The following is a 144,179-nucleotide window of genomic DNA, read 5'->3' on the forward strand; positions in this document are numbered from 1 at the left end:
AACAACAAAAAGTAAGAAATATAAAAGCTTAAAATAAGGTACTAGAAATGCTTGATTACAGATGGGTTTAAAAAGGCTCAAACAATCAAAATAATACCTAAATTATTTCTTAAATCAAATATAGTCTAGGATTTAACCTTTAGGGTTGAGTAAGCAAATTATAAAGTTATACTCATGCTTTAAATCTTTATGCAACTTTATACTCATATGACTTTTTGTAAAAATTGATACTTATCAAAGATAAAAACTAAATGCACATGACATCAAAATCGTAATCCAAAAAAACCGATACTTAATTTGTTTCATGATTTCATCATATTCACACTTATATTAATATTATACTTAAGTCATTCATGAGTAACTTCTAAAAAATTAACTAAGATAGCATTATAATAAGTCTTAAATTGTTAACTTAGTTTAAAAAAAAAAAAGAATTTTAGGGATACTTTTGAAAAAATTTTGAAAATAATGTTTTACTTAAAAGATTTCCCTCTTTTACACTTGAATTGAACAATATTTCAAATAAAACATTAAAGGATTTAGGGAAAATGAATAATCCCTTCTCTTTGTCTTCTTGAAACTGAAACTTGCATTCTCAATTAACATCATTTTCATCTCATCATCCCTAAAAAAATAACTCAAAAACAAACCAACAAGAATCAAAGCATACATGTCCAAAACAAAAAACAAAGAAAATATAGTTTGAAAATATATATCTTACAAATAAATGTAGAACATGGGTTACCTCCCAAGCAATACTAGTTTTAGTAAAACTTGACCATACCTTATTTCTAAGACCACCACTTTCTTTTAGAAGGAAATTTCCCTTGTTATTTACGTTTTTATGGTATCACATAAACATACTTGATTTTAGGTAATGGACTAACTTTTTTAGTAGGATCACATAAATAGGATTCAGGTTCAACTTTGGGTTTTTCAAATTTGGACTAATGGAATAGGTTTTGGGCTTGCATAGAGTTAGGGTTTTTAAGTTAGCCAAGTGGGTTTTCAGAATTAGACTCTTAGGCTGATTTGCTTTAATTCGTTGGGCTTCCTAATACTGGTTTTCCTTATCTTTTATTTTAGATATTTCTTGAATATCCTCTTCATCTCTAAGCATACCTTGCCTTTCAATTTTAAAGGTTATCTTTTTTTCCTGGAACATCAATATTACCTCATAGTTATAAATATCAATTAAAATTATAGAGGTTATAAGGAAAGGCTTACCTAAAAGAATTGGGGCCTTATTATCTTTCATATTTAAGATAGTAAAATCAATAGTGTTATAATGTATAGATTCATAGACCCATAGCTAGATATGATTTAAAGAAGTCGTTATCAATTTTTTTATTATGTGTGATTGACCATCCAATTGAATTTATCCAATTTTAAAAAGGAATCTCAAACTTGACTCGAGTATCCTTCATTGGTAGATTCATATTTACGAAACCAAATCTAGGTCTATGAGTATAGTTATGAGTGAATAAGATTATAGCACCCTCACAATACCTATTGAAAGATGGTACATGTTAGATTTCATGTTATCCAAGCCTAAAAACACATAAATTTTACTAAGTAAATTTAATATTGGAAACTGGTCTTGAGATTACTCCAATCATTAGATAGTAATTTAAGATAATTTTGTCATATCAGAAGTATCCATTGAGATTCGTGTCTCTCTTTTAAGAGACTCCATCATCAGATTCATTAATATTTTTTTCAACAAAATAATTTTTGAAAACAATCAATAAAATCTTCCAATCGTTTGGTATGATTTTATTTTAATACATATCCTCCAATCATTTTGTGAGATTTTTATTTGAAAACCATTTTCATGAAAATTTAAAAAATGTCACTAAATTTCTCAATAGTTTGGTAAGATTTAACTCAAAGATTTAAATCCTCCAATCATTTGGTAGGATTACAAAATTATTTTTTCAAAAATTCATTATGAAATTCCCCAATTATTTGGTAGAATTTATAATTTGAGATTTAAATCCTCCACATTTGGTAAATTAAAAATTTTATTTTTTCTATTGAATGAGATTCTCTAATAATTTGGTAGGATTCATATTCAAAAATATTTTTTTTAAATCCATAAAAATTCTCTAATAATTTGGTAAGATCTCACGGATTAATTTTCTAAAAAGGACCTTTTTTTTTTTACATTTTTAAAACATTTATAATCAAAATAATAAATAATAGCATAAAATAAATAAAATTAGAAAATAATTATACCACTTATTAGACTAAGTCAAATTTGAAGTCCAGAACAAATACAATTTGGATGAGCCCTAACAAAATTTTGATCCAAGCCTATAATAAAGAACTGAGTGAGTTGGGCTTGAGCTTTCTTTACATGGGTTGAAGTAAATTATTTCAATTGGGCTAGATGAATTGGGCTCTAGATTGGGTCTAAAGGAAAGCTGGAGCAGGCTATTGCAACTGGGCTAAAGTAGGTTGCAGTGATTGGGCCAGATTGCAAATGGATCAAAATGCGGGTCTTCAAATCCAAATTGAATCTCTCAAACCCTTCTTGGCGTCGTTCTCTATTTTTATAAAACAAATGAAACCCTATCTTCATATTTATTTTCCTCTCCTATTTCTACAAAACTAGCAATTTTATCTTACCAAACCGAAACTCCAGCCCAAACAATACTATCATTGCCTCCATCAATGGTCGTTCAATCACCTGTACTTGCTATTTCTTTTAGCCTCTGTTTCTTCAAGATACCAACCAAGACCAAAAAATTCATAGCCTAACAAAACGATTGTTAGATATCTTTTTCGCAGCTACAAGACGCCATCGTTGCTACTGGTTTTTTATTTTTCTTCAAACTGATTTAGGACCTAAAAGAAACCTTGAAATCAGCCTACCCTGAAAACCCTTATCTATACAGTTTCCTCTGCTAGCCCTGGAAATCCACCTCATTATCACCCTTTTCAGACTGAAAATCTCTACAAACTTAAAGTTCTAGCCTTTGTTTCTGTTATTGTGCCAAATTTTATTGATGTCAAATTATGTGTATGATTGTTGCATCTTCTTGGCTTTCAGCTATATTCTGTGTGAGGTTTATGAATCAAGTGTGCTTGTTGGGTATGGGCAATTTTTTGGTACAGGTGAATGCTTCTAGGTTCAATGGAATCACTAGGGCAAAATATGGTTTTGCAATTGTTGATTTCGTTGATAGTTTGGCAACATATCAAAGCTAGGTTGGGCTGATAGTTTAGAGGAATATGTTGGAAATTTGGTTGATGTTTTACGACTTCACAAAGATGGAAATTGAGATTTGCTAGAAATAGTGGATCGAAATTGGCACTGGTGAACTTAAGTTTTTGAAAGGCTTAATGGAATTTACAAAGATGACTCTTCATGGGTTATTTATAAGCGACAATGGAATGTTTAGTGCTAGCTGTTGGCTGCTTGGGTTCTGTAGATGAATCTAGAATTATGGTTAGGTTCGAAGTTTTACCTAGAATTGGTTTTGGATATTGCTCGAAATGGTTGTGTTTTTTATCGTGTAATTACTGTTGATTGCTGGTTTATTTATAAAACAAAATTAGGGGAATCTTATATCAATTCAAACTCAATCCAAAACCAAAGGTTATCACTATACATTTTCTGGTTTATCAACATCGACTTTCATTTTTTTTCCTTTTTTTTAACATAATCAGCTATCTTAAGAAGATAATTAAAATTAAAACTAAAGATGGATAAGATAACAAACCAAATTCAAAAAGTAAAACAGATAAACATAAAATAAATAAAATAAAATAATAAGTAGGATAAATGCAAATAAAAGATAAATCATGAAATAATAACAAATAGATAAATAAATTATACATAAAACTATAAATTAAAAAAACTATTGGGCTTGAACGAAATCTAAACCAATAGATTTGGACCTTTGGGCCTAAAATTAAATTGGGTTCAATTGATTTAGACTCTGGACTAAATAAAAGTGTTTACAACTGTCATTCTTTACGTATTTTCTGTGTAATAAGAATTGTAAAAAGATATATATACTTTTTACGTCCAAATGTGTCTTGATAACAATTATAAAATCTTGAGACTTTAAAGATTCACAATTCAAAGTATTCAAAAAATTTCATAATTTGAAAATTTGCAATACAAATTGAAACTTAAAGATTTACAATTTGAGTTCAAAGAATCATAATTTTGAAATTTAAGGATTTGCAATCGAATTCAAAGATTCGCATTTTGAAGTTTAAAAATTTGCAAGATTTCAAAGATTCACAAGAATTTGAAGATTCAAAAAAATTTGAATATTCGTAAGAACTCAGATTCGCAAGAATTTTCATATTTGCAAGAGGTGAAAGATTCACATAGATTCATATTCGTAAGAATTTTGTAAGAATTTCATATTTACAAGGATTTCAAATTCGTAAGGATTTAGAATAGCAAGAATTGAAAATTCACAAAGATTCAAATTTGCAAGAATTGAATATTTGCAAAGATTCAGATTTACAAGAATTAAAGATTCACAAGATTTTTAGATTCGTAAGAATTTCAGTTTTACAATAATTTCAGTTTCATAAGAATTTTTAGTTTTAAAAGAATTCAGATTCCTAAGATTTTTTAGCTCGTAAAAGTTTCAAGTTCACAAGAGATTTTTTAACCCTTTTTACCTCATGATCTTCCTCTTGCACTTACTCTTTTGGTTGTATACTTTCTAATAGTGCTCTTTCAACTTGGATAAATTTTTCATCATTCCTTACTAAATTCATGTATTTTTCTTCTTTCTTAGAATCCTTTTCAATTTTGAAGTATCGGTCCATCTCTTCAAGCTTATCATCTTCTAAAAAGTTATCTTGAATTTTTGCCACTGGATTAAAACTTGTAAGAATCTTTCTTCCAAATTAAAGCAATTCCTTATCCCTTGTTGTAGATTTTTCTTCAATGTACTTTACCTCAGGCCTCTTAACAAAACTTGACAAATTAACTACCATAAGCTTATCCATAAGATTATCCTTATCCTTAAAAAAATAAGTCTCTTCTTCACCATAGAAATACACAACATTGCACACCTCTTGGCCTTGTTTCTTGAGGTTGGATTTGGTAATATTAGGAAATGTTCCTAAAGGGTGTTTGGCTATGACGTTAGTTAATTGGCTTATTTGGGTTTACAAGGTTTTAATGGAAATATCAAAAGAATAATATTGAAAACAAGATTGTAAACCAAAACTTTAAATAAAAGAATGCTTGTGAAAGAAAAGAAATCTTGAATGTAAAGAAAACTTGTATTAAGAAAGCTTTAAAGAAAACAAGATTTGTATGGCTAGTATGTCACACTAGCCAAACTAAAGAAAAAGAATTTATTAAAAAAATGAAAACTAAAGAAAAAAAAAGAAAAAAAGTCGAAATGAATTGCATAGGATGGGATATCATGTATCTTACAAATAAATGGAGCCAACCTATTTATAAGTATAGGTTCGGCCAAGATAGGGATTAGGATTACAAAGTTATTTTGTAATTCAAACTCTAAAAGAATTAAACTCTATCTTGATATAAGAGTAGTTTGGCCAAACATGGAGTCTTCAATTATGGATTGCATTGGCTGAATGGGGTTTCTTGGATTGATCTTTATTGCACATGTGTCATGCCTTATAAATATCTTCAAATTTTGATAAAAGTTTCGACTAAGCTCAATTATTCAAGAGCAAGCTTCTTGATGTGGTTGCATTGAGTTCAAACTCTTGAGATAAAATCTTTAAAAGTCTTTCTTAAATAAAAACTCTAGTCTTATCTCTTATAAAGTATTTATCTTGCATTTAAACTCTTTTAAAGTGATCAAAAGTCCTTTTTTAAAAAAATTTCTTCTTGGTCAATGGATGTAAGACTCCTTGTTCAAGTAAGATTCTTCATTAGTAAAATGCTTGTAGGATTCCTATGACTAATTGGATTCTACTAAACTCGTTTCTTACATGATTGAGTACTACTTGGATTAAGAGTGGCCTGATCTTACATTGAATTACATGACCTAGCATGGCATTAATTCACATTTGAAGTAAACCCTAAGGATAAAAAATTCACAGATTAAACATACCAAATTGAAGTAAATTTTCAAAATTTTCAACTAAAATGAACTTGTAAAGCACTATAAATTTTATTGCTATTATGTGTCATAATGTATGTTATTTACTGATAATATAGTCTTAGTTGCTGAAACTAATAATAATTTTAATGCAAAATTAAAATTATGAAGGCATACATTAGAGTTTTAACGTTTTAAATTAAGTAAATCTAAAATTGATGTATGGGATGTAAGTTTATTAGTCATAAGAAAACGAGTACTAATGTGATTAAGTTGGATGGTGAGGTAGTATCAAAGAGTAGTCATTTTTTATATTTAAGATCAATTATTCAGAATGATGCTGAGATCGAAAGAGATGTAAATCATAAGATTCCAGTAAGATAAGTGAGGTAGTGAAGTGAGTTGAATATATTGTGTGATCACAACATGCCTTTAAAGTTAAAAGCAAAGTTGTATAAAATAATTGTAAGGCCTGCATTGTTATATAAGATTTAGTGTTGGACTATTAAGAAACAATGTGAAAAGAAAATGAGCATAGTTGAGATAAAGATGCTTGATAGATTTATGATAAGACTAGAATAGACAATCATAAATGAAAATATTTGAGAAAATTTAGGAGTAGTTCGAATTGAAGAAAAGATGAGAGAATGTCGTTTGAGATAGTATGGACATGTGAAACATAGGCCTATCCATGTACTAATTAGAAGAAATGAGCTTATAGATTTGAAAGAAACTAAGGTAGCATTTGGTTTATGAAAACAAAGGTGTTTCCCATTTTCAATTTCATAAAAATGAAAAACAAGTTAAAAAACTTGTTTGGTTGAAAGAATTAAAAAATGTTTTTGGAAATTGAAAAATGAAAATATAAGCAAATTAGAAAATGAAAAAAAAATTGTTTTGATTGTTTTTAATGAAAATAATTTAGAAAAAATGGAAAAGTCGAAAATATAGGGTTTTTTTTTTTTATTTTGAAACAAGTACTAGAGAGCCCAAGTTCAAATCATTAGGTTTCCAAAATATACCTCTTATATTTCCTTCCCCATTCTATAATCGTCTTCTCTATTTTACAACTTTAAACTCCAAATAGCCTTTCATTCTTATCTTTCCTTATTCCTTTTGGATTTTATGGATTTTTCTATTTGCTGTTTCATTCTCTCATTTGATTTTCTGGTGTTCATTTTTCCCATTCATTCAAATAGCCTTATTTACCTTTCTTTTCATTCAAGTAATAGAACAAGGGGTTTTAAAGGTTGTGGTTTTCTTTTTCTTTATTTTTCAATTTTTTCTTTCTTTTTTGATATTATTTTTTGTAATAATTCTAAACTTGTTTAGTTTTTTTTTTTCTCTCTCTTTTTAGGTAGTAGATGAAATCCTCCAACTAAGTGTCAAAATCCAAACTCACAAAAAAAATAATTTTTCTTCCATTAAAGTAATCTGAGCTAGTAATTTCTTTATATTATTTTTTTATTATTTTAGACATTATTAATGATTAATAGGCTAATAGTAATTTTCCTATTTGTTAGTTAACAATCATTTTCTTTCCTGTTCTTTCTTTTATCACCTAAATTATGATTATCATCATAATACTAAGATAAAGAAAGTCAATCAAGGTTATGTTGTTCTAACGTGGAATAAATTGATATAAGTTTTATGAATGAATAAGTAGAGCATAGTTAATCATGAGTATAATGCTTGCTAATAGCATATTGTTTGATATGGTTGAAGCTTCTCTTTTTTTTTTTTTCAACTTTCATTTTTTATATACAATAGAGTTATGGACAATGTAATTTACAACTATCAAATATTAAGCAATTGTTAATATTGAATTTTTCACATATGGTAAATGGATATCTTAGCAGTGATATTATAAAAAAAAAAAAAAGAGGTGCATGCCATACTGTAAATTCTTTGTATGACATAAACCATAGATTGTTATATCATTAACTTTATTTACACTTTGAACTTTACCCAATAATAGCAAAGAAATTTATATGAAGTCTTATCATGTTGTCATGGCAAGAATGAAAAAACTAGTATCAGGTAGAAAATGTATGAATATTTTTAAATAATTGTACAAAATGACTATGGAAAAACTACATTATAAAATTACAACTACTCATTGACAAGCACAGATGTAGTTGTAATGATAGAAAAAGGAATCAAAGAATATGAATTAAATATATTTCAACTATATTGAACATATGTAATCACAAGTAAAAAGTGTCTTACCCATTTAGAGCTTAATTAGGATAATGTGTACACATAGTATCAAAGGTGAAATCTTCACTATAGTACTTGTATTCCTCAAAAGCTTTCCAAATTAGTTTCTTTTCAGTTTACTGTTACAAAAATTAATTTGAAGCAAAAAGTTTAAGTTGAAATAGCATTTTCCAACACCAGCAACTATGCTACGCTATAAGGGCTTGACATAAGTTATGTACATAGTGATGAATCCATAGAGAGACAGCCTGAGTAAAGGTAGACTAGATATACTTCATAATACAAGCTTGGTTCCAAGATAAAAATATCTTCTAGCCTTAGACCCCCTACTGCCTTTAACTTAGGATGCCAACTCACTTTAACCCTTCTTGTTAAACCTTCTTGTCCCTTTCAAAAAAAATTAGGTAAAGCTGATTAATTATTTGAATTACCTTCTTTGGAAGAATAAAGTGCCTACACTAAAAATTTTAAAGACTAAAAAGTAAGGATTGAATTAACTGTAACATGCAATGATAAAACAAATGCTAGCAGCCTAGCAATTAATTTGTGCAATAACTTTTTCAATTAATAGGGCACAATGTTTAGCAGTAATCCTCTTGTTCATAATAAGAACCCCAAGTACCAAACAGGTAATGCATTAAGCTTAATTTAGTAGCTTGTAGAATAGCAAACAATTCATCATTCTTAATCCTTGTACAGAAAATCTCACTTTTTGCACAAATGAGTTAAAAACCAAAGAAAAAGTCAAACATTTACAATATTTTCTAATACTAATGACAGAATCCAAGTTTCCCTTAGTGAATATCAACAAATCATCAGTAAAATAATGGACAAAAAAGTTTATATATACATGTTTCACATTATTTGAACTCAAAATTAAGTTTTCCTTATCCTTCAATTTTTTAGGCAATTCTTAAGCTTTCCAGAAACTTAAAAAATTTAGGGTTTTGAAATTTACAAAGTAGAAATGTTCAATTACATTATGAATCTTTCTAATGATCTAAATTATGAATTTTTACATCTTTTTAACAATGTTTGTTTCTAGCAATCATGTTTCCTTTCTAGTTTTTGTAAGGAGTTTTTGTCACTAGTATAGCTCTGAAATCTGAATCATGGTTTTAATATAATGGAATTTAGATATCATTCATAACATTTAATATATATGCAAAATTCTAATGATAGTTTAAATAAAGATTGGATGTTCATATTAATATGCAATTAAGTTGAATCATTTGCACAGAAAGCAAGTTATATATGCTGTATGTGATGTTTATAGATAATTTGTAATTTTTTCTAGAAAACAAAAACACTAAGTAGAGTTCATATCTTTTTAAAAATTGTGAGAACTATGATTGGTTTTCTAATGAAACTTGGCATTAAATGGGCCCATATCAAGTACTTAATGCAATTTGATGAATTCATGTAAAAACTTGTGGGGGTGTCCTCAAGTGACATTGTCTATTCAATGATGTGTGAAAAATTGGTGCTTCTAGCCTCTCCTTCCATATTAGCATTTCTTTTCGTTTCCTTTTCTCCTTAGCATGCTTATGGCCCTCTTAGTCAATACAAAAATTCATTATTTGTTACAATATATTCCTTTTAGTTTTATTAATTCATTTAAGTTTGGAGTTGCTTATGTTTTACAAAATTGCATTGCTTTATTGATGATTAACTTGTTTTATGAATAGCATTTAGATGGGAGTGAATGGTAAATATGTTGATAATGCGAAAGATTGGTCAAAAGCAAATGAGGAAACATTTATTCATCTCTTAATTGAAAAAGTAAGAGAAGGAAAGTTACAATCATCTATGTTTAAAAAAGAAGTATGGACAGATATAAATAATGAGTTATATAATACAATTGGAGTAGATTATGGTATTGAAATATTAAAGGGTAAATTCAATCGATTACGTGCAAAGTATTATCATTTTTCCTAATTAATTGGACATACTGAAGTTAAATGGGATGTGATGTCCAATACTATTAATGCAACACAACAAGTTTGGGAAGATTTTTTTCAAGGTATAATTAATTTATATTTTCTTTTTATCTTATAAATTATAATATATATTTATTTATCTTATGCATTTGTATTTTTATGGCATAGAAAAATAAAGATTTTAAAACATTCAAAAAATAAGGTTATACAAATTATGAATTGTTTGGTAAAATATTCAACACAATGACTACAACTGAAAAACTTCAACAATTATCCACTAAAGATCGCTTATCTCCCACTAAAAAAAGGCATTTAGAAGAAAAAAATTTTATTTGGTACTATGCATATTGATTTAGGTGATACCAATTCAGAAGGTGAAGTGGATCAAAAAGGTAAAAAGCATAATATTCATTCAATTCCTAGTAGCAAGGTGAATAAAAGGGATAAGATAGATTTATTTTTTGAAAAGTGGGCTACTACATTGAGTGCAAAAAAAGAAACTACTAAAGCAAAAAGCTAAGAGATACAAATCATCTACTAGTAGTGAAAATATCATTTTTTATTTTTCATCTGATCCTTATTTTATAAATATATGCATAGGTCTTTTGAAAAAAATAGAAGGTGTTTCTTCGTGTTCTTATAATAATGTAATAGAAAAATTCACATAAGCAAAATAAAGAGAATTTTTTGTTGAAATGTCCAATGTGAAACAAAAAGATTGGGTGGATAGTCTTGCTTAATCTTCATTTTTTTTTTTTTACTTATCAATAATTGACTTTTATTTTTACGTTATGTAATAATATTCTAATATCCAAATGTGGAATGTACGGAGTATATGATGATAATTTATCATTATATTATGGAATTTATGGTTATTGAATGACTGATAAATTTTTTTCTATTTTGTTCTAGTACCTGAAATTGTTACAGCAAGTATAATACATTAAGAGAACATTGATATTCGTCATTTTTCCAAGTAATTACAATGAGGATTAGTTTAGTTCAGAAAGTTTGTCAAATTTAGATAATGAAATGAGGCAATTTATACTTATAAATTCTGTTTATTAGTGCTATAAGGCCAACTTGACTAAAATGCTATATAAGACTTTTATATTAAATGGAAAGGCATATATTATAGAGATTTAGATGAAAACCTTATGGTATGTTATGAAATGTTTTGTATGAGAAAACAAGTTTTTTTTTTAAAAAAATTTAAGATTGGTTAAAAATGAAACATCTTTTACAAGATAAAAAATTGGTTTATGTGAAAGAAGCAGTTGCAATGTTTTTATATATAATTGGTAAAAATGAGACGCAACAACTTACGGGTGATTGATTTGAACACTCAATTGAGACTATTCTGCATAGTTTGAAAAAGTTTTTGTTGTTTGTAAATTGGAAACTAAGATTATTTATCCTAAAAATTGAGGTGAAGTTCAACCAAAAATTGCTAAAAAACCTTTTCAAGGTGTGTTATATATAATACTATTTTTATATATTTTTTATTTTTTAAAAAAAATTATTTTTTTATGTAAAAGAACATAATTTATATATTTATTTATTTTTATTAATTAAGTATTGTATTGGAGCTATTGATGGCACTAGAATATTTGCTTGGGCTCCCACTTCAAAGCAAGTACCATTTCAAAATAAAAAGCAAAATATGTCATAAAATGTAATGGTAGCTTGTTCTCATGACATGCTTTTTACATTTGTGTGTGCTGGATAAAAGGGAATAGCTCATGACATAAGAGTTTTTGTTAATGCAGTAATAAATAATTCTACTACACAAAATTATTTTCCAATGGGGAATGTTGGTACATTTTAATTGATATAATTATTTCCAAGAACTATTTAATTGGTTAATGTTGTTTATGTAGTTTCATATTTCTTATGATATATTAGGTAAATATTATGTAGTGGATGTTGAATATCCATACATACCTGGATTTTTAGCACCATTTCATGGACAAAAATATCGTACACGAGACTTTATAAGCATGTATCAACCAAAAAGGAAGAAAGAATTTTTTAATATGAAGCATTCTTATGTTTGTAATGTGATTGAACAAAGTATTGAAGTGCTGAAAAACAGATTTGCTATATTGAGGGATATGCCAACTATCATCTTAGAAAACAACGTCATATACTAAAAACATGTCGTATGTGCATAATTTCATTAGGTTGGAAGCTGAAAATGATGAATTGTTAGAAAATGGTGAAAGAGAAAACATGCAAGAATTTTATAACACATAAGCAACTTTTATTAATTCGAACAATAAGCAAATTGCATTTGATATGTCACAAACAACTGAAATGGCTTAAGTTAGGAAACAAATTACTACATGTTTATGGAATAGTTATAGGCAAAATTGAGAATTCAAAAATTATAACAATTAAGAGGTGATGTTAGTTGTCAAATATTAAAGTGCATTTTATTTTTTTCTTAACATTATGAATTGATTTTTATTTGAATTTTTCTTGTTTATTTTAATTACAATTTGCTTTTATTATTCAATTACTTTTTTTTTTTTGAAAAAAATGCAATTTACTTAATTATTTAATTATTATTTTTATAATTTTTATTTTGAAAATGCACATACGAAACACATTTTCTCAATTTTTATTAATATGTTTTTTAAATTTCAAAAAATAAAAAATAAAAAATATTTTCAAAAAATAAAAATTAAAAATTAAAGCAAAAAATATTTTCATTAACCAATTGTAGCCTTATATTCTATATAAATATTATTTCTTTCGCATATTTATGTAATTTTTATGAACATATTTATATAATTCAACATACTGTAATATTATAAAAGCATGTTGAGTCAAATAATGAAATTCTTTGAAAACACTCATTGACAAAGAGGTTTAACTTAATAATTTTTTAATTTAAAATATTTTCTTCCGAATAACCACTTTTTACATTATTTTTTAACAAAATCAAATTTTGTTTCAAGTTTAAGAAAAAACAAATAAATGTCATTTTCGAATTATTTTTATTAGCTATATTTTTAATCAACAATTTCGATTAATTACATAATTCCACTCATAAACTATTTTATTAATTTTAAGTAATTAAACCGAATTCATGCATCACAATACTAATCGATTCATACATTTTTTTCATTTAATTATTATTATTGGTGATATTGATTTATATAATCATTTTAAATCATTTGTCCCAATTTATAAATAATAAAGTAAACTGATCTAATTATTTTTTCTGATCTTATACTAATATGTTAAAAGAATTGATGAAAAATTGGGAGTCCTCTGTTGACCAATATTTAGATTAGTTGATATATTATTTGAAGTAGCATTTGGAGGTTATGAATTCAAAGAAAAATATGTTTGTAATATCCTCTTTAATTAAATAAATATTTTTTCTATAATCATTTAATTTATATAATCAGTTTAGGTTTATCCTCTTTGATTTATATAATCCTCCGCATGCAAATTTGATTTATAAAATATCCTCTTTTGTTTATATAATAATTTTAGTTTTATATATATTTTTTGATAATTGATTTTAATAAATCTATAAGATGAGAGACAAATCATAAACAAAAAAAAATTGTCTAATCTCATTTTTTGAATTTATTAAAATCAATAATTAAAAAAATATAAAACTAAAAAGTTTTATACTAATATAAATTGATTTTTTTTAACAACCATTTGTTAAAACATTTTTCATTCATCTCCCAACAAATGTAAACTGTTATACTCATTCTATTTGGGTAAATTTATAGTAATCAACAAGACCATAATACGTTTTGTCAAAAATTTACTCTCAAATTTCCCCTCAGTTTCAGTCTCTTGAGTATTACTATAGCAATTTAGCATACAAAATTTCCATGCAGGAGAGTGGAGAGGATGCCTGTGGGTCGGTCGGACAAGAAGCCACAAACCATCTCTCCCATTTTGCTGTTAAAGCCCAAAACTTTTTTTAGTAGCCTTCTCATCCAACTTCATTGTCACTGGCGGATATTGAGTTTAATTTTAACAATTGATCTCACAATTTTTAATTATAACTCACTAATAATATTTTTTATAAAAATAAAATAATTATATGTTTTTACAATATTAATACATTATTTTATCATATTTAATATTTAAAGTATTAAAATGTAAACATTTCAAAAATATTTTTTTAAATAAAAATTAAATTTTAAAACAATAAAATAAATACTTGGATATGATAAATTGAAAGCTTTTAATTTTTGACATGGTATTTTTACATTATGAAAAATAAAAAGATATTTAAATTAATCATATTAATTATTTTGACATGTAATAATTTTTAAATAAAATGAGCATACATATAATAAAAAATTTTGGTTGAAAAAAATCAAAATTGAATATTTATCAAATCGGTTTTAATTATTATAATACTGGCATATATATTAAATTTAAATTTACATATTTGTGAAAATATAGTGTTAGACAAATTTATTAATTTTAAATTAAAAATCATTTATAAAAATAAACACAAATTAAAGAATTGTAATTTTTTTTTAAATTAAGAGTTATAATATTTAGATACAAATAATTTTTGTAACTATATGTTCAATATAAATACATAAAATAAAAAATAATATATACATATCAACACAATAAACTTTAAGTTTGAGAGAACCAAACTAATTTTTTATTAAAAAAATTTTTTAAATTATTATGAAAATCACAAGGAATGGATTGCTTCGAACCTAAATCTTCATGGGTTTTTTTTAAGACTTCTTTGTTGTTAAATCAAAAAGCAAAGGCATATTAGCACATTTTGACCAAATGAATGAAGCTATTGAGAATTATAATAGTGAAACCGACAGTCACAGATGCATGAGGTGGGTGCATCCATTTTCATGCGGATGTTACCAATCCCCATGGGCCATAAGTGAAGTAATAAAAAAAAAAAAGTGTACAATTGGAAGTAAACTCTATGACAATGTATTTTGATAGAATTTGTTCCAAAAATTGATATGGTAAGGCCATTTTTCATGGTAAAACCTACGTTGATTTTTTTTTCTCATTTGGGCTGGGCAAAAACGACTCAGTGTTGTCGAGTTTTGAATCTGGTACAAGACTTCTAGTCATCCTATTTTTAATAAATTAAATCGGGAAAGCAAGCGAGTGAGAAGCGGACACGCAAACATCTGGGAAAAATAAACGGCCAGGATCTCCCCAACACAAGATCTAATTTCATTGGATCAATAAATCCGTCCTCGAAACCTTATTGGTCCACGTCACCATCGATGACATGTTCTCTCATTTTACTCCCGTCTGAAAACTTGCGTTGGTTGCGGACACTTCAAGTATAAAATGCTCCCAAAAAAAAAAAAGAAAATCTCAGTCGAAAACACTCGTTTCGTTACAGCGATCCGACTTTCAGAGAAAAAACCCATATACTTCTCCGAAGAAAGAGAGAGATAAGAGTTGAGGACGCGAGATGGCTGGCTCGTGGAGAGCACGCGGCTCTTTGGTGGTTCTAGCGATAGTCTTGTCCGGTGAGTACCGTGCTGTTCCTGATTTTTTTCTATATCTGTTTGTTTTCATGTGATTTCGTTATCTCTGATTCTTTCTCTGTTTGAGAGGAAATGTAGTAGATCTGATTCTGGTTGATGATTTTCTTACTCGTAAATCGATGCATGCTTGGATCTGATTTAGGTTCTACGGTTCTAGTGATGCATTAGATCGTGAAATCGGAGTTTCAGTGATCTCATATCCTTTGATTTTCTCTCCAACGATTCGAGGACTAGAAATCTCTGGATTTTTAGAATGAATAACTCGCTAATTAGTTTGATTAGAATTATGATCTAATTAATGACAATCTTGCGTTTCACTTTATTTTATTTTTGCATTTACGGTGCAATATCTTAATTTATTTATAATTATTAACGTTATGCAGGAGAATGTACTAGAAAGTTCGTTAGAATGTTATTAATTGTTCTATTTGATTTCTAATTCAATAGATAATTTGTTTTAATCACGTGGCCAAACATCATGATTGCACTTAAAAATGATCTTAAAAAGTTATTAAAAGGGCCTCTGTAATGGTATTAACATTGTGTAAACTCTGCATGCAGGATGTCTCTTTGCAATTTCGATTGCAAAGGAGGAAGCCGCGAAATTGGGGACAGTCATTGGAATTGATCTTGGTACAACTTATTCTTGTGTTGGTGTATACAAGAACGGTCATGTTAAAATTATAGCTAATGACCAAGGAAACCGTATTACACCATCATGGGTGGCTTTCACTGACAGCGAGAGACTGATTGGTGAGGCTGCTAAGAATCAGGCAGCCGTTAACGCAGAGAGAACCATCTTTGATGTCAAGAGACTTATTGGCAGAAAGTAATTCGCATTCTTCTCATGTATCTTGTTTTACTTTTAGGTGTTGATTGGGAAATAATGGTTAATGGGTTGCTTTTGTTCTTTTGCAGGTTTGAGGATAAGGAGGTCCAGAGGGACATGAAACTTGTTCCATATAAGATTGTGAACAAGGATGGAAAACCTTATATTCAAGTAAAGATTAAGGATGGAGAGACCAAGGTCTTCAGTCCTGAGGAGATCAGTGCTATGGTTTTGACTAAGATGAAGGAAACAGCCGAAGCTTTCCTTGGGAAGAAAATCAAGGATGCAGTGGTCACTGTTCCAGGTGAGTGCATCATAAGAAACAATGTCCTCTGTTGGAAAAAAAGTTCTGTTTTTCTGATCCTTGATCATGCTCAAATTATCTTTTTGTTTGATTTGCAGCTTACTTCAATGATGCCCAGAGGCAGGCCACCAAGGATGCAGGCATTATTGCTGGGCTCAATGTGGCAAGAATTATCAATGAACCAACTGCAGCTGCCATTGCCTATGGTTTGGACAAGAAGGGTGGAGAGAAAAACATTCTTGTCTTTGACCTTGGTGGTGGTACATTTGATGTCAGTATCTTGACAATAGACAATGGTGTGTTTGAGGTTCTTTCCACAAATGGAGACACTCATTTGGGAGGTAAGCATCTTTCTTGTTTGCTATTAAGCTTTTAAAAATTGCTTTTTTCTTGTGGATTTTTGCTTATGGTCATTTTTCTTGCAGGTGAGGATTTTGACCAGAGGGTTATGGAGTACTTTATTAAATTGATCAAGAAAAAGCATGGAAAAGATATCAGCAAGGACAATAGAGCTCTTGGGAAGCTTAGGAGGGAAGCTGAGCGTGCCAAGAGAGCTCTTAGCAGCCAGCACCAGGTCCGTGTGGAGATTGAATCACTTTTTGATGGTATAGATTTCTCTGAGCCACTGACCAGGGCTCGCTTTGAGGAGTTGAACAATGACCTGTTCAGAAAGACCATGGGACCTGTGAAGAAGGCAATGGAAGATGCTGGTTTGGAGAAGCATCAAATCGATGAGATTGTTCTTGTTGGTGGAAGCACTAGAATTCCAAAGGTTCAACAACTCCTTAAGGACTACTTTGATGGGAAGGAGCCCAACAAGGGTGTTAATCCAGATGAAGCGGTTGCTTTCGGTGCTGCAGTACAAGGAGGCATCTTGAGTGGAGAGGGTGGTGATGAAACCAAAGGTACATTTCATCTCCTGTAATTTGTCTATTATAACTATACAGGACTATAGCTGATGAAACTATTCTTTTTAATTGAATTAACTATGGCTGACATTTTTGTGTAATGCTTTATGCACAGATATTCTTCTCCTTGATGTGGCTCCACTTACCCTTGGTATTGAGACTGTTGGTGGGGTCATGACCAAGTTGATTCCCAGAAACACTGTTATCCCAACCAAGAAGTCTCAAGTTTTCACCACTTATCAGGACCAGCAGACCACCGTCTCCATTCAGGTAATTTGTACAGGCTTGTCATTAAAACTTACTAATGCTCGTTGCTGGTAAAATGCTTGAGAGCTAGATTTTTTGGTTGATGCTAAGAACTGGAATTCTTTGAACCTTACTTGATTTGCTGTGGTTTGATGCCAGGTCTTTGAAGGTGAAAGGAGTCTCACAAAGGATTGTAGGTTGCTTGGGAAATTTGATCTTACTGGAATTCCTCCTGCTCCAAGGTTTGCTCTCTCCTCTTATCAATTCTCTTTTATGTTGTTTGCTAAACTTCGCCTGAATTTACTGACTGTATGATCCCTCAATTGCACAGGGGAACCCCTCAAATTGAAGTTACATTTGAAGTTGATGCAAATGGTATTCTAAATGTTAAGGCAGAAGATAAGGGCACTGGTAAATCAGAGAAGATCACTATCACCAACGATAAGGGTCGACTGAGCCAGGAGGAGATTGACAGAATGGTTCGAGAAGCAGAAGAATTTGCAGAGGAGGACAAGAAGGTGAAGGAAAAAATTGATGCTCGCAACAGCTTGGAGACCTATGTCTACAACATGAAAAACCAGATCAATGACAAGGATAAGCTCGCTGACAAGCTTGAATCTGATGAGAAGGAGAAGATCGAAACTGCCGTGAAGGAGGCCCTTGAATGGCTTGATGACAACCAGAGTGCTGAGAAGGAAGACTACGAGGAGAAGCTCAAGGAGGTTGAGGCTGTATGCAACCCTATCATTACGGCTGTATACCAAAGAACTGGTGGAGCCCCTGGTGGTGGATCAACTGAAGAGGATGATTCACACGACGAACTCTAAAACCCTCTAATTATATTTGATTGCTGCTGCTGCTGCTGAACAAACAGGGGTGAGAAAAGATGAGAGCGTAGGGTAGGTGAGATGAGGATACTGTAATTTTTCTCATGGTAGAAGTTATAGGGGGAAATATCCCCCTTTCTTCGCTTGCTTTTTGGGTGAAGAGACATTGCCATGGATCTTTTGTTTTCATTACTTTCTATTTTGCTCTATTATGTCAAAACTCTTTTCTAATTTCCGTGCTTCTTGAGCCCAGGTGAGTTTTAACTCAGAAAAATCTTATGTTTAAAGGATCCTCGAAAAGAAAAAGCAATCCGGTAAAATTTATGTTTTGTACACTTCAATTTTTCAACTTTTATTGTGAAAATTTATTGTTTTACACATCTTTGACATGTTTCATTAAAATCAGTAAAAGAATATACAAAATTGGGTTGAATTTGGATAAGTTTATTACAATTTCTTTAACTGGACAAATATAAAATAGAAACGGAAGTAGGGCGAATCCTGTAAAGTAGAAAATGGGGGCAATGTTATATTAAAGGCCAGCTTTAGGATCGCTAGAGGCAGCAGCCACAACTCCCATTCCACCAACACCTGCAGTAGCACCCAATTTTTCATGGTCACCTGATTCCTTAAAAGCAACTTTGTCACCATCTAGCTCTTGCACAAGTTCATCAATCTTGCGAAACTGATATGGCCATCTTGCATTGTAAAGGAACTGATGGAGATCAAACCTATTATCCTCTGGTGAATAACTCTGCAGGAAGGAATACGGAAAATATTGCCATTAAACTGAGACTATGAAACTCTAAAAGTTATCAATGCCTTTGAAGTTGACATACCTCAGCATGATATGAAGGTGTTAATACGGTCATTTTGTGTCGGTTAATGGAATAGTACTTGAAGAAGTGTTTTACTTTATCAGCCACCTCTGATGGAGTTAATGTTGCACGTCATTTACAGCAAAGATTCTACAACAAATAAGAAAATACCAGAAAATTAAAAGAGAATCTGCAATAAAGCAAATAATTATGACTGTGCCATCTCATATTTTTGAAACAATCCTATATTGAATGCTATATGGTAGAGAGAGGAGTAATTCAACAATCAAACCTTGAACATTGATACTGGACCACGGTGGAAAATTTTCTGCATCCTCCCATAGACTGATAGCTCCTCATTTGTCATTTCCATGTCCACTTCATCCAGCTGTTTCATGAAGAATACAGAGTTAAATCTTCTTTCTTTTAAACTTGTTTCTTTTTTTTTTTTAATAAAAAAGCCAAAAGGAAAATCACAATGCCTTTAAGAACTTCAATATATTCATGAGGTTATACCTGGCTGTAGTTAGATCGAACAGGCTCCATTCAGCAGGGGGTGGAGCTGCTTTGATTTCTGCCAAGGATGAGTAACCAAGATGGTTGGCTGCCCATCACAAAAATGTTCGAAGATCTTGCTAGCTAATACTACCAATTGGGTTTATATCTGCTGAGCTGCACTCATACTGTAAAAGATAAAAGCTGATCCTGCAAGAGAATTATTAGCTGTGATAATTATAGGCTAGAAATGACGAGAATTTAACACCGATTACATATACCTAATTAGGTGGACAAGAAAAGAACAAGGTATAGACCTTTGTTAGGTAACCACGCAATGCTTCATCCACATTAGAGCGACGTAAGACAAGATAAAACCCATTTTTATTGTGAACCCAAGGCAACAATGACGCCAACATAAAAGCTAGCACCATTCTGATTCGAGCTTGAATGTTCTGCAATCCCAAGTTCTCAACATTGGATCCCCCATCAACCTGCAAAATGGAAATTAATCATTTCAGGCACACTAGGTCAAAGGATAAAGAATAATTTTCTGACATTATATTTCTTCAAGAAGAGAGACAAAGGACATTTACAAGAGCTGATTGTTGCGCAATAATGTTTATAAACTCTTATCTTTATATTTTGGTACTCATGGACAAAATGCATAAGTTGTGCCTAAAGATACCACAGAATGGCTATGGCATCTGCTGGGCCTGTTGACCCTGTCGAGGAAATAAGAAAATAACTTTTCATCACAAAGTTAACCTTATAGCGTGGTCGTTTTCCAGTAAGCATCTGAAACAAGGATATCAGAGATGAAATAACACCATCCATGCAAACGTCAAGATGCCATGAACCAATCTCATCTGCTAATACCTTAGCCCGCATCTTTGTAGCTTCAGAACTGCAATAAAAACAACCCCTCTTAAAAATAGACAGTGAGATTTCAAGAATGTAATGCTGCAATCAATTTGAAACAGAAAATATCTTCCTTAAGCAGAACAATCAACTTAAACTGAAAAAAAAAAAATTTTTTTTAGGTGCTATGTACTATGTACTACTTATTAATACATCAAATTCTCTAAAGAACTTGAATTGTCCTAGAAAATTGAAAAACCTTTTCAGGATGTGCTACTATTCTTGACAGCAAACATGCAGATGGCATGGCTTTCCTTAAATTTCTAGTAAAAAAAAAAAATCATTCTGAAGACATAACAACGGGATAGTAGGTCACAAATTTCTTGAAGAGCAACCAGAAAGGAGAGTTACTAGAACTATAACAGTTCATATCAAGTGCCAAATGATCATTCATACTTGATTAAGTAATTTTCTTATAAACTGTAATGCTCATTTTCTGCAATAATTCGCACCATATATGGTACCAGCACAACAAAGTTACAACTAGCTTGCAGAAAGAGGAGAAATGGATCCATGCTGTGAACTCACCTATTTTCAGAACCCATGAAGACTGTATAAAATATGAGTCTAGCAAATTCCTTGCTGTCAGTTGGAAACTGCCCATCAGTTTAATTCCCAATCTGTATTGCATCAGCTTTAACTTGTTCATCACCATTTTCAATTTCTGAAACATAATATGCATGCACAAAATTAATTATTAACAGAAAATATTCTGCAGAAGACTTGTTGCTCAGGTTTTTAATGACAGAAAAGATTTTTCTTGGGGAACAGAAGTTCTTAACTGCTAAATAAATGCAGAACAGCTGCAGTGCTAGTAAACAGTAAGATACTCTGAAATCCTAATTCTAACCTTTAACAACAAGTTGGCACATGCATCCAACTATAGCAGCTACAGAGGAACTGTCTGCACCACCAGAAAGAGGAAGCAAAAACCCAGAAGCTCCACTTCTTCTCAAATAGTCCCATAGCCAGCAGCCAGGACCAAATGCTATTTCTTCCTCGGGAGAATGATTCATTATCTACAATTCATTAATAGTGCAATTAGGGAATAAGCAATGGGTGATACTGGAAATATTTTGATGCTTACAACAATGTTTTCTGACCAAGAACGAACCTTCTGTGAATTGGAAAGTAACATTTTCAGATTAACAGGTCGACAAATATTGTAAGGTACTGATAATACTCTGGTTTTGCAACTTGCTTGTTCTTGAAAACTACTTACAGATCCTCTTAAACTAGCAACCTGTCATTAACAAAGAAATGCCAGAATTTTAATAAGACTTTTTATATGCATAATAACATTATAAAATATGGGGAACCATAAGTTGCCATTAATTTGTATAAATAGAATCTTATTTGTGACTATTAGGCAATAATAGTAGTTAGTCTTCAATAATTGCCTCCATATTAATTCTTTATCAGACTTCTTGTGGGAGAAGTCTCATACTGGAAATCATATTTTTGTTCTTCTCTTTTCTGCATCAAACCTTAATATGACATAATTGTTTACTAATAGCACTCAAGCTTTCAATAAAGGGAACTTTCTGAATACCAAACATACACATAATGAAGGAGTGCAAGTTATAACATATTGCATCTAAATCTACTTGAGCAACCGCAACCTCAACGTCTTTCAAGGAGAACTGTGAGCGTTGAGCAACAACTTCTCCATTCACAACAACACAGCAACACCAAATAAATAAATTAATACTCAATAAATCAAACAATATCTTTGCCATGAAAGACAACATCTTCTAATGGAGTAGAAAAGATAAAGGCAAAACCAAAGCAAGCATACTACTATAATATATAGCCAGCGAATACTATGCTGAAGCCTAGAGTAACATTACCACCACTTAAAAAGTGGGAAAAAATAATAAAATTAAACAAATGTATAGTGTACTAAATGCATGTTATTTACCATAATACAACCAACCACCATCACAGCCCTGGTGGTTACTGTACATGTAAACCCCTCCACGTATATGAGTAGCACCTATAAAAGCTCGAAGTCGAAGGTCTAACTTTCTCAACTGGTGGTGACTTCCACTGGCATTCAGGAAAACTTCTACTCCATTCAATGCAAGCTCAGTATGGGAAGGAACAGGAGTAAAAAGCTCTTCACAAGTTTCAGCCGCAACAGCTCTAACAAGGAATAAAACAGCTTAAAATATTAGCATCTCATAAAGAAACCAAGAGTAAGTTTCTTATGACATGCAGTATAACCTACTGGCATATGATGTTACATTTGCATATTACATGGAGGGACATGACCCTTTTGATGATATATGGGATAAGTGAATAATGCCTAATCAATAGGTAATCCAGTTAAGACATCAATATGGGCTAAGACGGAAACATAATAGCAAATTAAAAAAAGCTGATCAGCAATGTTATGCTTACGTGTCCAAAAACTGAATGTATCCATAACCAAAAGGCACTGGTGTCTGTGACAAGGTCTCAGAAACTTCAGGTGGGCGCTGAAATTCTACAAGCTGGTCCTTTTGCTTCCATGTTGTAAACCATCGAAGCTCCCTGTAATTGCCATCATTTGCAAGCCACATCTTTGGCCGTATTATGACAATTTTCCGGTTAAAACACAAAACTTCACATTTATAACGCTCTGATCCTTTAATAATAGGCATTCCTGTGCTGCACGATATGCCATCCGTCCGATCACCAAGCAGTATTTACTTCGAGCACTTCCACCTGCAAACAAATAACCCCTGCAAAGTATCACCACCTGCAACTGCAAGACTAGAACACCAACTAAAGAATTCTTTGGGTCAGTGTGTCTACCAATAATTATCCTCTAGAATAAAAAGGGGTACTTTCCAAAATTAAAAACACCAACATGTTTCAGTTTACATACAATAAATTTGGCAAAAAACTAGCAACGTATTTCAACTCAATTCTAAATAACCAACAAAGGACTGACAATCCGAGTCCTAAGAACATCACAAACAAAAATAAAATTCCATCAATCTTTGAAGAAAAAACCCATAAATAATAATATAGAAAAAAGGGTACCTATGCGTGATTGACTGTATCGAGCTCCAAGAAATGGTCTTCACAGCCGTAGTCTTACGAGCCAACCTTATATAGGGTCATGATTGGGCTTAGATTGTCATGAGCTACACATGTATAGAGCCATGATTGGGTAAAGGTGTCAAGGGAGGAGGATAGATTTCTATATTAGGAAAAGTGTCCCCATTTCAACCATTATAACGCTTAGTGGTAGCATAACTTTAAAATCTCATTTGCTCTTTAGAGGAGGTGAGCAGTCGGGTATATTATTGGGCTGCCTCACTGGTTAAGGTATGTACTAAGCCACCCATTAAGGGTTGCCCCTTAGCCCTGACGATGGTGGGAAGTCTCGATATTCATAAAATATTTTTTTTATTCGAAAATCCCAAGTGTTACCCCGATGTACTTTCCTTTCTCCCGATATGAATGTGCTTACTTGTGTATGCTTGATATTAACTTGTGGCTTGTTGTTGCCTGTTCAACTATCGAGCTATCTTAGGTTGACTTGGGTGGAAGCGTCCATTCAAGTGCCACATGCTCTATCGCTTCATTGAGAGAAAGTTTAGCCCATGACACAGAGCACGGTTGAGAAGTGCTAGAGAATTGATGAAATGGCCATAAGTGATGGATCCAATTATCAACAGGGACTTGAGGAGCTTGAGGCCGCAATGGCCACATTAAAAGCTCATGCGGTGACCAATGATCGACTGAGGGAGATCGAGATAACCCAACGGGAGTTATTCGATACTCTACATAGCTTGAGCGAGGGGCTAGAAATGCCTTGAATATTCTCTAAAAGGAGTTTGAGGAGTTCAGAGCACAAGTGAGCATCCTACAAATAATTGTGGTCAGATCGAGTTCTAGCTCGACGGAAAGAGGAAAAAGGATCAAGGTGCCAGAGCCTTAATGCTATGAGGTGCAAGAGATGCCAAAGAGCTTGAAAACTTTCTGTTTGACATTAAGCAATACTTTCAAGCTATACACACTGATTCAGAGGAAGATAAGGTAGCAATGGCATCGATGTACCTTACAAGGGATGTCAAGCTGTGGTGGTGTTCAAACTTTGTCAACGATGAGTGCCTGATTAAAACTTGGGCACTCATGAAACAAGAATTGAAAAACCAGTTCTTCCCTAAGAATATGGACTATATGGCCTGAAGGAAACTTCGAGAATTGGTGCAAATGGGAATAGTGCGAGAGTTTGTGAGGAGTTTTTTTACCCTGATGTTGGATATTAGGGACATGTCCGAAAAGGACAAAATGTTCTATTTCCTCGAGGGCCTCAAGCTTTGGGCCAGGACAGAACTACAAAAGATAGAAAGTGCAAGATGTGGCCACAGCCATGGCTACAGCCGAACGTCTCCATGATTATAATAATGGCTCTTCAAAATGAAAAAATCCTCCATCAAGTGGCAGTAACTTCAACTTTGGGAGTGGAGAAAAGATGACTAAAGTGGATCAACCCTTTAGTGAGAGATCAGATAGGAGGCCCTTTGATCGAGATGGCACCCAACCTAAGATAAAATAATGTAGTGACTTTTAAGCTTAGGAAACCGCTAGCTTGCTTCTTATACAAGGGGTCGCATTGGGTGGCTGAATGCCCACACAGAGGAGCCCTTAATGCCTTAAGAGCCTTATCTTAAAAGTCCGTAAAAGCACTAAAAGCAGTCGAGGAAGTTAAAGATGAGCCAGCCATAATAGGTTCAATAAGGTTCTTCAATGCCCTCTGTACCCAACTAAACACGATAAAGAAAAAACAGGATAGATGCCTGATGTATGTGGACCTAATACTCAACGAAAAGACCACCAGGGCCATGGTAGACACGGGTGTAACCGACACCTTCATCACATCAGATGAGACAAAAATGTGTGCTCTCAATGTCAATAAGGACTGTGGGTAAATGAAAGCGGTTAATTCGCCAGCCTTTGCGATCAGTGGAAACTCCAAAAGTGTAATGACCAAGTTAGGGCCATGGGAAGGGAAGGTAGACTTTATAGTTACCCTCATGGATGACTTTGATGTTATTATCAGATTAAACTTCATGATGTTGGCTCAGGTGATCCCAATCCTCGCCGTTAGTTGCCTATTGTTCTTAGAGGAACACCTATGTGTGGTGCCGACCACTATCTTATCAAAAAATGGGAAGAAAAAGATTTTAGCTTTACAATTCAAGATAGAGGTAAAGAGAGGGAAACTCTCTTTTGTGGCCATGTCGATTTACAAAAAAGAGATGGAGTTGAAACCGATACCCGATGGGGTGAAACAAGTGTTGGAAGAGTTTAAAGATGTGATGCCATGAAAATTGCCTAAGGTCTTACCCCTTCAAAGATCGGTGGACCATGAAATCAAGGTCCTCCCAGGAGTCAAACCCCTTGCTAGAGCCCCTTACCGCATGGCCCCACCAGAGTTGGCTGAACTAAGGAAACAGTTAGGTGAGCTTTTATAGGTTGGGTTCATTAAGCCATCAAAGGTACCTTTTGGAGCACCTGTGCTATTCCAAAAAAAGCATAATGAAAGTTTACGGTTATGTATAGACTACAAGACCGTGAACAAAGTCACCGTGAGAAACAAATATCCCATCCCTCTTATTGCAGATTTATTCGATCAACTAAGTCGAGCCAAGACTTTTCCAAATTGGACTTAAGATCTAACTATCATTAGGTCAGAATTGCAAAGGGAGATGAGCCAAAAATCACTTGTGTAATGCGGTATGGTGTATTTGAATTTTTTGTTATGCCTTTTGGACTAACTAATCCTCCTGCCACATTTTGTACATTGATGAATCTGATGTTCCATGACTATCTTGACAAATTTATGGTCATCTATTTATATGACATAGTGGTATATAGCTATACTTTGGAAGAGCATCAAGAACACTTGCGCCTTATGCTTCAAAGATTACAAGACCACCAATTGTATGTGAAAAGGGAGAAATGTGCATTTGTCCAGACCTAAATCCACTTTTTAGGTCACTTTGTCGAACGTGGCCATATACAAATGGACATGAAAAAGGTTAGGGCCATCAAGGAATGGACAATACCGAATAATGTTAGTGAACTTCACTCATTTTTGGGATTAGCCAATTATTACAGAAGATTTGTAGAAGGGTACTATCGCAAGACTACGGCCTTAACGAAGCTATTGAAAAAAGAGCATAAATGGTGTTGGACAAGCGAATGTCAAGAGGCCTTTGAGGGATTAAAAAAAGCCATTATGAAGGACCCTGTCTTAGCTCTCCCTAACATTGAAAAGCCTTTTGAAGTTCAAATATATGCATCTGATTTCGTTATTGGGAGAGTGCTTTTATAAGAACGTCACCTAATAGCATTTGAAAGTAGAAAGCTAAGCGAAGCTGAGAGAAAATATACAGCCCAAAAAAAAGAACTATTGGCGATAATTCATTATTTGAGGACTTGAAGACATTATTTGTTAGGTTCACACTTTGTCGTGAAGACAGACAATGCAGCAGTTAGCCATTTTCTCACCCAACCAAAGCTCACAGCGAAGCAAGCTAGATAAAAAGAATTTTTAGCTAAGTTTGACTTTTGTTTTGAGCACACCACTGAAAAAGCCAATCAAGTGGTCGATACATTGAGCAGATGAGCAGAGTTAACGACCCTTAGAAGAATTACCCCGATGTTGGCTAGAAAAGTTAGGACAGACGTTCACAAATTGATTGAAGATAATTTAGGAAAGAACTCGCAGGCCAGTGTCATCCTGAAGTTAGTTGAAAAATGGAAGTCTAAGTATTTTTGGTGGGAGAATGATGTCTTGTGGACAAAGGGCCCTTGATTGTTTGTGCCAAAGGTAGGAGGTCTGAGGCAGATGTTGATGAGGGAATGCCATGACACACCATGGGCAGGACATCCGGGTTGGCAACGCATTTTGGCTCTGTTGAAAAAGAGATATTATTGGCCTTACATGCAGCAAGATGTGATGGACTATACAAAGACTTACCTCATTTGCCAACAAGATAAAGTTGAAAAAAAGAAACTTGTAGGCATGCTTGAACCACTACCAGTGCCCGCTAGACCGTAGGAAAGTTTTTTTCTTGACTTTATTTTGGGCCTTCCCAAAGTTGGCGATCTTAGGGCTATTTTGGTGGTGATTAATCGTTTCTCAAAGTATGCCACATTCATTCTCACCTAAAAGTATTGTACTGCGAAAGACATAGCTCGACTACTGTTCAACATGCGATTAAATATTAGGGCCTTCCTCAAAACATTGTAAGCGATAGGGATCCAAGATTTATAGGGTCCTTTTGGAGAGAACTTTTCAAGATATTGGGGTCCCAACTCAACATCTCTTCAAGCTACCATCCCCAAACCGATGGCCAAACTGAACAGTTCATTAGGTTGCTGAAGGAATACTTAAGGCATTTTGTTCAAGCCAATTAGAAGGATTGACTTTCGTTATTAGACGTTGCTCAGCTTTGTTTTAATTCCAACAAGAGCTCTTCCACTAACAAAAGTTCGTTTGAGGTGGTCATTGGACAACTGCAAAGGCTACCCCATAGTCTCTGGAGCAATATAGAAGGAATAATCCACGAGCCTTTAACCTCGACAAAGAATGGAAACAAAACACAGAGATTGCATAAGCCTATCTGGAAAAAGCGTTGAAGCGAATGAAGAAATGGGCAGACAAAGGTCGCAGGGTGCAACAATTCCAAGTCGGTGATTTAGTTCTTGTTCGATTAGTCCCTAAACAAATCAGGTTTTTGAAGAAGCGAGATCGTAATTGGTGCGTAAATATGAGGGTCCAGTAAAGATCCTCTCCAAGGTGGGGAACATTTCTTATAAAACTGACCCATCAAAGTGGATGAAGGCGCACCCAGTATTTCACATGAGCAACCTAAAACATTTTCATGCAAACCCTATAGATGCTAGTTGTAGGGAGTTAACCAGGGCCGTCATCACCATGAAGCCACCCTCAGAACGTCGGGTTGAAGAGATCCTAGCTGACAGGGAAACCAAGGTATCTCGAAGACTAGTCCGTGAATACTTAGTGCAGTGGGAGGGATTAGGACCAGAAGAAACTAGTTGTAAAAGAGACCATGACCTTTGAGCATTCAAGAGGAAGATTGAAGAATTTCAAGCCAGCAAGTCGACGAAAACGTCGATAAAATAGGTGGAAGAGGATGTCATGAGCCAATCTTGTATAGGACCATGGCCGGGCTTAGGTTGTCATAAGTCACCCATGAATAAGGCCATGATCAGGTAGAGGTGCCAAGGGGGGAAGGTAGATCTTTTGTGCTAAGAAAAGTGTCTCCATTTCAAACATTGTAATGGTTAATGATAGCATAGGTCTAAAATCTCGTTTGCTCTTTAGAGGGGGTGAGCAATCGGCGTATTATTGGGCTGCCTCACTGATTAAGGTATGTGCTAGGCCACCCATTAAAGGTTGCCCCTTTGGTCTCGACGATGATCGAAAGTTTCGATGTACTATTCTTGATATTAATAAAATATTTTTTTTATTCGAAAATCTTGAATATTGTCTCGATGTGCTTTCCTTTCTCCCGATATGAATGTGCTTACTTGTGTATGCTTAAGATTGACTTGTGGCTTATTATTATCTATTCAGATATCAAGTTATCTTAAGCTAACTTAAATTAAAACATCCATTTAAGTACCACACGATCTATCGTTTCATTGAAAGAAAGCTTAGCGTGACACATAGCCCGTGATTTCAAGCTCAGGTCCAAGCCTGATGACAACACCAACTTCTTTGCCTCTTGTCATGGATTCCTTAATGTGCTTCGAATTGCCATCAAAGTCCATTGCCCATTGGTTCAAATTACAGGTGGCTACTTTCGACAGCCTCGTCTTCCAAAAAGAAAACAGTTTTCAGTTCACTGAAAATCACTTGAAAAACAAATTTAAAAGAATAGAAGAAATGACTGAAGACTCGAAATATGAGGTAGGTGTTTTCGATAGGACAGAGAACTGGCGGCCTTGTGTTTGGAATTGTATTTGCGTTAACGGGTTCCAGGCTCCAGTATCCTTGGACGGGTTACACTGCTTTTTTCCGGTTTTTACACGTATAACTACAAGAGGTAATAATAAAAAGTTAAAAAATGCGTCGGTTGACTGGTCTAATCTGGAATCAAGTTTCTTTTTCTTTTTTTCATTTTCTTTTGAAGTATTTGAGGGAAATAAATGAAAATTCTTAAAAAATTTAAGGGTTAAAAAACATTTATATATTTTAAATTTTTTATAAAACATATCTTTTATTTCTAAAAAATTACAAAGTTTAAAATTTGATAATTTAAATATAACAAAATAGCACATATGACAACAACAAAAAATATAAAAATAACATAATTTAAAATTAATAAAAATATATAAATTTTAAAAAATCGAAAAATATATTTTATATTTTACTAATAGATGCAAATTTTAAAATAATAATTTTTACATTTTATATATTTAATATTAAATAAATATATAAAAAATTTTAGTGGCTCGTCGAATTCTCCTTAACCTAAAACAATTTTTTTTTTTTAATATAAAAAACAAAGGTATTCGGAAAGAGGAAAAAAGAAGGGTAGATAACTACATATATTCTGTATACGCCGTCGTTAAACACCAGCAAAACCCATCTCCGATATCTCTCGTCTCATCTGTTGGCAGCCAAACGCGATCGATATAAATCAAGAAAGAGCCTTCGTTTTCCTTCCAATTTCCTGTCGTCGTTCGATTCTTTAAACAAATTAAAAAAGAAAGAGAGAGTAAAGGAAAGGGTAAGAAGAAAAGATTGAAAATTGCCATGACTGAAGTGGCGAGCTCAGTGGTGCACGAGGTGTTAGGCCGTAGAGTGGAAGATGTGGATCAGCCAATCATTGATTACATCATCAATGTCCTCGCCGACGAAGATTTCGATTTCGGAGAAGACGGCGACGGCGCCTTCGAGGCCATCGGCGAGCTCCTCGTCGCCGCCGAATGTGTCTCTGATTTCTTCGAGTGCCGCCAGGTAACTTTTTCCATCTTTCATGATTCCATAATTACATGGATAATTGTTTAAAAGCAGAATTGTTTGTGGCAGTTTGGTGATTTTGATGTGGAATTTATGGTAGGTTTGTAGTAAACTATCTGAGAAATTTGGAAAGCATGGGTTGGTTAAACCTAAGCCAACTGTTCGGAGTTTAGCAACGCCATTTAGGATGAATGAAGGTATGGAGGAGGAGGCTCCGAAGAAAAAGGCAGAGCCGATTGATGGTCCGTTATTGTCTGAACGCGATAAAATGAAGCTCGAAAGGAGGAAGAGAAAGGAGGAGCGTCAAAGAGAGGTATAACTAGTCAATATCAATTATTAATGCACTTGTATTTGTAATGTTAGATGATGTTGATTGCTCTTATATTCAAGCTGCATTAATGTGGAACAACTAAGAAACTATTTAGTTATGGTACTTGTGTTGTACAGGCGCAATACCAAATGCATTTAGCAGAGATGGAAGCAGCTAGGGAAGGGATGCCTGTTGTTTGTGTGAATCATGATGCTGGTGGTGGGCCGGCTGTTAGGGATATTCATATGGAGAACTTTAATGTTTCTGTTGGTGGTCGTGATCTCATTGTTGATGGTTCAGTTACACTTTCTTTTGGAAGGCATTACGGTAGGTTAGGTTCCTTATTTAACCTACATAGGATATGAAGATGCTTATGGGATTACAGTGTTTTAAGTTTCTTGGCTCTCATGCCAAGAAAAGGGTAAAGAAAATTAACTTTATGAAGATGCATAGGAGATAGTGTTCCCTTAATAGATGCCTTGTTGATTTCTTCTTGTACCATTCTTGTTGGTTTGTTTCTAATCTATTATGTCATTCTCTCTGCAGGTCTTGTGGGCAGAAATGGTACAGGGAAGACTACATTCCTTAGGTACATGGCTATGCATGCTATTGATGGAATTCCTCCAAACTGCCAGATCCTACATGTCGAGCAAGAAGTAGTTGGTGATGATACAACACCCTTGCAGTGTGTTCTTAACTCTGATATTGAAAGAACCCAGCTTTTGCTAGAGGAGGCTCGGTTACTTTCTCAGCAGGTTGAAAAACAATTAGCCTTTTATCTAAGAAAGCAATGAATCTTTGTATTGATTCACATCCATTTAATGTTTATGTCCTTTTCTGGTGATCCTTTTGATAAATTTATTGTTTTTCTTAAGAGAGAATTGGATCTTGAAGATGAAAAGGGAAAGAGTGGAGGAGATCTAAATGGGGTGCCTGATAAAGATGCCATCTTGCAAAGACTCGAACAGATATACAAAAGGCTTGAGGTCATTGATGCAGATTCAGCAGAGTCTCGTGCGGCTTCTATTCTTGCGGTATGTTCTCGAATTATGTATTTGGGTGGTGACTAAAAAGTGCCTGCTTGATTAAAGATCAAATAATTGGCAATGAAAATGAGAAAATAAGTCAAAATTGAAAAAAAATAAAAGGAAACGGAGGAAGAAAAAACTTAATTTGATTTAAAGAAGGCAGGTTGCTCACTTGTGTGCTAACCTCCTAATATCATGGCAGGGAAAGTTACTGCTACAAGACAAAGCATGATAAAGACTTAGGATGGGTTTCAAAATTCAAATCACTCAAGTTAGAAAATTTCTAGAATAAGGTTCCATTTGTTTCTTGGAAAATGATTTCCGCATTTTCAGGTATTTGTTTTGCAGAAAACTGGTCAATCAACGGAAAATGACTTACTGGTCAATGGGAAATGAGGTCATTTTTTTTTTAAATTGTCTTACGAATTTGGAAAGGGGAAGACCTTTTTTGGAAAAGAGTTGTTTATAAGTAGAATTATTTATTAATATTTTTTAGAATAATTTTACTTTTAAATAATATTATATTAATAAATAATATATTATATTAATAAATAACATAATAATAAATATTATTAATTTAAATAATAAATATTATTATATTAATAAATAACATAATAATAAATATTATTAATTTAATTAATAAATATTATAATAATATATTATTAATAAATAACATACTATTAATATAATAAATTAATAAATATTATTAATAAATAATATTATAATATATTAATAAGTAATATAAAGAATAATAAATAGTTTTATTTTAAGTATTTTTATATTAACATAATATTTTAATAATAAATAATTTTTAATATTTTAATAGTTATATTAATATTATTTGAAAAAAAAATTTTCTAGAAAACAACTAAACAACAAAAAATATTTTTCATTAACTCATTCAAACAACAAAAAATCTCTTTCAATTCAGAAAATATAATCATTTTTCAGAAATCATTTTTTGAAAGTTATTTTCTACGAAACAAACGGAGGCTTAGTTGTGTATTTGCTTTCTTGATCCTTGTTAACTATACTCATATAGTATGTAAATAAAAGAATACATGTCATGCTAGTTAAGTTACTTTAATTTGTTATTGCATCTCTTTATTCATATAAATTCTAATCACTGGCTTAAAATATTTCCAGGGTCTCAGTTTCTCTCCAGAAATGCAGCAGAAGGCAACGAAAACATTTTCTGGAGGATGGAGAATGCGAATTGCTCTAGCCCGTGCACTGTTTATAGAGCCTGATTTGTTGCTGCTTGATGAACCTACTGTAAGTTATATGTTTTATGTTGCTTCATGGCATGTATTATTTTTCAGAACCTGGTAGTATTTAATTTTTATATTATTTGCAGAACCATCTTGATCTTCATGCTGTCCTATGGCTGGAATCTTACCTGGTGAAGTGGCCAAAAACATTCATAGTTGTGTCTCATGCTAGAGAATTCTTGAACACAGTATTACTCTTCCTACTTTTTTTCAAGTTCATCCTAATATATTGTTGATTAATATAATGATTTTCTGTATCCAAACAGGATTTTTCTGTTTCTCTTTTTAAAATGTTGCTTTTATTTTCAGGTGGTTACTGACATTATTCATCTACAAGGACAAAAATTGATGGCCTACAAAGGAAATTATGATACCTTTGAGAAGACAAGGATGGAACAAATTAAGAACCAACAGAAAGCCGTTGAGGCAAATGAACGAGCAAGATCTCACATGCAGGTTTTCTCCATTGAACTATACATATACAACACTACAATGATGCTGCATTGTCTTGTCTGATTATGTTCATCTTAATAAAATGGCTAAAATACTAAAAAGGCCCTTGAACTATTTCATTTTTCTTACATAAGTCCCTGTACTTTTATTGTATTCAAATAAGCCCTTATACTTTGATTTGTATCCAAATAAGCCCTTATTTCAAATGAAAGAATGATTTATGTTAAGGGCTTATTTAGGTACAAATTAAAAGTTTAAGGGCTTATTTGGATACAAATTAAAGGTTAAGGGTTTATTTGGGTGCAAAATAAAGACTAAGGATTTATTTGAATGCAATAAAATTATAAGGGCTTATTAAGTAGAGTTGTAAAGTTCAAGGGCTTTTTTATTATTTTAGCCTAATAAAATTAAGTGATTGCTATTCTTTTTGTTCATTTATGTTCTTTTAATTCCTCTTCTTGTTGTTTAATATTTCTTTAGAGTTGGTTAGTCATTCAGACCTTACTTCAACCTGTAATTAATTCTTCCTGTCCCTGGCTTTCACCCCCCCCCCTTTTTAATACTATCATCCTACGCATAGTGAAAATGGCAAGTCTGCTTTTATCTATTTTCATACCACAGAAGGTATATGGTATTTATAAATCTCTGTCCAACTAAGTTGGCATACTAATGGTATTTCATTCATGGTTGCCAGTATAACCTTCATTTTCTATTTTTAAGTGAGTTTTTTTTTTACTTTGGTTTTTATGATCAGGGTGCTCCTGTGAACAAGGGCAAGCCCTCTAAGCTATTTAAAAAAAGAAAAATATAAGTAACAGCAATTTTTCCTTTTTTGGCATGCTTTAAAGTGTAGTACCTTGTATTTGACATTTCAATTGTTTTTTTCTGCAGGCCTTTATTGATAAATTTAGGTATAATGCAAAGAGAGCATCCCTTGTTCAGTCCAGAATCAAGGTTATTGTTATAAATTATTTGGGATGATTTTAAAGTAGTTTCTAAAACCTTTATACTGCTATTGGTCTAGTTCTCTCTGTGGATATGCCTAAGCTGATTGGTTTCCGTTCCTTCTATAGGCATTGGAGCGGATGGAACATGTAGATGAAATTGTTAATGACCCTGAGTATATCTCCTTCAGTGCTTTAATCTTATCAATTTTAGATACTTGAATTTGCTTTCAGATCCCGTTGGAGTTTAGTTATTTACAGTTGAGTTGGCCAATTTTTGATGTAGTTACAAGTTTGAGTTTCCAACTCCTGATGATAGACCAGGGCCTCCTATCATAAGTTTCAGGTTTGTTTTTGGAGTTCCTTTGGAAGAATTCTGAAACTTTTCCAAGTGCCAATTTGGTGCTTCTTGACATTTTATGTTTCTTACTTTGTGGCTAAGGTTTTGACATCTGCCAACAACTTGTTTTAAGTTCTATCAAGTTGAATCGTTCATGAAGTGTTTTAGATTGGCTGCTTATTGGCCAGTATTGATGTTTCTTGAATTGTTTGCAGTGATGCATCATTTGGCTATCCTGGGGGGCCAACACTGTTCAGGAATCTCAATTTTGGTATAGATCTAGACAGCCGCATTGCAAGTAAGGATGATTGCTTCTTGAGTTTTTCCTTTTTAACTTTTCCATTATAGAGCCTCATTCAAGTTCCTTGATCTCTCTTTTTCCTACTCCTGACACAATGACATGGCACACCCTCAAAGAAAAAAAAGAGAATGAAAGAAGGGTCTCTTTTTATTGTATGCTTATCAAAAAATGTTCATAACCTGTGTAACATACTTGTAGCAAAACTAGATGAAGACATCATTCCAATTTATGGCCTCTTAACCAATCATGGACATTCAAGAAATTAGTGCCTTTGCTGTCATGATTTAGATAATGAACCATTTATCTGGTTTATTTTTTCCTCCTATTTTCACCATATCTATGTTCGTGTATCATTTTGCAGTGGTTGGTCCAAATGGGATCGGTAAGTCAACAATACTAAAACTAATTGCTGGGGAACTACAACCAACCTCTGGGACGGTTTTTCGTTCAGCTAAGGTATCTTAAACCTTCCATTTCCTATAATTAAATTTGTTTATGTTACATATTTTTTTAGTCCAGTCACCACTAGTGAATCACAATTCTAATACTGTTGCTTGTTTTCTCTTGCAATACGCTTGAAAGTTTTCCTTCTGGATTATGTTATATTTTGCTTTGTGGAGTTGAGGGTTTAACTAGTTTAATCATATAATTTGACCATAATTATGTTGTATTGTCTCTGGAGTCTCTCAATCAGAGACCTATTCCTATAATTTGACTATAAATACTTAATTTGTTCTCCTTATTCATCATCACTTATTTAATCATATCCTCTTTAATAATATCTGATACCATACTGCTTCCAGTAATGGAAATTGGGGTGTGTGCTCTATATTTAGGTTTTTTAAGGCCCTTTCTCTCTCTTTCTCTTCTGTATTTTCAGATCTAACTACTAACCATAATTTCTTCTGAGTTGCAGCATATAGAGATCTGTCCTGTACCACATACATTACTAATCTTCTCTCCTTATTGACCTGCATTGTAATCGGTTTTGGACTCCCTTTATTTCATAATATTGGATTATCTTTAAATTTAGATTGTCCCAAAATGTTAGGACAAACCATTAATTATTTATCCACATTTAGACCCTGCACTTTATCATAAATTACTCCTTCCTTTGATTGAATGTTGTGCTTGACAACGGATGCAATTTTAGGGAAACACTCAAACGAGTGTATGCTGTGCAACCTTTTCTTTTTCTAATGAAGAAAATTTAAAATTCTCCAATGATATCAATCTTTAAGGGTGTTTAGAGTAAAAAAGTTTTGAAAAAAGAAATATGGCTAATGAAAGATTATACTATTGAAAAGTAGCATTCCTTTGGATTTTAATTATAAGGGGATTAAGATATTTGAAATTGGATGAAGTACTAATATAGATAAAGTACAGTGAAATACACTCCTTACAATTTTTGCATTTTTAAAGGGGGCCGGCATTACGTGACGTAAGGATTAACAACAAACTGTTCACCTTAGTAAAAGCTTGTAATGGTTTTAATACATGTTAGGCTGAAGGAGACTGACATTATTATATCAACAGGTTCGCATTGCTGTATTTAGTCAACACCATGTTGATGGGCTAGACCTGTCTTCAAATCCTCTACTATATATGATGCGCTGCTATCCGGTAAGTTCTTGTGTTTTTCTTGGTCCTTATGTGTGATTCGAGAACCATGTCCAGTGCTTTAAGGGCCTTCATGGCAGTCTTTCTTTATTTCCTTCTTATTTTTGGTTGCTCTTGTTGTTGTGCTTTAAGTAACTTCGTGTAGTTAAATCCTTTGTTTGATGTTTCCATCTTGCAGGGAGTGCCGGAACAAAAGCTTCGTGGCCACTTGGGTTCTTTTGGTGTTACAGGAAATCTTGCTCTGCAGCCAATGTATACTTTGTCTGGTATGTTTACTTTCTTATGCTAGGATGTGATTGATAATTTAAAGTATGTTTTTTAATTGATATCTTGTGATGGGACTAAACTTTGGCTCTAAAAAGGTTTTTATACTGGCTGATTGAAGGCCTACGTGAAAAGTAACAGAATGCTGTTTCTTGATGTTGTTAAAGAGTCAGTCTTATTAATAGCCAAGGATTTTGAATTACCATATATGCATATGTGTGTACGTATGTGCATACATGTTTCTAATTGCTTTGATTGCCAATGCTAGGTGGTCAAAAAAGCAGAGTTGCTTTTGCAAAGATAACTTTCAAGAAACCACACATAATATTGCTTGATGAGCCATCCAATCATCTTGTAAGTCATAACTTTTTCTTCTTTCTTGATTTTAAGACATGGTTGAGTCTTCATTAATTCAAAGTTTTGCTTGGAAAGTTTTATAACCACTTAGTGCTATGACAATTGACTCTGGTATTTGATTTTGATAATGGTATTAAAATTAGGATTTAGATGCTGTGGAGGCACTAATTCAAGGCCTTGTTTTGTTCCAAGGAGGGATTTTGATGGTATCAGTCCTGTTCTCCTTGTCATTTTAATTAGTACAATAAATAAATATTTAAGATTATATTGCTCCTTTTTTTTTTTAACTTCTGGGTTGGAATTGTGTGTTCTTCCTGCAGGTTAGTCATGATGAACATCTGATATCTGGAAGTGTAGACGAACTATGGGTGGTGTCCGCAGGCAAGGTTAACCCTTTCCATGGCACTTTCCAGGACTACAAGAAGATACTCCAGTCCGCTTCCTAAAAGTATTATCCTGTTGGAGCATACCCTCTGATATCAAGATGGATTTCAAGATTAAGTTACTCCTAGACTAGAAGACCATGCTTCCAGGATTAAAGGAAATCTTTCCTTTTTTTTTGGAAAAAGTTTTTTTGTTCAAAGCACTGAAGAGGATTTCTGAGTATGGAATTTTAACTGAAAAATATAATTATGTTGTCTTTCTACAATCTGATGGATAAAGCTGATTTGTTTTAAAAAAAAACATTTTTTTTCCAAATATATCAAAACTGAAAGTCATTTATTATCATCAAAAATTTTTTCAAATATGTCAAAAGCTAAAAAATTCAAAAGATAGATTGTCCTATACATTCTGCCACAGGTCCAGTCCAGCAACAACGAGAGAGTATCAAACGAACAGACCAGAGCCAAGAGGCTTGCCCTGAAAAAAATTTGCGTCAGGAAGACACCCCTGGAGCATCTCAGAACTCTGCTTTTCTGCAATGCAATTATGTTTCTTCTCCAAGGCATATAGTTCGGCCTTTAATTTCAACATTCTCTCTTCCATGCTCTTTAGCTCCTGCTTGTTCCGTGAGCCGAAGTATGTGCGAGCAATTTTCTTTAAGTGCTCAATGGCAAAGCTCCCTTTGAAGCCAATGCTCAAACAACTATTGATTGCATCTTTCCATAAAATCATTTTTTCCAGGTCGATCTCTTCAAGTCTCAGTTCATTCATCTCTCTGATCACAGAGCAAAACAGAATGTAGGAATCTCTGATTACAGGAATACTCTGATTGCTCTCTGCAGTGATATCTCTGTAGGCCTTCTTTAGGGTCTCATGGACAGGAACAAGAGAAGGTGGTAAATTCAGTCTCCCACTTTTTTCCAATTCTTCTGTTAATCCTTTGAAGTCTGGAAAGTGCACTCTACTCTTCTCATTGTCATCAAGTTTCTCAACAAAATCTTGAACAAACTCATCACTGTACTGTTTATCAGTATGAGAACTCTCTGACCCATGATTAAAAGACTCAAGCATTGCCTGAATCTGAAACGTTGGGAGGGAGTGAGAGAAGAATCACAATTGTATAAGAATAACACTCAAGAAAGTGTTAAGAGTAAAACATAGTTAAATGAACACGTATCAAGTCATTAATAGAGTTTAAAATAAATAATCCAATTGCTGTGTCTCTTCAATAAAACGAAAAAGCAATGAGAGAGATGTAGAACAGTAAGTAAACAAGGATGAATAATTTCATATGATAAATCTCCCTTTTACAAGGGGAAAGATAATTTAAGAAAAGCAAGGACTATTACATTATTTAGAAAAGTAATACAATGTGAGATAAATTTTACCTTGAATTGCCATTGAGAAATACAATTTCCTCTCTCTGCTTCCTCTGTTTCCTACCAAATACAAATTCAGAAGAAAAAAAAAAGGGGAATTAGGGATGCTATTGGATATATGAGAGTTTATTCAGCTAACAATATTTCTACCAAAGCAATAGACAGATAAATCATAGAAGCAATACATATTGACCAACAATGTTGTCTAATTCTTGTATCTTTCTTGCCAGATACGGCTCGATATCTGTCAACCTTTTGCTCTCCTCTGCTAACTGGAAAACAATGTTTTTTACTGCCATGAATTTGACCTGCAATTCGCCCAACACAGGAGCTATTTCCTGGGACTTGGCCTCCACGTTCCGAAGTCTCTTCAACTCCAACTTTATTTATCTGCAAGATGGAAAGCAAACCAGAATGAATTAAAGATATAATTAAAATCCTGGAAAACCAAAATTCATAATGATATGGTAATATTAAGCACATAGTTTTATGTACGTTATGCTCTCGCCTGCGTCGTCGATCACGCTCGTTCTTTGCACTTCTTTGAGCCGGACTTAGAGGACGTCTTCGAACCATAGCGTCGTGATTCAGTAGCTTCTTGGTTTGGTTTTGAACCTCTAAATTTTCTGTCTGAGAGCCGCTGCCTGCAATTGAAATTTAGATTCAAAAGACGATTTTCAGGGCAAGCGACTCTACTTGTTTGATAATCCGAAGACTCTCCAGTTTTTTTCTTTTTTTTTTTTTTTCTCAGTTTTAAGACGGGCGAGGGTCGTTGACTAGTTACCTGAGCCAAGGTAATATCTCTTGTTATATGAGCAAAAGCTTGCAGAATCTAAAACTGCTCTTGCAGGACTACGAAAGTTATCAGTAAATTACAATTAGATGGTAAATGTGAGGTAGCCAAACTTCAATAATTGGGTAGCGCGCGCGCGCTCAGCTTATCCTCAAGTGTTCTACAACTCATTTTTTCTACAAAATTTTCTCTTTCAAATAGGTTAGCTGTTTATGACTTTGACATTTCTTTTTTTTTTCCCTTAAAAATTTGTCGTTCGTGCCCTCGCGCGACTCTGATTTCTATGTTGCGCCCGTTCATACAATATTATAGTAATATACTTTTCTACTGTTTGAGTGTGATAGTGATATATATTATATTACACTATACACTAAAATTGAATATAGATTTACTGTTAATTCTTTAGTAAAGATAAATAATATAAATTTTTACAATTATTCTTAATAAGTGATATTAAACAGATTTAAAATTTAAAAGCCATTACCTACAATCTCTTCATTTATTATTAAAATATAATTTTTTTATAAAAAAGTAATTTAGATGAAAATATAACCCCCTTATCCATTAAATTGTGTGATATAATAGGATATCTACTAATTTAATTTGATTATATTTGAATATATATAAAAAAAATTTTACACTACTAGAGTTTTTTTTTTTTTTGTCAATTTTGAAGGCATATATCACAAATTTTGATGATTGATTTATGATTTTGATTTTAGAAAATATAATGATTAAAATAAAATTTAAAAAATCTTGAGCCAACTATTATAATAATCACAAATTCAAAATCATAAATAACCAATAAAATATTCATTGCATGTCAATAATTTTGCGCGATCATTCTTGCTTATATATTTATATATGTTTAAGAGGGAATACATCACAGTGTATGTATGTTAGGCATTGCAAATATAATTAGTAAATAAAGATTGATATAATAAGTAGAAATCAACCAAAGCTTTTAGGCGTTTTTTTAGGTTTAAAAGCTATACAAACTTTCCCCCTATTAATGTAAGTTAACAGGTAACAAGGGGTAATTTAATCCTTTTAATTGAGCTAACGTGTTAAGTTAACCTAAATTCACGAGTCCACGTTAGCTCGGTCACCTTGGTAATTTACATGTTGCACTTCTAAGATGCTCACTTATTACATCTTCAGTGGATAGTCAACTCCTAGCTTAGCTCAAGTTTACCAAGTCATTTCTAACCCTTAAGGCTAACCTCAAGCAGCCTAGGTTACTCCAAATCTCCTATTTCACAAGTATAAATAATATTATTCAAGTACTTTTTAGGCATTTTGCTTTTATCATTTTCTTTTTATCTCATTTTCTGTTTTATTTTTAAGCTGACCACTAACTTAAACATCGAAGCACAAACACTAAAACCATCGCCAGCCTTTGTTATTAATCGTTCTTTTTCTCTTGTGATTTCAAGATTTTACCTTTCTAAGACAGCTCAACACAAACATGTGGTGCGCCAAGTAGGGGAATTCTTTATATAGCTAAGCTAAAGATGCCACATAGAAAAAGAGCCACTAGGAAAAGAGAAATGGTTGTTGCTACAATAGATACTTTATTAGACATTCTATTTTATTTGGGGATTTTTTTAAATTCATTGAGCTTTGAATTTTAATTTGATTGTGCAATTGAGCTTTAATTGGAAAAGTAAATTTTGGTCCCAAAGATTAAGCCTTAAATTTTTTTTAGTTTAATTTTTGTTTTTTTTTAGTCAAAAGAGTCAAAATTAATTGGAAAAAAAATGGGATTTTGCATAAAAATCTTGGATTCAATTCAACTCTTGGATTCTATCTTAGATTTTAACTCTAATGGTTGAATAATTTTAGAAAAACTTGAGACTCAATCTATTGAAAAATGGAAGATTACATAAAAAATAAAATTCGGAGAAAAATCGTAGATTTGATTGAATTAATTTCTTACAAATCAAAAGAGATTCAATCCCTACAACAATTTCCTTCAAGATCAAATAGAGATCATTGAAAAGAAAAAAAATTTAGGCAAAGTTTTAAATCAACAAGGAAAAAGCATTCAAGCAAAAAAAATTTGTAAGAAGATCCAGTTGGAGTTTTTGGAATGAAGGTTAAGATTTATAATAAAAAGTATCAGTTTTTAAAAGAGGAAAAATTGTTGGAACCCATTGAGGTAATGTTTGTTTTTTTTTTTTTTTTGTGATTTTTGCATTACTATTATAATATTTAATTGCTTACTCTTACTTTTATATTTATTGCATGATATTTATTTTTTCATGAATTTGCATGACTAATATTATCTTTGCATAATAATTTATTTGTCTAATATATTTATTTGCATGATTGGTATATTTATTTGTGTGATTTATTAATATATTTACGTGATTACTAATATATTTATTTGTATAATTATATTCAATTTGATTGCATGATTATTAATATATTTATTTACATGATTACATATTTAATTCTATGTTTACTTGCATGATTTTATGTATTGTTAGTTGCATGATTATATATTTAATTGCATATTTATTTTCATGTTTATATATATTTATTTGCATGATTATATATTTAATTACATTTTATTTGCATGATTTACATTGTTAATTGCATGATTATTAATTTATTTATATGTGTGATTATATGATTATTAGTATATTTATTTGCATAGTTATTTATTTATTATTATTATTATTGCATGATTTTATATTTATTGCATGATTAATATTATATTTAAATGATATTTAATTGCATGTTTCTATATTTATTGTGTGCATAATTGCATGATTATACATAATTATTAATATATTTGTATGATTATATTTGATTTCATAATTATATATTTGCATGAATGGTTATTAATCTATTTGCATGGTATTTTATATTATTGCATGATAATATATTTACATGATTGTTTTTTTTTTTTGCATATTTACATGATTGTTATTCTTGCATGATAATTAATATACTTGCATGACATTCTTACATGAATATTTTAGTATGATTTAGGCATGATATTATTACATGATATTTGGTATGATTTATAGTATTATATTGGCATGATAATTTTTGCATGGTATGATTTAATATTTATTGCATGATTGCTTGATTCATCTATATTTTTATAGAATTTTTGTATCATCATATTTTGTAAATAAATAAAAAGATTGAAATTAATTTTAATTTGCATGATAAAATTTTCTGTGATAAGACTTAATTTAAATAACATATAATTAATTTGGTACCAAATTTGGGCGTAAATGGGTGCTAATACCTTCCCTACACATAACTACCTCCCGAACCTTAGTTTTGATAATATAGACCAGAACCTATTCTTTTTAGAGACCTTTAGTTTATACTTAGGATAACCTTAAAAATAATAGATTCATATAGGTGATCGATTATACCTAGGTAAAAAATATTTGTGACGACTCTGTGATTTTTGTGTCTAATAGGTTAGTTTCCTAATCTAGACATTATGACACCTTGCTTAGGCAACCCAACCCAAATCAGCTTGCAGTGGTAGGTCCCATCATAGAGCAATTCCAAGCTTTGACCCAATAACTTCAATCTCTGAAAAAAATTATCCAAAGCCTTACCCCACCTCAGAATTCAAAAACACTTAACCCGACCACTCTAAAAAATCCATATGTCTAACAATTACTAAGTTACAATGACACTATAGCTTATGAACATCAGATGATGAGCAAAAAACAACATCAATGACCCACTACCCTACACATACCTCAACACAAGCCATTACCCCAAAATCTAAGGAAGCTACCTTAAAACCCTAACCGAACAAAGACTTTAAAGCTCAGATGGAGGCCATAAAGAAAAAGTTAAAGAATAAAGCCTTCTCCTTCGATGACAATTAAGATTCTTTGAAACCTTTCCCTTCACTATAAATATTGACCAAGCCATGACTCCAAAAAAAGATACTAACCTTAGAGACCTATGATGATACATCTACTTTTGATCATTTGAAACTTTATTAAACTAACATGATAATGCAAGGAGATGATGAAGCCTTGATGTGCAAAAGACAAGTTGCTACATTGAAGGGGGCCACTCGATTATGGTATTGCAATTTGAAACCGAGGTTGATCACAACCTTCAAATGTCTCAGTCATTCTTTCCTTTCTAGGTTCGTTAGTAGCTGACAAACTAAGAAAACTACATTAAGCCTAATGTCTTAATAGCTGACAAACTAAGAAAACTACATTAAGCCTAATGTCGATCTACTTAGGCCAAAATGAATCCCTGAAAGAGTATGTTAAGTATTTTAACACAAAGGTTTTTCATATTAAAAACTTAGAGCAAGCTGCTACAGTCACCTCTTTAACCAATGGATTAAGTGACAAAGAATACCATTTCAAGCTTATTTTCTCCCTAGAGCCACCAAAAACTTTGGTCAATGTTTAACTCATCATCGAAAAGTACATCAACGTCGAAGCTATAATAAAAAGTAACCAAGGTGAGAGAGGCACATCATTTCTTCTCGATTCATAAAAAGGAAAAAAAATCTACGATCCCCCTAAAAAAAAACAATGGGGTATTTAAGACTAAAAGCCCAAGTCGATGACATGATAATTACGCTATACTTAATACTTTATGAAAGAAGATTCTGATACATATTGAAAGAGACCTTGAGCTCAGATGGCCAAAGCCATTGAGGTAAAACATTAAAAGAGATTCGGCCAAAAGATTTGCTTTTCACAGAGACTACGACCACAACACTGAGGATTGATCAACCTAAAGAATGAGATTGAGAATCTAATTAGAATAGGTTGATTGGACATGTTTATGAATTGAAAAAAAAAAATAGAAGAGAGAAGATTTCAAAAGAAATGATAAAAAAGAAATGATATGAAGGAATTAAGAAAACATATGAAGAGAAAGAAACCGATGTGGTAATAATAAAAAAACCAAGCAGCAAAAAGATGAAAAGAATAATATGGACAACAAGCCTATCATAGGCATAATAAATATGATCACTAAAGAGACTTCAACATCAACCAAAAAGAAATTTGATCAGAGGATAGTAATGGCCATTAGATCATCGACAAAGAAACAAAAAAGATGAAAGAACAAGCTAATCTATTTTACTTTGAAAGATTTGGAAATGATCCAATTCATTCATAATGATGCTATTGTAATCTAAGCCATAGTCTACAATCATATGGTAAGAAAGATCTTATTTGATAGTGAGAGTTTGATCAATATCTTGTATTATGCCATAATGCTAAAGATGGGTATAACTAAGAAAATGTTAAAGCCATTCATCACCACTCTGATCAATTTTAGAAATGAATAGGTGCCAATCAATATAACTATCTAAGTACCAATCTCATTGGATATGAGCTGAAGAATGTCACCTCAGTCATTGAATTTATGTTGGTGGATGTCTTTTCTACCTATAATATCATATTAGGCTGACCCAACCAGTCTATTATAAGAACCATCAGCTCAACTCCTCATCTAAAGATCAAGTTTTTGACATTTAGTCCAAAAGATTAGAGGAAAAAAGTGTACGACGCAATAATGTTATATGACTATGATGAAAGGTAAGACTAGAAAATAGACTGATAGTTTAGCCAAAGTCAAAAAGTCTCAAACAATGATAAGGTCGACATCAACGTCAAAAAAGTTAGAAATGCAAGGAAAAACAACCAAGGTAAAAAATAGAAAGAAACTTAGAAAAGGAAAGAAACATGCTCCTAAAAGCCGCATTAAGCTTTTAAGCTTGATATTTGTAGATACTTTTGAAAGAAATTTTTAAAAATTTATTAAAGCCACACATTGAGACCAGTGTACACATACATGTCAACTAAATCGAATTCTTAAACTAGTCACATGAAATATAAAAATTATATTTTGATCAACTTATCTTTCTATGATATGTTATTTTACTAAAAAGTCAACTAACAATCTCGACCTAACTGAATCAAAGGAAATCATTGATCAAAGGCCTAAAATCGATATCAACCAACTAGAACTAGCAAAAGACCTCATCTTCGTGTCTTTATGCAAAAATAATGATGATAAATGCATGCAAATTAAGGTTAAGCTTGACTATAAAAAGTAAATAATTTAACTTTTAAAAAATAATGTCGACCTGTTTACATGGGCTCCATCCAACATGCTTAGGACAGATCTCACGATAATGGTCATCAAGCTACACACTGATCCAAACATAAGATCAATTTGGTAAAGGAATAAGACTTTTACCTTAAAAGATAAAAAGCAATAGAGGAGAAGGTCAGCAAATTGTTGAAGGCAAGCTTTATTAGGGAAGTGTATTGCCCTGAATGGATTACCAACATCAACATGGTAAAAAAGCACAATGAGAAATGGAGAATGTGCATAGACTTCACTAATCTTAACAAAACATGCTTAAAAGATAACTTTTCTCTGCCTAACATAAATCGGATGGTGGATGATAGTCTCAAACATGGCTTACTCAGCTTTATTGACGCCAACTTAGATTATAATCAAATCAAAATATTGAAAAAAATGAGGAAAAGATAACATTTGTGATAAAAAAAAAGGGCCTGTACTATGACAAAGTAATACCCTTTAGCTTAAAAAATGCAAAGGTGACCCATCAAAAGTTAATCAACAAAATATTTAAAAATCAAACCAATTGCAATGTCAAAACATACGTTAATGACATGATTCTCAAAAGCAAGAACTCGACCAAGCACTTGAAAGATCTGAAAAAAACCTTCAATACGATCAAAAAGTACAACATGAAACTCAATCCAAACAAATAAGCCTTCGGTGTCACATTGGGCAAATTCTTCGACTAAATGATAAGTCATAAGATATGACAAATCTCGACAACCTAATCTATTGAAATAAGCTTGCAACAATCAATCAATCAAAATTCAAAACCCAAAATATAATATTGCTGGAAAGCACAATGACCGATATTTGACGTTAAGTGACAGGCATGACGTCCCTCATCGCAAGAGTATTTGTGACCCTTAAACAATCAGCAGCCGCATGCCTGCAGGTTGCTTTCCCTGTGGTTCGAGCCCATACAGTTAGTAACCTGCCAAAATTTTCCAAACATTGTAAATGTGTTATGCATGAAGACTGTCAATTTATCGACTCCATCCACTCAGTAATCACCATCCATGAAAAAGCAACACTTTCGATTTCAATGTTTTTATTTTAGCTTAGTCTGTTAGCCCAAAATGATTTTGATTGGGTTTTTTCTGAACTATATGTGTATGAAATCTGGACTTTCCTAACATGCAGTTCGTTAGCCCAATCCATTGGGCTTGAGCAGGACGAGGATCTGGGCTGAAAAGCCCGCTTCAAAAACTATTAATCCAATCAATCTTTCATTTGTTGGAAATCAAATCGATTTCAGAGCAAGAACAGAGAATGGATAACAGCGACAGTAACTCCCCGACCCCGAGCTTGATTTCTCGCGAGAAGCTGGAAGAGGTCGCAAGCTGGGTCAGCGCCTCCGTGGTCTCCGCCTTTTTCTCATCCCTAGAGCGCTTCGCCTGCGTTAACGTAGCCACTACCGACCCTGACGATGACGACAATCCCGACGAGGCCAAGGGCCGCCCGCTCACCTACTCCTGAAAGTCGTCTTCGACTCGCTAAAAGTTCGGTACTTGCCCCAACACGTATTTTCTATTTCTCTTGATTTAAGGGTTTCTGTATACAAAAAATAAATAAATAAATGATCTAATGTTGTTGTTTATCTTGTTTTCTTTTAAGTCAAGAGTCAAAACCCTAAATCGAAAACAACGGACCTTGATTTTATTCCTGAATTTGATATTTAGGTATGGTAATGACTGTCATATTGTTATTAGTTGAAGGAATTACTGATTTGAACTCTTTTTATATAACTTTTTGGATTATTGAATTTAAAATCTTTGAGTCTATGCAATGAATTAATATTATGATGGATGGGGATTGGTTTCTTCAGTCTTTGAAATCATTCTGGAAGTGTATGTGCATTTGCTAAGGAGAGAGTCTGCTGTTTCTTTTTACGCTGTTTCCTTAGGATATGTTTGTAGAATTGTATTGATAGCCCATGCCCGGAATTCTTTTCTCGGCTTGACAGCAAATTTATGATGGTGCAGCTCCTGGATTCAGCTCATCGATGGTTTGGCCTTGATTTGGATTCGACCTCATTGCTTAACTTTGGCACAGTAGGCTTCTGCTGCTGTTCTTTGGTAGTAATCAATAGAGATCTATTAAGGGCCTTTATAAATATATGGATTTTGTGCTTCTATTTGCATGATTATTAGTCTTAACTTTTCTAACTAAGATGATCTCTCTGTCTTTGCTCTTTATTGGCTTTTCACTAATAAAAAGGAAAATGGAAAATGAGGATCAAGGCAACTTCTAACTAGGCAAATATTGAGCAATAGGTTCTGCCTATCTTCAAATGGAACTATATTTCCCACTAAATTAGGTGTCTAGTGGCCCTTAAGATTGTTCAACTTTGAGATCATTTCAAATTCTTTCATGGTTTACAAGGGAGCTTTACATTCCCTCCTTGTGCTTGCATGTCCTTGTATGACAAAACACACACACACTGAGTAAATGCAACTGTTATTAGCCTTAGGAACTATGTAGAAACTGAGGAACCCATTATACATTTACCAATACTTCATACTCTGTGCTAATTTGTTAATGTTCTCAACCTAAGTTGTTATCAGTATACTTGCTCTTAGGTCTTTATTCCTCAGTCACCTAACTTTCTGAATGCACGTGTACTCTGAAATTGATATTTACTCAAGAAAATGTATGTTGGTATTGCAATGGCTTAGTCCTACTTTCTTCTTCAGACTTTACAATCTTATATTCACTTGTTGAGGAAAATATACCTAACAAGTCAAGATTACATAGATGCAGGTAACTATGCTTGGCATAAAGAAGCCTTTATTTTGCTGAGTAAGAAAAAAGAGAAAATGGAAAGAGATAAGAGTGTATTTCCATTGCCTTCTTTGGCATTTCTAGCAAGTGAACCTCTCTATATAGCCCATGGTTCTAGTTTTTTACAAGTAGTGCCACAATGTTGTTGTAATCTAATGCCTAAAATAACATCTAAAATGAATGTTTAACTTTACCGATGATTTTTGTCTTTGTGGTCCTTCCAACAAAGCAGCATGAATACACAACGGCGAATTATGTACAGCCTTGCTCTCCTTCCCTTCAAAATCTTACTCTTTGGTACCTGAACTCCGGCCTGCTTTTGTGGAGACATTTCCATCAAAACTTTGTTCTAGTTTTGCTTTTGCTGGAACACCTTATGCCTTGTTTATCTGATTATATAATAAGTTTCCTCCTTTAGGAATCTCTTCTACAGCAGTTACTAGAGTTTATTTCAGTTTTCTTTGAAATCAGTAAATAATTGGTGAAAGCAGGAGCTGCTAAGACCTCAGGACTTGACTGTGCTTTTGGCACTTAAGTACTTGAATATTGGTTTGTCATCCGAACTTCCAGGTTATTTGTCTCCTGATCCAACCAGGGTAGTGCACTTTTTCCAGGATTTATTGCCAAAAAGACAAATGGAGCAGATAACGTTCTAGATAATTAAATAATTGGAATTAAGGATTACTTTATCCCTTGTCCTCTTTCCTCAGCTAGTAGATTTTAGGTACTTTTACACTCTAAGCTCTGCTGCTGTTTGTCTGTCACTCTTTCTAAGGTTTCTCTGGGCTATGATTGCCTTTTCATATTAAATTTTAAATATGAATGGCCTCTTCTTGGTCTTGAATTATTATATTTTACGTCGTCTTTTTTGTGCAATTAAACAAAATATCCCATTCCTGACAATTTCCCTTGTAATATGGTTGAGAATGGATCTTCTTTTTCTAGAGTCTTCTGAGACGTGGTTGTGATTGTGGGGAGTAATGCATAATATATGTTAGGCTGTCCTCATCAACACGAATTCGAAGGTAACTTTAATGAGAATTTATGAGATTTCGGAGCCTACAAGTCTTCATTTTTAGCATATTAATTGGGCCTTGTGTGTACCTTTGTACCCCTCCAACAGTTTCACGTTGTTAAGAGCCCAAACCCACAGGAGGAAAGTAGAAATGAAAGGCCCCAACTGAACCTCAACCTTGAAAAAGAACCGAAACCGTAATCAAAAGTAGTGCCTGGAGTGGACTATAGGCACTACTAGTCCAGGCACAAACCTCGTCTTCGAGAAGCTCACTGTTTATAAACAGCCCGGGTTTATCTTTCTGGGTGTTCATTTCATTACAATATTTAGGGTTAGTGTTGTGGGTTTTCTAGTTCTTGTTGGTTTAAGGAGAATCTCTCTTACAAGGGCTCCCGTGATGAGTATAAAATGTTGCAAGTCGTTCCAATTTCTGAAAGCTTCACCAAACTGGAGCTTCATTGTGGAACTAAACTCGCTCTGAGGAGCATCCACCTCTCTCTGTCTCTCAACGCTACTTTGTTCAGCTTCTTCGTATTTTTCTTTTGGGAGAGAATTATTGGATGAGAACGTGACATTTTTTGTCCGAGTTTATGATGGGGTTTAGCATCGTTGTTTTTTTTTTTTTCATTTGGTCATGAAAGATCATGAAATGGGTGATTTAAAGGGATTGAATCAATCATATTCGATTCTTCGATCTAACGAATAAATAGCTCTTTGAAAGACATAAAAATTTTGATTTCTAATCAATTTTTTTTTCTCTTCACATGGATTATAAGTGTTCTTTTTGCCCAAGAAAACCGATTGAAGCAATCGGTGCAATTGACTATGTTAATGCCTAAACAATAACAATGAAATTTTTAACAGTGAATCAAAGCAAGCTTTGATTTCCCTTGTTTAGAATTGATGCTGTTGTCTCTTAAACTATAAAATGGTAAAAATTTAGAAAGAGAATTTACTTTAATAAAATAATTCGGAGGCGAAGACTTCGAATGCCCGACCAACTTTTTTTGACTTGGGAGGTAGCATTGGACATAAACTATGATGTTGTTTCATCTACCTTTAAAACCCACATCCGATAACAGTTTCCTTACCATACACCTCCGTCAGTTCGCCAAACTGACTTTGGCTTTATGGATTTTCTAGTGCCTATGATTGCCGAGAAAGGATTTTCGCGTCGATTTGGGTTTTTTTTTTTTTTTTTTAAATGTAGATATGCACGTAGGCGTACATGCAATATCGAAGTGATAACTTTTTTATATTTTAATAATCATGAATAAAATTAACAAATTCGAAATATTTTTAAAAAATTATAAACGTAAAAACTTAAATTTAAATTATAAAAATGAAAAATAAAATTAAAATATTATACAAAATCACGGATGTGTAATATAATTTCCAGACTATAGTGTAATCTAATATTTGTTCGATTTAATGCGTAAAATCTGCAACGATTTTATAATGTTGTATAAGACGGGGCTACCATGTTTTAAAGGAGCGTTATGGTATTTATAGACTATATATAAATGTAGTGACTCAGTTTCGCACAAATAAATGTAGAAAAAGCATAGAACCCAACATGTGAAAAAGAAAGCATCAAGTAGACCTTTTAAGATTTTTTTAAATCCATACACAGGAGAGAATAATGTAAACTCGGCGACCGGGTATTTTTCTATTTCCTTTCTTCCATTATTCAATAAATATATTCCTTCAATTGTCCTTTCCTTTTGATTTTATCTATGCCATCTCCAAAGTTCCAAATAGAAAAAGGTTCACTCCGATTGGATGAATGTGCAATTGGATTCCTCCACTTGCCTCGTTATGTCAAGTCAATATTAATGTCTTCCATGTTCGATTGTCCACATTCATAGTCCTTAAACGTCAAGCCGACCAAAAATTGTGATCGCCGTCGTTTTTCATCGTCCTCGCCTTAAAATTCAACACTCATTCATCATGTCTCATTCAATCTTCTCCACTTCTGGTTATTATGGCCTTGTTTCATCGCCATACCAACCGTGAAAAGCAGTTTCTTTTTCTCTCTTCTGTTTTCTTTCTTTTATTGTCGCTGGCCCCAATGGCTGCCAATCAGTCACTTTCAGCTCCCCTGTCATGTAGTAAAGATCCACCAGAGCCTGTAATTCCCACAACCCCTTTAGTTAGTTTCCTTGAACGTGTTCAAAAAACTGCTCTGCAAACTTATGGGAACTCAAATTTTGACCCTAAAACCTATGTGGACTTGTCGTTAAAGTTTAATCTTTCAACCACTGTAGAGGCATTTGATAAACTTCCCAAGACTGCAAATGGGTCAGTGCCTGTCAAAGATTTGGATGGGTTTATAGGAAAGTACTTTAAAGGTGCAGGGGAGGATGTTGTCTATGCTGAACCAGTGGATTTTGTACCTGAGCCTCATGGCTTTTTGCCCAAGGTGGAGAATCCGGAGGTGAGAGGTTGGGCATTGGAGGTGCATGCTTTGTGGAAGAATTTGAGTAGGAAAGTTTCAAGCTCGGTTCATCATCACCCTGAATTGCATACTCTGCTTCCTTTGCCAGGGCCTGTTATGATTCCTGGTTCACGTTTCAGGGAGGTTTATTATTGGGATTCTTACTGGGTTATCAGGTTAGTTTTTTATTTCCTTACCTTTCAGCTTCATCATAATGTTTTTGTTGCATTAAGGTTTTGAAGGTTCAATAGTTCATTTTTAAGATCATTTCAGAATCAAGAAATATGATTCTGTGCAGTAGTTGAGGTTGAACCATCTGATTTGGGCTAATGGTATAATGCTGGTCTTATTGTATTTGCGAAGTTGCTCCATGTGGCTTCACAGATGCCGGAATGATTAAGGAAACAACATATCTAAGTTTAATGGTTCTTACTTCTTATTATTATCATCCTAGTGGGGATTAATGTTAATATGCTTGTGCAGAGGCCTGCTGGCAAGCAAAATGTACGAGACAGCAAAAGCAATCGTGACTAATCTCATTTCCTTGCTAGATACATATGGTCATGTCCTTAATGGTGCGAGAGCCTATTATACCAACCGAAGGTAATACTTTCATTTATTTTAGCATTGTTTAGGGAGCTTATAAGTTTTAAATCTGTGATGAAAAATGTATAAATTTTCTTTTAACTCTACAATTCTGCTTTTGAGAAATTATAGCTTTGAAGTAATGCTTTCATTTGTTTTAGCAATGTTTAGGGAGCTTATATCTGTATTGACAAATGTATAAATTGGCTTTTAACTCCGCAATTCTGCTTTTGAGGAGTTATATAAACTTCATATTGGCAAATTACCATGTACCAAACTTTACTGTCTTAATTGCTCTTAGTTTCACAGCTATTTACAATCTTTGAGGTACTTTTAACAGCCAGCCTCCCCTCCTGAGTGCAATGGTCTATGAGATATACAATCGAACTGGTGATGTGGAATTCGTGAGGAAGTCTCTCCCTCCATTGCTTAAAGAATATCAATTTTGGAACTCAGGTATAATGAGTCATCTTTACTTGGATGAGCAATTTCTTGATTTTGTTCCAACTTTTCCTTGATGGAATGGAAGAGTTATGCTTGAACTTCCTCCTGTACTTCAATCTCTCTTAACTTTATCTTTTCTGATTTTTACATTCTATGATGTTCTAGAAATACATGCGGTGATTATCTGTGATGCTAAGCAGCGTAATCACTCTTTAAATCGGTATTATGCAATGTGGAACAAACCCAGGCCTGAATCAACAACTATTGTTTGTTCTTCTCTCCAACTTGCTTACCTTGCTAATATTTTCATGCTATACGTTGGAGGATTTTTTGTCTTTAACTTGCTTGCTCTATCTACCAGGACGAAAGATTTGCTTCGAAGTTCTTGAATGTTTCTGAGAAACAGCAATTTTATCGAGAGCTGGCTTCAACTGCTGAATCTGGATGGGATTTCAGCACAAGATGGATGATGTAATACTCAGTAGGCGTTGTTACTCAGTCTAACAATACAATTATACGTGATGATAATATTCTTATCAGTCAGTTAACTGAAGAACTATGATTAGTCAATAAAACAAATAGAAATTTTGTTTATATCCATCCTAATGCCTTTCCAACATTATGGAGTTTGTACAATCATACTAATCTGGCTATGCCTCTAATAGCTGGGTTTAGCTAGGGCAATCTGTCATTTTTGACATTTGAGATTTTACTAATAAAATAAATGAAATCTTATGGTTAATTCTCTTGTTGCAGGAATTCTTCTGAATTTACTTCTTTGTCCACAACAACAATCTTACCAGTTGATTTAAATATATTCATACTGAGAGTATGTTAGAACTTCTCTTAAGAAGTCCTGAGATCAGTACTCCATGGACTTAATGACAAAAGCTGTTCATTTCTTGATATAGATGGAACTTGACATTGCCTTCTTGGCAAAAATTGTTGGAGAGAATACCATCGCTGAGGATTTCCTGAGAGCTTCTCAGACAAGACAGAAGGCATTCAACTCTGTTTTTTGGAATGAAAATATGGGACAATGGTTGGATTATTGGCTCAATAATGGTGCTGATTGCGAGGTCATTTCCAAGTGCCATAGTTTGTATGGTTATACCAAACAGTTATAACATTCTTTAAGTTTAAAGTTTTGTCATTTTGATGCTCCATCAGGAACCCCAAACTTGGGAAGCTAAGAACCAGAACCGGAACGTGTTTGCTTCAAACTTTGTTCCCTTGTGGATTGATTTGTTCAACTCAGGTTTGTAACTGCTGAATCCTGACTTGCCATTTTGAGGATTGGTGCAGGAAATGCTTAAGTAAATGACTGGCTGTTCAAGCCCAGCTTGATCATACTTTGTTAGAGTCTATGCTTGGACTTCTAGATCTCAAATTTGAAAGCTAGTAGTCCTGGGTAATTCAGAACAGTCCTTCCAAACTCAAAGAACTATAGGTCCGTGGTAAGGAATGGTATAGGATGTCCACGTTTAGAGACTATAAGCCCATTAGATTAGCAATTTTTTCTATGCTGCCCTTGACTCTGCTGTTTATCATAAATCGTTCATAGAAACTGACTGTTTGAAAACTTGCTCTGGCAACCAACATTGGGAGCAATGGGTAGTGAGTATGGTAAAAGCGACATAGAAGCATCAAAGCTGCTTGGGTGGATATTATCTTATATGTTGACTTTTTATAATTCAATTATCAATATAAAAAAAAATTATCTTTTGCTTCATAAATGGAAGACAGCTTAGAATCTTTTGATATGTCTGCACGTGAAGATACTCCCCTGGTGGAAAAGGTTACGAGAAGTCTTCAAAGTTCAGGCCTGCTTTGTGCTGCTGGAATTGCAACCTCTTTGACAAATTCAGGACAACAATGGTTAGTAAATCTTTTCACTCAACTTGATATATATTACTTTTTTTAAGATCAATAGCCATTCGGCACATTAGTCTATTGATCACGGCGTAAGTTGTGCATTTCCTTTTTCTTTGCATAGCATTAATGTTCCAAAGGGAAAATGAAATGCGCACAGGGACTTCCCAAATGGTTGGGCTCCACTTCAGCACATGATAGTTGAAGGCTTGTCAAAATCTGGATCAACGGAAGCAAGAACAGTAGCAAAAGACATTGCTGAAAGGTGGATCAGAACCAACTATGTTGCCTACAAGAAGACAGGAGCAATGCATGAGAAATATAATGTGGAAAAGTGTGGTGAATATGGTGGTGGTGGCGAATACATACCCCAGGTAGGACTACATATCATTTGTTAGACTTTAACGTAATGAAAGAAATTTTGGCTTTGCACAAACTAATTGCTACATAAAAAGGGCATCCCGAGTTTTTTTTTTTTTTTTTTTTAACGCTGACTCAAGTCTTTTTGGTCATGTTGCAATGAAGACTGGTTTTGGTTGGTCCAATGGAGTAGTGTTGGCATTCTTGGAGGAATTTGGGTGGCCTAAAGACAAAAAGATAGACTGCAACTGAGCGACGAAATGTGTTCGTGAACATGAATAACAATAACAGATGTATTTTATGATTTCAAAAGTATAAAATAAAGCATTGGGATTGTTTTTGGCCATTGTTGTGATTTTATAATGTGCTTCATCAATTTGAGTCTCTTCATTTGCAGTGAATGTGTGCCTGCCAACCTGCTCTTTTGGTAAATATAACTGAATTGAGTTGAGCACTAAAAATGGGATTTCTATATATTTCAAACTCGAAAACTTTATCACTGAAGAAAAAAAATGTGATGGACTTTTATCGACCATACATGTGAAGAAAACAAGCCCTAAGGCCTCGTTGGCTGCAGGTATTTGACAAAGGCTTTGTTGTCTGAAAGTTGAGGGACTTTGAAGGAGGGTATAGGTCCTATTATCTTACATATCTACTCATCTAAGATCAACTAGTCATTGTTATGAAGGGAAGGGCCTATTGGATTGCTCAAGGTAGGTGTCGGGTGCCTAGCCATGTCTGCTTATTTGTATCATTAAATATGAAAATTATGCTGCGCCTAACACAGTCAGTTGTATCATTTAATATTGAAAATTGGGTGAGTGTAGAATCTCATTGGCACCACCCTTGTCACCTAACAGTGGTTTTTCTTGTTTCCTGACTTTGCCACCCACATCTGATGCAAGAATGATGTGCCATTATTTTGTTTCTAGAACGTATATAGAATGAAGACATCAATCATGCATGTGCTCGTCTCAATTAGCATCCTTAGTTACAATTTTAGTACTTGTTTAAATCAGTTGTTGGTCATCTATTCCTCTGCCGTGTGCTAGCAGTGTGAAGAAGCAGAGCAATATCGTGCTTAAGATGATTAATAAAAGGTCTTCGGCTTTCATTGCCGTTGTCGTAGGAGTCAGTAATTTCGGACTAATTTTCAGGACACCCCAGAAATTTGGCTTTTTTATCATAACACTACAAAAAACTGAAAAAGCTTTGATGATAATAACTCAATAATGTTCCAAAGCTGGTGGAGTTAGTTGCCTAATAATACTTTAAATAAGTTTGTGCCAACATTTTTAACTAATGAACTGACAAATTGCATAGTTAATTGGATTACAAGGATTGGACATTTGCCTGTCATACTCTCTCCAATATGTGGATGCATTACAACAGGAAAAGATTTGAGGGCAATTAAGCAGTGGGTGGTGGTGGGTCATTGATGGACTCTTCTTTCATTTTTCCTAGCTATTGATACCATAGATCCTCTTATGATAGAATAGTCTAATCCAAATGCGCTGTTTCAACAGAATATCTTGTTTGTTTTCTCTCGAAATCAGAGGGAAAAAGAAAGATGAAAGGATCCATTAGGTACCTATTGGATTATTTTCAAGTTGTGATGCTGTTTGAGTTAGGCATATCATACAGTAACGTTTCACACGAAGGGCAAGATTTTTTTTTTTTGGTACAAAAAGGCCACTGTGTAAAAAAAGGAGAAGGCTACGTAAGAATAAAGGAAAAATTACAGATACCAAAATTCTGAACTTCAGATTTGTTAGATACCATTTTTTAAAGATGATTACATGAATTCAAAACAAAAACTTATTCTAACAGGATTAAGGGCAATTCAAAAGTAACTTGTTCTTACATAGTTCCTCTTATTAGAGAGAGAGAATAAAAAAAGAAAAAAAGTAGGATGGAGCTTCATCTATATTTGATATTCTAATAGTTTAATCAACATTCCTTTACACTTCTTTTCCCTTCTTTTGAGTTCCATTTGATGGAATGCATTTTTTTAATTCTCAAAAATAATGTGAAGTTTACAAATTACAACAACCTTGTCTATTAAGATATCCATTAGCAAAATTTTATACTAACATTTTATATTCTAGCATACAAATCGAGGAGGTGGAGAGATGATTAGTCTCATAAATCCAAAACTAATTATATAAAACTAAAATTTTAAAACCCTAAACCCTAATTTTAAGTGGTGGAGGGGACCCTGCAAGATTCTAGGCTCCAAAAGAAAAGAATGGCAATCATTGAAGAATGGTAGTATTCAATGACACAATTCATATGTGATTTTGAGATATATATAGAAAATGGCGCGTAATGTAGATTGGGAAATGAGTGAGCGGGAAGCAATGACCAAATCTCCAATCTTGTGCATCAGGAGACAAGTTCCACTTCCAAGCTGCCTCATTAGTCAAACAGAGTTGGCTAATTAAACAACCTAAACCAGAGGGAGAAAGAGAAGATGTTTTTATAGGCTATAAAAAAATAATTAAGAAAACCATAAACAAAATCCAAGGTCTGATCCTACTGATCACTGTATCCATTTGAACCAGACTAGTCCAAATGAAATCAACTTTTTGGCCGAATGGTTGATCTGGGGAAGTCCTATTTTTCAGATTATGAACTTTTAATTTCATTTGTATTGAGCAAATTTTCTGCATGGGCCCCTAGGCAAGACATTAGTGCATGTGAAAATGTAATTTTGCATGTTCCTTTGGCAAATGCTGAACCAAACATGGATTATGATACACACTAAGAAATCATTTCTTCTGGTCTGATCAGCTACAAATGCAAATCCATGTTAGTAAAAAGTAAGGTTGAAAACTGAAAGTGGATCAGTCTGTAAGAATAAAGGCTTTCTTCTTTTATCTGCCAGTAATTTTATATTAACAGAAACAATAACACAAAAGATAACTGACAAAAGAGCCACTGAAGAAGGATATTCATATATAAAACAACACTTTTTTGCGCTGCTTTGAGCTTCTCTTTGGCAACTAAAAAGACAAGACAACAAAGTAGAGGAGCAAGAGTGAGATTAAAATTGCATTGATAAATTAAATTATTGCTACCTGTGGGGGCTGGCTGATGCAGATGGAAGTCTGGAACTTGCACAGGTTAGCAAGGATTCTGAGGTCGATGTAACGGCATCTATGGTTGGGTGTCAAATATCTTTGACCCCCATCTCATGTGCTAGCTGCTTTGGACATATAATTCATTGGCCTCAAAGTTGTACTCTATGCTGGCCTGTCACTCATAGAGAGTTTATTATTCACTAATGACATGGTTTTCATTGGCACATTTCTACTTAGAAATTGACCAGTCATTTTTGCCTTGCTTCAACTGTGATTTTGCAACAAAGCAATTCAGTTTTTCTCATAAAACCAAGTTTTTATATTGGATTCTTCAAATAACTTTCAAAAGATTTTACATTAATCTATTCAATTTTTTTTTTTTTATCACAACCCCTCTTCAAAAATTTTCCTGTATCATCAAATAACGGCAAAGAATGACATTTTTAGTAAAAGTTGGAATGGCTTTCAAAATCTTTTTTACTGATAAATTCAAAAACGCGTACATCGACTTCAAAGACAATGGACCATACAATATATTGGCCAATACAAGTCTGTGACACAAGTTAGTGGAAAGTAGAGCACAAAGGCAGCTGTTGTCCATCTGCTTTCGTTTAGGCCACACCTATCCACACCCAGCATTGTTTGTAAACTTGATAAGGAATTTGAACTGGCCATAATTCCTGCCCATTTCTTTCAATATGATTAATTCTGATTATCTTTCCCCAACTTTCCAACTCTAACTTTTTGCTCCAATAGAATTCAGAATCATCTAGTCTAGAAGATAAAAGATTTGTCACTCTGACACATCTTTGCTTAAAGAATTCACGGCCTGCATCATTATTTCAACACAAATCCCTTCAAGGCAAAAACAAATACTATTAAACTCAAGCCAGCCAGAATGTGATCCGAGTGCTAGGTGAAAATGGGATTTGACAAGTTGGATATTCCCCCCTTTTTTTAATCATGACCATTATTTCAAAAGATAAAAATATAAATTATGTTTAAACTAATATCTTGTTCCCATTAAAGAATATATGAATCTTATAGCCCTCCTAACCCTCCCCCCAAGATCAGGAAACAATATGCAGAAGTGGCATTAATTGGTGTTTACTGGGAGAAGCTATGGTGATCATAGCAAACTTTGAGTTAGAAAAAAAAATAATAAAAAAAAAGGAATTTGCAGTTGTGGAGATGGGAATATGATGTCACACTCAATCAAGGTCCCTCGCATGGGGCACGGAGCCTTGAACAAGTGCTCCAAAAAGCTGAGTTTTCGTGACTTTCTTTTTCCTTCTGTAAATTAATCTTTAAGGTGGCATAGTCTCTACCCCACCTTTAATTTTTTTTCTTCTCAAAAACTATGACAGATTACAACTGCAAACGTGCCTTAAGAAATCATTTACTCTTTTGCTTTATTATAAGCTTAGTTGCATTATGTAGGGACGATGAAGATTACAACCATATCTCTTTGTATTTAATGTGAGTACATACATATACTACTAATTAAATTCATGACTGAAAAGTGATATCTTTGTTAATTGATTAAAGATGCAATAATTAATTTATAATCTTCAGAAAAGCTACTTCATATAAGAGCCAAAAAAAAAACCCACAATCCCACATGTGAGTGCATGAGTAAGATGTGGCATACATTCATAGATTGAGGAGTTTATTATTAAGAAATTAGTAATGAAAGGATTTGAGTTGGTTGCTATGTATTAATTATTGCAATTAATTAAACAAAAGAAAAAGATTGAAATTCTCAAAAAAAAAAAAAAAAGGATTGGAATCACTATGTAATTTAATCAATTTATTATATGTAGCTTTTAACTTGTTTTTTTATATATTTTTTATAATTAAAACATAATAAAACGTCTTTGTTATTAATCATATGATATAAAAACATGATAAAAATCTTAATGAAGTTTAATCATATACCCAATATTTCATATGTTCATCTCTTTATTATTTATAGGATTTTGCCAACGAACCACTTGTTAATAAGTTAAAATTAATATCATTTATAGTAATATTTTTATAATAAATATGATATTTCCTAATTAATATTATGAATTTTAATATAAAAAAATATATTATTTAATATAATAATTTTAAAAATAGTTTTAAAGCACTCTTTAGCATAATTTTTATTTATATTTGCCATTAATAATTAGAACAAACAAATTAATTTTACTATTATTAGTATATTTAGTGAATAAATCGTAATAATGAATTTGAAGTTAAGCTTCCGCAACAAGCAAAGAAAAGGAAGGAGGAAAATGAATGGGAAATTTTTGGAACGGAAAAATGATTGACCAAAAGGGTTTTACATCCCGAGGAGATGCTAGATTCAAGGCCGTAGAATTGACCGATCGCACAATTTAGGAACCTTCACGTGCGATAGACTTTGACGATTCTTACCTATTTAAATAATCGCCGACTCGTTTCCAACCAACCAACGGTTCACAGTTCACACTTGCGCAACACGAACCAACACTTGACTAGCTTACCGATTCATTTCCCAAATTTTGACTTTGAAGAAACCTCCTCCGCTATCAACACAAAAATGGGGGGGGGGGGGGGGGGGGGGGTATAATTTACTTTAGTTTATCAACACATATATTTAGGGGGAAAAATCCTCCAATCTTTTCAAACCCTAACGTAAAATTGCACATTTTTTGTCTTGTTGAATGGCTATTAATTATTTTTTGGGATAAAATTAATTGAATTTATTTTTTATACATTGATAATAAAAAATTTTAATTTTAAGAATGAATTTAACAGATTGTCCCATATTTTAATTTTTTAATTTAATTTATTTATAATATTTTAAAAAATATTTATCATTATGTTAATTCAAAACTTCATTGAAAGTGAATATGATAATTTCTCGAATTAATTATTATAGTTAATACATATGGCTAATCAAATTTAAGTTGTAAAATTAAAGCAAAGGACACAATACATCACTGTTGTGTCACTATTCAAGTCAAACCTCATTGTTTCTGACCATGTGATATGTAGTACTAATGCTAAATGCTCATCATTTCCAAGGCCTAAAATTCTCCTACAAATGCCGATGAATTCTCGATCTTTCCAACCAATTAGAGCAATCAGTTTTCTAAATTAGACCCCACTTTAAATAATAATAATAATAATAATAATAATAAAACCAAACAACATTAAATTCTAATGATGCATAATTTAATTATCTTTAATCAGTCAAATGACAAACATATAATCCATTCTCTCTCTCTCGCTCTCTTCACCACCAAGCTCCGTTATAAAATCTGATCCCACCTTCTCCTTCGTACTCGAACAGATTAGCTTTTACCTCTCCCTACCTTTAATTTTTCTTTTCTGATATTTTCTTTCTGTGTCTGAATAAATGCAAAATCTGTCAAAAGCAAACAAAGCCGTTTATCGATGTACTTCTTACTCTCTGTTACTGCCATTGCTTAATTATTGAACGTACTTTTGTGTGCTCTTCAGCCAACTTTAAGCTCTAAAAAATTGATTACATCGAAAAGGAAATAAAAAAGTAGAAATGCTAGAAACTGTGAAGTACCTGATCGGCTCAACAGGAGCCAGCGGTTTTGGCTCTAAGTCTACCGCTGAGCAAGTTACTGAGACTTGCCCTGATCTCGGCTCCATTACCGCCATCATCACAGGTAATGAAACGACGATGTCACGTGGCAAACTTTCTTTCCTTTTCTTTTTTTGGGTGGTTTTGATTGTGAGATGTTGAAACAGGTGCGACATCGGGGATCGGAGCTGAGACGGCTAGAGTGTTGGCTAAGCGAGGAGCTAGGTTGGTGCTTCCAGCTCGGAACCTTAAAGCTGCTGAGGATGCTAAGGCTATGATTTTATCAGAGTTCCCTGACTCGGAGATCATTGTCATGGCTCTTGATCTTAGTTCTCTCATTTCTGTACGAAATTTTGTGTCGGAGTTCGAGTCACTTGACTTGCCTCTCAATCTCCTCATGTAAACTCCTTGGCCCCTATTTTCCTTAACTTCTACTTTAAAAAAAAAACGCTCTATGTTGGTTTGCTTAGAAACCAAAGAAGATAAAGAAAGAAGGCAAATTTTCAGTCAGAACATGACTATATAAACTAAAGTATGTTGTTTGAAACTTCAGCTTGAATGAAACAACAAACCTTTTTCTTTATCGAACTAACTAAAAGCAAGCTTTTTTGGTTAATATTAGAAACAACGCCGGCAAGTTTGCGCATGAACATGCAATATCCGAGGATGGAATGGAGATGACATTTGCCACTAATTATCTTGGTAAGCGCAATTATGTAAATAGTTTGATATTAGTAGTATTTGTTTTATACCAAATATAGCTCAACACTTTATGTGATAAATGTTTTAGGTCATTTTTTGTTGACGAAACTGTTGCTAAACAAGATGATCAAAACGGCAAAACAGACCGGCGTTCAAGTAAGAATCGTGAATGTGTCGTCAAGTATTCACTGCTGGTTTTCTGGCGATATGATCCGGTATCTAGGCCAGATATCGAGAAGCAAAAGGTGAGAACTGATAACCGAGAAACGAGAAGGGAAAGGAAAGAATCGGAGGAACAGTGATGAATTGACTGGATCAGATAACGAGAACATAATATAGTAGGAGTAAATGATTGTTAAGAAGATTGAGTTTTCGATTTGACATTTCTGTCGATTTTTAATTAATGGATTTGTTTTTTGTCTGGGTGTCTGTCTCCAGTCAATACGATGCGACACGTGCTTATGCTCTCTCGAAGCTCGCTAATGTTTTGCATACCAAGGAGCTTGCTCAGAGACTGAAGGTGAATCCATCGTTTTATATTTTCAGTTTAATTTTTAAGACCCTTTCCCAGAAAAGCGAAATTTTGTTGTTTTCTTTATCATTTTTTTTTGACAAATTGTTTGCCTTATTAATCTTTTGTTTTTTGGGGTGTTAATTATTTTCTCAATAATGCAGCAAGTGGACGCCAACGTGACGGTGAACTGTGTTCATCCAGGGATTGTTAGAACCCGTCTCACCAGGGAACGTGAAGGCTTGATCACAGGTATAAGAAAATAGTACTACCATTCGTCGAATTAACATTGGGGTTTATGATTTCAATTAACACTGATCACTTGATAAAAATATAATATTTTAGTTACTTAAACTTGCAGATCTGGCTTTCCTTTTAGCTTCCAAGCTCCTGAAGACAATCCCTCAGGTAATTAATCACCCAATATCCACTCTAAGCAAGCTATGAATTGACTATATATTGATGAAGTGAAATTTTTTTTTTTTTTTTTTTTTATGGAATAATGGGCTTTCTTGATGTTGCAGGCAGCTGCTACGACTTGTTACGTTGCAACGCATCCAAGGTTAGTAAATATAAGTGGGAAATACTTTGCAGACTGCAACGAAGCATGGACGTCGAAACTGGGGTCTAATTCGAACGAAGCTGCAAGGCTATGGGCTGCCTCTGAAATCATGGTTTCCAGACACGCTGAAGCAGTTTTTGATCCGGTTAATGTCTTTGATTATCACGATATGTAGGAAAATGAAGAGAAAAAAAATAGAAATAGACATAGAAAAAGAAATTAATTAAGTCATCTAATCGGAAGAGGAATGGTGATAGGCATATATAGTATGTATACATCAGTTAAAGACAATTAGATATACAAGGCTTATGTACCTATAATTATAGGTATGTTGGTTTCCTAGGTGGTACCCCCTTTCAATTCTTTGTTCTCTTAAATTATTAAAATATATATATATATATATATATATATGATGTTTATTATTTTATATTAAGTTTTTTATTTATAAAATTGATGTTTCATATATTTTAATGTTAAATATCATGAAAAATAATTTTAAAATATAAAAAATAAAAGTGTAAAGTGTTAAAAAAAAGTCATAATTTTAAGGAATGCAAAAAGATATAAACGAAGAAAATGAAAGTTTACATAGTGAAAAAATAATAGAGTTTTGTATTAAAACAGTTAGTAATGTCCATGTCACATAGCATTCAATTAATCAAGATGGTGATTAAGTAATTATTACTTTATTTTTTGTTTAACTTGTCTAATTAATTTCAAATCGTTGATTGAATTGTTATCCGGATTACAAATGGATTATAATACAAGTGGAGCTATATATAAGAGAAAAAATAAAGCAAACTAAATTATATATAGATGTGGTATAATTGTAAAATGATTATGGACGATATATAGTTATGTTAATAATGACTTAATGGGTTATGATTGGGATCATGAAAGTGCTTGGAAACCCTAATCAGGATTAATATTAATAAGTGTAAATAGTTTCTTTTTTTTTTTAAGTTGCCAATAATAATAACATGGGGTCGGTTAGGATCATGTGGTGGTTGATTTTTGAAGAATATCTTTAGGGTAATGTTATAGGACCTACTAACATGTGCCTGAGGATCGGTTGGTGGCCGGGAGGAAAACATGCGCCTAAGGAAAGGAAATTCTAGAGAATTTTTTTTTTTTTTTTTACTTCTTTCTTTCACAAATATTAATGCTAAAATGGGTGGACAATTGACAAGAGAGAAGGGTTTCTTGGAGCCTGGTTAAATTTGAAGGAAGCAAGACTGCAGGCCTGGCTTAGCAGTTAGCAGTGTCTGCACGGCATGGCAGCATGGCCTGAGGCAGATCAAGCGGCCTGCTCACTGCCCATGACAGAAACTGGGAATTTTAACTATTAGCTCTGTTGTTGATCTGAATCTTAGACATTAAAGCCAGTACAGAAAACACCTAGTTTCTAGGGTATGTTCTGATATAGTTATAGGTTAATTTCCAAAGAATTCAAGGACGGCAGCGTATTCATGAATTATGAGCAGAGAGTCAAAGCTGCCATCTAATTTTTTCCCCAGTAACACATGCAATTCTCTGTTTTCAGTATTATAGGTTTGCTCCACAAAATGATAATAACTAATAACAGTGAAGTTTATATATATATATATATATGTATGTATATATGTATGACAAATCAATTTACATTGTAAACATTTAATTTTGTCTAAATCAATTTGAGTTTATTTAATTTTTATATTTGATTTGATTTGACCCACTCAAATTTTTATTCGGATTAATTGATTTGGGAATATTTTTGCATGGGCTTAACTCCAATTCAATTATCGGGTCAATTTTTAATTTAAATTAAAGAGTCCAATTAAAATGTCCAAAGCTCAGTTATAAATTCGAATTTCTTAAAATGCGATTCAAGTCATTGAGGCTTGAAAGCTCATAAACCCAAAATTTGATATTTGATTTTAGATCTTAAATTAGTTGTTAATTTGGTTATCTTAATTAATTAACAATAATAATTAAAAATCAATAAAAAAATTAAATATTAAAAAAAAAAGATCAGAGGGTCATTGGCAACAGCAACTTTCCCTCACTTTCCCTTCTCCCAAAATTGCTTTTTCTTCCCCCTAAATTGTCAACCCCATTTTTAGTTAATCTATTTTTACCCCTCAATTTTCACCTACAACTCCATTGCAAGGAATAATCTAAACCCATCAACCAAGAAATACAACAACCATTGCTACCATAACAAACCAAAAACCTCGATCACTTTTTTTAGACCAAATTCAATTACGGAAAAATGAAAACAAAAAAAAAGGGAACCCAACACCCATTTGACTATTTTACAAAAAAATTACCTCTAATAATCCACCCACACACTAAAAACTACCAATCCTTTCACCATCACAAATAGAAGCCCCTATCAGCAACAGCCTCTGCCTACCAAACACCAATCCGTGCGCTATTCTTAAGAACCACACCCCGACCACTCCTCTAACTTTCACCAAAATCCCATTTGGCCTCCCCTCCCCTCACCGACCACCAGCCAGCCCCATTCAGCCCCATTCAAGACTGAAACCATCAACACCATCACCTATCTTAGAGCTCCATCAAAGAATAAAAAATTTTCACTACTAAATTGTCCATAGCTAGCCTCTTCCAAAAAAAAAAAAGTCAATAAAAGGTCATTTTTACCTTTTGGTCCAAAAATTACAAAACATAAAAAAAATAAAAATAAAAACATAAAAAACAACAGCCCTTACCGATCTGGTGAGGAACCTAACAATAAAAAGATTTAAAAAAAAATCATGTTTGGTAACTCTTTGGGCACCATTTGGCTACAACAAAAAAAAAAAGGAAAAGGTAAGTAGTTTAAGTAACGGAAATAGAAGAGAAGAAGAGCAGTGTTGAACCAAAAAAGAAAAAAAGAGAATCAGTTTCACTAAAAAAAAAGATTTTGGAAACCTTATTTAAATGTGAGAAAGAGTTTAAATCATGTTTTAAATAGTTTAATTCTGCCTAAATGTTAAAAAATTAAAATGTTAAAAATATTTTTTAAAAATTAAAATTAAAAAATTTTCTTTTACAAACAAAAAAAAAAAAAAAAACAAAATTGCTTTCACTTTTTTTTTTTTTTTATTTTGGAAAAGAATCGAAAGAAAATAGTAAATAGTAAATAGTAATAAAACACGCATAAATTGATTAAATTGGTTGTTCTAATTTTATTTGCACAATTTATTTACTTCATGTTGTATCAACATAAAATTGTTAAAGAAAAAAAAGAATTACAAAAATCGAACTTGTTTCGAAATTTCACTTAGATGTTGGGGATAATTGAAAAAATTCAAGTTATTAATAATTTCATTTTTCTCATAATAGTAATAATAATAATAATAATAAAATTTTTAAAACCTTAAAATTTTGAAACCCTAAATCTTGAAACTTAAAAAATTGAAATCTTAGAACCTTAAACCCTAACACATCAAAACCCTAAAACAAAACCCAAAATTCTAAAATTCATAAAGACCCTAAATTTAATCCAAACCATAAATTTGACCCGTAACCTCAAATCATCGCCAAAAAAATCATTCAAATCTTAAAAACTTCAACTTAAGCCTACATCTAAAACCATCCCAAAATTCTAAGGATAAGTATGAAAATCTTATATGAAGTAATTTATTTCTGAATGTCGCTAGAATATGGGATATTTAAAAAATTTTATTTCATTAAATTTTTCGTACGAATCATTACCCCATAATAATAATAAGATTAAATAAAAGAGTAAAAAAAATTACTAAAACTAGGACCTTAAATACAAATAGTCGCACCTATACTCTACCTAGATGTTGAGAAGTTAAAGTGGTCTCATTCTATCTAAATACTCACTTTCAAAATTGCATTTCATCATCATGCATAGCATCCATTCGCATACGTGCATCTATTCATTATTATTTGTAGTCGTTTTGCATGTTTATACCTTTAATTATCATTTGCTAGCTAATTGTACCATCATTATTTTTTTTGCATAAAAAAGTTTTTTTAAATGTAGTTTAAAAATATGGAATTATAAATAAAATGAAAAAAATTTTGAAGTGTCATAATGGTTTTGAGATAGCTAAACGATAAAATTTTAAAATCGAAAAAAATAAAATAGTCACTATCAATCTTTTTTATAATGTGATTGGCCACCAAAAAGAGTTTATAATAAAAATAATAAAATAGGTTTAAAATTTATCAAAAAGATAATTTTTAGTTTACAAAAACATAATTAGGTTTGGGAGTCAGTTACATATAGAAAAAAACTAGTACATCCATAGCACTCATGAAAATTGATACCTATTAATCATGCGTCTGGATAAAATAGTTTCGATTTGAAATTTAATAATAATTTTTTTAAAAAAATAATTTTATTAAAATTCTTTATTTAGGAATATCAAAGAAATCTTTAAGTTAAAGAATTATCTTAAAATTCTATAATGTCTAGGCAAAATTTATGGATAATGCTTTTCACCTAAGATTTGCCACCACATTCCTCAAAATGAAAATAACATTTTTTGTAGATGATAATTGTTGGTGACTCTTTAATATTTAGGCAAAGTACCAAGAATTACTTTTCTTAGAATATTAATTTAGTTTAATTTAAAAATCTATTTTTTTAATAATACTTTTCATAAAAACATTTTATGCAAAAAAAATTTGAAGATGCTGCAATTAACAAAGAAGCAATAGTAAAGGCATAAATTTACAGAATGAATACAAGTAATAATATATAAATGCATATGTGCCAATAGATTATATGCATAATGATAAGATGCCATTTTGAAATTGGGATCTTAAATATAATGAAACCTCCCAGACTCCTTAACCTCTAAGCAAAGTTTAGATGCAACTATTTATGTTTACGATTCTATTTTTTTAATTTTTTTTTTATTTAATGCCATTATTATTGCAGGTTAAGGACTTGTATGAAAAAAAACTTATTGAAATAAAATTTTTTAAATACCTCATCTTTTAGGTGACATTCAGTAACAAATTACTTCATATGAGACTTTCATATGAATCTTTAAAATTTTGTAATGGTTTTAGGAGTGGGCTTAGGTTAAGATTTTTAAGGTTTGAATGATTTTCGGGTGATGATTTGGGGTTGCAAGTGAAATTTAATATTTAGGTTAAATTTAGGATCTTAGTGGGTTTTTAAGATTTTGAGGTTTTAAGTTTTAAGTTTTGGAGTTTCAGGGTTTTAATTTAAGGATTTTAATTTTGAGGTTTTAAGGTTTGAATGATGTTTTCTAGGTTTTGAATTTTAAGGTTTTAGATTTTAGGGTTTGAAGCTTTGAGGTTTCAGAGTTTTTTATTTTAAAATTTTAGGTTTCGGGGTTTTGGATTTTTAGGATTTTAAGGTTTTAAGAATTTTTTATGAGAAAAATAAAAATTATCAATAACTCGAACTTCATCAATTAACCCCAACATCTAGATGAATTTTTGAAGTAAGTTCGATTTTCGTGATTTTCTCTTTTCTTTGACAATTTTATATCGATACAACATGAAGCAAATAAATTATGCACATGAATGCTAAAAATTAGAGTAACCAATTTAATCAATTTTTTATATATTTTATTGCTGTTTACTTATTTTTTTATCAATTTCTTTTAAAAAAAATTAAAAAAGAAATTTATTTATAATTTTTGGTTTGTGCAAAAAAACTTTTATTATTTTAATTTTTTAAATTAATTGATTTCTTTAATCTTTTAATTCCCTAATATTTAGGCGAAATTAAAATTTTTAAATTTGATTTTAAATTTCCTCCAACATCTAGGTAAGGTATATAAAATCATTTATTTTTAATTATTATTTTTAATTTCCAAAAATAATTACTTCAATGAAAATTATTTTTATTATTGTAAAATTACTATTATTATTTGTTGAGAATCTATTATCATTATCCATTAATTTCATTATTTATTTATTTTTTTCTTCTTTTTTTTTTTTCAGCTTCATTAATCCATAAAAAACTTACTATAAAAAATATCTAAAGCATAAGGAAAATAAATATGTAAAACAAAATAACAAGATAAAAAGGGGTAGAAAATGTGCCAAATGGGGCTTTCTTTGGGTTTGGACCCAAAATCAATCAAGTATTAAATTGGCCCAAGTTTGTTGAGCCCTTTAAGGATTGACGTGGGCTGGGTCTCTAGTCTAATGGGCATGCGAGTTGTGAGTCAGTTATGCAGCAAGGGTCTGGATAGGTTAGGCCTCGAGTCGGGTTTGACTCGATCCACCTAATTCACTTGGGTTTTTTTTTTTTTTCTACACTATAAATTCTTAATTTTTTAGGGATCATTCCATCTTCTTATTCTTAAAAAAAAAAAAAAAAAAAACTTCTCAATTCTTTCAAAAAAATAAAGCCAACTCCCCCATTTTCAAACCCAGTTTCCAGTGAAGCCCGCTTATGTTGACGCTGCTCTCTGTCATTGGCCAGTATCTTTTCACCTCTGAAATTTTATCCAAGCTTCTCCATGGTCTTCTCTTCTTCGTTTCAAGCTTAGATTACTCTAAAAAATCGTCTAAATTGATATATTTGAGTTTGAAATCCAAGCTTTTAAACTACCAAAAATCACAAATCCATCGTTCGATCCTTCTGATTTTTTTATATGTTATTCATCCCTCTGTTAGGCTAAAAGCCTCCAATCCAATCACACCAGCGGAACCAAAATCAAATAATAAATTAAATACACAAGAGATAACAATTTAACATGATTTGATCCGATCAACTTACGTCCACGGATGAGAAATAAGATTCACTAGTTATAGAGAATTACAAACATACATTAAATCATCAACCTCACTCAATAATTAATACTCATAAGACACTCTCAATCTCCTCTAGTCTTATGAAATATTCTCAACCCAAACAAACACAAACTCAAACCCTTGTGCACCCTTTCAACATAACCAAACACATAACCATATGTTCTCATACATCATATCTATGTGGACCCTCTCAGTCTCTTCTAGTCCACTCACAAACAAACATACACACCCATAAGATGTAGAGCTCCAATACTCCTATAAGGTGTCTATCCCATAAAACTCTATAACTCTCTTACATCTTTTTTTCATACCTAACCTTGTAGAGACTTCACCTATTTATAACCATACAAACTTGCCCATTAAGAATCTTTCTCCTCTTAGAATTCTTTTCCTGTAAGTCAAACTTGCCTATTAAGAATCCATTTCCTTTTAGAATTCTTCTTTTGCAAGTCAAACTTACCTATTAAGAATCTTATTTCTCTTAGAATTCTTCTTTTGTAAGTCTTTTAATCCATCAATCAATATCTGACAAATCTCAAACAAATCTCAAACAAATCTCTTATGAGATTTGAGTCAATATTCCCAACAATCTCTACTTTGACTCAAATTTCATCAAATCATCTATTTTTATACTAGATATGTTTGGCTCCACTTGTAATGAAAGTCTCACAATCATCTTCTCTTCTCTTGTATCTTCACGCTTCATACAAACCAATCCTCAATCTTCAAAACTTAAACTCGAACTTTTCTCTTGAATCGAGCTTTTCTGGACTTGTTTCTTCTCATATCTCAAACCATGCACTTTTCATATCTTAAACCTTTAACTCTTCCTACATCTCGAACTTTCAGCTCTTCCACGTCTCGAACCTTCGACTCTTCCACATCTTGAATCTTTAACTCTTCTCACATTTCGAACCTTCAGCTCTGATACCATTTGTTGGGCTAAAAGCCTCAAATCCAATCACACGAGCAAAAGTAAAATCAAACAATAAATCAAATACACAAGAGACAATAATTTAACGTGATTTGATTCAATCAACTTACGTCCACAGATGAGAAATAAGATCCACTAGTTATAGAGAATTACAAACATACTTCAAATCATCAATCTTACTCAATAATTAATACTCATAAGACACTCTCAATCTCTTCTAGTCTTATGAAATATTCTCAATCCAAACAAACCCAAACCCTTGAGCACCATTTCAACATAACCAAACACATACCCATATGTTCTCATACATCATATCTATGTAGACCTTCTCAGTCTCCTCTAATCCATTCACAAACAAATATACACATCCATAAAATGTAGAGCCCCAATACTCTTATAAGTGTCTATCTCATAAAATCTTACAACTCTCTTACATCTTGTTCTCATACCTAATCATGTAAAGACTTCACCTATTTATAACCATACAAACTGACCCATTAAAAATCCCTCTTCTCTTAGAATTCTTTTTTTGTAAGTCAAACTTACCTATTAAAAATCTATTTTTTTTTAGAATTTTTTCCTTGCAAGTCAAACTTACCTATTAAGAATCTTCTCTCTCTTAGAATTCTTCTTTTGCAAGTCTTTTTATCCATCAATTAATATCTGATAAATCTCTAACAAATTCCAAACAAATCTCTTATGAGATTTGAGTCAATATTTCTAACACCCTTCTCTACCTTTGTTTTCGCTATCCCTGATCATCTAAAAAAAGTTACACCACCATTCACGTTGTACCTCACCATCTATCTTGCTGCTGGTAATAGTTGACCCTTTTTTCCTCTCTTAGCTCTCTTTCTTTTTATGGTCAAAGCTCAAAATCAATTATAGTTATTCCAAAACTGAAAGCTCATAATTTTTCCTCTATTTATGCCTTTTTGCTTTTAATATTTTTTAAATTTTTTTATTGCTTTCGACGTTATTTTTTCCTATACCTAGGGGATGCATTTTTATTGTACTATTTATTTATTTATTTTTTGTTCAGGTTGTTAATGGCAATAGAGGTCTGTTGATGGTTCCAGTTTGGTTAGGATAGTGGTTTAGGGATGGTGATAAGGGGGTAATGATTGTTTGTGCTGATGGCTTGATGTTTTAGATAGTGTTTGAATGATGGATGGGTAGTTTAGGTTAGATCCCGATTGAGGTAAAGGGGCTCAGTTTTGAAAATGTGCAAGGGTGATTTTTGAGGGTCGATAAGGGTTAGAGAAGGCTAGGTGACGGAATGGAAGGACTATGCTGGCAGGTGGCTTGTGCCTGAGGGCTGGGGCTATAGAGCTGGGCTGCTACAAGTAGAGGTATAGACAAAAGCTAGGATGGGTTGTTGGAAGTTTGGTGCACACCCCCCGTTCTAGGTGCAAGCAAGGATGCAAAAAAATGCTGAAAAAGAAAAAAATTAGGGTAGAGGTCGAATGGATTTAGATGAGTGCTAAGGGAGTAGGGTGCTAGTATAGGCATGCGCATGAAAGCTACGGGTGCAGGCATGGTGCTTGGATGATGGATGGTTAGTTGAAGGAGATGGCAAGGGCTGTTAGAGGTTTTAAGAGTAGTGGACTCTTTCTTTTGCTAGTTCCCCCTCTCTTCCTCCTTATGTTCTCATTTTTTTTTTTTTGATGAAAGCTTAGATGAAATGATGAATCAATTCAATTAATTTTTTGAGGTCTTTTTTATAGCATTTTTTGTTGATTTTTAAGGTCTGCAATGATCTTGATACAAGAGCTTAGAAGAGTTTATATTCTGTGTTAAATTGCCTGAGGTAAAAAAAAATAGAGTAAAATTAGTGAGTTGAAAATAGGCCTCTTAAAATGGTTAATTTTTGGATAACAAGAAATTAAGGGTAAACTGGTGCTAACCTTATCAATTTTTCATTTTCTTTAACATTAATTAAATCAATTAATACTAATAAAATGAAATTTGGCTTTAAAATTAAGCATTTCAATTTAAATAAAAAAATGATTAATTTGAATCAAAACCTAATCAAACTTAATCAAATAAATCTAATTAAAATGCTTAAGTTGGTTTAAATCAAAGTATTAAAATCAAGTCTAAAAATCAAACAAGTTTGAATTTATCCGGATAAAACTAGATGTTTATAGCTGTCTTTTTTTATGCATTGCTAAGAATGAGGAATAGGATAAAGACATAGACGACAATTTATGATGTCAACAATTTAGGGATTTTTTAAAAAGTTTTTTTTGAATTTTTGACACATTATTTTATTATTTTATTTTTTAAAAAGAGGTTTTCAAAGCTGAAAGTGATCTAGACTGAATTATAAATTGATAAATAAAATGATCGAGATTAAATTATAAGTCAAAAAATAATGTCGACTGGAACTTAAACACAAGTAGGAAAACAAGGATGACTAAGACTAAATAACAAGTCAGGAAATAAAAATGATTGAGACTAAGTCGTAAATTAAAAAATAAGAATGACTAAGATTGAATCGTAAGTTGAGAAATAAAATGAATAAAATTAAGCGGCAAGTCGAGAAATAAAGAAGACCAAAATCAAACTGTGAGTCGAAGAATAAAGATGATTAAGACTAAACCACAAGTTAGGAAATAACGACGACTGAGACTGAACCATAAATTGAAAAATAAAGATGACAAAGACTGAGGCACAAGTCGAGAAATAAAGACAACTGAAACTGAACAACAAATCGAATAAATAAGAATGATCGAGATTAAGTCGCAAGTCAAGAAATAAAAACAATTGGGATTGAATAGCAAATCAAAAAGCAAAGCTGACCAGGATTGAGTCACAAGTTAAAAAATTAAAAAAAATCGAGATTGAACCATAAGTTGAAAAGTAAAGATGACTGTTAAACCGTAAATCAAGAGATAAATTTGATCGAGATTGAGTCAAAAGTTAAGGAATAAAAATGACCGGGATTGAACTATAAGTTAGCGAAATAAAAATGATTGAAACTGAATCGCAAGTCAAAATAAAGATAATTGAGGTTGACCCTCAAGTTAAAAAATAAAAACGATTAAGATTGAGCCGTAAGTTAGAGAATAAAGATGACTGAAACTGAATCGTAAGTTAGAGAATAAAAATAACTATGACTAAATCATAAGTCAAGAAATGAAAATTACTAGGACTGAGCCGCAGGTCAAGAAATAAGAATGATCAGGAATAAGTCACGGGTTGAGAAATGAGAATGATCGAGACTGAACCACGAGTTAAGAAAAGAGAATGATCAAAATTAAATTGCAAGTCAAAAAATAAGAAAAAACTATCGGTGCTCTGTAAATCGATAGTCAAAGTTTTGGTTCTCTATAAAATTTGACCAATTCAGACCAGATTTTTTTAAAGTCTCATAACATTTGCAATCTTGCTATATTTAATCTCGTATGACTAATCCTTGCCTTACACTTGCAATTAATAGAAACTTGTCCTAAAAGTCATTTCCCTTAACTCTGATGTAAATCGATCTAATCATGTGCCATCTTTTCATTTTCCTTAAAGGGCTTTCACCTAGTTTCACCTTCATTTAACCTGTCTTTTCAAGTTTTTAGCTCAAACAATCTTTTTTTTTTATTATTCAAACCGCATTTTCCTGGTTTTTAGTTTGGGTATCCTTTTTTTTTTCCATTTTTATTATTTGTTTGGCTATCAAAGGTTTTGACAATTTTAAAATTTTAACTTTGAAATTTAAAACATTTTACTTATAAGACTTACGAATTATGACACTAAAAATAGATTCAACTTAAAAGACTTATGAATCTCGCTTAAAGGACTTAAAAACTATACTATGAGGTTTTATAAGTCTTAACACTTAAACAGATTTAACTTAAAAAACTTATAAATCTTGCCCAAAGAACTTTAGAGATTATGCTCGAAGGTCTTAAAAATCTCGACACCTACAAAAACTCCTCTAAAAAGAGGCCTTGAAATTTTAAAATTTAAACATTCTGCCCAAAAAACTTACAAATCTCAACATTTACAAATGCTCTTTTAAAAAAAGGCCTTAAAAATTTTAAAATTTAAAATATTCTGCCTAGAGGTCTTACGAATCTTTTTCTAAAATGGAACACTCAAATTTTTAAAACCTAAAGGAACTTGGTTATCACCACCAAGTGAATATGCAAATGATAATCAAATATAAATACTCAAATATCACCACTAAGAAAACTTTAATGATATTCAAACCTAAATACTCATATATCACCACCAAGTAAAAATGCAAATTAATTTAGATATTACCACTGAGTAATTTTGAAAAAAGCTTTATCACAACATTTTTTTTAAATGGTGCCAATTTTATTAGTTTTAAAATATGGGTGCCTACTAATTTAGGCATAGTTTCTAGCTAATATGAGCTTAAAATGTTAGCTAAACTGAGCTTAAATTCGAGTGCTAGCTAATATAGGCTTAAAACTATGTGCTAGCTAAATTGGGTTTAAATCTATGAGCAAGCTAATCTGGGTTTAACTCTAAGTGCTAGCTAAGTTGTGCTTAAATCCGAGTGCCAGCTAAATTAGGTTAAATCTGGGTGTCAGCTAAGTTAGGCTTAAAATTTGGGTGTCAGCTAAACTGAGCTTAAAATCGTATGCCAACTAAATTAGGCTTAAATCTAAGTGCCAGTTAAACTAGGCTTAAATGTGTTTTGCATCGTATCTCATCATTTTCAATCATTTCAATGACCCATCTGTTTTTTTGCAAATCCTTTTCTTTTGACTCTTCAAACCCTTTTAACATTTTAGTTTTTTGTTAAACCATTTTCTCTTTTTCTTATTTCTTTCTCATTTCTCAAGACAGACTTCTTTTTTTTTTTTACTTTTTTTTATTTTTCTCTTCTTTCTAAAACTTAAAAGAATGTCTACATTGGGTTTTTTTTTTTTTTTTGCTATTTACGACATTAACAATTGGATTTATGATACAAATGTCTAATCCCAAAATAAATGATAAAAATGTAAATATCTCTACACCATTGCAAATGTTCATAAGTGCAAAATTCTTTTCTTGTGATTCCAATGCAAATGAATTTCCACGATGCAAACTTACCCAATAAAAATGCAGACACCAAACTTATCACTATAATGCAGATGTCAATATTTTTTCATGTAGATGCCCCTGCAATAATGTAAAAAACATTTTTTATGACATCAATATATCCAACAAAAATGCAATAACAAAATTTTCACCTGCAAATACCTTTTACCAATATAAATGTTAATGTTCAATGCATGATACAAATGCCCCCAAAGGTATGAATACAAATTTGCAAATGCAACTTTTTTTTCTAATAACATAAATACTTCCTGCAGTTATAAAATTTCGTTTTACAAATGCTAATGCAAATGTAAAAACTTTTAGGATGCATATGCCCTAAATAGATGCAAACACCAATATCATGATGGTGACACAAATGTCTGTCAAATGATGCAAATGCTAAAAATGCCCTTCTTCAAAATTTTTCCTTCCCAACTCTATTTATTCCCTATTATCCATATAATCAAGTTTTTCAACTTTTTTCTAAAAAGATTCCACTTTACCTTTTTCCAATCCTTTCCTTTGTTTTCATCTCATTTTTTTGCCAATTTTTGCTTTTTTTTTTCTTTTGAAATAAGTTTTTTTATTTTTTTATTTATTTTTTTATTTCTCAACAGTTTTCTTTTTATTTTTATTTTCAATATATGATATGCAACATGCATTTTGGATTCGTTTGCCAACCCCATAATACAAAACACCATATTTCTCGTAGAAAATCTTTTTTATTCTCTTTTTTTTATTCTTTATTGAAAAAATATATTTTTTTAAATCTAAACTAGTCTCAGAGGTTTTCACAATTCAAATTTTTTTTTACACCCAAACATAATTTTCTTATTTTTCACAAAAATGTGTGATTAATCATTCAAAATTTTTTAAAATGATTAACAAAATTACCTCATATAATTAAATTTTTATAGTCATAAATAATGAAATGTTTGAATAAATGTGACTTTAAAGTCTCTTGAAAATTGGTATTCCATATTAGAAATGAAAGAAGTGATAATGGATTGAATGGTTCAATATGTCAAGGTTTCAGTTCATTCAAGAAAGGTTCACCACTTGAAAAGGAGCAAAAAATGTATACTTTTCATTTGGGCTAACAAATGAGATAATTTTTTTAAAAAAACCATGAATTCTTTGAAAATCAAACATGTTTGACACTTTTTCCTAGTCTCCAAATGTGGCATCTTGATAGATGTCAAAGTTAGCTATGATAGTTTCAAAATTTTGAAAAGTCATTTAGAAATAAAAAAAAAAGACTCAAAATTTTAAAATTAATCTCTTGATAAATTCCAAACTTCTAGAACATCGACATTCTTGGATCTTTCAAAAATTTGGGTAGCTTTACACTAACTTTTTTTTCACTTTGCTTGGCATCCAAATTGGCTTCAAAGTTTTCAAATTTACTGTAAATTGCCCTTTTTAGGGTTTTCACCTTAGAGCCCTATTTTTTTTCTTTTTATTTTTTTGTTGTTGATCATTCCACCATGCACTTTAAGATTTCAATTTCATCTAAAATGAATTGACCAACCAAATGGGTAGTTAGGCAATTAAAGAAAGCAAAGGATTCACAAGTTTGTAATGGTTTCTCAAAGAAAAGATTCTCAATTTAAGCATTCATATTTGATCCACTATGGACATTTTAAGGATGTAATGTAAGCCAGGTTCGAAGTTCATAATGAATGGATAAATAGACCCAAAATGTGTTTAAAGGTGATCAAACCAATTATCATTTCACACACATATACTAGGTTCTTTTTGGGACTTCTTTTTTCATTTTTCACACTTACCATTCAATCATCAATTTTAATTTTTTCTTTTGTTTAATTTTTCTTTTTTTTTTCTCTTGCCTTTTCTTTCTAGTTTTTACTTTACTTTTCTTTGCACACATCCACCTCTGATTTGTGAGTTCAAAAATTTTTTAGAACTCATCTTAGTAGGTATTTACCCCTTGCATGTTGGGCGATTTTTTTATGTCTGGAATAGGATCTCACCATGCGTAATTTTTGAATATGTCCATTCTTTATCCCTCTGATGTGGAAAGTGATCTTTAGTTAAAGTTTATTGAAAAAGAATTCATCAGGCTCAAAGAGGTAGCAAGGGAATAATTTTCTTGTTTTGAAAGAATAATAAAATATGACCATTTGTCATCTCAAACATGATCAATTAAGTTGAAGAGTGATTCCTTTTAGGAAAACAAATTTGAAAAAAAAAAATTTCAAAGTTTTTTCCCTTGGGATTTTTTGGTTTTTTTTACTTTTTTTTTATATATATATTTTGGCTTCTCTTGGTTTCTTTTACAATTTTTTGGCTTTTTTTTAATTTTTTAAAGTATTTATTTGGATTTATTAAACTTTTCAAATGTATGATGTCATAATCTTTTTTTTTGTCTTTTATATGCCCCCCATAACACACATATCAATCCACTTTGCCAACATTATTCATGAAAATGTCCCATTTTAATATGACATTTCAAATGACAATGACATTAATGAACTCATAAAGGTCGCAAATAGTTTACGTCATTCAATAAAAAAGAAAGTTGTGGCACAAATCAAATTATCTTAAGGTCGATTGTTGATTATGCTATTCTAGTTGTTTTGCCCCAAAACATGGAATAAGGTAGGATAAGAATTGAGGCTTTTATGTGTTCAAAGCAACAAGATATGATAAGAATTGAGGCCTTTATGTGTTCAAGGTCATTTGATAAAATTTAAGTATTTTGGTTTTGGTACATTTAAGATTATGGCATAGTCTTGACCAATCAAATTACCCTCATCCAGCTTGTAAAAAAAAATCACATTTACTTAATTTTTAAAAAATCCAAAAAACTTTTTTTCTCTTTTTTAAATTAATTGTCTCATTGTTCATCGCCTAAGAACATGATCAATTGAAGATAAAGTTCACGAATTCAAGTTTACGTCCCTTAAAAGATTATGGCTGATAAGAAAAATCATGCAAGTGATTTGGAATATAAGAATGTTTGAAGAGAGATGTGAAGGTATTGGATGGATTTATTTCTAATAGTAATCACCAATTTTTTTTAAACTCTTGTCACTTTGTATGGATTTCTTCTTCTTCTTGTTTTTGTTTTTTTAAAAAGAAAAAATTCATTTTTTCAAAATTTTGCTTCCTTTTTATCCTAATTTTCCTTCATGATCTTGAAAACTACTTATATAAGGCTTTATTCTCAAACAAATTCAAATAAATTCTTCACAAACAAAAGTTAGAAAGTATATAAAAAAACAATATTTATAAATCCAATCTAACCAGTTAATGTGTTATTATTAACAAAGTCCAAAAATTAAAATTCATCCTTTTTTTCTTTTAGAAACAATAGTCCACTTTCAAAAATCTTGAAAACAAAATTATGTACAATACTAAAGAGACCAAAGGTCGTCTATAATCAATGATTACACTTTCACTTTCACAATGTTGTTTTTTATCTTAGACCTATTCAATTTGACATGCTCAATCCTTTCCAATATTCAACCTTTCAAAGTTCTTACCATACTTAGACAAAAAAGAAGTAAACTGGTTGTAAGATGACTTGGGCTCTATCAAATTTTCATGATCATGATTTTTTTTTTCATAAGAACTTTAGGTTTTTTTTTTTTTTTTATCAATGGGAGCACTCTTTATTCAACAAATGATGGGATATCATAGAGAACAATTAAATAAATGCTGGATGAAATGAAATTTTCATGAATAATTTGTAAATGTATGTGCAATAAAGATGATGCATATTTTTCTTAAATACTATGCATTAGCATTTGAGTTTGATGAGAATCACATTATTTATCCATATATGTACATCAAATAACTAGACATATTTACATGAAATAAAATGGATCTACTATACAATATGATGGTAATTGTACCATTTTTGAATATATGCACATGAAATGAATGATAAGACACATTTATATGAAATGCAATATATGTACAACACAAAATTTGTGAATGTGTATGCATGAAATGTAATGTCTTATTTTATTATATGGTTGTTGAAACGTAATGTGTGCATAATACAAGTTTAGGACCATATCACTTATGAATGTATAAGCATAAAACACACTATATGGTGATGAGATGTATGTATATGACTAATGAAACATACATATATGTAATGCATCGGTATACCATATGCATGATAAGATATATTTACACGATATGCAATGTATATGTTATACAAACCCAATGAAATTGACACTACCATTAAGACATGAATAAGATGGAATGCATGTTTTATCTATTGAGATGTGCATGAAGTAGAATACATATACTGCCTAATTAAGATGTTCAAGAGATAAAATACATGTACTACCTAATTAAGATGTACATGAGATGAAATGCATAAATTATTATCTATTAATATGTGTATGAAATGAAGTGCATATATCATCTTATTTTTTTCAACTCTAAAAACGTAAGAATGCATGTAAACAAGATCAAATGAAATATAAGGAATGAGACAACATTGACTCTTTAAAAAAAAAAAAATGGCAAAATTCTAAAACACACATATATTCTTATTATTTCACACAGAATAATTAGGATTCAATTTTTTTTTATTCTTTATTAGCCAACAAAGAATTTAAGAAAAACTTTCTATTTTTCTATTTTTTTAGTTTCTTTTGAAAATTTTTGTGTTATTATTATTATTATTATTATTATTATTGAACTTTTTTCCATATCTTTGCAAGGTCCACCAGGCTATTTAATCAATTCCAAAACTTCCCTTTTATTTAAAACGTGGGTACACTAAAAATACAAAACAACTTAATTCTAAATTCATTTAAAAGAATATTTGGTTGAAACAAAAGGGGTAAAAATCTTTTTTTTTTTTTCAATACTTTTTCTTTTTGACACTTTTTATCCTTATTTGGCTAACAAAGAAATTAAGAAAAATTCCTTCTATTTTTTCCTTTTTTAAAATTTTTACTTTTTTGGTGGTTTTTTTTTCTTTTCTCTTTGTTAAAAAAATGAACAAAAACATTTTTTAAGGATACAATTCTCGAACAAACATTAGACAAATCAAATAGTATGTCAAAAGAAAATTTTATTGGAAATGTTTTTTCTTTTTTTTTTTCAAAATTTAGTTTCCTTTGCATTATTATGACCCCCAAAGTATAGGTTGTATTAGTGTATTCTTTATGTGTCCAAATTTGGGTAATTCTACAGAAAGGGTTGGCATAGCTCTACCTAATATTAGTTCCTTAAGGTTCACTATATGTTAAGTTGAAAATTTATGCATCTAAAGGTTACCAAATTGTTCCTCACATCATCGTCTATTGTAAAGCAATAAGGCACCCTAATTTTCACTTATAACAGGCTACAAATAAAAAAAGATTCAATCTGAGTAAAAATATTTTGCTAGAAAATATGAAATTTATCACCTTACGAGAGTGTAGCTACTTAACTTTCTCCCAATAGGAACAAAGCTTGGGTCTAAAGCTTATGCATGCAAGTGACTATGCAAAGTGTGTGAGAAATATAACAAATTAAACAATATAAGTAATAAATAAATAAATAACAAAATAAAAGTATGGATGTAACTAACATGCATTATTTTTAAACTAATTAAAATAGAAGGAATTAAAATTAAATATCATTTAAACCATTAAATCCACATGGGATAATGCATGATTAATTTTTGGTCTGGCCTTTAAAAGCGTATCCCGTAGAGTCACCAAGTTGTCATAACAGTTTTGAGATCACTAGATGAAAAGATTTTAAAATATAAAAATAAAAAGAGTCCCTACTAATCTTTTTTATGGTGTGATTGGTTACCCAAAAAAGATTATCTTTTTAATAGAATGATAAAAAAGGTTTAAAATTTATCAAAAAGATAATTTTCAATCTATAAAAATAGAATTGGATTTAGGAGTTGATTACACGTAGGAAAGAATTAGCATCCCCACAATGCCCATAAAAATTGATACCCATTAATCATGCGTTATTTTTTATATTTGATAAAATGGTTTTAATTTAAAATTTAATAATAATTCCTTTCATTTTTTGAAAAAGAAAATAATTTTATTAAAATTCTTTACTTAGGAATATCAAAAAAATCTTTAACTTAAAAAAAATCTTAAAATTCTCCATGTCTAGATAGAATTTATAGATAATTTTTTTCACCTAAGATTTGCCACCACATTCCTTAAAATGAAAATAATATTCTTTGTAGATAATAATTATTGATGACTTTCCAACATCTAAACAGAGTACTAAGAATTTTTTCCTTTAGAATGTTATTTTGGTTTTATTTAAAAATATATTTTTTGAATAATAGTTTTCATAAAAACATTTTATGCGAAAAAAATTGATGATGTTACAATTAACTAAGAAGCAATAGTTAAATACATAAACATGCAGAATGAATACACATAATAATAAATAAATGCATATATGCCAATGGATGATATGCATGATAATGAAATGCCACTTTGAAATCAAGATCTTAAATATAATGAGATCACCTAAACTCTTCAACCTCTAGGAAAATTTAGGTGAGACTATTTATATTTCAAATCTCATTTTTTTAATTTTTTTATTTAATTTCATTATTATTGTGAGTTAAGGACTGATACAAAAATAAAAACTTATTGAAATAAAATTTCTTAAATACCCTATCTTTTAGATGGCATTCGAGAATAAATTACTTCATATGAGATTTTTACACGAATCCTTAGAATTTCGCAATGGTTTTAGGAGGGGCTTTGGTTAAGGTTTTTAGAGTTTGAATGATTTTCAGGTAATGATTAGGGGTTGTGAGTGAAATTTAAGGTTTGGGTTAAATTTAGAGTCTTGGTGGGTTTTTAAGATTTTGAAGTTTTAGGTTTCATGGTTTGAAGTTTTAGGATTTTGATTTTAGGATTTTAGGTTTTAGGGTTTTGGATTTTAGGGTTTTAATTTTGAGGTTTTAGGGTTTAAATGATGTTTTCGAGGTTTTTTATTTTAAGGTTTTAGATTTCGAGATTTAGAGTTTTAAGGTTTCAAGGTTTTGGATATTAGGGTTTCAGGTTTCAAGGTTTTTTATTTTTAAGGTTTTAGAATTTTTTATGAGAAAAATAAGAATTATCGATAGCTTGAACTTCATCAATTAACACCAACATTTAGGTGAACTTTTAAAGCAAGTTCGATTTTAGTAATTTCCCTTTTTTTTATAAATTTATATCGATGCAACTCGAAGCAAATAAATTATGCACATGAAATCTAAAAAATAAAACAACCAATTTAATCAATTTTTTATATATTTTATTCCTATTTACTTATTTTTTATCAATTTCTTTTTAAAACAAAAATTATAAAAGAAATTCTATTTATAATTTTGAATTTATGCAGAAAAACTTTTGTTATTTGAATTTTTTTAATTAATTGATTTCTTTAATCTTTTAATTTCTCAAGGCAAAATTAAATTTTTTAAATACGATTTTAAATTCCCTCTAACATCTAGGCAATGTATCCAAAATCATTTTTTTAATTTAAAAAAATAATCACTTCAATAAAAATTATTTTTATTATTGTAAAATTATTATTATTATTATTATTATTATTATTTGTTAAGAATCTATTATCATTATTCGTTAATTTCATTGTTTATTTATTTTTTTCTTTTTTTTTTCAACTTCATTAATCCATTAAAGACTTACCGTAAAAAATATCTAAAACTTAAGGAAAATAAATATATATAATAAAATAACAAAAAAAAGGGGTGGATAGTGTACCAAATGTGGCTTTCTTTGGGTTTTGACCCATGATCAATTAAGTATTAAAATGGCCCAAGTTTATTAGGTCTTTCAGGGATTGATGTGGGCTAGGTCTTTGATCTAACGAGCAGACAGGTCGTAGGTTAGGTATGTAGCAAGGGTTTAGACTGATTAGGTTTCGAGTTGGGTTTGACTAGGTCCACCCGATTTATTTGGGCTTTTTTTTTTTTTTGCTACATTATAAATTCCCATTTTTTTTGGATTATTCTATCTTCCTATTCTAAAAAAAAGCTTCCTAATTCTCTTAGAAAACAGAGTCAACTCTGCCCTTTTCAAACCTAATTTTCGGTGAAGCTTGTCGTTGCCGCCACCGTTCTCTGTCATCGACCAGTGTCTTTTACCCTCTAAAATTTTACCCAAGCTTCACATTGGACTCTTTTTCTTCATTTCAAGACAGATTTCTCTAAAAACTCCTTCAAATTGATAGATCTGAGTTTAAAACCCAATCTTTCAAACTTTTAAAAATTGTAAATCCATCGTTCGATCTTTCTTATTTTTTATATGTTATTTATCCCTCCTCCACTTTCGTTTTCACCATCCCTGATCGTCTTAGGGAAGCTGCCGCCATTCATGCCCTGCCTTGCCATCTATCTTACTGCCACTAGTGGCTAACCTTCTTTTCCTCTTTTGGTTCTGCTTCTTTTTACGGTCAAAGCTTAAAGTCGATCACAGTTGTTCTAAAACCAAAGCCCACAATTTTTTCCTTGTTTATACCTTTTTGCTTCTAATTTTTTTGGATTTTTTTACTGCTTTCAATGTTGCTTTTCCCCGCACACATGGGTTACATTTTTATTGTGTTGTTTTTATTATTATTATTATTTTTTGTTCAGGTTGTTAATGGCATAAGAGGCTGTCGATGGTTCTGATTTGGTTAGGATGGTGGTTTGGGGATAGTGATGAGGGGGTGATGGTTGTTTGTGCTGGTGGCTTGGTGTTTTAGACAGTGCTTAAGTGGTGGATGGGTAGTTTAGGTCGGATCCTGATTGAGGTGAAGAGGCTCAATTCGGGTGTGTGCAAGGGTGACTTTTAGGTGTAGGTAATAGCTAGTAAAAATTAGGTGAAAAAATTGAGGGACCATGTTGGCAAGGGCCTGATGTGTGAGGTTGGGGCTATAGAGCTACGCTATTACAGGTAGAGGTATGGGTGAAGGCTGGTAGAGGTTGTTAGAAGTTTGGTGTACACCCTTGATTCTAGGTGTGGGCAAGGATGCAGAAAAATGCTGAAAAAGAAAAAAATGGGGTTGGAGGTCGAATGCGATTTGGGTGAGTGTTAAGGGAGTGGGATGCTGGTATGGGTGTGCACGTGGAGGTTGAGGGTGCGGGTGTGGTGCTTGGGCAGTGGGTGGGTAGTTGAGGAAGGCGATGAAGGCTGTTAAAGGTTTTACGAATAGTGGGCTCTTTCTTTTGTTGGTTCCCCCTCTTCTCCTCCCTATGGTCTTTTTTTTTTTTTTTTTTATAGGAGAGCTTAGATGAAAGGACAAATCAATTCAATTAATTTTTTTGGAATCTTCAGCATTTTTAGTTTATTTTTGAGGTTCTGCATTGATCTTGCTACAAGGGCTTAGAAAAGTTTGTATTTCTATGTTAAATTGCTAGTGGTAAAATAATAAAAAAAAAGAGGTAAAATTAGTGAGCTGAAATAGGCTTAGTAAAATGGTTAATTTTTAGAGAACGAGAAAGTAAGGGTAGATTGGTGTTGACCTTCTCAATTTTTCATTTTCTTTAATATTAATTAAATCAATTACTACTAATAAAATAAAATTGGGCTTTAAAATTACTCATTTCAATTCAAATTCAAAAATTATTGATCTGAAACGAAACTCAATCGAACTTGATTAGATAAATCTAATTTGAATGCTAAAGTTGGTCTAAATCATAGTATTAAAATCAAGTTTAAAAATCAAATAAGTTTGAATCGATTCGGATAAAATTAGTTGTTTATACAAAGAAAATAATTTTGGTATTTTGCTTAGATATTAGAGAGTTATTAACAATTATCTTTTACAAAAAATGTTATTTTCATTTTTAAGAAATGTTATAATAAATCTTAGGTAAAAAAAAAAACTATCTATAAATTTTGTTTAGATATTAATGGATTTTAAAATAATTCTTTAATGTAAATATTATTTTGCAATATTCCTAAATAAACGACTAATAACATTGATTTTTTTTTCAAAAATTAAAGAAAATTATTATTAAATTTTAAATTGAAATTATTTTATCTAACCCTGAAGATAAAGGATGATTAATTGGTATCAATTTTCATGGGTGTTGTAACGGTGTTAATAATTCTTTATATGCATAATCATCTTTTAAATCTAATTTTATTTTCATAGTTCAAAATTGTATTTTTGATAAATTTTAAACTCATTTTATTGTTTTATTAAAATAAATAAATTTTTTAGATGATCAATCGCATTTAATAAAAAAGATTGATAGTAATTTTCTTATTTTTCTCAATTTTAAAATTTTTTTCATCTAATGATCTCAAAATTGTTATGATATATATATATATCACTGTAAAATTTTTTTTAGTTTTACATTTTTTTAATCATTGATTTTAATAAATTTAAAAAATAATAAAAATAAGTCAAAAATTTTAATTTCATTTATTAAATCTATTAAAATCAAATCAATGATTAAAAATTACAAAAGGTATAAAACTTTTTTGTATAACTTGATTTTTCCCTTATATATTATAATATGAAATGAGACTAACTCAAATATTTCATTCACTTTTCTTAAAAATTAATTTTTATTAAAATTAAAATTCAATTTTCTAAGTAAATCTACATCGATTTTCTTTAGTGCTAACATTCTATATATATATATATATATATACAACAAAGTTTATTATGCTCTTACTTTGCACAGTTAGTTTATTGAAATATGTAGAATCTTCATAATTATATAATTTTATACTACATCACCAATATCATATTTGTTTTTTTCAAATATCAGTACTTAAATGTAAACAAGTAGTGAAGAAACATTAAAATATCACTTTATCGTACTAAAATTCAGATTTTTAGTTATTTGATGTATAAAAGAAATTGTTGTACCATATATGTATTTTATTTGAAGTCATTACAAAATTCTTTAAATGGTCTTGATCGATTAAGATTTAATTTAAGTTTTAATTGGACAGCTTTAAATTTAGTGAAATTCGTCTAACAAAAATGTACAAAACTTAGGTAAAAATTTTTAGATAAAATTTGTTAATTTTTTAAAAATAATTTAATAAAAAATTTTATAAAAAATTTAAAATGATAGATTGATAAATTTTAATATAAACACTAATAATATATAAAACTTATTAAAAATATCATTTATAATTTAATACATAATTATTTAATAGCAAAAATTTTGTCAAAATTTTTATTCAAAATATATTTAAAAATATATCAAAATTTATTACTATTATTTTTAAAATTTATACACTTGATTCATTTAATAAGACTTTCAATTTATGATTATGATTTTTTATTTAATTATTTTTAATAAAAATTTTATGAATTTTACTTAAAAAATTATTTGAAACTTTCCCAAACAAAAATACATACACAAAAAGAAAAATAATAGGTTTTCAAGATTCAATATAGTTGAATCTTTAAATTTATTAAAAAATTCCACTACAGTCTATTTAAAATTTATCAATCTTATTGCAATTCTTATGTGTTCTCTCTATTGGTGTTTGCTTTTAATTATTTTTAGTTGTTGTCAAGTTTTAGATAAGTTATTGAAATTTTTATTCTTCATTTAATCATGTATTTTGCTATTAGGTTTTCAGGTAAGTTGTTGAGGTGTGCTTTTTTAATAGATTTTCTTTGTCTGATGACATGTCTCATTTGTAATTTTCTAAGGATTTTGTTTGATGATTACGAAATTCGTCTTGCTGGATTGTTTTGCTCATTATCTAAATTTTTTGTATCATCTATAAAAATATATAAAAAACAGTCCCTTCCTTCAATTTTATTGTACAATTCACCAATGTAAAAAAAAATAAATTTAAGGGGTAATTTTGGAACAAAAAAAGTAATTAGAAGGTGAGAAGCTTCCGGACAAAGAAGCTTCTGGCAAAAAAATTTGTAGTCTCCTAAAATTTGGCAAAGCAATTGCCAATCACTGTCACAACCCTCTCACAAAGACTAAGTTTGCTTTCATTTTTCTTTTGTTTGCAAATGAAAAACTAATTTGCATGGTGTTAAACTCCCTTAGCCCACTCCCTTTACCCTAATTTTCTTTTGTTTGCGGGAGGAGATTGAGGAATTCTTGTTATTAGGCATCTTCCTCTCAGCCAAATTTCTCAAAATCTTTCTCCGTCGAAGTTCGCCATTATTATTGTCGTCCACCGCCGAGAAACACGATCTCTTTTCATCCTCTCAGGTAACCCCTTTCTATGATTCTTTGGTTGATACCTTCTGCACTAAGCTCTGCTGTGCGGTGTGATTCTTAAACTAATAATGTTAAAAATTGTTTCTATTTTTTTCTAATTGGTTGAATTAGGAATCAGTGGCCTATCCAATCTAAAAGAGGAAATAGAACCAGGTTTTCAACAAATTGAAGAAAAATCATTTGAACAGATAAAAAATAAAAATAAATTGATTTTAGGTTCATTTTATTGCTATATTATTAAAAAATTCTTAGTAAATGATGGAATTTTTTTAAAGAAAAGATAAGCTTCATTCATTGAGAGAAAGCACAATCATCACGTAACTGTTGCATGATTACAGTAGGGTACTCATCAATCCAAAACTCATCCTCTAAAGATTGTAGCCCATATTTTGCCAACTTATGAGACACCATATTGCGAGCTCTTAATGCATGTGATGCTAAACAGGTGTGGAATGCAGACATCTTTGCTTTGGCTTCTTCAATTAACGTACATATAAGTGATAGGTCAAACTCTACAGATTTAGTTTTCTTGTGAACCCTAAACAATCTCCTTCCAGTATATTGCTGTTAAACCCCAATTCTCTCGCAAAGTCAAGTGCTTTGATCATTTCAATAGCTTCCATAGTGAAAGGATCACTAACCTCTGAAACTTTGTAGCAGCCATTGCTAGGACCTCTCTTTTTTCATTTCTGATGACAATCCCCACTCCCATTCTTTTGTTACCAGTGTCTATTGCACCATCAAAGTTAACCTTAAACGAATTAGTTGAGGGCGGACACCACTTACCATTTCTAGTAGGCTGGTTGGTAACCTTATGTTGAGCATTTTTAAAATCCATGAAGTAACTTTTGATAAAGAATTCTACTTCTTGTGATCTCTTTTTGTTCTCCCCATGCAACTCCTTATTCCTTTGCCCCCATATTGCCCACACTGCCACCATAAACAGCTAAAGTTGTAATGAAATAATACTGAATTTATGCTATTTTTGTTATAAATATTGTATTATACGATGAATAGATATTTCATCTTAACATTTGCTTCTCTATTCTGGTATGCAGTCTGTGATCATGAGCTGTTTTTTATAACCTTTTTCAAGCTGGGGTACAAATGAGCAATTGATAATAGATATACTGGAATGCATCACAGCACAATTTAATTTGAAAAAACTTATGCTAAAGCTTATAGGGAAGATCTCCTTGAGTTATTGAATAAGGGACTTTCAAGTGACTTCGAGGTTCGATTTTGACATACTTTGTTCTTAATTTGTTTAGATGAGAATGATTTATGTTACCAAATTATCTAATGGAATAAGTATGATTGTTTTTGCATTCAAGACCTGATTTTGTAGTTTACTACTAAAATGTCAAATGAGAAAATTAATTTGCAATTATTCAAAAAGCATCTTACTTTTTAACTTTTTAGAATGTTTTGTTCAACAAGGGGCTGTTTTGCTATTTACATTGAACCTAGTAGAACGTGATGTATACCTAGCTAATGAATCTAAAAAATATTCACATCAAGCAATTGAGTTCTCATGGAAATAGCTTGCAATAGGTTTCTTTATGAACCATTTACTGTGAGGAAAAGGAATGAAACAAAATATTGGAGAGGATTGTGATAAGTACAAACCAATGTTCATGCTTTTGTTTTCATTCTATTTTTTTCTTCTTCATTCAATTTAGTTTTCATTTTTTATCTCATGGTGCAACTTTGATAATATCGATAATTAAAAAAAGGTTAATTTTTTTTTACCTTTTGGTTGAGTTTCTTATGTGGTTTATTTATTATTCGTCATAGTATTTACCAATTTTTCTATTCATGAATTATAATACTATGAGGCTGGCTATAATTTACAAAAAACTTACTGGTGGAAAGTTATTCATTGATCCATAAAGCTGGTCATGACTGTGACAACAAGATATTGGTACTAATTCAACAAGTTCTATGAAGTTTTTAGGCTCCATTTCTGAACTAGAAGCTATCTACTTGATGTATGTGTCCCAAAATTTTGTAACAATTGAGTTGCTTGCTGAAAGAAGATTATAAGACATATCTGTTTCAAGCATTGTATTTTTTTGTTTGGATCACCCAAAACATTGTATCATATTTGGTTACAGTTTCACATGCTAAAGCATAAATGGTCAAACAATTTCAAACTTATTTCATTCATTTCTATATTTTGCTCTCTTATAATGCATTTTTGTGCATGTTTTTTTATCTAACTAGATTATTGACTTTTGTTGTAAGGCTAGGATGGAATTGATCTAGAGATGAATCTTAATGGAAATAAATCTAAATCGGAATATGATGACTTGGATGATATGGTATTTTACTTTCTTCCTCTCCCATTTAATGTTTTCATTATATATGATCAAACTGAATAAATTTTAATAAACATGAGTTTTAGGGTGCTGACCTATAGTATGTGTTGCATCTCAATTGTGTGTTGGACATCAAGCTCCATAATGCATCTAACTTAACTTCCTTATTTCTCTATTGATATTAGGTTTTGATAGTTTTGTGTCTTTTATTAATTTGAATTTGGTCTCATATACTTTTGTTTCACAATTATGTCATTTAGGTATTCAATAAGCATCACATGGCAAAGCTAAAATGAAGTGAGGCATTCATAGTTGGGAGGAAAAGAGAGATTCAACGTGCAAGTACTTGAGTTTTTTGTGTAACGGTCGAGGTATAAGTTTCCTTACCTTTTATTTCTTATTTCAAGTATAAATGTTAAATGTCATTAAACAAAACAATTTAGTGTTCTTATAGTTATTTGTGATTAATAAAACCAAAATGAATTTGAGGCTTATAAATGATGGTGTTAATTTGAATATATGTCTAATGTCGATGTCAAGACCCAAATTATATTATAAAAAATCGTTGTACATTTTACATTGAATCCCTTCGGCAACACATGGGTTTCATCCTGGTGTTAGTACTCGAAACTTTAAACGTAAACTAGTTGTGAAAGTGAAGATACATTAAAATATCACTTTATCGTACTGAAAATAACTTTTTTAGTGATTTGATGTATCAAAAAATTGTTCTGCCATATATGTATTTTATTTGAATTCATTACAAAATTCTTTAAATGGTCTTGATGGATTTAAGATTTAATTTAAGTTTTAATTGGACAGCTTTAAATCTAGTGAAGCTCATCTAACAAAAATGTACAAAACTTAGGTAAAATTTTTTTGATGAAATTTGTGAATTTTTTAAAAATAATTTAGTAAAAAATTTTTATAAAAAATTCAAATCAATAGATTGATAAAATTTAATGTATAAATTAATAATATATAAAATTATTAAAAATACCATTTATAATTTAATAGGTAGTTATTCAATAGTAAAAATTCTATCAAAATTATTTTATTCGCTTTTTATCAAGGTTTTTAGTTCATTTTTATTCAATGTTTTTATTATTTTTTGTTTTTAATAAAAGTGAAAAGTAAAAAAAATAAAAATGAACTAAAAACAACTAACATAAAGCAAAAATTAAAGAGTAAATGCACCAATAAAAATGAAGTTCAAGTGACGAAAAAGGGTAGCTGTCCCATTCTATTTCTACTTCTTGGATCCAAAATTTAGAATGTTTGTTGGATTAAGTTACGATGGATCCATTTTCTAAGCCCAAAAAATTCTAAAACCTTAAACCCCTGAAAGTGAGAAAAAAAAAAAAGCACAAACCTCCCTGATTTCTATCGCAGAAGCAAAGCACCATTTTCAAAAATGGCGTCCTTAATCTCAGAAACAACCCAAAAAATCTTCACCCATGAGACCCACTTGCTGCTTCCAAGCAATCCAAATGCTGCCTCGTCATTCCGGTTCGACTTTGCTGAGCCATCAAAAAGTACCTCGAGGTAATCTACCTATGTGAATTTAATGACCAGTTCAATATCTTCAAACTTAAGAGGTTCTTTTTTTTTTTTTTAAGGGAGGTGTTAATGGGTATTGAACATAGAGCAAGAGGACCCTTATATGCGGAGAAAAGTGTTATGCTTGTCGGAGTCTTTTAGCGAGATTAAACATGTAAATCTGCATCATGTGTCTGAGACTTCAAAGGAGCTCGTCGAAGATCCTCTTAAGTCAATGGAGCCGTCAAAAAGATGGAAAATCAAGAGTGCTTATGGGGATATCGTCTCACTTATAGAGATGATGAGACCGTCGCTTATCTTGCTTCCAGGATGCCCGCAGTTTACTCTGCTTGTTATAGGGTCCTCAGTGAGGTGCCAATATTTGACTTCCCTAAATTGCAACCTTAATAATTAAAAAGTGGAACTTTTATGATTAAAATTTTCTTCGATAATTGCCAAAGATTGATCATTTCTGAGCATTATTATGCATACAGGTGGAATTTAGTATTTTGCTACTAATTTTGGGGAAATTTTTGTTGTTGGCGCTTTTGCTAGGTGAGGAGAAGGCTACCGGGTTTGCTTCCAACCAAAGTTTTGAATTTTTGGTGCTGACACTGGCTCAGCTTTCTGGTGGGAATTTATTTGCTTTTTGTCTGCAAGAGCCAAGAAGCTTTTTGCAAATTGAGTGCTTGGAGTTATATAAAATTTTTTACAGTGTTGAACTTTGTGGTGTTCTAGGGCAATGAGAGAAGTCTGGCCTAAATCTATGGAGAAAATAAACATAGTGGAATCATCTCAATCCATGCAGCATGCAGGTCGAAATCTTATTCAAGATAATAATTATTGATCCTCACATTTTCATTGAGATTGAATCTAATGGTGGCGGGGAGAAGTTGATGCATTTGTTAGAGAGCTAGCCAATTAGAACTTTGGCTGCATCATGCTTATAACAACAACAACAACAACAAACTAAGTCTTATATCACATAACTCTGAAATCAGCTTTATTAAAGGCCCAAAAGGAATCATGTTAGGTCATAGTATTGAATTTTTCTTACATCACTCATTTCTTGGCTGCATCATGCTTATGTGAATGATAAATTTGGAAATTTGGAATGTTGGATATTATTACTTTTATATAAGTGCATTACATCATAGTGAATTATCGCATGTGTCTTTGGGTATGTTTACAGATGGTAGAAAGGAGTTGAGATTGCTAATTGTCTGTGATGATGTAATAGATATGGAACTATTACAAGTGAGCATAGAGAGGCTTCATACTTTCATTGTCTTAACTCTTTACACTTTTAGTAAATTTATTTAAGGTGTAATTGGGCAATTTCTGATATTTTTATGTCATTTCTTTATGTGTCTTTTTGGCCTTACGAACTTGCCCCTTATTCATAGCTGTACTAGCCTTCAAGCACTAACAAAAGAGATCAGTAAGTCTGAGGGGGAACACAACCTTGTAATTGCTGTAAGTTTGTAATTCTACACAAATTTGTCATTGTTTTGCATTGGGGCAGATTCGACCTACTAATGTTTCTTTTTTGTTTACTACTTTAGTTGCTGCATGTCCTGAATTTTTTTGGAATTACTTTGGAGATATATGCCCTTTGTTGGTCCTAACAAAATAAAATGCGTCTTTTGATGGATTAAAGTCTTATAGGCTTGGAGAGATACCATCACTGAAGGACTGAATTACAATAGTGCGCCAACTTTGGAATCTGACATGGGATGTCCTGGTATGTTCTTGGAATTGTTGACATATTTCTCTCATTACCTATTTTTGCTGGGGGAACATCAATGATTTTGTATTGCTTTTGTGCCATGTATGAGAAAACAAACTAATGTATGTCATTTATGCCACACTGACTTGGAAACCCTTCCATAACTTGATGGTATGAATTGAGGCATGCGGACGATGACTTGTAGATTATAAGTTTTTACCCTAGGAGAATATCATTTTGGTGCTTTCTTTTCTGTCCTATTTATTTCAGTTTTTATAAAATTTGATTATTGGCAGGTCTTAGTTGAACCTGGAACACCAAAAGGATCTAATATTATATCCCTGATGCGATCTCACTTTTTGTGGATGGAAAAAAGAGTGAGTTTACTTTTTCCTCCTATTTTTTTCTGTTGAAAATAAATTTGGTTGCTGTGTGACTATTTTATGTTTCATTTTTGCATGTTCTTTTCCCCCATGCTTATACAATACCCCTTAGTTATGACTTTTTAGGAATGCCATAAAGCCAAGGGAAACAAGGAAGATTCTAAGGACGTTATTGATCTTAGAAGTGGTGCAGTCATTGTTGCTACTGTAAGTATGATGTTTTTTCCTTTACTTTCCCTTTTTTCCTGACTAAAAAGTGGTGCATCATCTCAAGTATTTGTTTTTCTTTCCTCAAAAGGATAATTAACAAAGCAACTTTCTTGATGCAGTGCCCTCATGATGGGTGTGTCCACTGGAGAAATCTGGAAAATACTGTCATTTTTTCAACATTTGCATAGGACAACTTCACTATATGCTTACAAGGTTTCTCTTCTATTCATTTATTTATCATTTGTCAAACTTATCTAGTATTCTATGTAACAAGTAAGCAAGTTTAAATGCTGGGAGCTTATAATATTTTTATTCTGCCATTCTTTCTCTCAGTTTAAGATTTAGTATGTTTTATTCTTATTAATAAGCTAATCTACGCATGAAACCCCTAGTTCCATGCTATATTTTGTCTTTTGTTGATTGCAAAGCAAAATTTGAAGTATATATATTTGACATTGGCATTTATATATATTTTTTTTTTGGGAATTGGAAGATTTCATCCTGAAAGTATCAGAATAAGGCAATTTATTAGATCTCAACTCTCTCATTCATCACTACTTTGTAGCGTTCCAAGGGCAATCCTTTACGTGGCTTTGAAGATGAAAAATTTTCTTTCATTGCTTTCAGAAGAGGACAACAACCCCGGTTAGCATTCTTAACTGCTTTTTGGATTGGGAAATTTACATAAATGTTTTTATTTTTAGTGATTTGAAGGTCCAGCAACATTAATGTTTGCTGGTATCAGTAATTACTGTTTGGTTCTTTCCTTAACTCCTCTTTAAGTGTCTTAACTATTACCCACCACCCCTCGAGTCATCATTCTTTTTTCCCTTTATTGTCTCGAGTAGTTAATATTAGCCATTATTAAATTTCTAAAGCGAATCTTGGCCTCTTGATGGAATGAAATTTGAGGCTTTGAAAGGGCAGCGTGCCAAGAGGAATTCAGAAGATCTTGAAATTGACTACGGTACATCTTTGCCTTCATCTTCTATTCCTTTTTTTCTTTTTTTAATTTCGTTTTTAGCTCTACTACCATGCTTTCCGTTCACTGATTCTTTGCATTTAGGAGAGCTCTTATTTCTGATATTTTTCTTTTTCAAAAATCTGTTCTTAACTTGGGACACAGGATCTAGTTGATACAGAAGAAACTGCTGATATCATTCCATATAAAGAAGTGGATCCAAGTTCCTATGACTCTGATGTTATGGAAACTGTTAACGTCAGTGATAATGATGAAGATCGAGGCGAAGAAACAGTTAATGCTGATATTGGGGGTGGTTGGGGAAGGATCATCTTCCCTCCTGACATGAATATTTGTCGACCGACCAATCAAGATGCCACAGAGGGTTCATTTGACCGTGAGATTATCACTCAAACTAAGAATCCAACTTTGCATCATTAGGCCCGAAAGTCTTTCTGGGGTGACTTGTCCCTTGGGAAGGAATGTAACAAGTAGTCTCATGATCATGTGCTGAGTGCCTACGATGGTTGGTCATTAAATCTTTCGGCTATATAGCACTAACCCAACTTTAAATTACTGCTAACCACTCACCAGCCAAACTCATTAGGAAGGTTCGTTTCATAGAGTTCAGCATTTGCGTAAAGGAATAAAATTCCTTTGAAAGAATGCAATCTACATTTCCCAAATTCTTTTGAAGGGATGTTAACGAAATTCGGTGGGGGAAATACGTCCGAATCCATTTTCCTAAATTCCATATGAAGATCATTTGGAAGTTTTATGGCCAGCAACCTAGCCGTCAGAAATTTGGAAATGTACAGTGATTGACCAAATGCTGTTCATATTCCCAACTCACATTGCTCAAACTGGACCTCTGGTTTAATGCACAGTTGACCAGAAACGATAAACTCTCATTACAACAACAGTAAATGCGTCCGTGACCAATCATTTCTTGGTTATTACATTTAGGACAACAAACTCTCATTACTCATTTACCAGTTAGTTTTTTTTTGTTATTATTTTTATTATAATAAGATATGACTAAGAAACACAAACAGGGCACATGGAAAATTTAGAGGGCAGAGCAGAAATGTTTGTAATGGGCAATAGTCTTTATATGAAATTCAAAAAGATTTGAGTTGAGAAACCACCAAAAATCGGGTTGAGGCGAGCTGATCGAACTAACTGTTGATAGTGGGGACAAATTTTGAAACTGTAATTGGTTGATACTACACAGTAAAACTTGCATGTGTTTTGTTTATGGAGATTAAAGACTACCAAGACTTGGCTTTGTAGTTTATTATTTATTCGAAAGTTTTTAAAAGGTGTTATAAAATAAAAGTAAATTGCAAAATATAAAATATTTTATTAAAAATGAATTATTAATTAAATTGTAATATTTGAAATTAAAGTTGTACTATTATTTTTGTAAAGTTAGCCCAAAAGATTATTTTAAAAAAATTAAAGTTGAGAACCACAACCTTGAGAACAGAAGTTGAAAATTCTTTTAAGGGTGATTTGGACTCATGAAAAGGAGATTTACAGACGCCTGGCGAAAAACAATGTGATTTTATCGAAACGTATTGATGTCGAGAAGCGACTGAGGAAAGAATGAGAAAGTTTATACTGAACTTTCGTACTAAGCCTGTTTATAACAATAATAAATTGCAGTAACGGGAACATGAAATTCGAGGTTGCACTGTCTCTGACTAAAAAAATTTTCGAAAAATCTCCAACACTGTTAGATACAATTATATAAATAGAGAAAAGGGCCCATTAGCACATAATTTAGAGCTCACAGCCCCTGAAACAAATCAAAGAATCAGTATCTAAATTTGACATCTATATGGTGTGATCCAATAACAAAATTAAATCCCAGCCATTTGTTGGGACCTGACTGGATTTCACCCAAATGTTTGGCATGAACTGATAGGCTACGACTATATATAATACACTTCAAAATCTAAGATGGGTCCAGACCACATGCAGGGAGGACCACATGAACCTAAGCTTGTTGCAAGTAAGCAACGAGACTAGCTGTCTTTGAGGTGCTAAACGGCCGAAGGAACAGCACCTGGTAAGTTTGCTGAATCTTTGGAGGGGTCTTATAATCGAATAGGTAACCCATAATTGAGGTAAGTTCGAATGCGTCCATCCCAGCTTGCAGAAACAATCACAAGACCCCACTTGTGAGAACTTAACATGCTTTGGTAAGCACTCTTCAAAACCTTTAATTCGAATTTGCACATGTCAGATGCAATCGTTGCCGGACTCGCATTGGGAAATGTCTCTTCAGGCCAAGTTGGAGGACCCCTTGTCAAAGACTCCAAGAGAACACGTGTCAGAGAGAAACAATCTGGCGAAGAATGGGGCATCAATGGTTCCAGCTCTACCTTAGTATTTTGATGTTTCTGCCCATTTTCGAGGCCATTTCTCCGCACATCCCTGGTGAATTCTGGGGATGTAAGTGTTCCACGAATGGTTTCAATGCCACACCAAGGTATAGCAACTGATACATTGTGGGAGAGGAAACTCTCGCAAGATGAGATATTCTTCACTTTGGAATAGTTCTTCTCCCGATTACTGTAATTCCAGATGTAGACATTAGAATCCTGGCTAGCTGAAATGATCTGTTTCCCATCTTGGCTAAAAGTTGCAGAAATCTGACTTCTCGCAGTTCGAAAGCCTGATGCTGGAAGATGAAAGAAGCTAAATCATGAAAAATGCGTATTTCTAAATATTAAAATAATTAACTACCACCTTAAGTCATCCCATAGGGAGAGGTGATCTTTATGCCCACTACCAAGTTCATTTAGGATGGTCATTCATGGAACAACAAAAATGGGAACAGAAGAGTAAAACACTCACCCTTTAGATTGCATATGACATCTCTTCCAGACAAGACATGGACATTTGAATCAGCTGAAGTAATGATCACTTTGCTTGGGTCATTGGGAGAGAACTAGAAAGTGAAACAACAATATGTAAGTCTTCACCAAGGAAAAATATGTAATGACGATGAAATGTGCATATGAGTAAAAACAAGGATAAAATTTAACCGCACCTCAAAGCCAGTTATCCTTTTCCCAGGTAACTTTTTTTTGCCTCGGAAGTGTATTGGTGCATCGAGTTTAAGTCGATTACCTGACAACATTACCCATGAGTCACTGAGATTCAACCAGAAAATACAAGCAAGAAAAGGGACATCGGTGCAGATTCTGCAGAACTGTCTATACGTTTCTTGCAAAACTATACTAATTCAAATCTATTTAGAAAGAAAACAGACCTCCTTAGAAAGTTGGAAAAACATTTGCAGAGAGAAAATACAGAGTGTTTTATGACCTTATATATCATGAGTGACGAAAAGTCAAGAATAATCTACAGCATCCGGTCACAACATATTTAGAGTATCAATCACGTCAACATATTTTCTCTTCTTAACCAAAACATATTGGCAACAAGACTATCAAGCATAATCTTTGTAATGAAAATCATTTCCCCTAAATACAGAATATGTCGGGAATAATCATAAAAAGTTTGTGTATTTCGGCCCTATTTTCCTATGTTCCCTTCATCCATCATAAATATTTATGAATCTCTTTAAAATCATATTACGCAACTCCTGCTGGCCAACTCCAAACTGAATGCTAAGATCACTTATCAAACATCCAACAACCCAATAAATAAAGGTCACTGTTGAAGACACTAAACAATTGTACAGCCATTATTTCAACTCCTATCAACAGCTAGAAATTCAGTCTTGGGTTGCCACTGGTAAAGTTATTATTCTGTCAAAACTTAAAAACCTATATCACATAACTACTCCTATAAAACAAAAAATAATAATAATTAAAAATTAAAGGTCATATGCTCATATTTTCAGCATGTTTAAGGTTCAATAGCACCATTAATGTGCAATGGAACTTCAAAGAAAACTATAATAAAAAGTTGGCTTTTATACATGAACATACCTATGATATCATAAAAGTGGCAGTTGCCAGTCATGGAGCCAACTATTCCTCCCTACGACAATCAAGCAAAGAGTTTTTTAACAAAACCTATTCAATTTCACGAAACAATCCAAAATTTTCGAGCTAAAAGCAAAAATTTGACAAACCTTTCCATCAGGGCAATAACACACAGCACTGACTATATCCCTTATATCAGTATAATCAATAACTCGACAATGACGCACTTCCCAAATGCGAACTTTTCCATCGATTGAGCCACTGATGAAATAGTTATCATCCACAGGGTTGAAGGCAACAGAAGTAACTACATTAACAATAAGAGCAAGACACATATTAATGCCAGGTAACATTGGAAAAAGATAAATCAGCTAACCAAACAAAATATTTAATCAACATAATTATTGTATGGCTTGGATGGGGGAGGACGGTTAAGAGAGGCCTACCATAATTGTTATGAGAAAAAACCCTCAAGCATCTATCGTATCCCACTTGCCATAGACGAACAGTCTTGTCAATAGAGGATGACAGAAGAAACTACAATAAAGAATATATGATATCTTTATTTGTAAATCAAGACCAAAGTAAAAATCCTAAGTAGTATCCTTCATTTTCGTAAAGAAATAAAATAGCAATATAACAAGGAAGATGAAATCTCGGAACTTTACCCCTTTCTTAGACCATGAAAGAGACAAAATTTCCCTGCCGTGCCCCTGAAATTCATGCACAGGCTTCTCCAAAATTCGGAAGACCTTGGGTGGGAAAATGACACAACTTGTATCTGCTGATCTCCTTAACCTCTTAATTTTATCTATATTTTTTTTATCCACATTGAGAGGAATCAGCTGGGAAAGATGATTCATTCTGAAGTAGAGACATGAAGAATCAAGGTCTTGGATGTCAAATTTGTCTAAACTCTCATCCTCAACAATCTTCCATACACGCACAACACAATCTTCACCTGCAGTTGCCAGAAATTGTCCATCCAGACTGAACTTCATTGTCAAGATGGACCCTTCATGGGCTACAAATTCTTGCCCACAAAAAAGAGAAGACAACTCCTTGGAATGCTTGCTACATGAATCAACTCTGACTCTTTTCATCCTTTCCCCTGATGCTGAGTTGCGATTACCATGTTTTGATGCAACTTCAACATGTTTATCAACAATATGTGCAATGGCACCTAATTTCCCTAACCAACTCTTTTTCACTTTGCTTTTCACATCTATCGCAGGCCTTCCCTCAATTTCTCCATGCAACCGCAGATCAACCAAAGGAAATGGCATAGGGGTTCTCTCGAACTCTTCAGAACTAACAGATTTACTTGAACCCCTCGCTTGTAACCAGCTGTTTATTCCATTCTGACCCTGTGCAACCACAACCAATTCCATTTGACCATCCAAATTCTTGGCTTGATGTGCAAAATGATCCTCTGTTGAAAGATTTTCAGCTGGTTCTGGAGCATCAGTGGACCGAAAAGATACAAAGGACCGGTTGGTTGAAATCCCATCTTCAAGACCTGAAGTCCTCAACACTGCCCTACTATCTTGTGAAATTCTATAAATACCCAATTCTAGTTCATCCCTGCAGCAACCGCCGGGATCTTCTCCGGTAACTGAATTCCGACCTAAACTTAGACCCATCCATTTTCGGAATTTATGACGACGCTTATCAGCACTTTCTGGGAACATAGACCAGAACTTGTACTGATCAAAACTGTCCAAAAAATCGTTGACTAGGTCAAAACCAGCACTAGAACCACATTCCTCAGAACAAACAGAACTGCAATCAGATGCAGAAGAAATCTCCTCACGGCTATCAAAGAATTGATCCTCTTCTTCTTCAAAATAACTCCCCATAGTATTGTTATTTCTCTCAATCCATGAAATCCTGAAACATTAAGCCAACACTAAATTTTCCAGGCTCTGCGTGACTCAGTCTAACAAGACAAATTTTTTTTTTTTTCATATTTCCCCTTTTTATTATTTCATGAAAAACCGATTAACAACATAAAACCACCAACTAATTTCTAAGAAGATACTTAAAAGAACAGATCTTTGCAGCAAATTCTCTAACACCAAAATACAAAGATGCAAGCTTTGAAAAGAACCAAACCAATCAAACAAAACAAACAGAAATCAGAAACCCAGAAAAGAAGAACATTTACTCACCTGGGTCACCACGAAATGTTGGTCAAACCCCAGAATTCCACGGATTTGCCCACCTCAACAACAACCTCTTTCCCTTATTCTCTCTTTCTCTCAAAAAAAAAAGAAAAAAAAATGAAGTTCTTACTCAAGGAGACAAAAGAGAAATTTTAAAGTAATAAAAGTACAAATATTATTAAGGTTGAAGGTGAATATGAAAAGCAAAAACATGCCTCGGAATTAGCGTAAACGCAAGGGAGAGAAGGATCCTAATTCCTAAAGGTTGATAGGAGGTAGTTTCTTTGTTTCTGTGTTGGTCTCTGTCTGCTTTCTCTCTCTCTCTTTCTGTGTCTTTGAAGTCAACCACTGGTAAGGTAAAATTGTTTTGTTTGTCCGTCGGTACAATTGGTCTCTCCTGCCGTCTCGGCTCGGGCTTCAACAGTAACTAACGAGTTTAGTTTAACGGTTGTTGTTTTTCTTTTTTCTTTTTTTTTTTTTTAATGGAATAGTATACTGCTTTTTTAATTTAAAAGTCAATAGTCGGTGAAATTTTCTTTTTCTTTGCATCGTTATATTATAATAATAATAATAATAATAATAATAATAATAATATTTTTATGATCTTATTTATTATAATAAAAATATTCTTAATAAAAATATTTGACAATTGTACTTATTATCTTATTTATTATAATAAAAATATTCTTAATAAAAATATTTGACAATTGTACTTATTATCTTATTTATTATAATAAAAATATTCTTAATAAAAATATTTGACAATTGTACTTATTAATACATGTATATATATATATATATATATTTAAAACTAAATATAAGAGTTTTTTTTTTTAAATAAAAAAAATTCGAATCTTATTTTAAAAAATCATGTATCAAACATTAATCATATATATACTCAAATACCAAATAATATATTTTTTTATCTTAATTCCAACCCTGAGCTATAAGGATCTACATTAATATAACCCTTACCTATGATTTTTTTTATCCGAAAGAATAACCGAAGGTTCTAGGTCTTATAATTACAACTTCTAACATATATTTTTTTTTTATAAAATTCATAAAATTAAAGGCTATTTTGGAACCAAATTGATTAAAACTTTTAATAGCATATATATGATTGTAAACTTTGATTAATAATATTTTTTTTTTGATAATTTGTTGTTAGTTTTTGCGAATATTGTGACGAATGAACCTGGTGTGAGTGTGACATCTACCTCATTAATTATGTACAATGATATAAATAGTAATAATCATTATTTTTTTTTCCTTGCAAATGTTAATCATGATTTTATTATTAACAAACGTGCACATGTGATTTTTTTTTTTTTTTCCTGTTGAAGTGCATATGGTTTTGCTTAAATGGTTAGATAATTACTTAGTAGATTAGCATTTTCTTAACAATATAGATATTTCATTATATAGCTTTTTATGAATTACTTTAATTTAGAGTTTAAATCGACCCTAATTAGAGGCATGCAATCCATACGCAAATATTAGTTTAATATGGCTTTTTCATTCTTTAAATTATTAGTTTTTTTGTTACATACGTAAATATTTTTTTATTTATTTTTAAATAACAATTATATATTAAATATATAATTACATATTTTTGTAGAAATAAAAATAATAATCACTATCAACATACAAATTACACACATAATATTACATAAAATTTTTAACAAAAATAAATAAATATTAAAAAACACAAAAATTAAGTATGTAATATAAGATAAAAAAATTTTGATTGCAACATTTTGATAATAATGATAATTTAATAAAAATTAAATAACTAAAACTATTAAGATTACAACCTTATTTTAAATTTTTATTAGTACTAATATATAAATTGAATTAAAAATTAACTAGTTAAAGCTAACCTCGAGTAAAAAAGTTAATTAATTATAATGTTATTTTTTAATAAATATTAATTAAAATAATTTAAAAAAACAAATAATATTTTATAAATAAAATGATAAAAATATTTATTTAATGAAAATGGTGTCATCCTAAGTATCAACTCAGAAAAATAAATTAAAAAATATAAATAGTCAGCCAACCAACCCATAGCCTGCATGCATAAAAAAAAAAAAAAAAAAAAAAAACATAAAGATTTGGGCTGTCAACCAATTCTTGTCCACCAGCCACGATGATAACGCCACGTCGCCAAGAAAACGCTGTTGGGTGCGTCATTTCATTTGTGTGTGTGTGTGGCTGCCATTTTAAAGTTGACCATCAAGTTGCCTTTTAGCTAATTAAAAGTTGTGGATACGGGATAGGAGCATCGGTTTATCTCGAATCTTATTTGATTTTATGTATTAATAAATTTGAATTTAACTTTATCGAAATTTTTTTTTATTTTTTTATATTCGATTCAATATTATATAATTCATATAAGATTCGAAATTAATAAAATATTATTTTTTAAAATATAAAATATTAATTTTTAAATATAAATATTTAAAATTATCATTATATAAATATATATAAATTAAAAATTAAAAAATTAATTATAAATAATTATAAATAATTTTTAAATAATATCAGATCGGATAAGATCATATATACTTAAAACTTGAATTCGATCCGACCCCAATTATTTTCTAATCTTATTCGACCTTAGACCTGATTCAAAACTTAAAATTAAAAAAAAAAAATTGACCTCATAAGATCAGATCGAATCGAATCCTGTTATATTCGTGTTGAATTCCCATCCCTAGATGGGAGGAGCCTGGTGATGGATTCTGTAGTCTGCCATGTGGTTTTGAAGAAGATTATTGACTTTCAACTTTTTCCACCTCTCCTTCTCATTTCAACTTTCTTTCTTTTCCTAGTGATGGCCCCTTGCTGAAATTTCTAAACATGGAAAAAGGTGGATGCAATTCTTTGTAAAATTAATATATTTCTTGAGCCTTGACTCGCTTATTTTAGATTTATACCATCAATCAATAAAAAATTTTAAATTTATTTATTAATAAAATGATAATATTTAATTGATCCATTGTGTACATTTTAATCAAATATGAACCATAAGACTTCCTCTATACATATCAAAAGTTTAGTCTTATATTCTTACACATTTGGCAAGTTTTCTTCAAACTTTGGAAGGAAATTAATGGCTATCCATACCAAATTTCAAGCTTGTTGCACCAAACATTTCCCTTTTATTAAGGTTATGCAGCCAGGTAGAGAGGTAAATGAAGACAACAACATTGTATTGCTTAATTAAAATTGCTAAACTTGATTTCTAGTAATAAAAATAAAGATCAAAAGTAACTAGCTTATTCCTTGGGTAATAACATTTGCCGGTTCTAGTTTTGCCATTTAATGATGAAGTTTGGCTGCAGCCTTTTGGAGACAAGAACTCATCAGTGTTACAATGACACTTCCTTTGTCTCCCACCAGAAACGAAGAAGGAGACAAACAAAATCTACCCTCCAACCCCAAGAATTCTATCCTCTTCGGGACAAGATAAGGAGGCTGCAGCTCACTCTTCAGACTCAGATCGAAGAGATGATGATAGGTTTTAGGCCATTTTTTTCTTTTATTTATTTGGGTGACACCATCATCAATTCATCATCCCTTCAAATCTTTGTAGTATATCAACATTGGCAACCGACCAGCTTTATTTTTTATGGATATTTGCATTTGCAGGACTATGAAATATATAAACATTAAAATCAGTTAAATTCTCGGGACAAGCTTGGTCAAACTTTGATCTTTTTAACTTGAACAAGTAGCTTAGAAGAAAAGTATGTTGTCTGGAGAGTTGTTGGACGGATCAACTGTTTATTATTCAAAGGAAGCCATCCTCATTTTATTATTAGTTTAATTTTCCGGACTGCTATTGCATTGGATTGATCCACATAGAGTAGAGGGGCCCAACAAAAGGCAAAAGTGTAGAATTATGAGAAGGTTTCTTTTTTCATTATTGGACTGACAAAGCAAGATTCTTACTGTAAAAGGCCTAGCTTTTTACATGATACTGAACAACTGTCCTACACTTCTTCTACATGCAGTCTGATGCAGAGCCCCTTTCCAGTCAAGTTAAAGGGAGTGAGGAAAGCTGGTTGTTTGACGCCCACATTGACAAGATTGGGGCCTAATTGGTACGGCCCATATGGGCTTTCAAGGTGAGATGCAGTCCATAGCTTTAATCTTCGGTAGCTTTGCCTCTTAAGAACAAAAGGAATTAGTATTGGTTTCAATCTAAGTCTTTGCTTCAAAAGGAAGAAATTAGAGTGAAACTAAGCTTTATACGATCATATAACAAACATTTAAAGAAGGAAATTCAAGGTTCTTCTTCTTCTTCACTTTCTTTTCTGTTTTTCCCCCTTTGCACTTTGCAGTACCCTTACCATGAAGGAGGACAAAAAGCAAATGAAAAAGGCCCGATGGTCCCAAAAGAGGTCATGCTAAGTGGAAACGAGGCCCTGCTATGGCAACCAACCATGTGGCTTCACTTTTTTTTTACCCTACATTAGGTCACCATTGGAAATGTCGGAAGAGAAAAATGTAGTACTACTACTTTAATTTCCCGCAGAATAAATGACCCCTCAATTCAGTTGCTATGTATGTATCACTCCCTTGCAATTTTTGTGAAAAACAAGGTATTCCATTAACAATTTGTATCCATTAATATCACTATATTTGCTATTCAAAATAACTGGTACTAATATTTTAATTTTAATAAAACATAATATTACACCATAATTCATAATTCTCTCCTTCGTTGGATGGTTGACATGTGATATTTTATGATGAACTTAAGGATCTAAGATTTTATCATTGGTTAAAATTTGCTTTGAGAATTAATGAGAATGAAAAATATGAGATTTGATCAAGACATAAATGATTATAGAAGTGGTTGGAAGTTTCTAAAATTTTAGCAACTACCATGATTTTTTTTCCTTAAAATCTACCGTCATTAAAGAGTCCATTTTTGCATGGAGTTTGGTTGGTAATCAATCAGCCAATTTGAGGCTGATACGTAACGTGGCTGACAGAAATCCATCGGTTAGCTAAAAATCCATTACTTGACATAAATCGATTTAAGTGCAATATGGAAAGATCAAGTTAACAATCGCATGCCTAAATATCATAAAAAAAATTTAAAGATTGAAAATTTTTTAAATTAGATTCTAACGTGCCAGAAAAAAAAGAAAAAAAAAAAAAGAAATCTTACTATTATGTCATAACTAGGGAAAACAAAAATACCCGAAATCTGTTAGGCTAAAAGCCTCCAATCCAATCATACCAGCGGAAGCGAAATCAAACAATAAATCAAACACATAAGAGACAACAATTTAACGTGGTTCAGTTCAATTGACCTACATCCACGGATGAGAAAAAAGATCCACTAGTTGTAGAGAATTACAAACATACATCAAATCATCAACCTCACTCAACAATCAATACTCATAAGACATTCTCAATCTCCTTTAGTCTTATAGAGTATTCTCAATCCAAACAAACACAAACCCAAACCCTTGTGCACTTTTTCAACATAATCAAACACATACCCATATGCTCCCATACATCATACCTATGTGGACCCTCTCAGTCTCCTCTAGTCCACTCACAAACAAACATACACACCCATAAGACGTAGAGCCCCAATACTCTTATGGGGTGTCTATCCCACAAAACCCTACAATTCTCTTACATCTTTTTCTCATACCTAACCCTGTAGAGACTTCACCTATTTATAACCATACAAACTTGCCCATTAAGAATCTCTCACCCCTTAGAATTCTTCTCCTGTAAGTCAAACTTGCCTATTAAGAATCCCTTTCCCTTTAGAATTCTTCTCTTGCAAGTTAAACTTACCTATTAAGAATCCTCTTTCTCTTGGAATTCTTCTTTTGCAAGTCTTCTTGTCCATCAAGCAATATCTGACAAATCTTTAACAAATCTCAAACAAATCTCTTATGGGATTTGAGTCAATATTCCCAACAAAATCGACAGTATTCGACCCGATCCAATCTCTTAGAGTCGATTTTTTTTTTTTTTAAAATCGAGTATCAAGTCGGATAAGGTCGGGTAGCATAAAAAAAAATTCGGATTCGGGTCGGGGTCGGATTTTAGGTAAACACTACCTAACCCGATATATATAAATTTTTTTTTTTAAATTATATATATTTTATATATATTTAATTTTATATTTATATTTAAAATAATATTTTATTAATTTCGGGTCGAATTTGATTTTATATAATATCGGATCGGATCGGATACAAGTTTGAATTTTACATATTTAAAATCAAGTCGAATTCGGAGTGAAAAAAATCCACCTCGACCCGATCCATTGCAATCACTAATCACAACTTATAAAAATTAAAAAAATTTAATTAAACCATGTGATGTTAAAAATCAGTTACTGAACGTCGTAAATGAAGTTAGTTGCTGCATTTTAAGCTTTCCTTCGACTTATTTGATTTTAATTTTAACTGATTTATTTTTTTATTTTAAATTGTTTTTTTTTATAACATTTTTAATTTAATGCTTTTTAATTATCATTTAAGTGAATAGTTCGCAACTTCAAGAAAACGCATAAACTTGATCATCTATCTCAAATTAAGATGGTCTAATCGAGTTGCCATCCAATTCCTTTTGATCAAGTTTCATTCAACTTATTAGCTTTAAAAGATGAAAGTTACTAAGATCACACTTATAAAACCATTAGGTTAATATTCAAAACTGACACGTCTAATTAGTCTGGTGTGGTTGAAGATAACTTCAGCACGGAACAAGAATTTAACTGGGATTCTAAAATATTAAGATGTATAAAGAAATTTCTCTTTAGACTTTCAAACTTGTATGCTCTTAATAAATAATAATTTTAAAAAAAATTATTATGGAGATTTTTCTTTAATACCAAAAAAGTAATTTATTATGCAAAATTTTCTTTAATACCAATTTTTTTCAAAAATTTGTTTTATATTTTTAAAATGTGACTTCTCGATAACTTTCTATTCAGATTATTCATTTTGTCGAGGGAATGTGGTCCATTAGACCAAGGGCCAAGAGGGGTGGCGCCTGCCAGTACTAGTGGCAATTGGCAATCATATTCATGGTACCCTCCTCAGCCCTCCCCTTCAGAGTGCTTTTTTATCCAAAGCAGCGTTTGGCTCACAATTATTGAAGTTTTTAACACAATTTAACAATGTGCAACCACCCAAGCTCAACAATCCCCATATTTGCCCACAGTTGAAATTCCTTTTGATGAAATTGGATCAACGATCAGCATCTCTCCATGGCCCACAAATACATATTTTTCTCCCATTTAATACGCCACTAAGAATAACTCTGGGTGGAGATCAAACTCATCAGAGATTTAGTGGGTCCCTATAAGAAGATCTCCCTGGCTAACCAGTGTCAAAAGAATCAATGCATCCCTGATCAAACGGCTCAAATAGAGTAATCAGTGATCAGTGTGAAACACTGACTTAAAACTTTGATTATAGCAATCGGACTTTACAACCATATACATGGGGTTTAAAATAGTGCCGTGGTATGATAAAAGTCATCAAAAAAAATTTTTTTTGGTCAGTCATAAAAGTCATCAAGTTGAATATAGTATAGTTAGTAACATACACATTTTTTTTTTGTTGATGACGTGGAATGCACTAGCTAGCTCACATGCGGTCCACGTCAAAGATGGGGTTAGTCACGTGACATGACGAAGGGGAATTTTTTTTTGTTGGTTTGGGTTTTTAATCAGATGGCTGTCGTTGGATTCCTTCCTTGATTGGATAGGAATTGGTGATGTAGAATGCGCATGGGAATGGGGTCCACTTCGAAAAACACCACCACCGCCCACTTGTTCTCATCACAAACGGAGCCCTCAGCTCTCAATCTAAAATGCTTAGATTGTGATGTTTTATATTAAAAATAATTAAATAAAAATTAATAGATTAAAAAATTGTCATATAAAATAAATTTATAAAATTTTTTTAAAAATTAATAAATTTTGATGCATTTTTATATAAATATGTTTAATAAAAATTTTGATAAAATTTTGATAATTGAATATATATTTGAATTATAAATAATATTTTTAATATTTTTATATATTATTAATTTTCTTATTAAATTTTATTAATTTAAATTTTTTATTAAATTATTTTTAAAAAAATTCACGAACTTGAAGAACTTAATTTAAGTTTTATCTATCCTCAACCTGCCCCCATTTCCATTTTTTTATTTTTTAATTTTCTTCTCGAGGAAGACTTTCAACTTTCAAATTAATGGAAGGCGTTGCGTTGGTCAAGAGATTATCGGTTGGTTGTTTGGTGGAGCCATTCCATTGGAGATGATGGCTACGGCTTCAAATCGCCGCCATTCACTACTGTAGAGTAATATAATGTTGTTTTCATGGATATATAGTCTGATTAATGATTACGGAAACAGCAAATGTGCCAAGGAACTTGTGAACAAGATTGAAGGCTATTCTGAACTCCTCAAATCACGAAGACTTATCCCTCACTTTTTGTGTAGATTTCTCCTCCCCCATCCCCAACCCTCGAATGGTAATTTACATATATATATATATATATATATATATATATTCCGTAAAAGACACCGTATTTTGATAATAAAAAAATTAAATTTTATTTAAATTTTTTTAGTTTTGAACATAATCCAATACAACATAAGTTCATCAATTTAAAGAACGGATAATTCATTCCAACCTGTTAAGTAATTATAAAATTACCCTCAAAATTTATTGTATTTATATATATTATTCTTTATTTTATATATCTATTGAATATATAATAATAAAAATTATTTGTATTTAAACATTATAACTTTTTAATTTGGGTTTACTTATTATAAGTAATTTTTAATTTAAAATAAATAAATTTGTCGTCATTGTATTTTCACAAACATAAAAATTTGAGCTTAAGATATATATATATATATTTATATATGCATATTATAATAACTAAAACCCAATTAACAAATATTCAATTGTAATAATTTTTTTTAACCAACAATTTTCATATTATATGTTTCATTTTTTTAAAATTGTTATATGCTAAAATAATATTACGTGCTTAATACATTTATTTTATTATATATATATATTTACATATTAACATACTTATAATTATATGTTTTGTTTTTATATATTGTATCTAAATTTTTTATTATCAATAGATTTGATATATTTTTGAGAAAAAATTAAAAAATATATTATTATAAATGTTATTTTATGTGAACATTTTGAGGATATTATTTTTTATGAGTAAAAATAGTCTCTAAATGAGATTTTTAACATGAAATAACTTAATTGTCATGTGAGTTATATATTTTTTAAACTAATAGATTTGTGTTGAATTATACTTAAATTTTAATGATATAAGTGAAAAATAATTAAAAAATATTGTAAGTATTAAAATTTAAAATTTAGATATATTAAATATTATTTTTTAAAAATAATTATATAAATCAATTAAATTAAAGTAAAAAATTCTTATTGAAAAGTTGTTAACACACAAGGGATTTGATAACAAAATCAATTTTCAATTAAAACAATTTATGAACATTATTCCATTAATTACCACTGAGAAATGAAGCCTTAACTCTTCAAATTTAACTTCACTTGTTTTGAAGGAAGGACTTATTGCTTAATCGCTTTATATTGTCCAAAGTGGAAATAATAGAAGAAAAAAAAAAAAACTTTCTCACTGATCCGCACCGTCACAATGTCAATTTATGCATGGGAATGGGATCATTAACTACATTTTATTTGTTGGCAAAGGACATAAAAGGAGCCCATTCGCAAACACAGCCTAACCAGCAATGAGCGATCTCATTATTATTTTCCCTTTTTTTTTCCTTAGCTTGGGAGCGTTGTAATTGATCTAGTCAAGCCAGTGGATGTTAACCACGTGTGCACGTAAAATTATAGCTCCAAGTGATGTAGTGTTGGGTGGGCCCCATTAGGGGGATTATAATTACGTGTGGTAGTGATATAATATCACAGGAGTTTTGTTCAGAAAGATAAGCACGTGGACTGACCGTTGATGGATGAGGGTCCCAACTAATATATCAAAGTTCATCACCACCAAAAGGAAACGACCCAATCACGACCGTTCAATCATGTAGCTTAAAGATGTGACCTTTCCTTATCATTCCTTTTGGAGACTTGAGCTTTGGCAAAACCCTAGTCTTAAGTGACAAGTGAAATAAGCTGATTTGCATGTGAACGGTTAAAGGAGCGTTTGGAAAATTTTTTTTTAATTTTTTATTGGAATAATAGATTTTGGGTTTAAAGATTTTGTTTTGCTAATTTCTTGTGTTCTGATTTATGAATTTAGTTCAGCATAAAATCAAATTAATAATAAACATACAGGTTTTGTTCTAAATATTTTAATAAGATAAATTTAATTTTCTATTAATAAAACTATTTTAATTTTATATTTTATAAATATAATTAAACCACATAAAAATTTCGTGATAACTCCCTGTACATAGGATTAGGGGTGTAAATGATATATTAGTATTCGTAAGTTATTTAGGTTCGATTCGAATAAAATTCGAATTCAGTTCGATTATTATCGAGTCGAGCTCGAGCTCAAGTAGCTTTACTCATCAATCGAATCGAGTTCGAATATTCTTATACTCAACTCGAATAGCTCGCGAGTTTAATCGAGCTTTTATATTTAAATTTTTATTATTATTTTAATTAATTAAATATCTCAAATTCGAGCTTGAACTCGAGCACAAATAATTAAGCTCTTATCAAGTATAAGGATCGAGCTTATTTTTACATATTTTGAGCTTAACCGAACGAATTTGAGTAACTCAAATTCGATCACGACTCAAACTCGAGTTAAAAAAATAAAATTCAATCGAGTTCAAATTGAGTATCGAATCACGAGTTGAGAGTCAAACTCGAACTCAAATTTTTTATTATATCAATTCGACTTGATTCGATTACACCTATAATAAAAACTCTAACATCTTTGACGCCACTGTGGTTAAGGAACAGACAGTTTGATAAAGTCAAAAACAAACATAGTTAGTAAGCTGTTGCCGTACGAGAAAGCGGTAAAAAAAAAGTATTATATTCTATAATCCAATATCAACTCTTTTAACTGATAATTGGATAAAAACAAAAAGAACATTTGTTTTTAACGTAATCAAATATTTATAATAAATAATGTGTGGAGGGAACAATTTGAAAGTAATGTGTTTGAAGTTAAATAATTATTAACTATTGGTAAAAGGAAAAGAAAAGGGAAGAAAATAATTAGACATAATTTAAAGTGTATATATTTAAAATAAGAGATGATTAATCAATCATAATCATGAATTCAAATACTTACAATCCTTTCTCATTACATTCTTTTTTATAAAAAAAAAAAAAAAACCCATAATTATAATTACCATTTTATATGTTGTAATGAGGCAACATCTAACTTTCCTTCAATGTTAATATATATAAGCTTATAAGCAGGAAAACAGGTAGTCTCTCAATTTGTTGCATGGTCCAAGCTATATGCCATTAATTTTCTTTTGTTTTGATGCAGGACGTGTTGTTGGTGGATTATGTGCAGCGAGTGAAGCAGCAATTTGGTGACCAAAGTTTAGAGCAAATTAATGGCCTATGGCTGCAAGTAATTGCCTTACATAATTTACCAAGATTAGCACAAAATAAATGTGGATCCTGAGTCATCTTACGTGCATGCTAGCTTCACACCCAGAAAAAGGCCACCGTACTCCATATATAAAATTAAATTATTTGTTGGTACTCTCTCTCAACCTAAGTGCTGTCATTCCATTACATGTTCCATGGACCAATTCACCATCTGCATTTAAAATAGTTGGGACCCAAATTTGTTTTTTTGATGATTTTTGCCTCTTTCTTCACTCAAAGTTATACATCAAATATGTGGGAGATGCAGAGAGGATTTGTGGGTTTTAAGGGTTTTTAAAGCTTTAACTTCTGATCAAACTCAAGCAGCAATCAATTAATTCATTTCCTTTGCTTTTCTTCATCAGTCAAAACTAAGTCAATGAGAAAAATAAACGAAACAAATTGAGTTAAAGGATGGAATTATATACAAAAAAAAAAAAAAAACAGAATTTTTTTGAGCAAAATCAAATTTGGCAGAAAGGGGAAGGCCATCCACCACAGGATATATATGTAAACACACATAAACCACCCACATTTTTTTTTATTCAGAAACTGTATAAAATTATTATATTTTCAGAAACAAATATTCCCACTTAGGAATTATTTATAAAATAAATACACATGTGATATATATTTAGTAAATTATTCGACAAAACGCTCCATCTCTTTCTTTCTCTCTCAGATAAACATTTAACCCATAAAAGCAAGGTGATACAATACATAGAACGGCCTAAAAAACCAGCAAACATTTCATTTTTTCTCTGCTTTTCAATTCAGTTTCGTGAGAAAAAAATTGTTTACTACTTTTTCTTTCTTTATTGAAGATATATACTATTCATTTTCCTTCTTTCCAGTTTCATCCATGGATAATGCTCAATGGCCGCAGGTAGAGAGATCTAACACTTCGCTAACTCTTGTTTCTCTGTATCAGACCCTTTTAGCTTTTCAAAGGAATAATTTAGAGTCAATTGTATGTTTATTGGGTACTTTTCTTTGCAAAAGATTATGGTGTTCATCCTGTACAAAAGAAAAAAGAAAGGGGGGAAGATGGTGTTCATGGCTATAGTTGAAGTCCCCACTCAATTGGATTTGGTTTTTATCAGTTATCTTCAACATTTTGCACTTTATCTTTCTCTTTTGCTTATGAGATAAAGGAAAGGGACTCCTTTTTCTTTCTTTTATTTTCACCTTTCTTTTCTCTTTTTCTCTTTTATATTTGGCTTGTTATAATCTTGGAAAGTGTAAAGCAGTTAACTCGTTTGGTTTTTTTCGTTTGTCTGCTATATTCTTTTTAATCTTCAGTTTTTTCCTTCAGTGTGATCATCTTTGATTGATCTTGAAGTTATTTCTTCCCCTTTTCATGTATGTTTTTCATTTATCTTCTATTGCTTTTTTGTTGTTTATCTGTCTAGGAGATTGTAGTGAAACCAATAGAAGAGATAGTCACAAATACATGTCCAAAGCCTGCATCTTTAGAGAGGAAGGTAAGACCTCAAAAGGAACAAGCTTTGAACTGTCCCAGGTGCAATTCAACTAACACCAAGTTCTGCTACTACAACAACTACAGTCTCACACAACCTAGGTACTTTTGCAAGACTTGTAGAAGGTACTGGACTGAAGGCGGTTCCCTCAGAAATATTCCTGTTGGAGGTGGTTCAAGAAAGAACAAAAGATCAGCTCCTTCTTCTTCATCATCATCCAAGAAGCTTCCTGATCTGGTTACACCACCAAGCTTGTCTCAGTCTTCTACTCAAAACCCTAAGATCCATGATGGCCAAGATCTCAACCTAGCTTTCCCAGCTAGTCAAGGTTACAGAAGTATCTCTGAATTGGTTCAACTTCCCGATAGCATAGAAAACAATAAGAACCAAATTCCTTCTTCTTCTTCATCCCCTACATCTCAACTTTCAGCTTTGGAGTTGCTAACTGGAATCTCTTCTAGGGGGTTGAATTCTTTCATTCCCTTGCCAAGTCCAGATCCAAATACAGTTTATACATCTGGGTTTCCTATGCAAGAGTTTAAACCAACGCTAAATTTCTCTCTTGATGGACTTGGTAGTGGTTATGGGAGTCTCCAGGGGGTTCGAGAGACAACTGGGAGGCTTTTGTTTCCATTTGAAGATCTGAAACAAGTCTCAAGCTCAACTGATATTGAGCAAAATAAAGAGCAAGGAGATTCAACTGGATATTGGGCTGGAATGTTAGGTGGAGGATCATGGTAAAGAATATGAAAAGTTATATGGGTCTTTCTTTTTTCTTTTTCTTTTATCCTGGGTTTTCTTTTTAACTTCTTATTAATTTGTTAAGGTGGGTGACTTGTTTGGATTTCTTCATTACTAACAGATAGGAATACATGGGTTTCTTTCTCTATATATGATCGATCCTTAATTATCTTCAGTACTACTTAATTATGGTGGGAATTTGAAGCTTTTTTTTAGGTTGGCTTCACTAAGGGTGACATGGGATACTATGTTATGGTAGAAGAAGTGATCAAGCAAAGCCAAGATTTTTTTAGGGTCCGTAAAAATGTAGGAGAAGAGAGGCATGCCCTACGCCCTTTATTACAGGTTGATATTCTCCTATCAAGAGAGCAGAAGGCCAACCCTATGCGTCATTGGTTGGCTTGGTACAAGTACAAAAATAATGTATAATGTTCAAGTTTGTAAGGAATTCCTGGTTGGAAAAAGAAGACTTTGTTCATAAGCTTCTAATTTCGATTGAGCAAACAAATTGTTGTTGTTAATTGTCTTGAATCTCAAATTGGTAGCCGCAATGGGACTTTAATTTCTCTTTTTTTCGATCTCTTGTTTTATACTGTAGACAGGCTTTCAGATATTATTATATGAACTGAGAAAAACAGGCTTTCAGATTATGACATCATCACCATGAGATACATTCATATTCATTCCAGAAAATAGATGGGAGCTTAGAAAGAAGAATTGTGCCAGGTAAGTAATCTGATCCTTCCCACATGCCATTGTAAACTTGTGATAAAGAATTCCTGAATGAAAAAAGGATAGTAACTGAAAGGTTTTTGTGTTATTCTGGAAGGCTATATTGAAACCTGCCCGATCAGTCCAAAAGCTCACCTACTGATTTTCTATATCCAAACAGTTTTGAAGGCTCCCTCACATTAGCCCCATTTCCATGAGAGTGATCATTGCTTCCTTCCATGCCACCCTCTTTCCCTTTTTCTAATTGAAAGATTGAGAAAGATCTGGCAAAGCCTCCTTTTAGTCTTTGAGAAGGGACCCACAAACATTCCCCTCGACAAGTGTGCTGAAGAATAATACAACCCCACTAAGGTTTTGATCAATCCATATCTACACCCCTTTATTTATATGTTAGTTCAATTTTGTTCTTTGCTGTAAGCCACTTATAAGTGTGCATAATAACCGGCAAATGAGTTTAAGCCTGTAGTAGCGCCCCTCCAGGCCCTTCCTCTATCATGGAAGTCTCTTTCTCCTGCCTAAATTAAACCAGCTGATCTCTCCCTTTATTTTAAGTTAATGACCTGTTGATCCTACTTTACTTTCTCCATGGGCTGCTTAGGAAACCAGAATATCCATCCAGCCAACCCCCATGTTACATTTTACTCTAAACAACGAGAATGCCTGACAAAAACATTTTTCCTTAAACAAGAAGAATGGAGCTTTCAGATTCAAATCTTTTCCTTACCCAAGGAAAGCTATTTCTGGAAACATCACAAGGAAAAAAGGCAAAGGTGAAATTATTTGTTTTTTTGTTGTCTTGATGGATGGGTAGGTGATCTGACATAAGACTTCGAACCATCTAGATGACATTTTGCAATTACACAAAACTCATTTTCCATGCACTAAAATGGATATTGGAATTCGTTTAGAGTATAATTAAGTGAATATTCTAATCTTCTTTCATTATAAATTTCAAAGGATTTCTTGGTTTTCATAACATAATTAATACTAAAGATCAACTGGTATATTTCATTCGTGTTGCCATGTGTTGAAATTATCGGTTGCAACTTAACTTCACTGATCCATGATGTCTGAACTAAAATAATTTTAAAAAACAGCTCGTTTTCATTAAAAAAAAAAGGGTAGCTTTATATGTATCTTGTCTGCGCTTTAAACTAAACACTACTTAGAAACGAAGCCAAAACGGGGGAGAATTTAGAACATGCTATTAGTAAACATGGAAACGTGCCATCGAATTCATTAAGCGCAGAGTTTTTTTTTACACATGAACCACGACCAGGAGTTGCGTGCACTGAATTTAGCTTGAGATTCAATTCACCGCATGAGTTTCACTCATGGCTTGGTAGGCAAGTGAGTGAGTGATCCACTGCCGACACGTACATGTCATGTACTTCAAGTGAAAGGTTGGATCCACCTTCGCTGAAGACCTTGCTATTCCTTTCCTTTTTTTTGTTAAGAGTTGAAAGAAAAAAAAAAAAAAAACCAAACCTTTAACCTCAATTTGAGATTAATTAGATGTGTAAAGAAAAAATACAACAGTTTAGTTTGAGAAGTTTAATTGGAAATTACGTTAGGAGAGCAGATTATGACCTTGAACACAGTCCATATATATTTCTTGTTAAAAAAAAATCGAATGTGGATGTAACGAAAGAGGTTGTAAAAACTGATATCCGAATTTCAAACCTATGGAATGCTAGCTCTTAAAAATTACTGAACGAAAAATATTTGAGCTTATTCAAGGCAGGGAAAATTAGCTAGATACTTGGACACAAATGAACAATAATGCCCATTACTCTCACAGCTTCTTAATTTTAAACTATAGGTTTCTGCATTCGTGGACTGGCAAACCAGTATGAAGAATCCAAAAGATAATACTGTATATGACAACGCTAGAAAAAAGGGGGGAGTGGGGTTAAAAAAGGCTGGGCCATTTCAATCCAGAAATCAGGTCGGGTAAGTGGATCAATCCTAAGGCAACAGAAAGTGCACTCAAGTAGGAGACTGGTTTCCGCTGATCTCCAGATATTAGGGAGGATAAGTTCTGAGGGAAGTAGAAGAGATTTCTGGCTTAAGCTGACAACACTAGAACAAGATCAATAGCTTGCAAAGTGAGAAATTACTCTCTATGAATGTATTTTTCCCTCCCATAAAGGGAGGTATACGTATTCACTTCGTTAAAGAGAAACAAGAATGCCCTTTTCAGTTTCCTGTACAGGGATATTACAATTATACTTTGGAATGACAAAATAATGAAGCCTAGTACTAGAGAAACAAGACATGGATTCCTTCGCAGATCAATGATCAGCATTGATTCCAAATATACGGACCTTGTGCATGTTAGGGAACTTTGCAACCACCAGAACGAAAACAGCCAGGGTGTTGAAGAAAAGCATCGGGTTTTGATAATCTGTTGTGTGTGAGGCGATCAGATACCTGGCAAATACAATGTAGGGTAAGAGAACGATGGCATTAACCATGAAAAAAGAAAATATCAAAGTTCTTGTATTATGTTTTGCATCACATTGCAGTACTCTTATCTAAGGTAACAAAGTGCTAAAATATTCCATTTAAGAGCCATAGAACAAATATGGCAGCAGTAAACAGCTTGTTCAATATGCAGAAAAGTGATGAATTCATCATGAAAGAGGAAAGTAGTGTCTAGTGAGTGATATAGGAGCTTTTTCAATCAATTGTTAAATGTCATCGATCCTTCAAAAGGACAACGGAAAAGCACTTCAAAATGTCAAGACCAATAATGATAGTGAGAGAAGAATCAAGTGTACTGAAAAAACATACAGTTCAAATTCAGCGAACAAAATGTCATACTGTTAAATGATGACTCGGTGGAAATTTGATATTGAGAATCATGGAGGACCAAGTTATCCACCATCAAACTAGTGTATGGCTAGGGAGGAGGTCAAAATCCATTACATGTCCCTTAAACTGTCCTTTGTCAACTAATCCTTTGAACAATCGTAAATCCACTATAAATGTATACTAGGCCATAACAAGAGACTTTTGGGAGTGTGGCAATGGTTGATCATAGGCATCTAAGAGAACGTATGCATATATGAACCGAATTAAAAATGGAAACTCTTATTGCAGTTTTTACTTTTTAGTGAAATGACCCCATCCTTAAATTAAAAATATTTCAAGTTTTTTGTTCCAATTTTTTATAAAGACTTATATAGTGGAAAATCAATACTTACAGCACAACAGGTACAACAGTCAAGAACTTCCTATTTCGAGTGAGTTGCTTGCCATTGTCTATTTGCTCCCACCAAGTCAATCCATTGTAGATACCTTGGTCATCAGCGAATGGTGTTCCCTTTTTCCAGTGAAAGAAGAGATACGTAACCTAAGGTAAGATGTGAATCCATGCACAACACACTCATTAAGAAACATAGACTGCAAAGTCGATAAAATTGAATACTATAGCATTTACAATTGTTATAGTGAAGAATGAAGACAGAATAATTTATTGACTCTATCTTAATGCACAATAAAAACAAGCAAGTCTTTCACTAGATATTATAATTTATTATTTCCCAGAAAGGTCTAACAATTGCTCCACCTTAATAACAGCATATCCATTATTTAGACATCTAGGAGCAGAAATTCAAATAACTCAAGTCTGAGCAACACAGAGATAAAGACATCTAGGGGCGTATCTGTTAATGCATAATAATGAGAAGCAAATCTCTCACTAGATATTATAATTTATTATTTCCAGGAAAGGTCTAACAAATTGCTCCACCTTAATAACAGCATATCTGTTATTTAGACATCTAGAAGCAGAAATTCAAATAACTTAAGTCTGAGCAACACAAAGATAAAGACATCTAGGGGCATATCTGTTATTTAGAAGAATTTTCAGCATGATGGGAAAGGGAAGAGATTTTGTGGTTCATGAGCATTAAACGCTTCTAAACTGTATAGGTGAAATCTTTACCTTCCTTCACTCCTAAAGAAGGCAGGAAAGAGTGTTATATAAGGAAGATGACAAAACATTGACAAATGCTGGTAATCACAGGTGTACTAGTTGTGGCTCCTTCAATTAGCCACTAAGAATACTCTTATGACTTAAACATTCTGATTTCCAATCAAAAACATATATCAAGCCATCAATAAAACTAGAAAAGTATTACACCAGAATCATGAAAAATGAAACAGTTTGTAACAGCACAGATATCACCCAATCAAATCTCAGAGGGGGAAAGTACACCCCCTACTCTAAAAATGTTAAGGTCAATTAGCCCTTTACAGCCATCCCAAGGGGTTGACAAACAGCGGATTTAGAAACTCACAAGGTAGCTAAGCATAATAATTTGACAAAGCGGGGTATTATTCTCAGACTTTCTCACATAACTGTGTGAGTCCAAAAGACAAAAAGGAAAAAGAAAAAAGACAATTTTTATACCATTGTTATAGGCATCTGTTATAGGCATGCAATTTAGTATGAATATACCATTTCAAGGCAATTTGAAATATTGATGCACTGAATTTCCAATAGAAACTTCAGTTTATTAATTACTTTTTGTTCAAAAATGAGAAAAAAAAAGGAGCTTTAAGAGTTCCGGCTTATTTGTTTATTCATAAATAACATGTTGCACCACGCCTAACCTAAATAATAACAAGGAAATTACATGGCATAATTTTTAAGAATATTTGTCCATTGGCATCTAGAGAACTAAATCATCAGTCCAATACATATCCGTGTACTAGTACAGTTAGTGCTGAAACTTTTTCCCTCCTTATGTAATTAAAACTCCAATAGACTTGCAGATATGGGCATCACAAAGGCCAAAAAACTGATGATAAGTCTGCAAAATTAATTCACAAACACAAAGAGACATAACAAATTAATACTATCAAGAAATTATTTGAGTGGTTGTAATCATAGACATAGACTTTCCACCAAGCACAAACTCAAATTTCAAACTTTCTGCTACTCCTCTCCAAAAGAAGCAATTCAGGGTATCTGCTAAATCTCTCTAGTCAAGGTAATATTGCAGAGCTGATCCACAAAAATCCCAAAATTTAAAAAACGCAGGAAAATTATTTTATATTTGCTTGCTAAAGCATCAAGAAATCATCAAACCCTTAGTTCATTCCAAAACCCCATCAAGAAAACATTCTCACCAAGAAAAATAAACAACAATAACCCCCCCCCCCCCCAATCAAATTAAAACCCAGATAAAGAATGCAAAAAAAAAAAAAAAACCCAATTTTTATGAATCTAAATCAGAAGAAGAAAAAGAAAAGAAAGCTTACAAAGAAATGGGAGAGATGAACAACGGTCCAAGCAGTTCCAGGAGAGGAACCAAAGAGAGACAAAACGATGAGCCATGAAAAGAAAACGATCAAGATATAAGTGGTCCAAACTCCTGGATACGTGAACCACTCTGTGTTCTTGTTCAGATCTGTTGGTGGCACAGCTCTCACGTACATCTTTTACTTTTGTTTTTCTCTTCTTCTGTTCCCTTATTATTAAAACTCTGGGTTTTTTTTTTTTTTTTAATTAAACAAACGGATGTTGATTCAAGGATTGATAATGGCGACAGATGTACGATGATGTTACCTTTGTTGGTGGTGTGTTTGGGTTTTACCTATTCAAACCTCACTCTCTCTGCGCTTTCCGCATGTTTTATGGTTATCCCTGGCTTGTTGTCGTTGTATAAAATAGGCAAGGTTCGAATCTGCCTGATAACATATAAAAAGGTGAAGGAACCCAGGAAGGTTCCTTGTGGCAGCATTTTCGCTGATGAAATTAGGTCTATAATTTTTTATAAATTAATTAGATTGGATAATTTTTTATAAATTATTTAAATTTGATGTAAATAAATTTATTGAATCAATTAAAAAAATGTAAAGCAAAATCCAAAAATCTTTACCCTTAAATGAAAAAAATTAAGTCGGTGGTCTATAAAATTGAGTTATTTCCATTAAAAAATATTGAAGAAATTGAGATGAGGAAACGTCTTTGGCCCTTTTCCTTGATTTTATAAAAATGGGCTTGGATTCGAGAGCTTGTTGCGAGCGAAAAAAGATGTGGTAAACAACTAAACCAGACATTGTCTGACCACCGGCAACGGAACAAGGTGAGTTGGATGAGACAGGCGGACAATTGGTTGTTGGCGTTTGAACTTCGAACACGTTGTTATCCACTAAGCAGCTGACCACAACCTTGCATTCTAAATCTACACGCAGAGCTATCCGTGACTTCAATGGCTTGCATAGTTGTATTATATACAAGCTTGTCTATGGGGTTGAATACACACCAGGATTAAAATCCCTTTTAAAAGTCATATTCAAATATATGTTATAACGACAGTTCAATTTCAGACAACTACCACGAATATGGGACTGGTTTTCTTACTAGTTTGGTGTGATCAAACCAGTACCAACCAAATACGCACGGCTAATGATCTATTTACTTTACCCTGCACCACCTGTGCAACAAGTACCTGGAAACTACATGGAGATGGGAAAAAAAAAGGTGAAAGGATCATGTAGAGCTTTCATTGAGTCAGCATTACAGAAATAGGGATTGCCACCATCTATCTATTCATTTAAAAAATTAATCACACAACAACATTAGAGAACAAATCAAAGGCTAATGGTGGTATTGCCAACCCTATCCAAGCCCTCCATCAATCTTCTTTTTGCTGACTTGGTTCTGTAACACCATACTTCAAATGCCTCGCTCAAGTCAGGATACCTAACCTGTTCGGTATTCATCCAGTCTGATAGAATTTCAGCTTGATCATTTGATGGCAATGCTAGCACTAGCGATACTATTGCCCCCTCGATACTCTGGCACAAGTCTTCATCCATCTTGTAAGGAAAATCTATCTCCTTGTTGCCCATTGCATCAAGGAGAGGTTTCATCTTCCTTATATAGGGTAGCCATGTCTTTAGCAATTGCACCCGACATGGTGCAGGGAGAATCACATTTCCATAGCCAACTGCTTCCAAAACTTTCCCAGTCACTTCTATAAGCTTCATCTTCAAACCCCACATGACAGTATCAAATTTCTTGTCCTCAACAACCCCCAAAACCTTACCAGACATTTCAGCCCAACTAGAAACAAAGTCCTTCATTAAATCCATCTTGGGGAGTATGTTACACATCCACTCAACATCATATAGGCTCTGCAAAATTCTATTCTCCGCAGTCTCTGTAGTGATGTCTGAGATAACAAGCAAGGAAGACAATTCCTTTTCAAATGATGAACAAACTTGGGAAAGACCCATTTTTACCACTGATTTCACTTCATCATCAGCTGTAACTAATGGGGTGTCTTCATCTCCTCCAAGCATGAATTCCACTTGTTCTTGTGCAGATGTTTTAAGCTCATCTCCAAAGGGTGGACAGGATCCACCAATTGAAGTGGCAAAGCGAACTGCTGAAACAAATACATTTTTGGTGGCGCTTACATCTACTGGTTGGATCCTGGCCAATATAGGCATGGCTATTGGCCCCAGTTTCGCAACTGCTTGTAAAATTTGTTCCTCTTCCTTGTCCTCCCAAGGGATAGCCTCCAAGTACTGGATGCAGCAGTTTGTGATGTCTTCACAGTGAAAGGCAACTGCTAGCTGAAGAATACCAATAGCAGATTTAACCGAGCCAAGGGAGTCCAAAAGTGAATCAGCAGGGAGATATAGTAATCTCAAAAGGTTAACATGATGATCATAAGTAGAGTCCGAGCACTGAATCTCAATGCAGGGGCCAGAGTCTGGATTAGAAAGCTGATCTGCAAAGAACCCGCTTTTATTTATGAGAATGGAGGAGTGGGAGTAGAACCATTCAGGTCTTCCTTCACCATTTCTCAAACGTAGAATGACATCACTTGTACTCTTGTTACCAAGATTGCAAGGCTTGGCTACTGCAGTTAAGTCCATGTGCAGAGAGAAGGAATATAAAATTCATGCTTCACACAGCTGAAAGATATGATCAAACTGAAGTTTAACAGAAAAGATAACAATTAGCAACCAACATGAACTCAGAAAGTATGAGAATAAAGCAATTCTCCTCTGTCAAAATATGCTTCTTCACACCAAACACAAATACTAATGTGCAAGGGTGCACATGCCCCAACATTAAAAATAAAACTATTAAATTCAAAAGAGAGAGCTATCATGAAAAAGCCTCAGTTTCTTAATACATGAGGTAAGCATGTTTCTTAGTAAAAGTGTAAAAACATTTCCACACACATGGATCTGGAGATGAAAGCTTAACATACAATGTTTCTAGCATATTTGAATCAAAGTAGCTAAACGCATACCCCTACGTAGACACTTCAGGATTCGCAGTACTCATCCATCCATTACATTAAAAAAAAAAAGTAGAAAAACCAGCATTTTGTGTTTTGTGAGACACTGAAGTAAGAATGAAGCATGTAATACCACTTTAAAATGACATCATCCTCCTTTAATTTACATTCTTCCTACAGAAGTATATCTGAGAAAGCATAAACTCGGGGCTAAGAAAGCCATATATTTTTCAATAGGGGAAGAATTAATTCCATAGCCTGGAAAGGCCCCTACAAGAAAATTCGGTTCAAGGATAATAACTTCTTTGTCTTTTTTTTTTCAGAAAAAAAAGGGTTTTATTTCTTATCAAAGCAAAAAAAAAAAAAGGCGGATTTTAGATATCAATGAGAAAATTAAAAGTTAGAAATTTAAGCATCATATTTTATGAATAACAGAAGAAATTTGAGTTTCATGGTTAGATTTTTTTATTAGTATCCATATCTTCATTGATTATTCTTTTTGATTCAAAAAATTCAAACATAGAGCATGACCTTCAAAACTTGATTGTCATATCTGTCCATGTGTTTCCTTGGCCACCAAACAGAGGTTGTTAAAACAAGATCCAAATACAGAAATTTTCTGAGTTCCTAACATCCCAAAGTGAGTTAGTTCTACCATAAATATTACTATAAATTCAAACATGCCCAAGATTAACAACATAGCAAAATCAACAAGCAATTAAACATAATATTGATTACATTAATGAAAAGGAAAACTTGATGAATGAGAAATCTGGATTAAGGAAAAAATCTGACCTTTTCAAAGACCCAGATTGCATTAAGAGCAGACATAAATTTTCTCTCAAGTTTAACAGAACAAATCTCCTGAAGTAAAGAACACAGAACTGCAGCTCTCACCTAAGTCTGGAAACTGAGTTCAGTTTCAAGTAATGAAATGAAAAATAGACAAACCCAAAGCACCTTTAAGGCTAGCATTTGAAATGACACAACTAGCCTCATGCTGCATGTTGAACTTGACTGGTGGGTTACTCTTCTGAGGGCAGCATAGTTAAACAGACATTGAAGGGTAAAAATGTAAAATCAGGGAACATTAACCTATGGAAGGTAACAAATGATTGGTGGAGAGATGATGTTATGTATGTGTTAGATTAGATTAGATGATGAACATAAAACATCAAGAATTCAACATAAATCACTAACCCATTATTTTGTTGTCCCAACTTTTCAGTTTTTATGATGATGATATTTCAAATTCAGCACTCACGAGTTTACTGTTCATTTGAATGGATGGTAAAATTATAATTATAATTATAATTATAATTATAATTAAAAAAATTATTATAAATATGATTAAAAATTTTTAATAAAAAATTTATATTAAATAAATCTTATTAAATTTAATATTTAAATTTAATTAATGATAATTAAAATTTAATTATATCTCGTTAAAAGTGCAATTGCATTCAAATACCGACTTAAATAAAGTTGTTAAATTAAAAAAGGAAAAGGGAATTATGAAAAAAAAAAAAAAGATATGGAAGTGCAAATGAATAAAGTTAATTCTCATTCTCATTCTCATTCTCATTCTCATAATTAACTGTTTAGGAGGATAAGACTTGAGATGATCAATGAACAAGAATTTGAGATTTTTTTTTTATTAATTCGGTGCCCTTAACTATCATAAGTTATAAATGCATGTGTCACAAATTTAAAAAAGAGTCTTGAATTTTACATCGAACATAAAAAAAAAATTATTATGATATATAAAGGTTCACACCATCTCTTTCATGTGAAATATCTTTTATAAGATAAAACCGTGAGGTCAAAGGGGTCAAAGCGAATAATATCTCACAAGAGTATGAATCATGTCGATTAAGTTGATCTGAGACGTCAAATGAATAAATGTCCGGATCTCAAAATCATATTGATTTGATATTTAAATCTCAACCTGTGACACATGGATAATTGTTTAATGCCCCTAGACCAGATAACAAAAAATTGTATAAAATACAATATATTATTATACAAGTATGTTAAGAAATGGAATAATACTGTCTTGTTTTTTTTTTTTTTCCAACCAAAAACAATTCTTGCAAAATATCTTTCAAGTTCTAGACATACTGTCATAAAATATCGATTTGGGAATTCAATTGCTAATCTTAAAAAAAAAAAATGCTGCCACTGATTTTATTAATTCAAATAGATTTCGAAACAACACTCAATTTTTCGAATAAAACAAGTTTATACACATATTATAGGATACCAAAAAATGAATTCTTAGAGAGAATTAGAATAAACAAAACTTAAAATAACTAAAATCTTTTTTTTTGTTTAATTTTTAATTTATCTTTTAACTCTTAATTCTTGTATACTTAATCCATTGAGAGAAGATGTAATCTCCAATAATTATTTTAATATTTTGTTCAATTGCACCCTTATCGCATTATTAAAAAAGAAAAAAAAAAAAAGATAAATGGTTAGCATTGTTTATCAAGCAACTCATTCTTCAATTTAGAAACACGATCAAGTTGAAATAAAAATAATATAGTAGCATTAATTAAAGATTACCAAACCCACTGGGGCAAGTTGCAGTTATGAATAACCAATGGCTATCTAGAAAGCTATCACATTCCAAAGTGTGACGGTGATTCAAACAAAGACCAAGAAATAGAATTAAGGAAAAATAAAAACCCAGTTATGTGTCTTGATACTATGGAGCATTTAATTATTTCCAATTGGTTTTTTTCTGATTGTGGCTTGATCACCTCTCTTCAAATGATCAAATTCGACGAATTTAGGTCATTTTCCTCAAATTTTCTTCTCTTAAACAATGAAAGTACTGATGAATTGAACATTGTAAGGTTGTGTCTCTTGAAAAATAAAATCTGTAACCAAAATTAAAGACACAAAAATGACATTGAAAAAGTCTGTACATGATACAAAAGCAGAAAAAAAATTCCCCTATAAATTTTCTATAATCCAAATCAGATTTTCTTGTTCTTAAGTAGGAAAATTCTTAATGGATTCATGTCATTAATGTAAAACACAATTAATTATTGAATTTTATTGCATATCAAGGTTATACCTATAATTTTTTTGCACACTTAATTAATTAAGTGATGGAAACTAATGAAACCTTAAAGAAGTAGCAATGATACACATGTTGGAGGATTTTCTTAATTTCTCAGTTTTTTCAATCCCATATTCTAACAGCCTTCGCCTAACAATCTCAGGAATTTGAGTAAATCAACGTGTTTTCAATTTTGATCAATTAAGGAATTGAGCTTACCAAAGATATATATATATATATATTAGTTTTTGGCCACGTGTTATGCACGTGATAGTCAATTAAATTATAATATACAATAATTTAATTTTAATAATTTTAGATAATAAAATTAAATTAACCATTATTATACTAAATAAAATTTAAAATTCAAAAAAATATATAAATATCTATAAACTCAAAAAGAAGCTCCATAAAAAATAAATATCTATTCTTTCTCCATTTTGATCTTTTTACTAAGAAACTTTTTCTTGAAGTTTTCTAGTGTAAGATCATCATCTTCATTTTTATTTTTTTTTTCATTTTATTTCTTTAGAGGATCATTTTCATAATAATCAAATTGGATTGAATATTTTCCTCTTTTTTTTTTTACTTTTTGTTTTTTCGTGAGCATTCTTTATCTTTTCTTTGTTGATAGATCTTTATCTTTAATTTTATGTATTTTTGAAGCAATCAATCTCATTTAACTCGTTCAAACTCTTGTTCTTTATTTATTTACACTAAAATTTTAAATTCCTTATTTAGACTTGAAACTAGATTGTTGTAATAATCAAGTTCTCCTCTTTTCTTTGTTTCTTCCTACAATTAAATAATAATAATGTTGTAAATAATATTTTATATTAAATTAAATTACAATTGTGTAAACAATAATTCATTACCTTATCATTCAAGTACTTAAGATATTTTGAAATTTCATAACCAATGAGAGTTTTTGTAGCTTGAGATAAAGTAAATATAATACTTTCATTTCCATCATTGATCTACATTTTTAACACGTACCTATTCACATCATATAAATTAATTTGAACTTCATTTGATTAGAATAAAAAGTGCATATTTATTTGATGTATATAACATGTTATTATAATGAAATATCTTACCTTGATCCAAAATTTGTAGTGAATTTTATGCAATTTTTGCACCAAACTTGGTTGATATAAAATATTCTACTTTCACCTGAAAATATATATTCAAAATTAATCATATATATTATATAAATATCAATATGGCAATATTAGCAATTATTTAACTTTTTTTGATATTGATACCTAAGAATATCTTTATCATTTTTGCATTGAATTTATTAACATGCTCATTCTTTGTTGCAAGAATTGCATGTTCCATCATATATTTTTTAGACCTGACATTCTCTTTAAGAAAAGGAAAGATGTTGTCAATCAACTTTCTATCTGAAATTTCATTATTCTTATATTTTATCACAATTTCCTTTGAAAGAAGAATTAAGTCATTACTTAATGTAGGTTCAACACCATTTCTTACTCATAAGCAAAAACTCACTGAAACTATCATCTAATCTTGCTCTCATATTTTTTGTCAATTTCAATTTTTTCATCTTACTCCACAAATAACACTTTGCAAAACTAACATTAACTATTTTTGCTCTTATATCATGCAGAACAATAGGTAACACTTGACAAAACTATCCCTCAATTTAAAAAATCATTTTAATAAATTAATTTTGTTGATTCTATGATAATAATGATAAATACTAAGAATTTAATTTTGATTTTGGTATAATATTAGTAAAATTTGATAACTTTTTATATAACTTTGATTTTGATAATTTTTTATAAAATTTTGGTAATATTCAATACAATCTTAATAATTTTTTATATTAATTTGATAATTTATGATATAATTTGGATAACCATTAATAAAATTTTAGTAACCTGTTGATGTAATTTTAGTAATTAATTTTCTGGTAACTTATGATATACTTTTAGTAATCATTAATAAAATTTGTGTCATCATATTTTAACAATGTATTCTTATAGAAAAATGCAGGTTCGATTCTAATATAAGATAATTTTTTTTATATAATAACATTATTGTTTCATTCAAATTTATAATTTTTTTCACTAAACTTTTTATTGAATAGGTTCGTGGTAGATTCATCCTAGTTTCCCAAAATGAAATTTCTAATTTCGTTTCTGCTAGTAACCAAAGTTCAATTCCTGACAACTTTAAATATAAAAAAATATTTTATCAATAATTGATAATTAAGTAATCATTAATTTATTATTATGTTATCAGTAATTTACTACTAAGCTAGCAAATATATACTGCTAAAATATCAATGATTTACTACTAAATTAGCATTGATTTACTACTAATTTATGAAAAATTTACTACTAGGTTATGAATGATTTACTACTAATTATTGATGATTTAGTTTTAGTTTAATAGTAAGTTATTTGATCAACAAATGGACGATTATAAATTCGTTGATCTAGATTAGCATTTGTTACAATACGAATTTCAAAATCCTTAAAAGAATATATATCCTTTAATCTCCACAAGACTTGGGTATAAGGATTTTCTTCTAGAATGTTTATTAGTATTTTCATAACTTTTGTACTTAAATTTTCATTATATTGTGTTTTCATTCTATTTTGAGGTTCATTACTAATATCATAAAAGTATAGTTGAAAATAACATGGATTATTTTTTTATGGAACTAATGCTAGAATATCATTATATATTTGCCCTTGTGTTCGAAAAGTGTAAATACCTTGTCTTAAAGATGCAAGATCCTTATCTAACCTAACTCCAAAAGATGTGAATGGGAACATATTATTGTAAGATCTAATGTGCTTTCGAAATTCAACGACTTTTTTAGTTTGAGATGCAAAAAAACAATATAAGTGTTTTGAAACAGAAATGGTAGCTAATTTAACTTGACCAATTTGACAATAAATGATAAAAGGGTCCTATTGAAACTTTTTAGCACCACAATAATTATAACATGAAATATTCTTCAATTGATGTAATGGAGAAAACAAAGGAGTATACAATATTTCTCCTAATAAAATAGTTTCATACTAATTCTAAAGGAAATTGAAATAAATACAATTGTATATTTTTCATTTAAAAATCATATAAAACTAACATTGTTTGTCATATGGAGAAAACAGAGTTATGTATAACCAGTCATTCTTTCATCTCTTTTTTTACTTAGGATAATCCTCCATTAGTGTTTTCATCGATTGACTTATGTTATTTGAAATTTTGTTATGCAAAATTTTTATTATATATAAATATTAAAATACATAATTTTAAAAAATAAAATAAAATTCTAATCTTGATATCTTGTCATGTTTTAATGAATTTTGTTTCACCTTAAAAGAATTCAATGATACGTAACTTTTCTTTTTGATTTTTGACTAAATTTGATACAAGTAATTCCAAGCAATCAACAAACAGTTTTCCAATGGAGATGAGACAACCATTTGCTTACAAATAAGAAAAGATTTTTTACATAAAAAGATAAAAAGATAAACATACATAAGTTTTACATAAAAATCACATAAAAGTTTTCATTTAAAAGATATTGTTTGATGTCTAATCTGATCTAAACTTTTTAATGATAATGACATTATGCATATTCTTATAATTGTAAATAATCAATTTAAATCATCATTGAGCATTTTTAGAACTTACATATACTTATGTTATTGAGCTAGCATGGCAAACTTTTTATCTACATGAAGAAAAACATAGTCATTATAAATAATCAATTTGAATGATGCTAAATTTACTAATTAAAGATGTAAAAATATAAAACCTTTTTAGTTTAGTACATATTAGGCGACATACTTAGTATTAAATCAACTTCAGTGACAATTAATTTAATAGCATATACATATGGCATGCATAAATGTGAACTTATGCATGCATCTCTAACAGATGTGTGATGTATGTGGGTAGATTTTTTGTGCATCAATAATGTCATTTTTAATCCTTGAAACAATATGCTTTTTATATTTGTGAAGGAAAACTCTGTAAAGAGTTAGAGAGTTAGTTCATTTTTGGGGATTTTTAGATTATGAATATTTGCAAAGGAAATTAGTTGAGGAATTTCAACAGATAAAGTCTAGGTATTTATGCTTTCTATTACCCACATCATGCAATCAATAAATATTGTTAATAAAGATGTTATAATGGATGAAGCACACACCATGTTCTGCTGACTCTGAATATGCATAGGAATTATGTAAATGTAAATATAAATGATTGATTATTGAAATAGGACTTTACGTGAATAATTATTGCTTCAAAGAAAATGGGTTTTCATTGGAATCAGACTAATATATGTAGTAATTTAGCCTTTTATCTTCATTCATTTGCATTGCTTTTTTGCTGTATTTCACTAGCATTTATGTTTTTAAGCCTTTCTATGTCAGTAACATATTACAAGATATCCCCATGCCTGCCCTTCCCTCTTTTTCAATCTCTAATTATGGTCACATATTTTTCATACTTAAATGAAAGTTGTAAATGCTATATATCTTGTATTATCATTTCTAACATTGGTAGCAATTTAGGTTTGTATCTTGTTTAATTCTTCTACGTTAAGATGTTTTCTCTTTTTCTAGTGTATAATGGCTCTATAGGTAGATCATTTTATCAAATTTATGAACATATTGATATATATATATATATTTTCAAATAATTGGTGACTCTTCCTCAGACATTGCTAATTGTATAGGCATATCAAAAGATTCATGCATAGTTTGAGCAACAGTACTAGAGAGTCTATTTCTTTGGAATCTATTTTGCTTTTTGTTCTTGATAGTTATCATTTTGTGGATCTATCTTTATATAAAATAAAACCCATCTTTTTCTCTTCTTTGAATCTAACAAAGAAAAGTCAAAGTGTTTTGGTTATTTAGTGATTCAGCCTTCGCATTTTTAGTTTGAGTTTTTTAGGATGTTTTCTAACTTAATTGATAAATTTTTTAAAAAAAATCTAAAATAGGAAGGTCAAATTGTTTTGTTATTAAATAAAATAACTACCTTTGAAAGATTTGGAGAATCTTTTATGATGATCATCCAAGCTAATGATCTCCCATTTGTGTTTATTTCAAGATCCATTTCTATAAACCTTTGGAACTTAAATTAGCTAAAGGTAAATGTTTCCTCTAACAGATCCTAACCACACTTTTTGGACTAAATAATTGATAGGACCTTTAATTTTATTGTTTATGTTGCTCAATATTTTCATATATCAAATTAAGACTGATACAAAACCTAGTTCAATTGCTTTATAGGAACTGGCTAAAAGAACTTATTCAAGTTGCATAGGAAAAACCTAAAATTGGATAGACTAAATTAAACTTTGATAGATCTTGCAAAGCTAGTGGCAAAAGCAAATATATCTTGGATAAGCTATTGTGACGATTCATGCACTTGATTTTTTGCCCTACAATGCGCATACCTTTGCTTTTCGAATTCCCAAGTCTCCAATCACCTAATATTATAGAAAAATTGCAAACATTTTGTTGTAATTATTTATTTGTGTTTAGTTCAACAAAAGGTGCCTAAGCATTAAACACTCTTAAATTCATAGAAAAAATAATTAAATTAACTAACTTTAATTAAAAGTTAGTATAATTTGCAAAGTCACCAGAAAAAGGATAGCAAAAAATATGATACTAATGTGAAAATGAAGATTTCTTGTTAATAAGTTACCTGAATAGGGATAGCGAAAAATCTGAAATTAATGTGAAAAAGAAAATTTCTTGCAAACCCCTTTCTCTAAAGGGTTTGAATATTTAATTTTTTTTGTATTTGTATTTAATGTGAAATTCTTTTTTTGATTCGATAGAAGTCTAATAATAATAAAAAAAAGAGTTTAATTTACATTTTTTCAAAAGTCTAATAATAAAAGAGTTTAAATTATAATTAATCTAATAGAAATTTAATAATAAAAAAGTCATTTTAATTAAAATTTATTAAAAATTTTATTAATAATATTTTGATCATTCACTATTATCACTTTTGAAATTCAAATTTTTATATATAAATGATATATATATATATATATATTTGACTCATTTTAAGAACTAGAATAGCTCTGAAGTGGTATTGGCTTCAATCCATCTAAAGTTAAAAGAATTAATTAAATCTAAGATTGATTCATTTTAAGAATAATAAAAAGAGCTACTGCTGTTGTATTGACCATTGATTGGTTCATCCTTTCAATGCAATTCTGCATTTCTGCTACTGAAATAAAATTTACTTTTAGGTTATAAATTTCTCAATTATGCAAACCCTTCTAAACTTTAAAAAAAGTAAAGGGTTAAGGTTCAATGTTTCAATTTCTCTTCTGCCTTTATAGAGTTGTCATATTGGCTAATTAGCTAAATTAAACAATTGATTTGCTTCTGTCCACTATAATTCCAATTTCTTGGATCTCCATGAATTTAACATGGAAATATAGATCAATGTTTTTTTTTTTATTTGAATTCGTCAGAATTTGAATCATGATTACTAAACTAAAAGTCAAATACACTATCAACAAAACACGAGATTGTTGACAATATAGATGAATGTTGTTTTAGACATAAAATTTAATTAATATTTGGTTTAGGGTTTCTAAATCTTCAAAATAGGATGTAATGTATTTGGGCTTTAATTGGAAAACAAAGGCCAGCATAGAAGAAATGCAAACAATAATCCCAATTCTTTAATTCCATGGGCTTAGGCATGGGAGGCTAGAATCTCATTTGCCAAGAAGCCCTTCTGTAAAATTGGGCAAACCCAAACAGAGGGAAGAAAGGAACAAATCCTGAAAAGCTAGCTCTTCCTCACTCTCAGGGATTTTACGTATGGTATCGTCATCATAACTGAACTGACACAGTATCATTCCACCCACAAACATGGTAGGATGAGGTGGCAAAACGACAGTAAATGGGGACCACATGGGACTGTGTGGTCCCGCTAACAGTGAGTCGTTCCCCAGAAGTAACCAAAAAGCATCTCAGTCGTCCGGGTACCTGCCCCCTCTATCACCGGCAGTACGAAACCCCACCTCAAAAGAACCGCCATCTGATTGACACGTCAAACATCATTAAAATTTGTACCCTCCACGTGTCAGTTCAAACTTGCTTTCATCTTTTTTTCCCATTTTCCCCAAATAAACCTCGCATAATTGCATTTCTTGGATTTATCTTTACACATAATCTAAATTTTAAAACTTATATATCTATTTGACTGATATTCGTTATTAGAATGAATTTGGAACAGGATGAAACTTTTTGAGATTTAAATTAACTTTAAAAATTGAATTTCTAGTACATATGGACCAATAGGCATTGTAAAATTAAGGGAAGAACAAAAGAGAAGTAGATGAATTGCCTTAGAAAAGAACATGAACAATAGATTTCAATTTTATTTAATAATTAACATTCCCCAAGAAAGGGTATTGTTTTAGGGTTCCAAGGGAGGAGAATGCAAAAAGGAAGAGATTGAGAATCCAAGCTATGAAGCGACAGATGTATGTATCAAAGGAGGCTAGACATTCTCTCATTACGGTTTTTTAATCTAGGGTTGGAAAACAATTGTCGGGAGTGATGTTGGCTTGTATAGGGGAAGAAGGAGCTCTTGTTTTTTGTTTCCAAGGAAGGGGCCCGCTAACACCACTGTTTGGGGGACCTCGCAAAAACCTTAAGGTGGGGCCTTCCAAGCAGGGCAGACCACTTCTTCTTTTCCTTTTTGAATACAGAGTTTCATGATTGGTTCATTAGTGGTTGATTACTGCTTTAAACTCTTTCGCTTTTGCTAATAAATGCTTCTGCAATGGCTGGATCTTTTGCTTTGCTTTTGCTTGCTTGCACAATGCATGCTGCTGATGATCATATTGCCCTCAGTCAACTTCTTTATAATTTTCACTTTTTTCTTTCTTTTTGATACCAGGGCGTGAAATATGGGACTTGGGAGGAGTTAAAAGCAATGATTTTTCAATCCAGTTATCAATGGCTTCAATGGGTAGATTTTGATGAATCAAATTTCCATTTTTATGTTAGAATCTGTAATCATTTTTGCCTTCTTTAAAAAAATTGAAAGTGTTTATCATAGAATCAGAGGAAGATGTACTCTTTTACCATTCATGCAAAAAGACTGATCTCGCTTTATTCATTTTTACATTATAAAGCACAACAAGCACAAATTTAAACCAACTTGTCTTCTAGCAAAATCACAATAATTTGCTAGATTTTGACATCTGGTTGAGTTATTTTCTCTAGTTGATAGTGGACAGTTGAGCCAAGTCACAATCCATCTGTTTTAATGATATTGTTTGCACACCTCTTAACGAAACAGCAAACAAATTTACAATTATTGGTTACACACAACTGCTTGCTTTTGATCGTTCCCATACTATATCCTTGCCCAGCTAGCTCATATTCGATACAGATACATGATTGATTGGTGCATATTTTACACGGTAATCTGTTCCTCTAGAATGGTAACCTGGAGGGTTCCGCTTGATTAGGATTTCTATAGCACTTTTACTGGACACTCCTAAAGCTTATGTGGCAAAACTCTACTGCGTTTTCAGCTTTGGCTTCCAATAAAGGAGTGAGATTCTCTGTAACCCATTTCCTTTTTCTCCTGGGGTGAATAAGAGTAATTCAGGAAATATTGCTTTTCATTCAATTCAAGGTAATGAAAAAATTCTTTGTAAGTTGAAATTGCGGTTGCTAAACATACAAGTAAAGGAAGTACAAGAATCGAAAGCCTTTCTGAACATTTCTCTGCACACTGCACTGCCTGTAATAATACAACAAACTCTCTGACTTCTTGAATAAACAATCTCCGCTACTACTTCTACTACTCGTATTTTCCAATTCACCCAATTCTCAAAATAATTACCCTTTTTTTACTCTGATAATTGGCTCGTTGGTTCTTAACCCTCCATCTCCATGCACTCAATATTGCATATCCCTTCTTTAGTCTTGTACCTGAATGCTGGATATATATATATAAACAATCATGACTCTACATTTTGTAATATATATATATATATATATGCATATATTTTTTAGACATCCTTTGACTAATTACATGTAATTAATTGGTAAGAAACCACTATTGACTTTGTTGCTTACTCTTTTCTTGATGGTCAAATACAATTTAATTCTATGTTATCATGCAATATACATATATCCACCTGATCAAATCTAAAAATTGAGCTTCTCTGATATAATCCGATAAATTCCTCTCATTCTCAACATATAATATATAAATATATATATAGCTATAAAATAAAATATATATATAAAAAAAGAAATGATGTTTAAATTCAAATTGGATATGGAGGTAAGGTTAGTAAAGTATAATAGAAGAAAATATAGATTTTTTTTTATGTCTAATATTAAGCTGGCAAGTACTCAATTAGAAAAAGTTAATTATGGTATAACTTCAAATTTTTTAATTTATAAGAAAAGACAAGGCACTTTGTTTAAACAAACAAAAAATTTATCTGTCATTCCTAATGATTTTTCTGGAGCTCAAATTGCAAAAAAGATTGTGGTTATTATATTGCCTAGGTGGGTTAGTATTATTATTATTATCATCATCATCAATAGTATTTCTAAAAGAAAAGGGAGAAGTTAAAGAGCCCTAAAATTCCCCTACCTCAAGTCAAATTAAAACTCTCACAAAGTAAAGGAAATCAATCACTTGCGCCACTGTGGGCAGAAAGAGACATAACATAATAATCCTCTGCCATAATAGTTTCTCTCCGATAGCCCTTAAATTGGACCCCTTCCACCATTTTTATAGGGCAAAGCATGTTTTCAGCTATATTTTTGAAGGACACCATAATTTTAGCAAAATCTCACTTGTTTTTCATTTCAATCATCATCTCATGGCTTAATTCAAACTGTCACTTAATGCAAACAACAAAAAGGGATTGAAAAGATAAAAGAGTTTCAAGACATTAATGAAAGCTAAATCTTGCTCTTAGATTTAATTCTCCACTTTTAGCAGAAAAAAAAAGGGTGAAAAGAAGGCTTTTTGATATGCCGTTGACTTAATTATCAATGGCTATGGTGAATGATAAAAGCTTGTGTTGATTCTAGGAGACAGAATCATAAGCTTTTCTATCTAAAAAAAATGAAGGGTTTAATTTGTGAGAATTTTGAAGGATGCTGAAGATAAATGCTGCAACTTTCCGTCTGCAATCACTGGTGGGTCATTTCACTCAAGGGTGGGCTGCCATATGACGTTTAAGACAAAACCTTATTATTGCCAATGCTAACCAACCAATTAACACCAAACTGAATGTGTTTGATGAAAAAAATTCTTGGTTTAGAATTTAGATCATTGCTTTTCATTAATCATTTTTGTTTTTCATCAGACATAAGAATTATGGAAAATATTAATGATAGCAAAAACAAGACAAGGAGGGGGACCTTAGCTATTCAAAAATGTTTTAGGATCAATGTAGGTTTTCGGATGGTGGCATATTGTGAGAAAACAACTGATCAAAGAGAGCAAAGAGAAATGGAACTCTAAGAAAAGGAGATTTGGGTATTGAAAAATTTACAATTAGGGTCAAGATTCTCAGACTGTGAAAAAAGATTGAGAAATATTATTGGGGACCCCCATGTATCCATCTGATGCAGATGGATACACTAGTGCCCCAACATTCCTTTCATTCTATCATGAAGAATAATGCATGTCCCCTTCGCTTTTAGAGTTTGGACCTTGGATACCCTACATTTCAGAAAGATATAGGTAGAGAGAAAAAAGAAAGAGAATTAAAGATACCTAGCTTTGCTTTGTTGGATCTGTACAAGAAGAAGAAATTAAATTTTTGTTGATCTGATCAGTGCTACATATGCATCTAGAGTGCAAAACAAAAGTGTAGGTGTTAACTCTATGTTAAATAGGAGTTATAGCTAGGGACAATGCATCCATATATACAAATATATGAGGTTTATTCATTGTTTTTACAAATTGAAAAAAAATAAATATATATATATATATATATCTAACACATCCATGGAATTTCCTTAACTTCTGCAAACTCATGCGCAATAATGCACGGCAAAGAAAATAATCTCATAATTTTTCCTCTTATAATTGGCAGCAATGCTCTAACTTTAGGCTACATATAAGTTATGTTTGGTATATAAAATGATAGATAAAATAAGATGATAATTATTTTATATCATATTTAATTAGTATGATTTAATCTATTGAAAGTGAAAGGAATTATTTTTACTTCATGGAATTGATTTTAAATATTTTATCATATTTTTAAAAATTATATCAATAATTTAAATTGTATAAATTTTAAGAAATGATGTTTTTGATTAATAAATAAAATTATTTTATTCTAATTTGTGTATACATCAAATATAAAATAGAATGATATTATTTAATTTAATTATATATATAATATTATTTTATCATACCATAACATACTTTATGCTCTAAACACACGGATAAGTTCTTAATTTTTTTGTAAAATCAAAAATAAAAGTTTTAGGGAATTGGGATTCTAATTTTGATTTTCCTTTTAAAGGGTTATATGATTATAGATATCTTTTAATAAGTTTATTTACCTGGTGGATTTTTTTTTTCTCTTTACCTAGTTTTGGAGGAGCTGGGATATTTTTGAAAGGAAAATAAGGTTGCCAATTAATTAAGCAATTGAGTAATGATTACACATGCAAAACAATCGATTTTTTTTTTTTAATTTTTTGCAGTTTAAAACTGGTCTACCTTGATTTTATTTTATTTTTTCATACTTTGAGAACCGACGGAGGACTTGGAGACCTAACTCTCTAGAACAGTACTACAGTGTAGATACCTTCGGTGAGCAGAGAAAGCGTTACAACTGAGTAACATGGAATGTGCTGAGAGCAACGGAGAAAAAGACTGGAACATATCTTGCAAAACAAGTAACATGACAGATGGTGGTGACGAAGGAAGAAGATGACTGAAGAAGGTAACAAATTTTTAGAGAAATATAAAAAAAAAAAATGTTGCATAGAGAAATTCAAGAGCCCCAAAATTGTCCATTTTGCCAATAGGCACAAAAAGATAAAGAGTCGAGGATGATCCTAAATTAAGTTTCAAATTTCAGTTCTCATTTTAGTTGTCTTACCATAATAAGCAATAATTTCAATGATTTGAATCTCATATCCTTATCCTCCCTATTCAATCCAATATCAACTCCAAATCTTGTTTTAAGTATCAAAATTGATCACAATCATAATTTTTTTTTGTCTACTTGAATAGATTATAAATGAGAAAAAAAAAATTCGAACCTTAAATTAATTACTTAAGTTTAATTTAAGCCAAGTAGTATGAGAAATTCCATCCTAGATTATTTGAAGAAGAAATATATTGCTGTCATCCATCCGATCACATCAAATCATGATCATCCAAAGATATGCAAGCCATGTTTAATGGACCACCACCCATCCGATTACACTCCCAATTCCTTTATTCCTTTTAATTCAGATCCCTGCACAATTACAAAAGTTATCCTACTATATAGTATAAAATTAAAAATTTCATGAAATAAATTTTTTTTTTTTTCATATAGTTTTTGTCGTCAAGAACGATGTGGGATAGAGGCATTGGCAGAAGGTGGTATCAGAAAATGAACCCAACAAACCCCGCAAACTCTATTGTGGGGACAAATCGCTTCTACCCAATTTTCTTATAATTACTTGTCACTGTGAGATTACATACACACTAATTATTTAGTATCAAAATCTTATTTCTACCATGCAATGACTAAAGAATAAGATAAATAAAATAATGATGATATATTTTAGACAATGATAGTGTAATATATATTCTTAATTTAAGAATTTGGAATTTTGATAAAATTTTCTTGCTATTATGGTTTTGCTATGAATGCAATGGTAATTTTGGAACCTACACAAATTTTAATTGAGCTAAAATTACATAAATAATTGTGTTTAAAATGATTGCATTAAGGACCTTTTTATTTGTGGTTGATGATTGTACTAAGAATAAAAAAAAATTATATAGAGGTGTGAACTATATATGAAAGTTTGCTTCTTTGTTTTTTTTTTTTTCTTTTACTTTTTGGTTAATGAGTTTTTTATAAAAGAGATCGTATAGTAAATTTTGAATTTTAGATTTAAATATTATTTTTTAAATATAATTATATAAATCGATTTAATTAAATTTTAAAGTTTTTGTTATACAAATAATATCCAAAACCAGTTGAATAAACCCTTTTATTTTTGTTTGAATATGAAGTATTTGTTTTCCTTAAATTGATCTTACCTTCTATATTTCTGGTTTTTCAGTGATTTTTTTTTTTTTTGGAAATAATTTTTATATGATTTTTATTTATATAGGAATTGACGAACTGGGGCTTCATATATAGAGATATAGTATGAATCAACATGCAAAATTATACTACTACTGTAATATTAGAACTTTCATGGTACTAAATACCAATAGCAAAAAATAGATTGAGAAATTCTACTTCTTGCCATGATGACAAAATAAAAGTACAAAGACTAAGATTCAATCTTGTGGGAAAAAAAAAAAAAAAAGGTCAATCTTGAATGGTACGGTGGTGGCGAGCACGCGCTTCAAAGTGAAAAAATTATTTGATCGATTTAAGAGTATAAATGATATATTAGTATTAATAAATTATTTGAATTCGATTTGATTAAAATTTAAATTCAATTTAATAATTATCGAGTTAAGCTCGAGCTTGAGCAACTTGATTTATCAAAAGAGTCAAGTTTGAGCATATTAATACTTAGCTTGAATAACTTGCGAGCTTAATTAAATTTTTTTAGTATATATAGTTATTATTTTATTTAAAAATTTATTATCTTACCCTTAACTTAAAAAATCTTAAAGGAGTTTTTGGTCCAGGAGAAACCATACAAAAAATTTAATAAAGGTTATTCAAGGTATTTTACAGATAAAAACGCTTTTAATAATTTTTTCATAAAATTTAATGAAGTTATTGAAGGCATTTTTGGTAAAAAATACTTTTAATAATCCCTTTCAAAATTTATGAGGTGATTATTTAAAGTATTTTTAGTCAAAAAAATCTTGAATAATCTCCTCCAATTTTGTATTGGGGGTTATTCAAGGTATTTTTTTCTTAGAAAACATCTTAAATAATTCATTCATAAAATTAAATAGGGTTATTCAAGGCGTTTCTAGTTAAAAACTCTTTCAATAATCCATTTCAATTTTTATTAGGGGATTTAGAGGAGATTATTCAAAGTATTTTTGATCAAAAACACATTTAATATTCCATTCCCATTTTTGTTGAAGGGATTTTGAGGGTATTTTTTTTTATCTAAATCGCCTTAAATAATCCATTCTAATTTTTTATGAGGGTTTATTGATGGCATTTTTTTATCAAAAATACTTTCAATAATTTTTTTTATTAGGAGATTATTAAGGTGTTTTTGTCCAAAAATACCTTCAATAATCCCTTCCAAATTTTTATTAGAGGATTATTCAAAGTATTTTTTGACAAAAAATGTCTTTACTAATCTTTTCAAAATTTTAATTAGGGGATTATTCAAGACCTTGAATAATCTCTTTTAATTTTTTGAAAGGGATTATACAAAGCATTTTTTGTAAAAAACGTCTTGAGTAATCCCTTTCAATTTTTTAGAAGAGATTATTGAAAATGTTTTTGACCAAATTTTTTTTTAATATTCCCCTCCCTTTTTTTACTAGGAGATTATTAACGACGCTCTCCATTCCTGTTTTTATAAGTGATTATTCAAGGTTTTTTTCTAGGAAAGAATGCCTTAAAAAATCTCCAATACAAAAATAGAATAGACTATTAAAAGTATTTTTGATCAAAAACGTTTTGAATAATCACTTCATAAAAATTTATGAAAGTATTATTAAAGGTATTTTTAACAAAAAAATCATTAATAACCCATTAAAAATCGAGTATGGAATCAAACTTATTTTTTACTGATAAACGAGCTAATTCGAGCAAGCTCAAGTACTTCAATTTCGATTACAAATAGAACTCGAGTTAAAAAAATAAAACTCAATCAAGTTCGAGTTAAGTATTGAGTCATGAGTTCAGAGTCAAGCTCAAACTCGAATTTCTCACTGCATCGTTTCAACTTGACTCCATTACACCCCTAAACTAATATAGTCTAGAGATTGGTCTCCATCGTTGATGTTTTTATTTTAAGATTAAAGGGTAAAAAATGCTATTAAATTATAATTTTATAAATATTTAAGTTTTTAACATTTTATTTGTCAATTAAATTTTTAATTTTTAATTTTAATTAATTGACTTTTAATTAAATAAAATTTAATGTGAAAAAATTGAATTAGTCAATTAATGAAGAATAGTCAATTGAACTCTTTAAAAAATTTTAATGAGAGAATAGAGAAAATTAGAGAAAAAAAGGAAAAAAATATTTTATTTAATTTGATA

At 31.5% G+C, this 144,179-nt stretch overlaps 8 protein-coding genes, 1 long non-coding RNA gene and 3 pseudogenes across 18 annotated transcripts; 7 read left to right on the forward strand and 5 right to left on the reverse strand.

The window, feature by feature from the left end:
- The first annotated feature begins 15,567 nt into the window (after positions 1-15,567).
- On the forward strand, positions 15,568-19,086 carry LOC111289251 (luminal-binding protein 5). The gene is made up of 8 exons (XM_022880126.2): positions 15,568-15,723; positions 16,303-16,570; positions 16,660-16,874; positions 16,973-17,215; positions 17,300-17,779; positions 17,898-18,052; positions 18,188-18,270; positions 18,360-19,086. Exons 1-8 carry the CDS (start codon positions 15,666-15,668, stop codon positions 18,853-18,855), a joined length of 1,998 nt encoding a protein of 665 aa, XP_022735861.2. The 5' UTR covers positions 15,568-15,665; the 3' UTR covers positions 18,856-19,086.
- Positions 19,087-19,288: 202 nt separating this feature from the next.
- Positions 19,289-29,934, reverse strand: LOC111290111 (glutamine-dependent NAD(+) synthetase-like; annotated as a pseudogene). Its single transcript, XR_016346258.1, has 14 exons — positions 29,795-29,934; positions 24,120-24,172; positions 23,493-23,815; positions 23,010-23,234; positions 22,683-22,784; positions 22,204-22,333; positions 21,940-22,108; positions 21,618-21,753; positions 20,937-21,075; positions 20,486-20,662; positions 20,190-20,356; positions 19,966-20,061; positions 19,695-19,823; positions 19,289-19,609 (listed from the first exon to the last, which is right to left on the reverse strand). The product of XR_016346258.1 is annotated as a glutamine-dependent NAD(+) synthetase-like (transcript).
- A 721-nt stretch (positions 29,935-30,655) lies between these two features.
- LOC111289649 (ABC transporter F family member 3) lies at positions 30,656-38,626 on the forward strand. The gene is made up of 18 exons (XM_022880877.2): positions 30,656-31,086; positions 31,190-31,402; positions 31,537-31,726; positions 31,946-32,154; positions 32,275-32,433; positions 33,574-33,702; positions 33,785-33,886; positions 34,008-34,154; positions 35,043-35,105; positions 35,225-35,271; positions 35,382-35,441; positions 35,651-35,733; positions 36,098-36,192; positions 37,273-37,359; positions 37,535-37,622; positions 37,889-37,974; positions 38,121-38,183; positions 38,298-38,626. Exons 1-18 carry the CDS (start codon positions 30,883-30,885, stop codon positions 38,421-38,423), a joined length of 2,151 nt encoding a protein of 716 aa, XP_022736612.2. The 5' UTR covers positions 30,656-30,882; the 3' UTR covers positions 38,424-38,626.
- A 30-nt stretch (positions 38,627-38,656) lies between these two features.
- LOC111289650 (uncharacterized) lies at positions 38,657-40,368 on the reverse strand. The gene is made up of 4 exons (XM_022880879.2): positions 40,236-40,368; positions 39,926-40,130; positions 39,750-39,800; positions 38,657-39,441 (listed from the first exon to the last, which is right to left on the reverse strand). The coding sequence occupies exons 2-4, from the start codon at positions 40,037-40,039 to the stop codon at positions 38,806-38,808; spliced, it is 801 nt and encodes a 266-aa protein (XP_022736614.2). The 5' UTR covers positions 40,040-40,130; positions 40,236-40,368; the 3' UTR covers positions 38,657-38,805.
- A 7,755-nt stretch (positions 40,369-48,123) lies between these two features.
- On the forward strand, positions 48,124-48,889 carry LOC149516013 (uncharacterized). Its single transcript, XR_016346260.1, has 2 exons — positions 48,124-48,329; positions 48,633-48,889. It is a non-coding gene; the product is annotated as an uncharacterized LOC149516013 (long non-coding RNA).
- A 3,058-nt stretch (positions 48,890-51,947) lies between these two features.
- On the forward strand, positions 51,948-56,490 carry TRE1 (trehalase 1). 6 transcript variants are annotated; one of them, XM_089767839.1, is made up of 12 exons: positions 51,965-52,107; positions 52,198-53,059; positions 53,367-53,486; positions 53,809-53,924; positions 54,078-54,178; positions 54,274-54,383; positions 54,669-54,741; positions 54,824-54,991; positions 55,083-55,170; positions 55,655-55,790; positions 55,945-56,158; positions 56,310-56,490. In XM_089767839.1, the coding sequence occupies exons 2-12, from the start codon at positions 52,431-52,433 to the stop codon at positions 56,394-56,396; spliced, it is 1,842 nt and encodes a 613-aa protein (XP_089623965.1). In that variant the 5' UTR covers positions 51,965-52,107; positions 52,198-52,430; the 3' UTR covers positions 56,397-56,490. The 6 variants fall into 6 exon arrangements, 5 of the variants coding, with proteins under 5 accessions (XP_089623966.1, XP_089623965.1, XP_022735939.2 ...); XM_022880204.2 differs by having other exon boundaries at positions 51,971-52,107; positions 55,691-55,790; XM_089767840.1 differs by having other exon boundaries at positions 51,948-53,059; positions 55,691-55,790.
- Positions 56,491-62,437: 5,947 nt separating this feature from the next.
- LOC111290710 (short-chain dehydrogenase TIC 32 A, chloroplastic-like) lies at positions 62,438-65,015 on the forward strand. The gene is made up of 8 exons (XM_022882144.2): positions 62,438-62,898; positions 62,981-63,212; positions 63,436-63,515; positions 63,604-63,760; positions 63,954-64,035; positions 64,191-64,278; positions 64,388-64,434; positions 64,551-65,015. The coding sequence occupies exons 1-8, from the start codon at positions 62,775-62,777 to the stop codon at positions 64,761-64,763; spliced, it is 1,023 nt and encodes a 340-aa protein (XP_022737879.2). The 5' UTR covers positions 62,438-62,774; the 3' UTR covers positions 64,764-65,015.
- Positions 65,016-89,149: 24,134 nt separating this feature from the next.
- LOC111289520 (rsm22-cox11 tandem fusion protein 2, mitochondrial-like) lies at positions 89,150-97,789 on the forward strand (annotated as a pseudogene). The gene is made up of 16 exons (XR_016346261.1): positions 89,150-89,493; positions 90,561-90,736; positions 91,755-91,826; positions 92,084-92,194; positions 93,216-93,368; positions 93,472-93,734; positions 93,918-93,992; positions 94,101-94,196; positions 94,742-94,838; positions 95,023-95,106; positions 95,388-95,468; positions 95,601-95,681; positions 95,804-95,897; positions 96,250-96,329; positions 96,563-96,651; positions 96,809-97,789. The product of XR_016346261.1 is annotated as a rsm22-cox11 tandem fusion protein 2, mitochondrial-like (transcript).
- Positions 97,790-98,348: 559 nt separating this feature from the next.
- Positions 98,349-103,225, reverse strand: LOC111289738 (WD repeat-containing protein YMR102C-like). The gene is made up of 8 exons (XM_022881014.2): positions 102,782-103,225; positions 101,279-102,500; positions 101,057-101,147; positions 100,760-100,917; positions 100,614-100,665; positions 99,707-99,786; positions 99,511-99,604; positions 98,349-99,334 (listed from the first exon to the last, which is right to left on the reverse strand). The coding sequence occupies exons 2-8, from the start codon at positions 102,467-102,469 to the stop codon at positions 98,748-98,750; spliced, it is 2,253 nt and encodes a 750-aa protein (XP_022736749.1). The 5' UTR covers positions 102,470-102,500; positions 102,782-103,225; the 3' UTR covers positions 98,349-98,747.
- Positions 103,226-115,074: 11,849 nt separating this feature from the next.
- LOC111289724 (dof zinc finger protein DOF4.6-like) lies at positions 115,075-117,225 on the forward strand. Its single transcript, XM_089767842.1, has 2 exons — positions 115,075-115,311; positions 115,838-117,225. The coding sequence occupies exons 1-2, from the start codon at positions 115,288-115,290 to the stop codon at positions 116,645-116,647; spliced, it is 834 nt and encodes a 277-aa protein (XP_089623968.1). The 5' UTR covers positions 115,075-115,287; the 3' UTR covers positions 116,648-117,225.
- Positions 117,226-119,476: 2,251 nt separating this feature from the next.
- Positions 119,477-123,029, reverse strand: LOC111289725 (uncharacterized). The gene is made up of 3 exons (XM_022880994.2): positions 122,654-123,029; positions 120,589-120,737; positions 119,477-119,812 (listed from the first exon to the last, which is right to left on the reverse strand). Exons 1-3 carry the CDS (start codon positions 122,828-122,830, stop codon positions 119,674-119,676), a joined length of 465 nt encoding a protein of 154 aa, XP_022736729.1. The 5' UTR covers positions 122,831-123,029; the 3' UTR covers positions 119,477-119,673.
- An 843-nt stretch (positions 123,030-123,872) lies between these two features.
- On the reverse strand, positions 123,873-126,595 carry LOC111290077 (BTB/POZ domain-containing protein At3g05675 pseudogene; annotated as a pseudogene). Of its 2 annotated transcripts, none has more exons than XR_016346262.1 (2): positions 126,451-126,595; positions 123,873-125,341 (listed from the first exon to the last, which is right to left on the reverse strand). The product of XR_016346262.1 is annotated as a BTB/POZ domain-containing protein At3g05675 pseudogene, transcript variant X1 (transcript). The 2 variants fall into 2 exon arrangements; XR_016346263.1 differs by having other exon boundaries at positions 123,873-125,323; positions 126,451-126,585.
- Positions 126,596-144,179: the final 17,584 nt, after the last annotated feature.

Source organism: Durio zibethinus, chromosome 11, assembly GCF_047325235.1.
Source record: "Durio zibethinus cultivar Kanyao isolate XHJ-2024 chromosome 11, ASM4732523v1, whole genome shotgun sequence".
Lineage (NCBI taxonomy): Eukaryota > Viridiplantae > Streptophyta > Magnoliopsida > Malvales > Malvaceae > Durio > Durio zibethinus.

Excerpts from the sequence above, each read along its gene's own strand:
- LOC111289738 (XM_022881014.2), bottom strand. The coding sequence starts at position 102,469 with ATGGGGAGTTATTTTGAAGAAGAAGAGGATCAATTCTTTGATAGCCGT. Across the intron at positions 100,666-100,759 it reads GTTATTGCCCTGATGGAAAG|GGAGGAATAGTTGGCTCCAT; the intron begins GTTTGTCAAATT and ends TGATTGTCGTAG. Across the intron at positions 99,787-100,613 it reads CCACTTTTATGATATCATAG|GTAATCGACTTAAACTCGAT; the intron begins GTATGTTCATGT and ends TAATGTTGTCAG.
- LOC111289650 (XM_022880879.2), bottom strand. The coding sequence starts at position 40,039 with ATGGCAGTAAAAAACATTGTTTTCCAGTTAGCAGAGGAGAGCAAAAGG. Across the intron at positions 39,801-39,925 it reads ACAACATTGTTGGTCAATAT|GAAACAGAGGAAGCAGAGAG; the intron begins GTATTGCTTCTA and ends TGTATTTGGTAG. Across the intron at positions 39,442-39,749 it reads TTTCTCAATGGCAATTCAAG|ATTCAGGCAATGCTTGAGTC; the intron begins GTAAAATTTATC and ends CCAACGTTTCAG.
- TRE1 (XM_089767839.1), top strand. The coding sequence starts at position 52,431 with ATGGCCTTGTTTCATCGCCATACCAACCGTGAAAAGCAGTTTCTTTTT. Across the intron at positions 53,060-53,366 it reads GATTCTTACTGGGTTATCAG|AGGCCTGCTGGCAAGCAAAA; the intron begins GTTAGTTTTTTA and ends ATGCTTGTGCAG. Across the intron at positions 53,925-54,077 it reads ATATCAATTTTGGAACTCAG|AAATACATGCGGTGATTATC; the intron begins GTATAATGAGTC and ends ATGATGTTCTAG.
- LOC111290710 (XM_022882144.2), top strand. The coding sequence starts at position 62,775 with ATGCTAGAAACTGTGAAGTACCTGATCGGCTCAACAGGAGCCAGCGGT. Across the intron at positions 63,213-63,435 it reads TTGCCTCTCAATCTCCTCAT|AAACAACGCCGGCAAGTTTG; the intron begins GTAAACTCCTTG and ends GGTTAATATTAG. Across the intron at positions 64,279-64,387 it reads ACGTGAAGGCTTGATCACAG|ATCTGGCTTTCCTTTTAGCT; the intron begins GTATAAGAAAAT and ends TTAAACTTGCAG.
- LOC111289725 (XM_022880994.2), bottom strand. The coding sequence starts at position 122,830 with ATGTACGTGAGAGCTGTGCCACCAACAGATCTGAACAAGAACACAGAG. Across the intron at positions 120,738-122,653 it reads TTCATCTCTCCCATTTCTTT|GTTACGTATCTCTTCTTTCA; the intron begins GTAAGCTTTCTT and ends ATCTTACCTTAG. Across the intron at positions 119,813-120,588 it reads ACTGTTGTACCTGTTGTGCT|GTATCTGATCGCCTCACACA; the intron begins GTAAGTATTGAT and ends TGTATTTGCCAG.
- LOC111289724 (XM_089767842.1), top strand. The coding sequence starts at position 115,288 with ATGGATAATGCTCAATGGCCGCAG. Across the intron at positions 115,312-115,837 it reads ATAATGCTCAATGGCCGCAG|GAGATTGTAGTGAAACCAAT; the intron begins GTAGAGAGATCT and ends TTATCTGTCTAG.
- LOC111289649 (XM_022880877.2), top strand. The coding sequence starts at position 30,883 with ATGACTGAAGTGGCGAGCTCAGTGGTGCACGAGGTGTTAGGCCGTAGA. Across the intron at positions 33,703-33,784 it reads TGCTGCTTGATGAACCTACT|AACCATCTTGATCTTCATGC; the intron begins GTAAGTTATATG and ends TATTATTTGCAG. Across the intron at positions 35,272-35,381 it reads GAAATTGTTAATGACCCTGA|TTACAAGTTTGAGTTTCCAA; the intron begins GTATATCTCCTT and ends TTTTTGATGTAG.
- LOC111289251 (XM_022880126.2), top strand. The coding sequence starts at position 15,666 with ATGGCTGGCTCGTGGAGAGCACGCGGCTCTTTGGTGGTTCTAGCGATA. Across the intron at positions 15,724-16,302 it reads TCTAGCGATAGTCTTGTCCG|GATGTCTCTTTGCAATTTCG; the intron begins GTGAGTACCGTG and ends CTCTGCATGCAG. Across the intron at positions 17,780-17,897 it reads GGGTGGTGATGAAACCAAAG|ATATTCTTCTCCTTGATGTG; the intron begins GTACATTTCATC and ends CTTTATGCACAG.